Source organism: Hemiscyllium ocellatum, unplaced genomic scaffold, assembly GCF_020745735.1.
Source record: "Hemiscyllium ocellatum isolate sHemOce1 unplaced genomic scaffold, sHemOce1.pat.X.cur. scaffold_144_pat_ctg1, whole genome shotgun sequence".
In the NCBI taxonomy this organism is placed as follows: Eukaryota; Metazoa; Chordata; class Chondrichthyes; order Orectolobiformes; family Hemiscylliidae; genus Hemiscyllium; species Hemiscyllium ocellatum.
In genome coordinates, this window is record NW_026867776.1 from 251,587 (window position 1) to 377,297 (window position 125,711).

The 125,711-nt window shown below is 44.1% G+C and overlaps 2 long non-coding RNA genes across 5 annotated transcripts; one reads left to right on the forward strand and one right to left on the reverse strand.

Annotated features, from left to right (window-relative positions):
* Window positions 1-31,272: 31,272 nt before the first annotated feature.
* On the forward strand, window positions 31,273-94,904 carry LOC132809933 (uncharacterized). Of its 3 annotated transcripts, XR_009642641.1 has the most exons (5): window positions 35,329-35,442; window positions 39,839-39,947; window positions 45,007-45,113; window positions 84,344-84,413; window positions 94,837-94,904. It is a non-coding gene; the product is annotated as an uncharacterized LOC132809933 (long non-coding RNA). The 3 variants fall into 3 exon arrangements; XR_009642640.1 differs by lacking the exons at window positions 35,329-35,442; window positions 94,837-94,904 and adding an exon at window positions 31,273-31,312 and having other exon boundaries at window positions 84,344-85,376; XR_009642639.1 differs by lacking the exon at window positions 94,837-94,904 and having other exon boundaries at window positions 84,344-85,376.
* Window positions 94,905-99,043: 4,139 nt separating this feature from the next.
* On the reverse strand, window positions 99,044-121,278 carry LOC132809932 (uncharacterized). Of its 2 annotated transcripts, XR_009642637.1 has the most exons (5): window positions 121,179-121,278; window positions 114,629-114,735; window positions 112,228-112,318; window positions 102,033-102,150; window positions 99,044-99,742 (listed from the first exon to the last, which is right to left on the reverse strand). It is a non-coding gene; the product is annotated as an uncharacterized LOC132809932 (long non-coding RNA). The 2 variants fall into 2 exon arrangements; XR_009642638.1 differs by lacking the exons at window positions 99,044-99,742; window positions 102,033-102,150 and adding an exon at window positions 109,904-109,975.
* Window positions 121,279-125,711: the final 4,433 nt, after the last annotated feature.

Sequence of the window (125,711 nt, forward strand, 5' to 3'; positions counted from 1 at the left end):
ATACCTACAGGAGACAGAAGTAGACAGAATGGGAAATTAGACTAATGCAATGAAGGTTACACAGTGGAGAATGGCACTGAGTCCCACAGAGATATGGAAATTCCCTTCTCTATCCATGGCCTGTGCAGTTGCTTCCCTCTGGAGTGGGGAATGCTGTTGGCTCAGGATCTGGAGTAACTGCAAGAGTGAGAGATACTGACAGAGGCAGCCAATAGACCCACACAGTGAGGGATATCAGATGCACAGAGACTGAGTGATATCAGCAGAGTGCTGGAAGGTGTCAGGATCACACAATGGTATCATCAGAAGTGGTTCTGACCAGTGAGCACTGCTCCCAGTACTCAGGGAGGACTGAGCTATTTTATTGGGATAGGCTCCTCTGGTACCAGGATTATGCAGTGTGCTATAAACGGACACAGATGAGGAGGGGGACAGGTCTGAGGTGAATGGAAATTCCCAAGTCCAAAGAGAAAAGTTGAAATATTGGAACACCATGGAGATGTGGATGAAGACCAACAGAAAGAAACATGAAGGGACTGAGTTTAATTAATATACAACATTGTCAAATAGATTTGTGACAGGAAATTTTTGGTTAAAATAAAGTAAATGCCATTTCCGCCCCTCACAATTCCTCATACACCACAAGTGACATCACTTCCGCACCTCACACCATTGCTGATGTCACACACTCAGTGACCTCCACGCCCCCCCCACTGCCCGTGTTTGCCACCACTTCTGTCCACACCAACACCACTCATCTGCATTCTGCTGACACCACCCCCAAGTCCCACTGTCAACATTCCCGCCCCTAGAACCCTGAGGGGAACACCACTTCTGCTCATGACTCCATCCCCATTCCCCCTAACACCACACCCACACCAGTTACAGGCACCGTCGCCGCCCCTAGCTCCACACCTACTGCACCTCCCAGCTCCCAGTCCTGCAGAGTTTTCACCATTCCCCCTGACCGCCCCCTCACTGAGGACGAATGATCAGTCCTCAGCAAAGTCCTCACCGTTATCCCTCACCGTCCACACATCAATTAATTTATACACGCCGTGACGTCGAACACTTCTCCCACCGCCTCCACCTCAAAGCTTATTTTGACAATGAACACTCCCGCCTATTTTCTGAGAACCCCTTTTCCGGCGTCCAATACACTCCATCCACCTGGACACCCTGAGCTGGCCTATTACCTGCCTTCGATCTCTTCATTTCCAACTTCCACCGACACATTAACTGCCTCAACCTATCTACCCCCTCCCCCACTCCAACCTCTCACCCTCACAACGTGCAGCCCTCCACTTCATCTGCTCCAATCCCAACCTCACCATCAAACCAGCAGATAAAGGGGGTGCAGTGGTAGTCTGGCACACTGACCTCTACACCGCTGAAACCATGATGTCAACTCAAAGACACCTCCCCCTACCACCCCCTCTACCATGACCCACCTCCCATCATCAAACCGTCATCTCCCAGAGCATACAGAACGTCATCACCTCAGGAGGAGATCTCCCACCCACAGCTTCCAACCTCATTGTCCTGGATCCCCCACTGCCCGATTCTACCTCCTTCCCAAGAACCACAAGCCTGACCACCCTGGCCGACCCATTGTCTCAGCATGCTCCTGCCCCACCGAACTCATGTCTGCCTACCTCGACATTGTCCTATACCCCAGTCCAGGAACTACCCACATTCGTTCGTGAAACCACCCACACCCTCCACTCCTCCAACACTTCCGTTTCCCTGGCCCCCAACGCCTCATCTTCACAATGGATATCCAATCCCTCTACACCTCCATCCATCATGACCAGGACCTCTAAAGCCCTCCGTTTCTTCCTCTCCCGATATCCACAACAGTACCCGTCCACCGACACTCTCATTCGGTTGGCTGAACCTGTCCTCACCCTTAACAATTTTTCCTTCAAATCCTCCCACTTCCTCCAGACCAAAGGGGTAGCCATGTGCACATGTATGGGCCCCAGCTATGCCTGTCTCTTTGTTGGCTACGTAGAACAGTCCATCTTCCGTCGTTACAATGGCACCATTCCCAACGTCTTCCTCCGCAACATTGATGACTGCATTGGCACCACCTCGTGCTCCCTTGAGGAGTTTGAGCAATTCATCAACTTCACCAACACATTCCATCCTGACCTTAAATTTACCGGGACCATCTCCAATACCTCCCTCCCCTTCCTGGACCTCTCCATCCCCTTATGACAACTGACTTGACACCGACATTTTTTACAAACCTACCGACTCACACAGCTGCCTAGATTACATAACTTCCTAACCTACCGCCTGCAAAATTCCCAACCCCTATTCCCAATTCCTCCGCCTCCGCCATACCTGCTCCCAGGTGGGCCAGTTCCACCACAGAACACACCAAATAGTCTCCTTCTTTAGAGATTGGAATTTCCCTTCCCACGTGTTAAAAGATGCCCTCCAACGCATCTCGTCCACATCCCGCACCTCCGCTTTCAAACCCCATCCCTCCAATCGTAACAAGGACAGAACGCCCCTGGTGCTCAACTTCCACCCTATAAACCTTCGCATAAACCAAATCATCCGCCGCCATTTCCACCATCTCCAAACGGACCCCACCACCAGGGATATACTTCCCTCCCCACCCCTCTCCACTTTGCGCAAAGACCATTCCCTCCGTGACTACCTGGTCAGTTCCACGCCACCCACCCCCCAAAAAAAAACTCACCCTCCCTTCCTGGCACCTTCTCCTGCCACCGCAGGAATTGCAAAACCTGCGCCCACACCTCTCCCCTCACCAGCATCCAAGGCCCTAAAGGAGCCTTCCACACCCAAAGTTGTACCTGCACATCCACCATTATCATTTATTGTGTCCGTTGCTCCCGATGCGGTCTCCTCTACATTGGGGAGACTGGACACATCCTAGCAGAGCGCTTTAGGGAACATCTCTGGTACACCCGCACCAATCAACCCCACCGCCCTGTGACCCAACAATTCAACTCCCCCTCCCACTCTGCCGAGGACATGCAGGTTATGGGCTTCCTCCATCGCCGCTTCCTCACCACCCGACGCCTGGAGGAAGAACGCCTCACCATCCGCCTTGGAACCCTTCAATCCCAGGACATCAATGTGGACTTCACCAGTTTCCTCATTTCCCCTTCCCCATCTCACCCCACCTCCAGCCTTCCAGCTCAGCACCGCCCTCATGACCTGTCCTAATGGCTTATCTCCCTTCCCACCTATCCACTCCATCCTCATCTCTGACCTCTCACCCCCATCCCCACCCCCATTCACCCATTGTACTCATTGCTACCTTCCCCCATTCTCCACTCTGACCTATCACCTTCTTCCCCACCCTATTCACCTATTGTACTCTATGCTACTTTCTCCCCATCCCCACCCCCTCTCATTTATCTCTCCACTCTCCAGGCTCCCGGCCTCTGTTCCTGATGAAGGGCTTTTGCCCGAAACATCGATTTTCCTGTTCCTCGGATGCTGCCTGACCTGCCGTGCTTTTCCAGCACCACTCTAATCTAGACTCTGGTTTCCAGCATCTGCAGTCCTTGTTTTTACCTTATTGGAGGAGAAGATTACCGAGATAAGGCATGTTGTAGACACTGAATAAAGTTACAGGGATAGGGATGGTCGTCTGGAATGCATTACATTTCAAATATGTGGAGGGACGATCAGGAAGGGAGGAGGTTAGAGCGATAGGATCTGATACAGGAATTAAACATTATTGAAGACACTGACTACAAGACATGTCATAGATACCGTGTTGCAGAGTAGTGAGCTTTAATATAACAGAACTTACATTGTGTGTGTGTGTGTGTGTGTGTGTGTGTGTGTGTGTGTGTGCGTGTGCTGTGCTCCCCTCCAGCACTGTGTCTATGTCATGTTGTGTTAACAGATGTTTGGAGCCCTCTCACTGTTCTTTGCTCTGTGCACTGTGGGTGACCTTACCTCACTACAGGATTTATTGAAGGCTCCAGATCTCCTTTCCCTTTGTCTCCCTCTGGCAGACCAACTGCGTTCAATGTGGTGATGGACGATCCACCCAGCAGCTGGGAAGGCTATTGAGTCAGGACCTTCCTGAGTAACTACAGGAGACACAGAAATAGACAGAATGGGAAATTAAACAGATGCAGTGATGGTTACACATGGAGAATGGCACTGAGTCCCACAGAGATCTGTAAAATGGAGCGATATTAAGTAATAGCCCCAGATTGCTGGAAGATGTCAGGATCACACAGTCATGTTGGAAGAATGGGTTTAGCTTCATGATGCCCTGTTATCAGTGCTCAGGGATGAGCACCCAGTGAGCAGGTGAAGTAATGGCCTCGTGGTATTATTGTGAGAGAATATATCCAAAACCTCAGCTAATATTCAGGGGAGGCAGGATTGAATCCCGCCATCTGAAAAGGAGACATTTGAAATCAATAATTTAAAAAATAATTATTAACAATCCACAATTAAGTATGAAACCATTGCTCATGGACAACAAATCCAAACACTTGTCCTTTCGAGAAGGAATCTGCCCATCCTTTCCTGGTCTGCACGACATACCCACAGCAAAGTGTTTGCCTCTCAATGACCCTCTGAAATGGCCGAGCAAGTTACTCAGTTCATGGGCTTCTAGGGCTGGGCAAGAAAGGCTGGTCAGCAAGAGACTCACACATCCCAGACCTGATTTGATAAATAATCCATTAGGATGGTCCCCCTGGAACTGTGCTGGGACCTGTGTCCTGGCCAATCATGTCGGTAGGTTATTGGACAGGGCATTAAACTGACAGAGAGGATGCAGGTGAAAGGAGCTTTCCAAATCCAAAGGGAAAAGGTGAAGCAATGGAACAACATGGGAATGTGGTTGAAGAGAAGCAGAAAGGAACAGGATGGGACAGAGTTTAACTAAAATTGTACATCAGCAAATAGATTTGTGACACAAAATTGTGGAAGAGAGTATATTATGTTTTTTTTTAATGGACAATGTTGCTGCAATAAGGTCGATGGATTTGTGACAGAGATAAAAGAGATTTAGACACCAGGGAGACATGGATACAGGGTGAACAAAAATATTCAGTGGTTCGTAATCTTGCGCAAACTCAGGCAAAATGGGTAACGCTAACAATAATGGATAACAAAGACATTACAGAGAAAGCATTTGGCCGCAGATCATGAAGTAGAGTCAGTCTGAATGTAAACTCTGTCTACTACTTGCCAAGGACACAAGCTGCAGTTTTAGCCACCAGACAGCATTCCATTGCTCATCACTGCATTAAACAGGAACTCATTGGAATTTTTTAACAAAGGCATTGTGATAATTTTGGAAAACTTCAATATTTGTATAATCTGGGACAATCACACGGACGACATTGATATTGGAAGTGGAGTTCGGTTAATTTTTTTTCAGTGTTTCTTTGAAAAACACATTGTGCAACTGTTAAGGGACATAACTATCGCAGAGCGACCGTGTAATGAAACTTAGTGAATGAGTAATGTCACCTGCAGAGATCCTTCGGGAAATTGTGATAAAATACAGTTTAAAGAAATATAAAGTTTTAAAGTGAATCACAGAAAGAACAAGCTACAACTAGAAACAAAAATAGCCAATGATGTGAGTTTGAGAGGAGAACTGACCAAGGTAAACAGGCTAAACAGATTGAAATATGTGTCTGTAAATGAACAGTGGAAAACATTTGCAGGAACAGGGTTAATCACTCAACAAAAGGACATTCCACTGAAACAGTAAAAGCCTCAGCAAGAAACTCCCACTGATCCCTCACTCAGGACAAAAGGGATCATACTAGATTATGAGGCTGAGAAGATCACCATAAAGTCCTGAAGTGAGAGTGTGTTTTAGGAGTAAATGTTCATGGATTGCAATGGGTCTGCTCACAGGAGCAGGGCTGTGGGAAGGGGAACCTTGGTCAGGGTTCATTGACACAATAGGAACAGGGAGAGGTGAAGGTGCTGGAGGTGGTGAGAGTGTTACAGAGAGTGGTCTGGGTGTTACAAAGCCAGTCTGAATTGCTGCAGCTGGAGGGGTTTGCAGAGGTAGGGAGGGACATAGGTATATTTATATATTCATTCATGGGATGTGGGTGTCACTGCCTGGAACAACGTTCTTTGACCCCACTGCTAATTACCCAGAGGGTAGCTCAGAGTCAGCCATATTGCTGTGGGTGTTGAGTCACATATTAGCCAGACCAGGTTAGAATGTCAGATGTCCTTCACTAGAGGAGGTTAGTGAACTAGATGAGTTCTTCCCACTGATCAACAATGTTTTAATGTTGGCTCCACCAATGTCTTTTATAGCCAGAACATGACATCCCAACTCTTACGCTTAATGCTCTCCCGAATGAAGGAAACCATCCCAAACACCTGCTTCACCAGCCTGTCTACCTGTGACACCACTTTCAAAGAACTGTCTACCTGCATCCCTGGGTCTCTGACTGACAACACTGCCAGGGCCCGAACATTAACTGTACAAGTCCCGCCCTGGTTTGTTTCACCAAAATGGAACACTTCACATTTATCTAACTAAACTCCACCTGCTATTCTTCAGCCCACTCTCCCAGCAGTACTGTTCATCCTGTTGCATCATGGATAATCTTCTTCACTGTCCACTTTACCATCAATGTCAGTGTCACCCAAAACAATTACTTACCAGGAAACCAATATTCCCATCCAAACCATTTATCTAAATGACAAACAACAGTGGGCCCACTACCTCGCTGGTCACATGCCTCCAGTCAGAAAGACAACATGTCTCCCGTCACCCTCTGTCTCCTACGATCAAGCCAATTTTGTATCCAGTTCACTCGCTCCTCCTGAATGCCATATCCTTTTACACTGATCTGAGTTTATCACCCAATTTACCAGACAGAACACAGAACGCAGAACAGTACAGCCCAAGACCCTTCGGCCATGATTTCATGCCAACCTTTTATCCAACTATAAGATCAAACTAACCTACATACCCTTCATTTTACTATTATCCATGTGTCTGTCCAAGAGTCTACTAAATGTCCCGAATGTGTCTAATTTTAATACCACCATTGGCAGTCCAGCCAACCGCCTACCATTCTCGATCCTCTTATCCATCCTCCATTCACCTTAAAATTACACCCCCTTGTAATAGCCATTTATTCCAACAGAGAAACAGTCTCTGACTATTCACTCTCTCTCTGTGCCTCTTATCAACTTGTTCACCTCCATGAAGTCACCCCGCACCCTTCTTCACTCCAATGAAAAAAGGCGTAGCTCCCTCAACCTTTCTTTGTAAGAAATGCCCTCCATTCCAGGCAGCATTCCTAGTAAATCTCCTGTGTATGCTCTCGAAAACTTGCACATCCTTCCTGTAAACAGGGGCCCAGAACTGAACACAATATTCCAAGTGTGGTCTCACCAGGACGCTATAAAGATGCAGTAAAACCTCGCGGCTCTTACAATCAATCCCCTTCTTCGGGAAGCCAACACAACATATGCCTTTTTAACAACCCTACCAATGTGCGTGGCGATTTTGAGGGATCAATGGACATGGACCCCATGGTCTCTCTGTTCCTCCACACTGCCAAGCATTCTGCCTTTCACCCTGTATTCTGTATTCAAATTCGACCTTCCAGAATGAATCACTTCACAATTTTTCAGATTGGACTCCATTTGCCTCTCCCAGCCCAGCTCTACGTCCTGTCAATGTCCCATTACAACCTACAACAGCCCTCCACATTACCCACCACTCCACCAACCTTCATGTGATTAGCAAACGTACTAACCCACAATCCAAGTCATTGACAAAAATCAAGGACAGCAGAGTTCCAGAGCCGATTGTTACAGAACCCCACTGGTCACTGAGCTTCAGGCTCAATACTGTCCATCTGCTGCCACCCTCTGTCTTCTCTGGGTCATCCAATCCTGTATCCAGACAGATAGATTTCCCTGTATCCCAATTTTCCTTCTTTTCTGCATGAGCCATCATCGTATTCTGTCATATCCTCAAAGAATTCAATAAGGTTTGTGAGGCATGACCTGTCCCTCACAAACCCATGCTGACTGTCTCTAATTAGACCATAGAACATAGAACAGTCCAGCACAGAACAGGCCCTTCAGCCCAAGATGTTGTGCCGACCACTGATCATTATGTATGCACCCTCAAATTTCTGTGACCATATGCATGTCCAGGAGTCTCTTAAATGTCCCCAATGACCCTGCCTCTACAACTGCTGCTGGCAACGCATTCCATGCTCTCACAACTCTGTGGAAAGAACCCGTCTCTGACATCCTCTCTATACTTTCCTCCAACAGCTTAAAACTATGACCCTTCGTGTTAGCCATTTCTGCCCTGGGAAATAGTCTCTGGCTATCAATTCTATCTATGCCTCTCATTATCTTGTATCCCTCAATTAGGCCCCCTCTCCTCCTCCTTTTCTCCAATGAAAAAGGTCCGAGCTCAGTCAACCTCTTCTCATAAGATAAGCCTTCCATTCCAGGCAGCATCCTGGTAAACCTCCTCTGAACCCTCTCCAAAGCATTCACATCTTTCCTGTAATAGGGCGACCAGAACTAGACGCTGTATTCCAAGTGCGTTCAAACCAAAGTTTCATAGAGCTACAACAAGATCTCACGATTCTTAAACTCAATCCCTCTGTTAATGGAAGCCAAAACACCATATGCTTTCTTAACAACCCTGTCCACTTGGGTGGCCATTTTAAGGGATCTATGTACCTGCACCCCAAGATACCTCTGTTCCTCCACACTGCCAAGAATCATCTCATTAATCCTGTATTCAACTTTCAAATTTGACCTACCAAAATGCATCACCTCATATTTATCCAGGTTGAACTCCATCTGCCACCTTTCAGCCCATCTCTGCATCCTGTCAATGTCCCGCTGCAGCCTACAACAGCCCTCTATACTGTCAATGACACGTCCAATCTTTGTGTTATCTAAAAACTTGCTGACCCATCCTTCAATGCCATCATCCAAGTCATTAATAAAAATTACAAACAGTTGGAATGCTACGAGCGATTGCGAAGTTTACAGGGATAAGGTTGTTGGTAGGACAGGGCTGGATTACACAGACAGGGACTGTTTTTGGCAGCTGAGTAGGTTGCAGAGACAAAGAGGTTTGTTACATCTGGCGGAACAAACAGAGATATGGAGGGTCATCGTGACTGAAGATGTTTATAGATCTAGGAAGGCTTAGGCTCTGGTGGTTATTTAGACATGGAGGCTGTGGAATCTGGATTCGTTTTTGAGAGATTGGGGGTGGCAAGTTTGGTTGGAGACAGTTTCACAGATAAGGGAGCATTACAAAAACAGGAGGAAGTTCCTGCGGTCGCGAGGGTTCGAGTGGAGAGTGATGTTTACACAGATAGGGATGGTGGTCGGGTCTCCATAGACTGATGGCATTTTCGGGACTGGAAGAGGTTTTGTAGACAGGGAGGGCTGTAAGACTGCAGGAGCTCATAGATTGTTGAAGATTAGGAGCAGTTCACAGAAGGAGGGTTCTCCGACAGGAGTAGGTCACAGATAGTGAGCGTTGTGTGGCCTGAGAAAGTTAAAGAGAGGGAGAGTTTTCATGTCCGGAAGAGATTACACTGACCGGGACAGTTGAAGAGACTGAAGCAAAAATGCCTGTGGAAGGTTACACAGATAGGGAGGAATGTTGGGACTGAAGGTGAATACACAAACATGAAGGGTTGTATTGTTAGGCGGAGCGGAGAGGAATAGGGACCAGTGTAGGAATTTACACAGATAGGGAAGGTTGTGTTTTTGGAGAAGGTTACACTGATACAGACAGTGTTAGGGAGTGTTTAATGGACTACAGAAGAAGTCAGAGAGAATGTATTATGTAGAGTGGAGGATATTACAGACACAGAAATGGCTGTCAGTTTGAAAAGAGCTTCTACAGATCCTCAGTGTTGTAAGGCTGAAGGGAGGTTGCAATAATAAGAGTGACCTACATTAAATGACATTTTTGATATAAGAAAATGTCTCAGAACGGGACTGTCAAAAGGAAGTATAGATAGTCCAGATGAGTTTACAGAGATATACATGTTTTTGGGGATTTCAGGATGGAACAGTGATTGGGAGTGATGTAACAAATGACAACAGGGATTGTTCTAAAAGCAGGAAGAGGTGACAGTCATATCGATCGTGGTAAGGACTGGAGAAGCTTACATCGCCAAGGAGTGTTTTAGAGACTGTTGGAGACTCCACATATAAAGAGAGTATTGGGGATGAGGCAAGGTTCAAGAGACAGGGATGGTTGACAGGACTGTGAAATAAACTGAATAGAATCTTCACAGAGTGGAAACAGGCCATTCGGCCCAACAAGTCCACACCAACCTTCTAAACAGCATTCTAACCAGACCCATCCCTCTCCCTGTCCAATAAACTCAGCATTTCTCATGGTGAACTCATCTGAACCACACTTGCCTGGATACTACAGTCAATTTATGGTGGCCAATCCACGTATTCTGCAAATGTTGGGCTGTGGCAGGAGACTAGAGCACCCGGAAGAAACCCACACAGTCAGGGGGAGAACATGCAAAGTTCACACAGACAGTCGGCCAAGGTTGGAATTGAAGCCACGTTCCAGGTACAGTGAGGCTCATTATACAGAGCACTACAGAGATTGAACCAGGTTACAAGTTCACAAGGGTTTATTGGAACAGGAGGAGAATATAGTCAGGAACAGGAGACGTTTACATAGATGGTGTCCATGAGAGGGACTGGAGGAGGTTAACGCAATAGGGAGGATTGTGGATTCTCTCGAAAATTAGAGGTAGGGATGTTTGGGGAGACTCAATGAAGTTAGTCATACTCAGAGGTGTGAGTGGGAACCCATTTTGCCAAAATGACCACAATTCTCTTAGCTTAAGAATAGAGATGGAAAAGGACAGGTCTGGTCCACAAGTTCAAGTTATGAAATGGGACCAGACCAATCTTGACAGTATTAGACAGGAACTTTCAAAAGGTAATGGGGGAATCTATTTGCAGGAAAAGGGAAGTCTGGCTACTGAGAATATTTTAAAAGTGAGCTAAATTGAGCGATCACCACCAGCATGTTCCTGTTTGTGTGCAGCTCAATGCTGACAGCATTCGGAAACACTGGCTGTCTATTGAGGGTCTGGTCAAGGAAAAGGGGGCACATGTCAGGTATAGCCAGCTGGATCAAGGGAATCCCCGAGGATATACAGGGCTGTAGGAATACACTTTGGGTGGAAATCAGGAATGCAGAAAGGGAACATGAAATAGCCTCAGCAGAGAAGGATAAAGAGAATCCAAAAGTGATTGTATAAATATATTGAGTAAAAGAGTAACTCGAGACAAAATAGTGTTCCTTAAAGATCAATGAGACCATTGATGTGTGGAACCGCAGGATATGGCTAAGACTTTACACACATTTTGTGACTCCAGAACTTACTGTGGACAAAGACTGGGGAACTCAGGGAACAAGAGTAATACGTTAGACCATATTTGGAGTTTGCTGCAATTCCAGTATCCCGCTATAGGAAGGAGGTTGGGAAGCTTGAAAGTGTTCAGAAAAGATTGACAAGATGTTGCCGGGGTTGTTGCTGAATAAGCTAGGGTTATTTTCACTGGATCATCAGAGACTGAGGGGTGACCTGACAGAGGTTTATATAAACATGAGGGGCATGGATTGGTAAACATTCAAGGTCTTTTCCCAGGGGTTGGAGAGTCCAAAACTAAAGGGCATAGCTTTAAGGTTAAAGGGGAAATGTTTAAAAGGGACTGAAGGGACAGCTTTTTTATGCACACGGTGATGTGTGTATGGAATGAGCTGAGAGAAAGTACCAGATACCGATACTATGACAACATTTAAGGGATGGATGTGTATGTGAATGATAAGGGTTTAGAGGTACATAGCAAAATGCTGATAAATGGGATGGACTTATTTAGATCTTCTGGTCAGCATGGATGAGTTGGATCGAAGGGTCTGTTTCCCTTGTACATCTCTATGCCTTGAAAAGAGGGCATGTTATAGAAGAGGTGGTGCTGGACGTTTTAAAACACAAAGGTATGGAAAGCCCCAGGACCTGATTACATGTATCACAGGGCATTATGGGATGTTAGGGAAGCAACTGTGGAGCTGCTAACAAAGGTATTTGTACCATTGACAGCCATGTGTGATGGGCTGGAAGGCTGGAGGGTGACATAGTGGACAGTGAGGGAGGTTTGCTGAGATTGCAAAGGGATCTTGATGATATGGGTGAATGGGCTGAAAACCTGTAGATGGAATTCAATCTGAATAAATGCGAGGTCGTGCACTTGGTAAAACAAACAAGGGTAGAGCTTATACAATTAATGTTCGGGCCTCAGTTAGTGTTTTAGAGCAGAGGGACCTCCAGGTTCAGGTACATAATTCTTGAAGTTTGCATCACAGGATGGATAAGACAGTGCTTTGCATGCCTGACTATTGCTCAGTCCATTGAGTGTAGGATTTGGGACGTTATGTTGAGATTGCACAGACATTGGCGAGGCCTGTTCTGCAATACTCTGTCCAGTTCTGGTCGCCCAGTTATAGGGAGGATATTATTAATCTGCAGGGGATTCAGAAGAGATTTACCAGGATATTGCTGGGTATGGAAGGCTTGAGTTCTGCAAAATGGCTGGATAGGCTGAGTCTTTTTTCACTGGAGCCTGGAGGTTGAGACGTGAGGTTATAAAAGTTTATTTTAAAAAATAAGGTATATAGATGGATTTAATTGTAGTTGTCTTTTCCACAGGATGGGGGACTCTCAAGAGGAGGGACCACATTTTTAAGATTAGAAGAGAGCGATGTTCAAAAAAAAAGACATTGGGGCAAATTGTTACACAGAGGGTGGTTTGATTGTGGAATGAACCTGCTGAGGAAGGGGTGGATGTGGGTACAATTACAACGTTTAAAAGACAGAGATACTAAACGTGTATTTTGCATCAGCTTTTACTGTGGAAAAAGACATGGAAGATATAGATTGTCGGGAAATAGATAGTGACACTTTGCAAAATGTCCATATTATAGACGAGCAAGTGTTGGATGTCTTGAAATGCATAAAAATGATTAAATTCCCAGGGCCTGATCAGGTGTACCCTCAAACTCTGTGGGAAGCTAGAGAAGTGATTGCTGGGCCTCTTGCTGAGATATTTGTATCATCGATAGCCACAGTTGAGGTGGCAGAAGACTGGAGGTTGGCAAACGTGGTGCCACTGTTTAAGAAGGGCGGTAAAAACAAGCCAGGGAATTATAGATCGGTGAGCCTGACCTCGGCGGTGGGCAAGTTGTTGGACGGAATCCTGAGGGACAGGATGTACATGTATTTGGAAAGGCAAGGACTGATCAGGGATAGTAAACATGGCTTTGTGCGTGGGAGATCATGTCTTACAAACTTGATTGAGTTTTTTGAAGAAGTAACAAAGAGGATTGATGAGGGCTGAGCTGTAGATGTGATCTATAAGGACTTCAGTAAGGCGTGCGACAAGTTTCCCCATAGGACACTGATGATCAAGGTTTGATCTCACGGAATACAGGGCGAACTAGCGATTTGGATACAGAACTGGCTCCAAGGTAGAAGAGTGTGGTGGTGGAGGGTTGCTTATTAGACTGAAGGCCTGTGACCAGTGGAGTGCCACAAGGGTTGGGCTTTAGAATGGTGAATAGCCAAAGGTAAGGGAGTCCAAACAGGAGGTGAGAGAGCAAAGATTTAAAGAGGGAGCTGAGGGGCAAATTATACACAGAGGATGGTGCACAGATAGAACAGACTGCCAGTGGCTCATGGGAGAAACAAGAACAATGACAACATGGAAAACACATTTGGGTAGGAACATGGAGAGGAGAAGGTTTGAAGAGCTAAGGGCCAAACGCAGGCAAATGAGACTCATTCAGTATAGGGAACATGGGCAGCATTGAGGAGCTGGACCACAGGTTCTGTTTCCGTGTGGTATCACTCTGTATATAGCTGAAGAGGATTACAGTACCGAAATAAAGCATGTTGTAAACACTGAAGCAATTTACTGCGATAGGGATGGTAGTCTGGAATGCAGTATCATTCAAATATGTGGAGGGACTATCGGTAAGGGAGGGGGTTACAGGGACAGGAACTGTTATAGGAGTTAAAACTTACTGAAGACACTGGTGCACAACCATGTCATAGTTACAGTGTTGCAGAGTGGTGAGACTAAGTACAGTGTTGGAGTCTGAACACAGAACAAAAAGATCCCAGGCAGCATTCCCACCCGCTCATGGGAGGCCTGCTTTCCCCTCTGTTGTCCTGATGCTCACTAAGACAGCACAGGCCTGGATTAGAACATAGAACATAGAACATAGAAGGATACAGCGCAGTACAGGCCCTTCGGCCCTCGATGTTGCGCCGACCGAATCCTACCTAACCTATACTAGCCCAATAACTTCCAAATGCCTATCCAATGCCCGCTTAAATGACCATAACGAAGGAGAGTTCACCACTGATACGGGCAGGGCATTCCATGAACTCACAACCCGCTGTGTGAAGAATCTACCCCTAACATCTGTCCTATACCTACCACCCCTTAATTTAAAGCTATGTCCCCTAGTAACACCTGACTCCATTAGCGGTAAAAGGTTCTTAGTATCTACCCTATCTAAACCCCTAATCATCTTATACACTTCTATCAGATCTCCCCTAAACCTTCTCTTCTCCAATGAGAACAGCCCCAAGTGCCTCAGCCTTTCCTCATAAGATTTTCCTACCATTCCAGGCAACATCCTGGTAAACCTCCACTGCACTCGTTCTAAAGCTTCCACATCCTTCCTATAGTATGGCGACCAAAACTGCACACAATACTCCAGATGAGGCCTCACCAGAGTCTTATACAACTGCAACATGACCTCAGAACTCCGGAACTCAATTCCTCTGCCAATAAAGCCCAGTACACCATATGCCTTCCTCACAGCACTATTTACCTGGGTGGCAACTTTCAGAGATCTGTGTACATGGACACCAAGATCCCTCTGCTCATCCACACTACCAAGTAGCCTACCATTAGCCCAGTAATCCATCATCTTGTTATTCCTACCAAAGTGAACGACTTCGCACTTAGCTACATTGAATTCCATTTGCCACATTTCCGCCCAGCTCTGCAACTTATCTATATCCCGCTGTAACCTACCACTTCCTTCCTCACTATCCACAACTCCACCGACTTTTGTGTCATCCGCAAACTTGCTTACCCAGCTTTCAAGTCCTTCCTCTAGATCATTTATAAAGATAACAAAAAGCAATGGTCCCAAAACAGATCCTTGTGGTACACCGCTAGTAACTGCGCTCCAAGATGAACATAATCCATCAACTACTACCCTCTGTCTCCTTCCAGCCAGCCAATTCCTAATCCAAACCTCTAATGTATCCTCAATGCCATACCTCCGAAGTTTTAGCATTAGCCTACCATGGGGAACCTTATCGAACGCCTTACTAAAATCCATATACACAACATCTACTGCTTTACCCTCGTCCACTTCCTTAGTCACCTTCTCAAAGAACTCAATAAGGTTTGGGAGGCACGACCTGCCCTTCACAAAACCATGCTGGCTATCCCTGATCACGTTATTCCTACCCAGATGTTCATAAATCTTATCCCTTACCATTCTCTCTAAGACTTTGCCCACCACTGAAGTCAGACTCACTGGCCTATAGTTACTAGGGCTATCCCTACTCCCTTTCTTGAACAATGGGACCACATTCGCTATCCTCCAGTCCTCTGGTACTATTCCCGTTGACAATGATGACATAAAAATCCAGGCCAATGGCTCTGCTATCTCCTCCCTAGCTTCCCATAGGATCCTGGGGTAAATGCCATCAGGCCCAGGAGACTTATCTATATTCATCCTTTCCAATATTCCCAAAACCTCTTCCCTGCATATTTCCAGGGCATCCATTCTAATTATTTGTGATTCCATATTCACATCAGCAGCAGTGTCCTGTTCCTGAGTGAATACTGATGAAAAGTACTGATTTAATGTCTCTCCAATCTCCTCCGCCTCCACACACAACTTCCCACTACTATCCTTGACTGGACCGATACCTACCCTAGTCATCCTTTTACTCTTGACATACCTATAGAAAGCCTTTGGGTTTTCCCTAATCCTACCAGCTAAAGACTTCTCATGTCCCCTTCTCGCTTCTCTTAGCTCCCTCTTTAGCTCCTTCCTGGCTACCTTATAACTCTCAATCGCCCCTACTGAACCTTCACGCCTCATCTTTCCATATGCCGCCTTCTTCCCTTTCACAAGGGACTCCAATTCCTTACTAAACTACGGCTGCCTCACAAGGCCCTTTACACCATGCCTGACTGGTACATAACTATCGAGGACACGCAGTAGCTGCTCCTTGAACAATCCCCACATCTCATTTGTGTTCTTCTCTTGAAGTCTGTTTTTCCAATCCACACATCCTCAGTCATGCCTCACTGCATCATAATTTCCCTGCCCCCAGCTATAGCTCTTGCCCTGCGGCGCACGATTATCCCTCTCCATCACTAAAGTAAAAGTCACTGAGTTGTGGTCACTGTCCCCGAAGTGCTCACCTACCTCCAAGTCTAACACCTGGCCTGGTTCATTACCTAGAACCAAATCCAATATAGCCTCCCCTCTTGTTGGCCTGTCGACATATTGTGTCAGGAAACCCTCCTGCACACATTGTACAAACACCGACCCATCTAATGAACTCGAGCTATAGCTCTCCCAGTCAATATCTGGGAAGTTAAAGTCCCCCATAACAACCACCCTGCTACCTTCACTCTTTTCCTGAATCATCATCGCAATATTATCCTCTACTTCTCTAGGACGATTAGGAGGCCTGTAGAAAACACCTAACAGGGTGACCTCACCTTTCCTATTTCTAACCTCAGGCCAAACTACCTCAGATGGCAAGTCCTCTTCCATCGTCCATTCCACTGCTGTGATACGGTCTTTGACAAGTAATGCCACGCCTCCCCCTTTTTTACCCCCATGTCTGATCCTACTAAAACATTTGAACCCTGGAACGTGCAACAGCCATTCTTGTCCCTGTTCTACCCACGTCTCTGTAATGGCCACAACATCGAAGTCCCAGGTACCAACCCACGCTGCAAGTTCACCTACCTTATTCCTTATACTTCTGGCATTGAAGTATACACACTTCAATCCACCCTTCTGGTTACAGGCACCCTCCTTAGAGATCGCTGCATTATTCCTAACCTCCCTACACTCAAGGTCCTGCACCCTAAAGCTACAGTCCTGGTTCCCATGCCCCCGCGGAGTTAGTTTAAACCCTCCCAAAGAGCACTAGCAAACCTCCCCCCAAGGATACTGGTGCCCCTCAGGTTCAGGTGTAGCCCATCCTTTTTATAGAGGTCCCACCTTCCCCAGAAAGGACCCCAGTTGTCCAGAAACCGGAATCCCTCCCTCCTGCACCATCCCTGTAGCCACGCATTTAACTGCTCTCTCTCCCTATTCCTCGACTCTCTATCACGTGGCACGGGTAACAAACCAGAGACTACAACTCTGTTTGTTCTAACTCTGAGCTTCCAACCTAGCTCCCTGAAAGCCTGTCTGACATCCTCACCCTTCTTCCTACCTATATCGTTGGTGCCAACGTGGACCACGATCTGGGGCTGCTCCCCCTCCCCCTTAAGGACCCGGAAAACACGATCAGCGACATCACGTACCCTTGCACCTGGGAGGCAACATACCAAACGTGAGTCCCTGTCGCCCCCACAAAACCGTCTGTCTGTACCCCTCACTATCGAGTCCCCAAGAACTATTGCTCTACCTTTCTCCACCCTACCCTTCTGAGCAACGGGGCCAGGCTCCGTGCCAGAGGCCTGAACCTCGTTGCTTGCCCCTGGTAAGTCATCCCCCCCACAAGTATCCAAAACGGTATACTTGTTCTTGAGGGGAATGACCGCAGGGGGTCCCTGCACTGGCTGCTTCCTCCCACTCCCCCTCACTGTCACCCATCTATCTTGAACTTTCGGAGTAACTACTTGCCTAAAGCTCCGATCTATGACCTCCTCTGCCTCCCGAATGATCCGCAGTTCATCCAACTCCAGCTCCAGTTCCCTAACACGGGTTTGGAGGAGCTGGAGATGGGTGCACTTCTTGCAAGTGTACTCAGCAGGGACGCTAATGGCTTCCCTCACCTCATACATGTTGCAAGAGGAACATTGCCCTCTCTGCACTGCCATCCCTCTAAAAGTAAGCTTTCCTTAAAAAAAGCTTTCCTTGATAACTATGAACTCCCAATGCTATGTCAGTGCAATGTAAGTTAAAGTAGACTTGGTGATTGAGCCAGGGGTATGACTGTGCTGTGCTCCCCCTCCAGCACTGTATCTATGTCATGTCTTGTTAGCGATGTTGGGAGCCCTCACACTGCTCTCTGCTCTGTGCACTCCGAGTGATCTTACCTCAGTGCAGGATTTATTGAAGGCTCCACATCTCCCTGCCCTTTGTCTCTCTGGCTGACCAACCCATCTTCAATGAGGTGTTGGTCATGACAACCAGCAATTGGGAAGTGTATTGAGTCAGGAACTTCCTGAGTACCTACAGGATACAGGGAAATCGACAGAATGGAAAATTAGACTAATGCAGTGAGGGTTATACATGGAGAATGGAAATGAGCCCCACAGAGATCTGGAAAATCCCACTCCATTCCTGGCCTGTGCTGTTGCGAGTCTCTGGAGTGGAGAATTCTGTTGGCAGAGGATCTGGAGTAACGGCAAGAGCGGGAGGCACTGACAGAGGCAGTAATTAGACCCACACAGGGAGGGATACCACATGGAGGGAGACTGAGTGATATCACCTGAGTGCTGGAAGACTTCAGGATCACACAGTCATGTTGGAAGAATGGGTTTAGCTTCATGTTGCCCTGGTATCAGTGCTCAGGGATGAGCAAACTGTGAGCAGGCGAAGTGATGGCCGAGTGGTATTATTGCTAGAGCATGCATCCAAAACCTCAGCTAATGTTCAGGGGAAGTGGGTTTGAATCCCACCATCAGAAATGGTGGAATTTGAAATCACTAATTTTAAAAATAGTAATTAACAATCCATAAATAAATATGAAACCATTGCTGATGTACAAAAAAACCCAAACACTCGTCCTTTAGATGAGGACATCTGCCCAGCCTCACGTGGTCTGCACGACATCCCCACAGCAAAGTGTTTGCCTGTCAATCACCCTCTGAAATGGCCGAGCAAGTCATTCAGCTCGAAGGAAGTTCGGGCTGGGCAAGAAAGGCTGGTCAGCCAGAGACACCCACATCCCATACCTGATTTAATAAATAATTCATTAGGATGGTCCCACTGGAACTGTGCTGGGACCAGTGTCCTGGCCAATCATGACAGTAGGTTTATGGATGGGGCTTTAAACTGACAGAGAGGATGCAGGGACAGGGTTCAGGTGAAAGCAGCTTTCCAAATCCAAAGAGAAAAGGTGAAGTATGGGAGCAGCATGGGGATGTGGCTGAAGACAAGCAGAAAGGAACAGGATGGGACAGAGTTTAACTAAAATTGTACATCAGGGAATCGGTTTGTGACAGGAAATTGCGGGAAAGAGTAAATTATGTTTTTTTTTGGAATGGATAATGTCTCTTCAGTAAGGTAGACTGACTTTTGACAGAAAGATAAAAGAAATTTAGAAACCAGAGAGATGTGGTTACAGGGTGAACAAAAGGTTGACAGGAATATTCAGTGGATCACAACCTTGCAGAAACTCAGGCAAAATGGGTAACGCAAACAATAATGGGTAAGAAAGGCATTACAGAGAAAGCATTTGGTCTCAGATCATGAAGTAGAGTCAGTCTGAAAGTAAATTCTGGCTACTACTTGCCAAGGACACAAGCAGCAGAACAGTTTTAGCCACCAAACAGCATTCCCTTGCTCATCACTGCATTACACAGGAACTCATTGGAATTTTTAAACAAACACATTGTGATAATTCTGGGAAACTTCAATATTCACGTATTCTGGGACAGTCACACTGACAACAGTGATACTAGAAGAGGGGTTCAGATATTTTTTCCGGTATTTTTGATTAACAAATTGTGCAACTGGTTGGGGACAAAACTATCTCAGAGCGACCGTTGTGTGATAAAACTTAGTGAATGAAGAATGTCACCTGGAGAGATCACTCAACAAAAGAACATTCCATTGAAACAGACAAAAACTCAGCAAGAAATTCCCACCGGTCCCTCACTCAGGACAAAATATATCATATTAGATTATGAGGCTTAGACAATCACCACAAAGTAATAAAAATCCTGAAGTGAGATAGTGTTTTAGGAGTAAGTGTTAAAGGGATTGCAAAGGGTCTGCTAGCAGGGGGAGGGCAGTGGGAAGGGGAATGAGTGTCAGGGTTTAATGACACAATAGGCACAGGGAGAGGTGAAGTTGCTGGAGGTGGTGAGGGAGTTACAGAGAGTGGTCAGGGTCTGAACGGTGTTACAAAGCCAGAACGGATTGCTGCAGCTGGAGGGGTTTGCAGAGGTAGGGAGGGGCATATGTATTTTTATTTATACATTCATGGGAGGTGGGTGTCACTGCTAATTACCCAGAGGACAGCTCAGAGTTAGCCATATTGCAATGGGTCTGGAGCCACATTTTAGTCAGGCCAGGATAGAATGTCAGATGTTCTACACAAAAGGAGGTCAGTGAACCAGATGAGTTCTTCCTCCTGATCAACAATGCTTTTATAGTGGCCTGACCAATGTCTTGTACAGATACAACACGACGTCCCAACTCCTACTCTTAATGCTCTGCCCAATAAAGGAAACCATCCCAAACGCCTGCTTCACCAGCCTGTCTACCTGTGACACCACATTCAAAGAACCGTGTACCTGGGTCACTGACTGATAACACTACCCAGAGCCCGAACATTAACTGTACAAGTTCCACGCTGGTTTGTTTCACCAAATGGAACATTTCACATTTATCTAATTAAACTCCATCTGCTATTCTTCAGCCCACTATCCCAGCAGTAATGTCCATCCTGTTGTAGCACAGATAACCTTCTTCACTGTCCACTTTACAACCAATGTCACCCAAAAAAACTGACTTAACTTATTTAACAATGTTCCCATCCAAACCATTTAACCAAATGACAAACAGCAGGGGACCCACTACACCGCTAGTCACATGCCTCCAGTCAGAAAAACAACATGTCCCCCATCACCCTCGGTATCCTACCATCAAGTCCAATTATCTGTCCAGTTGACTTGCTCCTCAGGAATGCGATAACCTTTTAAACTGATCTGAGCTTATTACCCAGTTTACCATACGACACGTAGGACACAGAACAGTACAGAACAAGACACTTCGGCCATGATGATATGCCAATCTTTTATCCGACCGGAAGATATTTTTAAAAATGACAGATAGAGTTTAATTCAGATAAATGCGAGGTGCTGCATTTGGGAAATCAAATCATGGCAGGACTTATACACTTAATGGTAAGGTGCCAGGGAGTGTTGCTGAACCAAGAGACCTTGGGGTGGAGGTCTATAGCACCTTGAAAGTGGAGTCGCAGGTAGATAGGATAGTGAAGGTGGTGTTTGGCATGCTTTCATATATTGGTCAGAGTATTGAGTACAGGAGTTGGGAGGTCATGTTGTGACTGTACAGGACATTGGTTAGGCCACTGTTGGAATACTGCGTGCAATTATGGTCTCCTTAGTATCGGAAAGATATTGGGAAACTTGAAAGGGTTCAGAAAAGATTTACAAGGATGTTGCCAGAGTTGGAGGATTTGAGCTGTAGGGAGAGGCTGAACAGGCTGGAGGTGTTTACCTTGGAGGGTCGGAGGCTGAGTGGTGACCTTATAGAGGTTTACAAAATTATGAGGGGCATGGTGAGGGTAAATAGGCACAGTCTTTTCCCTGGGATCGGGGAGCCCAGAACTAGAGGGCAAAGGTTTAGGGTGAGAGGGGAAATATATAAAAGAGACCTCAGGGGCAACTTGTTCACGCAGAGGGTGGTATGGAATGAGCTGCCAGAGGAAGTGGTGGAGGCTGGTACAATTGCAACATTTAAGAAATATTTGGATGGGTACATGAATAGGAGGTTTGGAGGGATATGGGCCGGGTGCTGGCAGGTGAGACGAGACTGGGTTGGGATATCTGATCGGCATGGACAGGTTGGACCGAAGTGTCTGTTTCCATGCTGTACATCTCTCTGACTCTAAACCTCCATATCATTAATTTTATTATCATATATGTGCCTACCCAGAGGTATATTAAATGTCCCTAATGCATCTAATTCTACTGCCCACCTCTGGCAGTACATTCTACTCATCCACCACTCTGTATGTAACGATCCTACCTCTGAAATCTCCCCTTAACCATCCGCTAATCACCCGAAAATTATACCTCCTTGTCATAGCAATTTATATGAGGGTGAAAAAAAATCTCTATATTCACTCTATCTATGACTGTCATCACCTTGTTCACCTCTGCCAAGTCACCCCTCACCCCTCTTCACTCCAATGAGAAAAGCCTTAGCTCCCTCAACCTTTCTTTATAAGACATGCTCTCCAGGACAGGCAGCATCCTGGTATATCTCCTCTTTACCCTCTCTCAAGTTTCCACATTCTTCCTGTAATGAAGGGACCAGATCTGAACACAATATTCCAAGTGGGGTCTAACCAGGGCTGTATAGAGTTGCAGCATAACCTCACCGCTTTAAAACTCAATCCTCAAACTAATGAAATCCCACACAATATATTCCTTCTTAACAAGCCTATCAGCATGAGTGGCAGCTTTGAGGGATCTATGGACTTGGAACTCAAAATCCCTCTGTTCCTCCACACTGCCAAAGATCCTGCCTTCAACCCTGTATTCTGCATTCAAATTCAATTTTCAAAATGAATGATTTCACACTTTTCCAGATTGAACTTTATCTGCCGTTTCTCAGCCCAGCTCTGCATCCTGTCAATGTCCCGTTGCAGCCTACAACAGCCCTCCACACTGTCAGCCACTCCACCAAACTTCGTGTCATTGGGAAACTTACTAACCCACTCTTCCACTCACACATCCAAGTCATTCATAAACTCACAAAAAACAGAGGTTCTGTCACCTCTCCCTGCAGAAAACCACTGGTCACTGAGCTCCAGGATGAATTGTTTCTATCTACCATCACCCTCTGTCTTCTGTGGGCCAGTATTCCTGTATCCAGACAGACAGGTTTCCCTGTATCCTATGTCTCCGTACTTTCTGAATGAGCCATAAAGGTGTTTTGACACATTCTCAAAAGATTCAATAAGATTTAGAAGGCATGACCTGCCCCTTACAAAGCCATGCTGACTATCTCTAATCAAACTATGGTTTTCCAAGAAATAATAAATCCTGTCTCCCAGAGTCCTCTCCAATAGTCTGCACACCACAGACATAAAACGGACAGGTGTGCAATTCCGAGGATTATCCCTATTCCCTTTCCTGAACAAGGGAATAAGATTTTCCAGTATCCAATCATCTGGTCCGACTCCAGTGGACAGTGAGGGTGCAAAGGTCATCACCAGGTGCGCAGCAATCCATTCCCTCGCTTCGTGCAGTAACTTTGGACGCATCCAGTCTGGTTCAGCGTCTTATCGATCCTTATCTTTTACAGAATTCTCAGCACATCCTCCTCCTTAACATCCACCTGTTCACATACATCAGCCTGTTTCACGCTGTCCTCACAAACAACAAGACCCTTCTCAGCAGTGAATACTGAGACATAGTATTCATTAAGGACCTCCCCTATCTCCTTTGACTCCAGACACAAGTTCCTTCCACTATCCCAGAGTGGCCTTATTCTCACTCTGACCATCCTCTTGTTCCTCACATCAGTGGAGAATGCCTCACAATTTTCCTTAATCCTTCCCAACAAAACTTTTTCATGCACCCTTCTAGTTGCCCTAAGTCCATTCCTCGGGTCCTTCCTGGTACCTTCAGAGAATCCCTACAGTGTGGAAACGGGCCATTTGACCCAATAACTCCATATCAACCCTCCAAACAGTATCCAACCCAGCCCCATTCCCCCACCCTATTACTGTCCATTTGCCCTGACTAATGCGCCAAACCTACCCATCCGTGGACACTATAGGTAAATTAGCATGGCTGAGTCACCTAATCTGCACATCTTTGGGCTGTGGGTGGGAAACCGGAGCACCTGGAGGAAACCCACAGAGAGACTGTGCAAACTCCCCACAGACAGGCACCTGAGGCTGTAATCGAAATGGAGTCCGTGGTGCTGTGAAGTCGCAGTGCTAACCACTGAGACACCGTGCCATCCAATGTAACTCTCTGGAGCCCTGTCTGATCCTTGCTTCCTCAACCTTCAGTAAGCTTCTTTCTTCCTCTTGACTAGATGCTAAAGTCCATGTGGACAACATTGACTGCTCTGCCTTTATCTATCTCTTGGCCACCTCCTCGAAGAGTCAATCCGGTTTGGGAAACGTGGTTTTCCACTCACAAAGCCATGCTGACCATCTCGAATCAGCCTTTGCCTTTGTAAATATACACAGCTCCTTTCTCTCAGAATCTCCTCCAACAACTTCCCCATCACTGGGCTCACTGGGCTGTAATTTCCTGGCTTTTCCCTGCAGTCCTTCAGTGATGGAACAGCATTAGCTGCCCTCCAGTCTTCCGACACCTCCCTGTGTCTGTTGATAATATAAATATCTCTGTTAAGGACACTGCAATCTCTTCCCTAGCTTCCCACAATATTCTAGTATCGACCCAATGAGCTACTGAGGATTGATCTACCTTTATTTGTTTTAAGATTCCAGCACTTTCTCTTCTCTGGTGAGGATTCTTTCCAAGACATCGCTATTTATTTCCCCAAGTTCCCGAGCTTCCATGTCTTTCTCCACAGTAAATACTGACAAGGCTATTTTGTTTAATATCTCACCCATCTCCTCTGGTTCAACACATGGGTGACCTTATTGATCTTTAAGGGACCCTATTCTCTACTAAGTTACTCTTTAGCCCTGACTGAAACTTGCACAAAGGCTTTTCATAATTCAAATACTTGATATCCCCTCTCCCACGACACCCCGCCTACACCCTTACAATTCTGCCATTTATATTCACACCAACAAATTAAATCCAACAGGCTCAGAAACAAATTCTCTTTTATCAAATGTGTTTCTAAGTGGCCAGTTATTGTATATTGACATATCCTTTCTCACAATGTCAGTATGGTCCCGACTTACTGACAGGGTAAGTCTATTTGGTTTCAGACGGGCAGCAGAAAGGGTTGTGGGAGTTCTTGTGTATCAATCTGAAAAAGGTAGCTCACAGGGTCAGCAGGTAGTAGAGAAGGCAAATCAAATGCTGGCATTTATTACAGAGCGAATGGAGTCTAAAAAAGGGAGGTTTTGCTAAAACGATGCAAGGTTCAATATTATGAACAGTGTGAGTGCCTGAAGGAAAGATATTGTCACATTGGAGGCAGGTCAGAGAAGGCTCACTCGGCTGATCCTGGGAATGGAGGGATTTTCCAATGAGAAGAGGTGGAGTAGGTTGAGGTTGAACCCATTGAAGTTTAGATAATGAGAGAGAAATGGAATGAACCATCCATTCTGAGGGGCTCTGATCGGGCAGATACTGGGAAGTTAGAAAACTGAACAGCACAGCACAGCAACAGGCCCTTCGGCCTACCATGTCTATGCTGTCCATGATGCTATTCTAACTCATACAATCTGCCTGCACATGGTCCATATCCCTCTATTCTCTTCCCGTTCATGTTTCTGTTGAAATCCCACTTCAAAACTTTACTCACATTTCTCTTTCTATGACCTCGCTTGGCAACTTCTACTCTCTGCAAAAAAAAAACTTGCCTCACACATCTCGTTTAAATTTTCTCTTTCTCACCTTAAACCTCTACACTCTAGTATTTGAAACTTTCACATTGGAAAAGAGATGCTGACTATCTACATTATCTATCCCTGTCCTAATGTTATATCCCTGTACCTGGACACCTGTCAGCCTCTGAAACCCTCACAAAGCAATTCAACTTTGTTAAATTTCCTCTTAACACCTAACACACACTTAAAAACCCTAACACAGGCAACGTGCTGATAAACCCCTTTTGCACCCTCTCCAAAGCCTCCCCATCCTCCCTATTGTGTGGAGATGAGAACTGCACACAGTTCTCCAAATGTGGTCAAACAAACGTTTTATACAATTACAGCATCAGATGCAAACCATTACACCCAATGTTGTGACTGATGAAGGTCAGTGCTCTATTTGCTTTGTTTCCCATCTGAAACACTTCTGTTGCCATTTTCAGGGAGTTACTGACTTGCACCAAGATCCTTCTGTATATCAATATCCCTCAGGATGAGAACTTTATTCCTGAATTTGACATCATCTCACACTTGTCCAGACTAAACCCAATTTGCCATTTCTGTCTATCTCTCCGACTGTTCTGTAACCTCCTGCAGATGTTACTGAATCAGGGAAACAAGGGTTTTGTGGAAAAGGCAGGAAAGTAGAGTTGGACAGTATCAGATCAGCCATGATCTGACTGAAGGGCACAGTATACTCAATGGACCAAATGGCCTCATTCCCCTCCTACATCTCATGGTCTGAGCACAAACTCAATATGCCCTGCATAATATTATGGGTTTCTGCTCACAAAACTCCTTTATAATGGGATTATTGGATATTTATTCGTGCACAGCACTTGATCTACTACTATGATATGATGTTATAGAAAACCATCTCACATACAATCCAGGATTCTATCCGTTACAGCACTGATACTCACTGCTGTATCAGTCGGCATGGAGATCACACCACTGTCACACACAGGTACTGTACTGTTCTTGCTACAAGTACATTCAGTGTCCTGACTGTAACCGTATTGACATTCCCATCACTGGTTGGTGCCTACAATAGAATTCCTGCTAACATTGCTGCTGCTTGCTTATTCTCAGCTCCACTTTTCATATTCAGATCCACATGACTGTCTCATTAATACATTAACCTCATCCTTCCTTCACATCTTGTTGGCATTTTGCTGAATCTGCCTATTGGGACTAGATTGGGTTGGGATATCTGCACAGCATGGATGGGTTGGACCGAAGGGCTGGTTTCCATGTTATAGTACATCTCTCTGACTCCATGACTCTATCGCAACAAACCTTCAGTATTCACTCCCAGCGATGGTCATTCTGCAGCTAAATCTCCGGAATGACAGTTCCATCACATCTGTTCACTGTCTTCCCATCTGCCTTATGGCGAATGCAGGGAGTCATTCCTCAGTAGTGGGGGGTTGAACAGATTGGTAGAGGTTACAGAGACAGGGAGGCTTACAGGGACTCAAGGATGTTAGAGTTAAACAGAGTTACATCTGTTCAAGAATGTCAGTGGGACAAAGGGGTTTGGGGATTGGAGGAATTTACAGAGATACAGGGAGCTGGATTAGATTCTGGAGATAGGTATAGAGATGGAGAAAGGAAGAAGTAGGCAGACTGAGAGGCACAGACAGGGGGCTGTTTCATCTCGGAGAGTAATGTGTATACTAACAGAGATATGGAAGGTTGTCGTGACTGAAGACATTTACAGATATAAGAAGGCATCTAGGCTCTGGAGGCTACAGAGATTGGAAGGCAATGGAGAATGCCAGGTTACTGGGTTGGAGACAGTTACACAAATGGGGAGGGTTGTACAAACTGAAGGAGGTTCCTGTGGTCGCGAGGGGTATGGTGTCGGGAATGAGGAAGGAAATTAACAAGATAAAGATCAAAGAATTAGAGAAGGACAAGGAGATTACATTTTTTTCGCAGCTAAGGAAGTGTTGTAGGAGCTGGAGAAGATTACATAGGTAGGGACCGTTGGAGAGGTTAAAGATAAATACGTTGACATGGAGGATGGTGTTGTTGGAAAGAGCTTACAGGGATAGACAGGGCTATCTGGGTTTTCAGCGATGAAAGAATTTAATATCTACTGCAGAAGTTTAGGAATTAAGGTGTTGTGGGAGATCCAAGATGGCGGCGACTCAGCAAGTCTGAGTTTACAGTGCTCTTCCCAAAACCTGGGTAAAGTGAGTTACTCACCCCCACCACACTTACCAAACCACCCAAAAAAATTTCTAACCTTAATTAGCTGCTCACTATTATATTTAAGCAGTTTAATATTAAGTGGATAATGAGTAAACCAAAGGGATCCCGCAGCTCTCAGAAAACAAAGACCCCTCCCCCACCCTCCTCTCCTCCTCCGGCTGCAGCTGATGTAAAAACAGGCCTTGAAGAGATGATTGCCAGGCTGGAAACAACACTCGTCAATTTCATCGCAGAATCCAGACAGAGATGGAATGCATTCGAAGAAAAGCTACAAAAGCACAGCCAGGCTCTCGAGGAATTACAGGGCCGAGTGGAGGGGGCGGAGCTAAAGGCCACGACCTCCGAGGCTGCAGCACAAACAGCTGCAGAACAGGTGCGAGCTCTGGGGCAGAGAGTCCGGGCCTTTGAAATCTACATGGATGACCTGGATAATAGAAATCGGAGAAAGAATATCCGTCTTCTGGGCCTCCCTGAACAAGAAGGGAAAGGACAGTTAGCAGTATTTCTGGAGCGATGGCTGCCCCAGCTTTTAAACCTGGGGGCTGAAACTGACCGGGTAAGGGTGGAGTGGGCCTACCGGGTCGCTGTACGCGGATCTGGCCCAAACCAGCGCCCACGCCCGGTCCTGTTCCAGCTGCAGAGTTATAGGGAGAGGCAGATACTCCTGGACGCCTCCAGAAAGCTTGGAAAGGATCCTAAAGCTATGATTCATGAAGGATCCAAGATTATGTTATTTCAGGACTTCTCCCCGGCTTTGGCACGAAGGAGGAAGGCGTTTGATGAGGTAAAGAAATGTCTACGGAACTTAAATATTCAATACACCTTACGCTACCCAGCGACGTTATGCTTTAACCACGAAGGATCCGAGTATAATTTTAGATCATCGGAAGAGGCCAAGAAACTTTTAGACTCGTTTAAATAAATCGTAAGAGACAATTTATGTTGGCTTGCCTCTTCCACAATCCGTGGAGAGAAGTGGATACTTTACTCTTGCTTCTGGGAGCAGGGTTGTCTTCCCTTGCTATTTTATGTTATTATACTTAACTGTAATTTGTTGGAGTTGTAATTTTATAGTTATGGGTGTTTGTATGTGGCATTGATGCTATCAGATATACTCAGGTATGGGTGGGGAGGGGTGGGGGTGGGGCGCTCACTGTTAACTCTAGCTCGGTATTATATCTAAATCCTATTAAGGAGCGCCCGGGTCAAGGGTGGGACACTGTTTGGGAGAGGATATGGTCGACCTTTAGAAAGGAAGTAAGGCCCCCTGAGAATAAGGGGGAGGATCTCCATTCAAACATGTTTTTTTTTGTTCTTATTGTTTGGAAATAGTTTCCTTTTTATTATACTGTTATGAGTGTATTAGAGAACTTTTTTCTTGTTTGAAGGATGTAAGTGACTCAACTATACACTCTGGATAATTGTGGATTAGATTAGTAGTTAACTGAGTTTCATTGTTTTTCTTTCTTCTTTAGTATCATTCCTTTGAATTTTGATGATTATATATTTAAGATCTATTTTTATATTAATGTTTGTGCTTGAAAGTTCTGTTTATTTTTGTAAATTTGTCAAAATATTAAATTTCTAATAAAAATATCTTTTTAAAAAAAGAAGTAATCTAAGATGGGACTGCGATATCACAGGGATTACAGAACAGCAGCTGAGGGAGGGACAGGACAGGCAGCTCAATGCCCCAGGGGACAGATGCTGCAGGAAGGACAGAAGGAGAGCTGAGAGAGGAGGAGAGCTGCTGGTTCTGATTGGGGTGAAACATCACAGCAGGGACTGAGAGAGGAGATTCCTGCGGGACCGCCCAGTGACGCTGTGTTCATGGAATTCATCAGTAACAATGGGGCTTCCCTTTCCTCTGATTGTTCTACAGACCCCGAGAGCCCTGCCCTCCTGCACCATGACCTTCTCAACATGGCGGCCCTGAGGCCCGCGCTCCCTCTTCCCTCAAACAAATGGCGGCCGTGACCCTGAGCCGCTTCCCCGATCAGAGACCGCCACCTCCTTCCCCGGGCCTGGAGGGGCTTTTTCGGGTTTTTTTTACCTCTATCCGGGACTTGTGAATTCTCTCCGCTCCTTTCTCCCAGCGAGGCTCCCACACACCGGCTCTGAGCGCCGCTCTCTGAAGCCGATCGCAGCCGCTGCCGGAGAAAGCAGCTCCATGTCTATCTCTCTCCCTGTCCTGATCAATGTGACACTGCGCATGCTCCACGTAGGAACCAAACTGCGCATGCGTCTGTTGTTAACGGAGAGTAGATAGTGAATATTCATAAATGGGGTAAAGAATGAGGTCTGCAGATGCTGGAGATCAGAGCTGAAAATGTGTTGCTGGTTAAAGCACAGCAGGTCAGGCAGCATCCAAGGAACAGGAAATTCGACGTTTCGGGCATAAGCCCTTCATCAGGAATGCATAAATGCATAGGATCATGCGGATCATTAGCTGTCCAGAGTTGAGGGGGTTGGCTTAACAGAGACGGAGTAGATTGTGATTATATTCATTGGAATTCAGAAGAATGGAAACGTATAAAATAATGAATGAAATGGATAAAATAGAAGTAGAGAGGATGTTTCCACTTGCAGGTGAATCTAGGACAAGAGGGCATCACCTCAAGATTAGAGGCAGCAAATTTAGGACTGAATTGAGAAGGAACTTCTGAACCTCAATAGAATTCATTGCCCAGGGAAGTAGTTGATGCTAGTTCAGTAAACGTTTTTAAAGCTAAGGTTGCTTTTTCTTTTAAAAAAAAGAAATACGGTGAGAACTTGGGTAAATGGTTCTGTGTCCACGAAATGATCAGCCATGATCTTATTGAATGGCAGAGCAAGCTCAAAGGGCAGGATGGCCTTCTCCTGTACCTAGTTCTTATGTTATACATTCCTCCCTCACTCGTGACTTGGAGGTGCTGGTGTTGGATTGGGATGGACAAAATTAAAATTCACAGAACACCAGGTTATAGTCCAACAGGTTTATTTGGAAGCACTAGCGCTGCTGCTGCTCCATCAGGTGGTTGTGTGTTTTTAACTTTGTCCCTCACTCTTGTAACTTATGAACAGCAACAAAAGCCAGGAAGCAGTGCGCATGCTCCAGCCAACAATAGTCCCAGGATGATTGATGTCAACAGCAGACCAATGAAAAGACAGGGGCGGGGCTGGAGGACCTGGTCCTCCGACCAATCAGAGTGAATGAGAGGCGGGACTTGACTATACCACGTGATCATCCTCGCGGACAGCGCGGTTGTGCGGGCGGAGAGCTGTCGGTAAGAAAAGAAATAAACAGCAGCAAGCGGGAGGGAAATGATGTTGGTCTGGGCTGAGAGGGTTTACCAACATTTGGTGCACATCAGAAAAGACAGATTTGAAACTTAGTCTCGTTTTTGCAGTAAACCGGAAAATGCCTCATTTCGCGATTGACTCGAGTCAGTGCCGCCATCTTTATTTGGGGCAACGATTCACTGGACACGTGCAGCCGCCATCTTTGTAGGGGGCAAAGTTCAGAGGGGAGTATGTGCAGCTCTCCCTGACAGAGTCATGGGGCAGGATTTACACAGAGCACATTCAGAGATTGATAGATTCTTGTTGTCTCGAAGAATTAAGGGCTACGGGGAGAATGCAGGTAAGTGGAGTTGAAATGTCCATCAGCCATGATTGAATGGCGGAGTGGACTCGATGGGCCAAATGGCCTTATTTCCATTCTATGTTCTTATACAAACCCAGGGAAATGGATTTTTGTTTTTCGGTGGAATTGTTCCGTCATTCATTTAAATGATTTGGATGTGAATAGAGGCGGTAGAGTTAGTAAGATTGCTGGTGACACCAAAATTGTTGGTATTGTGGTCAGTGATAAAGGTTGTCTCAGAATACAATGGGATATTGATCAGATGGACCAATGGGCTGGGGAGTGGCAGATAGGGTTTAATTTAGATAAATGTGAGGTGCTGCATTTTAGAAAAGCAAATCAGAGCAGGACTCACACTGAATTGTAAGGTCTTGGAGAGTCTTGCTGAACAAAGAGACTTTTGAAAGTAGAGTCACAGGATAGTGAAGGCGGCATTTGGTATGCTTCCCTTTATTAGTCAGAGCGCTGACTAAGGGAGCTGGACAGGACATTGGTTAGGCCACTATTGGAATATTGTGTGCAATTCTGGTCTCCCTCTTATCAGAAGGAGGCACTGAAACTTGAAAGGTTTGAGAATTGATTTTCAAGGATGTTGCCAGGGTTGGAGGATTTGAGTTGCAGGGAGAGGCATAATAGGCTGGGGACATTTTTCCTTGGAGTGTCATAGGCTGAGGTGTAATTTTGAAGAGATTTATATAATCGTGAGGGGCATGGATAGCGTAAATAGACAAGGTGTTTACCCTGGGGTGGTGAAGCCCAGAACTAGAGGATATAGGTTTATGGTATGAGGGGAAAATTCAACAGGAGCCTAAAGGGCAACAAAAGTTGTAACATTTCAAAGGCACTTGAATAGGAAGGGTTCAGAGGGATGCCGGCCAAGTGCTGGCAAATGGGAATAGATGAGGTTAGAATATCTGGTTGGCATAGGCTGGTTGGACTGAAGAGTCTGTTTTGGTGCTCGACATCTCTGACTGTGGGATCATAAAAGTGAACACTGCTCTGATTCGCCTCTGAGCTCCTTGATGTCCACTTGTTCATTATCTAGCTTCCTCAGTCTGAGTGTATTTTTGCTTTGTTTAGTAATTTACTATTACATTCACAGACCTTTCTGTAAATGAATTGTCCACTGCTGCCCGGCTCCTGGCCATATTAGAGGAGGTAGTACTGGATGTCTTAAATCGTAGCAAGGTGGATAAATCTCTGGGACCTGTTAAGGTGTATCCCAGACATTTGTGGAAAGCTAGGAAAGTGATGGCAGTGCCCCTCCCTGAGATATTTATATTGTCATTGGTGACAGGTGAGGTGCTGGAAGACCTGAGCCATTATTTAAAAAGGTGGTAAGGAAAGGCCAGGGAACAAGAGAACAGTGAGCCTGAAGTCTGTGGCAGGCAAGTTGTTGGAATGGATTCTGAGGGACAGGATTTACATATATTTGAAAAGACGAGGAATGATTAGGGATAGTTAACGCGGCTTTGTGTGTGGGAAATTTTTTCTGTCTAACTTGATTGAGTTTTTTTTTGAAGATGTGGCAAAGATGATTGATGAAGGCAGACTGTGGACTTTGCCTATATGGACACTGAATGATGTTCCCCAAAGCAGACTAGTTAGCAAGGTTAGATAACATGGAATGTTGGGAGAACTAGCCATTTGGATAAAAAAACTGGCTTGAAGGTAGGAGGCAGAGGGTGGTGAAAGAGGGTTGCTTTGTGGACTGGAGGCCTGTGAGCAGCAGTGTGCTGCTGAAATGGATATTGGGTTTACAGAAGACACCAAAATTGGAGGTGTGTGTGGACAATGAAGAAAATTAGTTCAGAATGCAACAGTATCTTGACCAGATGGGCCATTGGGGCGAGGAATGGCAGACTGGGTTCAATTTAGACAAATGTAAGCTGTTAGATTTTGGAAAGGCAAATCAGAGCAGGACTTATACACTTAATGGTAAAGTCCTTGGGAATGTTGCTGAACAGAGAGACCATGGAGTGCAGGTTCATTGCTCCTTGAAAGTAGAGTCGCAGGCAGGCAGGGTAGTGAAGGTAGTGTTTCGTATATTTATATTTATTGGTCAATGCATTGAGGACAGAAGCTGGGACGTCAAATTGTGGCTGGACAGGGCATTGATGAAGCCATTTCAGGAATTATGTTTTAAGTTCGAAATCCCCTGTTCTGGGAAGGATGTTGTGAATCTTGAAAGAGTTCAGACAAGATTTACAATGACTTTGCTAGGGTTGGAGGATTTGGGCTACAGGGAGGGGCTGAATAGGCCAGGGTTAATTTCCCTGAAGAATCAAAGACTGAAAGGTGACTTCATGGAGATTTATAAAATCATGAGGGACATGTATAGGTGAACAGCCAGGGTCTTTTTCCCCCAGGTTAGGTGGGTTCAAAACAAAATCGCATGTGCTTAAGTTGAGAAGGCAAAGATTTAAAACGGATCCAAGGGGCAAAGTTTTCAAGCTGTGTGTGGTGTGTGTGTGGACTGAGCTGCCAGATGATGTAGTGGAGGCTGATACAATTACAACATTTGAAAGGCATCCGATTGGGTACATGAATAGGAAGGGTTTCCAGTGCTACGGACCAATAGCTGGCAAATGGGGCTCCATTTGCTGAGGATTGCTAGTTGGCATGGACAAATTGGACCAAAGATCTGTTTCTGTGCTGTACATCTCTATGACACTTTGTTCCTCTTTTGTGGAGAGCTAGCAGAAGCACAGATAATTGTCCTTGGATCTGAGAAGGTTAAGCAGTGATCTTGACCAAGTGCAGATTTGTTTCTGGGATATTTTAATTTGCAGAGAGAGGGAAATTGTTAACAATGTCACAATTTTAGTGACTATTTTCAGGTAATTGGTAAATAATATGTGAACATTATTTTATTCAGTAAGTTCTGAGCATCTGGAACAGTCTGAATGGCAGCTGGACACACACTCAGCAGTTATTCATAAACAGATTTGGAATTTTACTTTTTAAGGGAAGATTTGGGGGGTTTGGGGCAAATGGGAAGGGAATTGGGACAGATTTGCAGCATCTCCCGAGGGAGAGAGTACAGCCCAAATGGGCTGAATAGCCCCCAGCCCCTGTGCTCTGTGATACTGCCCATTGACTGTGAATGTTGAAGCTCATTCGAGGGCAGAGAGAGGGAGGATCCCACCACTCCCCTCACAATGGGCCCTGAATGCTTGATGTCAGCACAGCCCAATAGGGGGCAGAGGGCAGTACTGGAGGACCAGGTCGTACCAGTTTGTCCTCCAACCAATCTGAGTGAATGAGGGCATCCTCAAGGCTGGAACTAAAGAAAGGCACATATTGCAGAGATTTGAGAAACTGGAGGACATGAGATAGGGAGCGTTCTGTGGCTGGTGAGGAATTATATAAATAAGGAAGAGTTGTGAAGCTGGATGAGGTGACAGTGATCAGGAGATTTGTGAATGGCGGAATTTAGAGTTAGTGAGGATTAGTCATAATGTTATACAGCAAGGAAACAGGCCCTGTGATCCAACCAGTCCATGCCAAACATAATTCCAAACTGAACTAATTGTATCTGCCTCCGCTTAGTCCACATCCATCCAAATATTTCCTATTTATGTACGTATCTGAATATCTTTTAAATATTGTAATTGTATTCACAGCTACCACTTTCTCTGGAAGTTCATTCCACACAGGCTCGTGTGTAATAGTGACAGGCAGCTGGAAGCTCGGGGTCTGTTTTTGCAGCAGAACGTAGATCATCAGTCGCCATTTCCGCCACCTCCACTGAGATGCTGCCAGACACAGGTTCCTGTCCTCTCCATTAACAGCTATGCACCCTCCCAGCCAGGTCATATTCCACTCCTTTGTCTTTCCAAATGTTCCAGTCTCTCTCTGGGTCCTGTCCCTGCCCATTATTTACTCTTTAACCCCTATCCCCTGCAGTACAAAGATCTGCAGGTTAGTTGAATTGGCCAAGCTAAATTTCCCATAATGCTCAGGGATGTGTAGGTGAGGTGCATTAGTCAGGAGGAATATACAGTAATAGGATAGGGGAATGGGTCTGGGTGGGATACCATTCAGAGGGACGCTGGGACTTTTTGGGCCGAATGGCCTGTTTCCACACTCAGGATTCTAATTTTCCCAGCTCCCATCGGTTCTGAGGAAGGGCCACTGGACAGATTCCTGTTCCCAGATGCTGCCAGACCTGCTGAGCTTTCCCAGCACCTCCTGCTTGTTGTTCCTGATTGACACCATCCATCCACCTTCCGGGTTTGATTCAGGCAGGGGGAGGATCCCACCACTGACCTCACAATGGGGTCCAGCTGATTGGTGGCAGCTTCGGACCAATAGGAAAAGGAGGTGGGACTGGTGGACGAAGTGGAACCAGCTGGTCATCCAAACAATGGGAGTGAATGAGGGGCGTGGCCAGTGGGATGACACGTCACCAGTAACTCCGCCTGTGCAGTGTCACGTGACTCGGCTGTTGGTGAATGTGGGAGAGGCAAACAGGGAAGGGGAGAGTGGCCTCGGAGACAGGGAGATAATGAGTCACTTTAGACTGGGAAGTTTTAATTACACTCTGTACGGGTCGTTAGTCTGAATTAAAAACTCTTAATCCCGCGTTTGCAGCAGATGGGAAAATGGCTGCAGCTCTCAGGCGGTGATAGGTCCTGGGACATGGGCTCCATCTTTCTTGGGGGCAAGATACAGTGAGGGGCATTGACATGTCCTCTTTCTGGGATGGGGGAGGGGGAGGGGGATGGGGGGCATGTGATTTTAGGAGAGGCATTTACACATCAAGCACAAACCAAGAGAAAGGTATGTCTTTATATTCTGTTTTGTTTTGTCAATTTATTTCATAGGATAGTAAATCAGAATAATTGAGGTTGGGATCTCAAAAGTAAGTTTTTACAGTCAATGGAGTCATCAGGATCTGGATATCATTGGCATTTAACTGTGGAAGGAGAAAGGTTTGTCTGTTCTGTTTGTGGGAAAATATCTCCAATGCTTTTGTTAAGCAGAAAGATGTACAAATTCGTGGTTGGAACACCCTTTGGGTGTGTGCTCTGTTCTGGGCCCTGCAGCTGAGGAAGGAGATATTGGCCTGAGAGGGAGCACAGATTTATCCAAATTGCACCTCGTCTCTTTGTAAGAACTCTCAGATTTAGACCCAATCACCCACTTCATGATGTTAACCTGTAAACTTCATATTTTCAATTACCTGCAAACTTCCCATTAAAACTCGTTTTAGACTCAAATTCCAGTACCTTTTCAGGTGGGATGTTTCAGCTTCTGACAACTGTCTGCTCATTCAGAAACTGCTGAGGTCCATGTTGACTCTGGGGTTACAAAGGGCTGAACTGAAAGATGAGATGCTGTCCCTGAGCTCCCATTGAGATACACTGGAACAGTACAGGAGGCTGAGGGCAGTGTAGGTGTGAGCAGACAATGAAAATGACAGGGCTGCACTGTGAGGGCTGCTTGGCTCAATGAGTGTTCTGGAGTTGGGTGTAAACAGAGTGAGGGGAGACGGGGAGAAGATGAAACTAAAACTCAGTTTTAGTTCAGGCCGTTCAGAAATTCACATGGTCCCATTGGGAACAGCCAGTTTGTAAGTGATACCTGCGGAGTATTTGTTAACAGTTTTTAATGTATTTTTCCTGAGGGCAGTTGAGAGTTACCCACATTGCTGTGGGTCTGGAGTCACATGTAGGCCAGACCAGGTGAGGATGACCGTTTCCTTCCCGACAGGACATGAGTGAACCAGTTGGGTTTTCTAACAATTGACAATAGTTTCATGGACATCATTCGCCTTTTCATTCTCGATTGTATTGGATTCCGATGCTGCCATCAGCTATGTTGGGATTCTAACCCTAATCCTCGGATCACTGTACATTTCAATCATCTGGCAGGAATACCATTAAGCCATTGCCTTCCTTTTTTAGCAATATTTAAAAGCAAGTTCCATCATTCTACGTGTACAATGTGAGATAAAATACTGCAACGTCCATGTGTCGGCCTCTCCAAAAGGTCAATCAACAGAAATTTGTTTGGGGTGAAATATTTCACTTTTTTGTGGAGGGGGGAGGTGGTTTATTAAACAAAAACAAATCCAAATAAAAATCTTATGCCACGGACATGTAATTTCTGAAGCCAGAGGGGGATTACAGAGACAGGGAGGGTGGTGAAGCCGGAGGGGGATTACAGAGACAGGGAGAGTTGTGGGGCTGGAGGGGGATTACAGAGACAGGGAAGGTGGTGAAGCCGGAGGGGGATTATAGAGACAGGGAGGGTTGTGGGGACGGAGGGGGATTACAGAGACAGGGAGGGTGGTGGGGCCAGAGGGGGATTGTTGTCCAAACATCACTGTGGTGTACATGGACTGCAGCATTTCAGGGAGGCGGTTAACCACCACTTTCTCCCAGACAAGTAAAGGTGGCCAATAAATACTGGTCTGGGCAGCAAAGGCAACCCCCAGTGAATAAAACCAAGCAGTGACCTCTCTGAGCTGACTTGCTGTGAAGTTAAAAACCTCTCTGGAAATGGAGTGGGCAGAGAAGAGAAACAGTGACATTTCACAGCTGCCCTCAGAGAGACCTCCCCCTTGGAAGTACTCAGAGCCGGGGATCAGCTCAGTGAGTTTCAGTCTCTTCAAACATCAATCTTAGTCTGTTTTATTTTATTAAATCTACAATCATGAGTCAGGTGAGGATTTCTTTTTAATGTCTTACGGTCTCTTGATTGAAAGTTTAAGATATAAAACGTAAGCAATAAGTTATTCTCAGGCAGTATTTTTCGAGCAGTTAGACTGTGCCTTTGTCTTGGTCTGTAGGTTGTTAAGGCGGAGAGGTGGCCTACTGTTCCTGTCGGGTGCGGAAGATTAGGGAGAGTTTCAATGAACCTGATGATTTGTCTGCAAGAAGTGTGATTGCAAATCCTATTGGATCACATGGATTGGTGGAGGAGTGATTAAAGGCAGTGAGGAATTGACAGGAGCCCGGGAGTGTGATAGGCGGCAGTCTCAGGATACTGCAGATACAGTCAGGTAGGTGGGTTACCTCCAGAAAAGCTAGGAGGGGTAGGTAGGTACTGCAGGAGTCTCCTGTGGCTATCCCCATCTCAGACAAGTGTACTGTTTTGGAAAATGTAGGTGGTAATAGACTTTCAGGGGAAAGTAGCACTGACAGCCAAGTTACTGGTACTGAAACTGGCTTCTAACATAATGTGAGGTGTATCCAGTTCCATACGATCGATGGTGATAGGGGACTCTCTCGTCAGGGGCACAGTCTGCCGTTTCTGCAGCTGACAGTGAGAGATCAGAATGGGGTGGTGCTGCCCTGGTGCCAGTGTCAAGGATGTCTCTCTGAGGGAGCAGAACATTCTCAAAGGGGAAAATAACCAGTGGGAGGACATTGTACATTGGTACCAATGACATAGGAAGGGGAAAGCATGGGGTCCTGAGGAGCAGGGAGATTTGCTAGGGCCACTCGGGAGGCATTAAACCAGTGAGGGAGTCGGGGTAATCCTAAAGAGATAGTGAGAAAAGAGGTGAGTCTGAGGCTGGTACTGTTCACCAGATCAGACTGTCAAGGCAGGCAAGAGCAAGTCACAGAATGAGGTGGGACGGACCAGTTTCACTGCATTTATTTCAGTGCAAGAGACCTGACAGGTCAGGCAGGTGGGCTCAGGGTATGGTTTTGAACATGTGACTGGGATATTACAGCAATTACAGAGGCAGCACTCAGGGATGGATAGGACTAGCAGCTTAATGTTCCAGGGTATAGATGCTATAGCAAGGGGGCAACAGAGCAGGGAGAGAGGTGTTTTTGATTAGGGATAACATTATGGCTGGGCTTCGGGAGGATATTCCTGGGAGTACATCCAGGCAAGTTATTTGGGTGGTACTGAGAAATAAGAACGGGATGACCATCTTACTGGGATTGTATTATAGACTCTCTCCCAATAGTCAGCAGGGAATTGAGACACAATTTTACCGGCAGACCTCAGTTATCTGTAAAAATATAGTTGCAATGCTAAGGGGTTTTAACTTTACCAACATGGCCTCGGAGTGCTGTAGTGTTAAGGGCTTGGATGGAAATGTATTTGTTCAGTGTGTACGAGAACATTTCTGATTGAGTTTGTAGGATGTACCTACCAGAGAAGGAACAAAACCTGACCTGTTTTCTTTCCTCATTCACAGGATGAGGCTGTCACTGGCTCGGCCAGCATTTATTGCTGCGTTTACCCAGAGGGCAGTTAAGAATCAACCACGTTGCTATAGGTCTGGAGTCCCATGCAGACCAGACCAGGTAAGGATGGCATTTTCCTTCCCTAAAGGTCATGAGTGAACCACATGGGTTTTTCCAACAATTGACAATGGATTCCTTGTCGTCACTAGATTATTTTTTCCAGATATTTATTGAATTCACTTTCCAAAATCTGCCGTGATGGGATTCAAACCCAGGTCCCCAGAACGTTATCTGGGTCTCTGGATTAACTGTCTCGTGATAATTTCACTCCATCATCACTGCCTCTTAGGAAATGAGGCAGGGAGAGTGACTGAGGTATCAGTGGGGCAGCACATCAGCACCAAAGATCCCACAGTATTGTGGCTCAGTGGTTAGCGCTGCTTCCTCAGCAACAGAGACCTGGGTTTGATACCAGCCTCAGGCAACTGTCTCTGTTGGAGTTGGCACATTCTCCCCAGTGTTTGTGAGGGTTTCCTTCGGATATTCAAATTTACTCCTACAGTCCAAAGATGTGTAGGTTAGTTGGATGAACCATGTTAAATTTCCCATAGTGTCCAGATGCAGTATATGAGGTTTTGGGATGTGCAGGCAAATCTCTGCCTGATGTGAAAAGATCGTTTTGAGGTCCTGGACAGAGCTCAGTGAGGTGTGGCTGAACGTTTTACATTTCCCGTGGCGGTAAGGGAAGGTCAAAGGTGTGGAGCATGTGTTGGTGGGAGGGTGTGGACCTAACAAGGGAGGTGCAGAGGGAATGGTCTCTGTGGAACACAGATAGCGGTGGGGAGGGAAATATGTCTCTGGTGGGGTCTGACTTTAGGTAGCAGAAATAAGAGGTTAATGCGCTGTATCTGGAGATTAGTGGGGTGGAAGGTGAAGACCGCAGGGCTGTATTCTTTATTGTGGCTGGAGGTGTGGGGTAAAGGCGGAGGTGCGGGAAGTGGAGGGTATGTGTTGGAGGGCATTGTTGATCAAGTCGGAGGAAAGTTACGGTCCTTGAAGTAGGCCTTTCTGGGATGTCCTGGAATAGAATCCAAAGAGATTAAACAAATATATCACAGACAAAAGATTAACTGGACCAGAGAATAGGACCGCTTAAAGGTCAACAAGGCTGTCTATGGAATCACAGAGGGAGTGAAAGATATGCAAATGTTTCATGTCATTTTTACTGGAGAAGTATATGGAAGCTCGAGAGTTTGGAGAAATAAACAGTGATAACTTGAAAAGTGTCCATGTTACAGAGGAGGTGGGACTGGATGTCTTAAATCACATCAAGGTGGATAAAGCTCTGGAACCTGATCAGGTGTATCCTGGAACTTTCTGGAAATCTAGGGAAGTGATTGTTGGGCCTCTCCTGAGGTATTTGTATCGTTGATAGTGACAGGTGAGGTGCCATTATTTTAAAAAAGGTGGTAAGGAGGGGCCATGGAACAAGAGAACAGTGAGCCTGAAGTCAGGCAGGCAAGTTGTTCGAATGGACAGGATATCCATCTATTTGGAAAGGTAAGGAATGATCAGGGAGAGTCACTGTGGCTTTGTACATGCACAATTGTGTTTCACTAACTTGAGTGAGTGTTTTGAAGTGACAAAGAAAATTGATTAAGCCAGGCGGTGAATGTTGTTTATATGGACATTCAACAAGGTTCCACAAAGCAGACTGGTTAGCAGGGTTAGATCACATGGAATGCAGGGAGAGCAAGCCATTACAAAACTACCTTGAAGGTAGGAGACAGAGGATGATGATTGAGGGTTGCTTTGCGGACTGGAGGCCTGTGAGCAGCAGTGTGCTGCATGGATGGATATTGGGCCCTTAATTAAACGACTTGGATGTGAATATATGAGATATGGTCAGTAGGTTTACAGAAGACACCAAAATTGGAGGTGTAGTGGACAGTGAAGAAGGTTAGTTCAGAATACAACAGGATCTTGATCAGATGGGCCATTGGAGCAAGGAATTGCAGACTGAGTTCAAATTAGAAAATGTGAGCTGTTATATTTTGGAAAGGCAAATCAGGGCAGGACTTATGCATTTAATGGTAATGTCCTGGGGAACATTGCTGAACAATGGGACCTTGGAGAGCAGGTTCATAGTTCCCTGAAAGTAGAGTCACAGGTAGGCAGGGGAGTGAATGCAGCATTTGGTACGCTCCCCGTTATTGGTCAATGCATTGAATGCAGCTGTTGTGATGTCATATTGTGGCTGGACAGGACACTGATTAAGGCTCTTCTGGAATTCTGTTGTCAGTTCCAATCTCCCTGTTCTTGGAATAATGTTGAGAAACTTGAAAGGGTTCAGAAAACATTTGCAAGGACTTTCCTGGGGTTGGACGATTTGAGCTATTGGGAAAGGCTGAATAGGCTGGGACTATTTTCCCTGGAGATTTGGAGGCTGAGAGGTGATTTTATAAAGTCATGAAGGGCATGGATAAGGTGAGCAGTCAGGGACTTTTTCCCAAGTTTGGTGGGTCCAGAAATAGAGGGTACAGGCTTAAGGTGAGAGGGAAAAGATTTAAAAGGGATCTAAGGGGCATCTTATTCATGTTGAGGGCATTGCATATATGAAATGAACTGCCAGAGGAAGGGGTGGAGGCAAGTACAATTGCAGCATTTAAAAGGCGTCTGATTGGGTACATGAAGAGGTAGGATTTAGAGGGATAAGGGTGAACCACTGGCAAATGTGACTCCATTAACGCTCTCCGTTAATGGTCAATGCATTGAATACAGAAGCTGGGACGTCATATTGTGGCTGAACAGGACGTTGATTAAGCCACTTCTGGAATTCTGTTTTCAGTTTGAATTTCCCTGTTCTGGGAAGGATGTTGTGAAATTTGAAAAGGTTTGGACAAGATTTACAAAAACATTGCCAGGATTGGAGGATTTGGGCTACAGGGAGGGGCTGAAGGCTGGGGCTATTTTCTCTGGAGAGTCAAAGACTGAGAGGTGACTTCATGGAGATTTATAAAATCACGAGGGGTGTGAATAAGGTGAGCAGCCGGGGTCCTATTTCCTCAGGTTAGGTGGGTCCAAAACTAGAGCACATGGGTTTAAGTTGAGAGGGCAAAGATTTAAAAGGGATCTAAATGGCAATGTTTTCAAGCTGAGTGTGGTGTGTGTATGGGAAGGGCTATCAGATGAAATAGTGGAGGCTGATAAAATCACAACATTTAAATGGCTTCCAATTGGGTACATGAATAGGAAGGGTTTTTAATGGATACAGGCCAATAGATGGTAAATGGGAATCCATTAGTTTAGGATTCCTTGTTGGCCCGGACGAATTTGACTGAAGGTCTGTTTCTTTGACCTTAATAAATTAAGATGCATTCCTCTATTTTGTGGAGAGCTAGCCGAAGCACAGATAATTATCCTTGGAGCTGAGAAGGTGAAGCAGTGATTTCGACCTGGTGCAGATTTGGTTCCAAGGTCTTGAATTTGCAGAGAGAGTGAGAGAGAGGAATTGTTAACACTTTCACAATTTTTAGTAACTACTTTCAAGTAATTGGCAAATAATACAAGGTGAAAATGTGAACACTATTTTACTCAGTAAGTTCTGAGCATCTGGAACAGTCTGAACGACGCAGATTCAGCAGGTATTCTGAAACAGACTTGGAATTTTACTTTTTAAGGAAAGATTTGGGGGGCTGTGGGCACATGGGAGGAGACTTGGGACAGATTTGTAGCATCTCCAGAGGGAGAGAGTCCAGCCCCAATGGGCTGAATAGCCCCCAGCCCCTGTACACTGTGATACTGCCCCATTCACTGTGAATGATGAAGCTCATCTCAGGGCAGGGAGAGGGAGGAGCCAACCACTCGCCCCTCAATCGGCGCCGGCTTGATTGATGTCAGCTCCAGACCAATAGGAGGAGAGTCTGTGTGGTCCTGCAGCCAATGGGAGTGAATGAGGGGTGTAGCCAGCAAGACAACACCTGTCTATGAGCTGTGCAGGTGCAGTGTCACTGGGTGGGGGTGGGAGAGACAGCAGGGACTGGGACAGAGGCTGTAGGACCTGAATTACAAACTCCCAGTAAATTAAAACCAAAAGAACTGCAGATGCTGTAAATCAGAAACAACAACCAGGAGATTCTGGAAAAGCTCAGCAGGTCTGGCAGCATCTGTGACGAAAAATCAGAGTTAACGTTTCAGACCCTGTGTCCCTTCCTCAGGACAGATGTTACTGAGGAAAAACAGTCAGTTTATTTGCAGAAGTTAATGTAGGGGGAAGATAAAAGGAGTAAAGGATAGGTAGGGATAGAGTGAGAAGAACAGTTGGATAAAGGATAATGATCTGACTGGGGGGGGTGACTAGCTGTTAATGGAGACTGTTAGTGGTTAACCATAGGTAGTGTGTAATGGCACGCTGTGAGAACAAGGCCTGGTGTGTGGGGTAGGGGGCTACGACATGAGGTTGTTAACCTATGGTTAGCCACTAACTGTCTCCATTGTAAGCTGTTGCCCACCTATATCACTGCACGATTGGAGCTGCCGAGGACACAAACCTTTGGAATATCCTCCCTAACTCCCTCTCTCTGCCTTAAAGATGTATCTAAAATTGTTATCTTTAATCAACGTTTCCGTCATTCGTCAAGCATTTTAGATTTGTCAATGTGAAAGGCTCCATACAATGCAGGTAGTTGTTGTTATTGTCTGACATCAGGAGAAACAGGGATGAGCCCTCTCTCTCTCTCTCTCATACCTGATGAACAGCAGCAAAAACAGGAAGCACTGAGCATGCTCCAGCCCACAATGGGCCTCGGATTATTGATGTCAGCGCAGGACCAATAAGAGTCGGGGGAACGAGGCTGGAGGACCAGGATGTGCCAGTTGGTCCTTCAACCAATCGGAGTGAATGAGGGGCGGGACAATACTCAACCACGTGATAAACTTCACTGACAGCACAGTGTATTGTGGACAAGGCACTGGAAATGTGTGAAGGTGCAGGGCAGGGGAAAGGAAAGACATAGACCAGAAAGAGAAGGACATTTTCATGGTATGGCATGAGAGGTTTTACAGAAATTAGTGCACATTGTGAATCTCAAATTTGAAAATCCCAAATTCTGCCCCATTTTCCCTCCTTATAATGCATTTTGCACTCCCTGAAATAGCAACTGTGTTTCTCCCTCCACAGATCCCAGTGATCAGTGCCAAAGCCCCATTGCCTGTGAAGAGGGTGATGTTTGATTTCCCTGTCCAGCTGCAGTTCATGTCGTGAAGGTGCTCCCACAATGTGGTTGGGTAAGAGCTGTTATAGATTATTCACTCAGCAATATTGAAGAGTTGACAATGTATGTGCAAATCAGCAGCAGTTTGTTTTTTTTAATCATGTTTATAATTTCACAGAAATACTATTGAAAAATTCTGGCATAAGGCCACAGATTGAGATACTAGGTCAAGTGATCAAAAGCATTGCCAAATGAGCAGGTTTTCGAGAACACCTTAAAAGAGGAAAGCAGGTCTGAGAGGGTTAGGGTGGGAATTCCAGACAGTGTTGCCTTGGCAACAGTAGAAACAGCCAGACAGGTGAAGCAATGAATAAACACAAATGAGTTGTCAAGGTCTTGCAGGGTGTGTGGTGCAGGGAGACAGGGATGTTCACAGGGTGAGAATTTTAAATTGTTGGCTGTAAATAGGAGCCTTTTGATGGATCAACCAGTTTTGGTACAAGTGAGCACTTGGGCAGGAGGGTTTAAGATACTCTTGAGATTACATGTAAGTTGAATGTGGGAGGCTGGCCAAGAGTGTTTGGATAATTAAGTCTGGAGATAAATACTCGTCCATCCCTGCATTCAGTAAATGAGCTGAGACTAGGGTGGAGTTGGGTGATGTCACCAATGAAGAAAGTGTGTTTTTGGAGTTGGGCTCTTCCTCCACATCACCCCCACCTCCCTCCCCTCACCAAATCACAGGTATTGTTCCTTGTTCTATCTGTCTGTCTTTTCTGGTTATGACCTTCTCTCCCATTCTGCTACGAAGTAATATTTTGACCTCACCGTTGTTGGAAAAACCTAATCCATCCCCACTCTCCCATTCCTTTCTAAATTCCTTGTATGTGGTGTCCCTCAAGGATCGATTCTTGGTCCCTCCTGTTTCTCACCCACATACTGTCAGGAGGTGACATCGTCCAAAAGCACCGTCTGAGGGTTCACATGTACACTGACAATGCCTAGCTCTCCCTCCCCATCATCCCTCTCCATTACTCAGTTATCAAACTGCTCATCACACTCCCACTACGCGATTGGCTGCAATTTCCTGCAACGGAACATTGAAATGGTTAAACCCATTGCCTTCAGTTGCTATTACAAATTCCTTTCCCTTACTGCTGAGCCCCTCCCTCTCCCTGGGAACTGTCTGAGGCAGATCTACACTCTTCACAATATTGCTCTCATATCTGTAACCCCAAGGTGACCTTCTGATCAGGTATCTACACAATCACAAACACCAGGAATTCCAATCTCTAAAACGTTGCTTACCCCTCCCTTCAGCCCAGCTCCATTGCTACTGAAACCCCTGACCCGTGTTGATGTTGCCTTAAACTTGACGAATCTAAAACAGAACCCTTGATTCCGTGACTATCCGAGTATCTGATTCCAGATCCCTCATGATGGGAAACATCCTCTCAGTATTTACCCTGTCAAACTCCTTAAGAATCCTGCATGTTACAATGAGATCACCTCTCATTCTTCCCAAATCCAGTGAGTAGAGTCCCAACATTTTCAGCCTTTTCTTAAAAGATAATCCCTACAAGCCAGGGATCATCCCAGTTAATCTTTTCTGAAATGCCTCGGATGAAATTATGTATTCCCTTAAATAAAGGGACCAAAACTTCTGTCATTACTCCAGATGTGGTCTCACTCGCACTTTGTAAAGTTACTCTCAGGTATATACTCCAAACACTTACACTGAAAACTCCTTGTAATAAGAAACAACGTTCCATTCCCCATCCTGATTCCCTGTTATAACTGTGCTTCCTACGCAATTACCCCTGGTCCCTTTGTGGTGCAGCTTTCGACAGTTTCCACCATTTACATAGTCCTCTGTTCTTTTATTATCTCCTCCAAAATGAGCAACTTCACAATTTCCCAAATTATGCTCCATTTGCTAACTTGTTGCCCACTTCTCCAATGAATCCCTCTCTGTAAACTGTTTATGATCCTTTTGGAACTTTACCGTTCTGCCTTTTCTCAGAGATTTCCCCGCTCATTCTTCTAAACATTTCCTGGGAGCACTGGGCAGTGGGAAGCAGTTGTTACCTTTTCAGAGAGACTCTTTGGAATGAGTGGGAGGAGCTTGCTGCTCATGGGTCAGAATGGAGACAACTTGCCCATCGAGCTGCACGAGCCTTTCACCCCCCCTGTCTAATTGATGAGGCACAGCGGTAGCACGGAAGGAAAGAAAAGGAAGCACACATCCTGCTCTCCACATCGCACTGACTCTTGAAACATTGTGTCCCATGTGTCAAAGATCTGCCCTGTTCAGTCACATGAAGACCCAGTGTGGAAACTCACAGAAACCCATACAGATTTCCCCCTGAACTAACTGCTGACCCCCACAAGAGGTAATGTGTCCAGTCATCCTGGGCCAGGAGGAGGGGGTGGTGAGAGTTTCTTAAATGAACTGACAGTGACAGTTTTATAAACGTGTATTACAGGTGGACATTCAGATGGTAATCTCAGTAATTGTAACGCCAAACTGTGACAAAATTACTCAATTCATCACCAGCTGGATATTCACATTGTGTGTGAGTATTGTTTTCCAGCTCATTCCCATTTGCTGCATAAATGTCCTCTTTTGAATCACCCCACACTCTCAGTAGATCTCCCCCAAGTCTTCAATATGTGTCCTGTAATCCTTTTCTGATGAACTCATGAGTGTAAGATGGATTATTCTAAATCTGTAAACCCCTCTGTCACAGGGCACCCGCAATTTCCTCTGCTACAAGGAGAACAATCTGTTTCCCCAAACCCCTGATTCCCCAATGTCTGTTTGCTCCCTATAAGGCACACATCAGGATTGTGTTGCAACATTCTCCACTTGCCTGCATCAGTGCAGACACCAACAATATTAAAATGAACATCCTCCAGGACAAAGCACTGTGCCTGAGTGGTGTCCCATCCACCACCTTCAGCGTTCCCTCTCCCCATCCCCAGGGTACAGTGGCATCACTGTGTAAAAGGTAGTCAGCATTATCTGACCAGACCATAGGGCTGCTCTCTCATTAGGGAGAAATGTCTGGTGGTGGGTTTAACCTGAAGGTTACCACAGCCCAGGCAAGGGGAGAGGTTGAGAACAAGAGTCCATCTATTGTAGATGGATATTCTTGATATGTATTAACAACACCCATGTTTCTGCAACTAAAATCCCCCATTCCTTGTACCATCCTGGTAAATCTCCTATGCCCCCTCTCAGGGACCCTGCCATCTTTCCCAATGTGTGGGTGATCTCTGGTTTGCACCGACCCAGCTGCTCTGTGTTCCTGTGGGTGATGTCATCATCGAGCACCAGTTGCACTAAACCTCACTCTCTGTAAGGGTGGGAGACGCAGAAATCCCGGTAGCATTTGAGATGTATTTAGTGTGCACTTGTGATGCCATGATAGATGAGACTTTTCCACAATTATTGGAAAATAGATGAGGACAGTTAGGTGGTAGTTTTCTTTGTCACAGACCCGATGTACTACCAGAGCCTTTTTCTGTTCTGTAGACCGCTAAGATGTTTATTATAGGAATATGACAGGCTCCATTGGACTTCAGGTCAGAAAGAGTGATACTAGAGTAGATGACAGATGATTGGCCGATGTTTTGGGAGGAAAAGGAGATTGAGAGGTTTAAGGAAGAATTCAGAAGCTCAGCACAGAATCGGAAAGGGCCGTCATCAAGTGAGAAACATTGGGAATCCTGAAGGCTGGAAATAAAAAAGGCACATATAGCAGAGCTTTGAGAGATCGGAGGGGATTAGAGATAGGGAGAGTAATGAAGCTGGAGGAGATGAAAGTTGGAGAGGATTCTGAGGATTGAGGATGTTACAGAGATAGAGATATTTCTGATAGACTTTTTTGAGTTTTGAGGCTGGGGAGGAATTATCGAGATAAGGAAGAGTTGTAATACTGGATGAGGTGGCATTGACGGAGAGTTCCGAGCATAGAGGAATTTACAGAGATAACGAGCGATAGAGTCAGAACGTTATACAGCACTGACACACACCCTGTGTTCCAACCAGTCCGTGTCAACCATAAATTCGAACTGAACTAATCGCATCTACCTCCACTTAGTCCAAATCCATCCAAGCATTCCCTCTCGATATACAGGTCCAAATGCTTTTTCCTCTTAGAATCCCATTCCCCTACCGTTTTACTCTACATTTACCCCTTACTAATTCACTAAACCCAATCATCCCTGAACACTATGGGCAATTGAGGACTGCCAGTTCACCTACCCTGTACATCTGTGGCTTGTGGGAAGAAACGGGAGCACCTGGAAGAACTCACGCTGACACGGGGAAGCATATCCAAACCCAATGCAGGAATTGAACCTGTGTCCCTGGCAGCAGTGCTAACCATTGAGCCACTGTGCCACCCTTAAATTGTAATTGTATTCACAGCTACCACGTCCTCTGCTAGTTTATTCCACATGTGAATCACTCTCTGTACAAAAACAAAAAGTAAAATCTGGAACGTCTTTTTAGGGTCTTCCTTTTCTCACCCACTCTTGAATCGCGCCCCCTCCTGGAAAGGGCACCTGCTGTTCACATTACCTATACTCTTCAGGATTTTATAAACCTCCAATCAGGTCACCCCTCAGCCTCCTACACCCCAGTGAAAGAGGTCCCAGCCTACCCAGCCTCTCCTTATAACCGAAAGCATCCATTCCCATCAACATCCTGGTAAATCTCTTCTGAACCCGCTCCGACTTAATAACATCTGTCCTATAACAGCACAACCTGAACTGAGCACAGTATTCCAGAAGAGGCCTCACCAACATCCTGTACAACCTCAATGTAATGTCCCAACTCCTATACTCAAAGGTGTGAGCAATGAAGGCAAGTGTGCTGTACATCTTCTGAACAACCCTGTCTACATGTGACATAAACTGCAAAGATCTGAACCCCGAGGTCTCTGTTCTATATCACTATGCAAGGCCCGACTTTTAATCAGTGTAAGTCCTGCCCTTTTATCAAGATGAAATGTTTGGCATTTATTCCAATCCAGAACATCCTTCTAGTATAAAGGCAATAGAAGTATACTTAAGAGGAAAATCAGTAAGGCAAAAAGGGGACAGGACACAGTTTTGGCGAATAGGGTAAGGACAATCCAAAGGGTTTTTATAAATACATTAAGAGCAAATGGGTTACTAGAGACAGAATAGGGCTCCTCAAGGATCAGCAAGGCAGCCTGTGTGTGGATCTGCAGGCGATGGGGTGGGGAGGGAATACTAAACAAGTATTTTTCATCAGCATTTACTGTGGAGAAGGATATGGAAGATATAGAATGTTGGAAATCGATGGTGACACCTTGAAAAATGTCCATATTACAGCGAAGGTGGTACTGGATGTCTTGGAACGCAGAAAGGTGGATAAATGCCCAGGATTTCATCAGGTGTGTCCTAAAATTCTGTAGGAAGCTAGGGAGGTGATTGCTGGGCCCCTTGCTGAGATTTTTGTATCAGCGATAGTCACAGCTGAGGTGCCAGAAGACTGGGGGTTGGTTAATATGATGACACTGTTTAATGAAGGCGGTTTGGACAAGCCCGGGAACTACAGACCTGTGAGCCTGATGTTGGTGCCAGACAAGTTGTTGGAGGGAACCCTGAGGGACTGGATTTGCATGTATTTGGAAAAGCAAGGACTGATTAGGGATAGTCAGCATGGCTTTGTGTGCGGGAAATCATGTCACTTACTTGACTGAGCTGTTTTATGAAGAAGTAAGAAAGTGGATTTTTGAGGGCAGAGCGGTAGATGGGATCTATATGGACTTCAGTAAGGCGTTCGACAAGGTTCGCCATGGAAGACTGGTTAGCAAGATGAGATCTCACCATACCAGGAGAACTAGCCATTTGGAATATAGAACTGCCTCAAAGGTAGAAGACGGAGGGTGGTGGTAGAAGGTTGTTTTTCGGACTGGAGGACTGTGACCACTGGAGTGCCACAAGTGTCGGTGCTGGGTCCACTACTTCTCATCATTTACATAAATGATTTGGATGTGAACATAAGAGGTATTGTTAGTAAGTTTCCAGGTGACACCAAAATTGGAGGTGTAGTGGGCAGTGAAGAAGGGTAACTCAGGTTTCAATGGGATCTTGATCAGATGGGGAAATGGGCTGAGGAGTGGCAGATGGAGTTTAATTTAGATAAATGTGAGGTGCTGCTTTTTGGAAAAGCAAAGCCTAGCAGGACTGATAGACTTAATGGTCAGGTCCGAGGGAGTGTTACTGAGCAAAGTTTCCTTACAGTGCAGGTTCATAATTCCTTGAAAGTAGAGTCGCAGGTGGATAGGATAGTGAAGGTGATTGGTATGATTTACATTATTGGTCAGAGCAGTGAGTACAGGAGTTGGGCAGTCATGTTGTGGCTGTACAGGACATTGGTTTGGCCACTTTTACAATATTGAGTGCAATTCTGTTCTCCACCTATCAGAAGGATGTTGTGGAACTTGAAAGGTTCAGAAAAGATTGGTGACAGAATATTCTTTAAAGGGTAGAATAACCAGTGGGAGGTCATTGGACATTGGTACCAATGACACAGGAAGAGAAAAAGATAGGTCCTGATGAGAGAATATAGCAAATTAGCCTGGAATATAAAAAAGTAGATACTCGGTCGTAATATCTGAATTACTCCCAATGCTACATGCTAGTGAGAGTAGGAATAGCAGGATGGAGGAGATGAATGATTGGCTAAAGATCTGGTGTAGGGCAGAAGGATTCACATCTTTTGGTCATTGAATTCTCCTCTGGAGTAGAAGTGACTTGAATAAGAAGGATGGATTGTCCCTGAATTGGAAGGTGACTAATATCCAGGCAGGGAGATTTGCTAGTACTACTCGGGAGGCATTAAACCAGTGAGGGAGTGGGGGTAAACCTAAAGAGATAGTGAGAAAGGAGGTAAGTCTGAGGCTGGTACAGTTCAGAAATCAAACAGTCAAGGCAGAACGCGGTAGAACCGAGCAGTTACACTGCATTTACTTCAATGCAAGAGGCCTGACAGGGAAGGCAGATGAGCTCAGGTTATGGTTTGAACATGGGACTGGGATATCATCGGTATTATAGAAATATGACTCAGGGATGGATGTGACTGGCAGCTGTATGTTCCAGGGTATAGATGCTATAGGAAGGATAGAAAGGGGGACAAGAGAGGAGGACGAGTGGTGTTTTTGGTTAGGGATAGCATTAGAGTTGTGCTTGGGGACGATATTCATGGGAGTAAGTTCAGTGAAATTATTTGGACGGAACTGGGAAATAAGAAAGGATTGATCACCTTATTGTTAATATCTGCGTGTGTTTCATCTGATTGCTCTGGTTTCCTCCCACTATGTAAAGATGTGCAGGTTAGGTGGATTATCCAGGCTGAATTACCCACAGTGTTCAGGGATGTGCAGGTTGGGTGGATTATCCAGGCTGAATTACCCACAGTGTTCAGGGATGTGCAGGTTAGGTGGATTATCCAGGCTGAATTACCCACAGTGTTCAGGGATGTGCAGGTTGGGTGGATTATCCATGGGAAAGGCAGCATTACATGGGTAGGGTGGGAGTCTCTGAGGGTCAGTGCAGATGTGATGGGCTGAATGACCTGCTTCCCCACTGTCTGGATTCTCTGATAATTATAATAGTTTTAAAATAGTTCCAAAAAAGAATAGACCAGATCTAAAAGTTGCTGTTCTAAATTGGATAAAGGTGCATTGTGATTGAACAAGATAAAATCTTTCAATACTTCTTTGCTATTCCCAGGTAAAGGGACGGCTGAAAAGTGGGAACGTAACATAAGGAATAGGAGCAGGAGGAGGCCATCTGGCCCCTCCAGCCTGCTCTGCCATTCAATAAGATCAGGGCTGATCTCAGCCCCACTTTACTGCTCTCTCCCATAACCTTTAATTCCTTTCCTGTTCGTAAATCTACATTTTGACCTAAAGACATTCAAGATGAAAGTCTCAACTGTTTCAATCAGCTGGGAATTCCACAGATTCACAACCCTTTAGCTGAAGAAGTTTCTCCTGAACTCAGTCCTAAATCTGATACCCCCTTATTTTGTCGCTATGCACCATAGTTTGTCCAGTCCACAGTGGAAACAACCTCCCTGCTTCTATCTTATCTACTCCTTTCATAATTTTATATTTTTCCTATACAATCTCCCATTATTCTAAATTCCAATGAGGATCATGCCAGTTTTGGCAATCTCTGCTCAGAAGGCAACCCTTTCAACTCCAGACTCAAACTAGTGACCCTGGTCTGCACCCCCTCCAGCGCCATTACATCCTTCCTGAAGTAGGGGACGAAAACCTGTACACAGTACTCCAGGTGTGGCCTCCCCAGCCCCCTGTACAGCTGCAGCATAACCATCCCTCTAGCAATGAAGGACAATATTCCCTTCACTGCCTTAATTACCTGCTGTACCTGCAAACCAGCTTCCTGTGATTCATGCACAAGGACACCCAGCTCCCTCTGCACAGCAGCCTGCTGCATGTTTTCACCATTTCATCATCCAGTTTGTTGTTAGTCCGTCCAAAATGGATGACCTCACATATCCCAACATTGTCCTCCATCTGCCAGACCCATAACCACTCAATTAACCATCTGTATCCCTGTGCAGACTGACAGTGGCCTCTGCACACATTGCTCTACCACTCATCTTAGTGTCATCCACTTTTCATGAATCCATGCTGTGTCTGCTCGATGAGACAATTTCTATCCACATAGCTCACTACTTCTTTCTTGAGAGATCAGACATTTCCCCCACTACAGAAGTTATGCTAACACGTCCATTTTAAAATATTGGCATCACATTTGCAGCTTTCCAATCTGTTAGAACCGTCCCAGAGTCAGCACATTTTAGTGAATTATCACGAGTGTATTTGCTATTTACCCACTGCCATTCCTTACAGTCCCCGGGGATGCATTCCATCACGGCCAGGAGACCCATCTACCTTTCGGCTGGTATCTTTCCCAGCACTGCCTCTTTACTGAGAATGATTGATTGTTTCTCTGTCTTCATCTGCCATTGCCCCCATAGGCCTGCGACAATGAGTATATAGACAGTATGTTCCTGTTAAGGCCGAGGCTGGGAGGTGTAAGAAATGCTGCTGTCAAGAGGAATTGTGGCTCTGGTCAAGAAAATGAAGGAGGGATATGGCAAATCCAGACAGCTGGGTTTGTGTGAATACCTAGAGGTATATAGGGGCAGTAGGAGTATACTCGAGGGAAACTAAGAGGGCAAAAAGGGGACGAGAGAGCTTTGTGAAATGGGTTTGGGGAAAATCCTAAGAGATTCTAGAAATACACTAAGGACAAAAGAGTAACCAGGCAGAGAATAGGGACCCTCAAAGATCAACAAGGATGTCTGTGGATCTGCAGGAGGCAGCAGAGATACTATCTGCGTATTTCATGTCCCCTTTTACTGAAGGAGGATATGTAAGTGAGAGAGTTTGGAGAAATAAATAGGGATAACTTGACAAGTGTCCGTATAAGTTATGAGGCACTGGAACTTGTATAATGCATCAAGATTGATAAATCCCTGATACATGATCAGGTGAATCCCAGAACTCTGTGGGAAGCTAGGGAAGTGATAGTTGGGTCGCTCGCTGAGATATTTGTATCACCGAGGTGCTGGAAGACTGGCGCCATTATTTGAGAAAGGTGATGAGGAAAAGTCAGGGAACAATACACTGGTGAGCCTGGAGTCAGGTAAGTTGTTGGAAGGGCTTCTCAGGGATAGGATTTAGATGTAATTGGAAAGGTAAGAAATGATTAGGGACAGTCAGCATGGCTTTGTGTATGGAAATCACTAACTTGGACTTCAGAAAGACATTCAAGGTGGAAGAACTAGCTATTTGGATATAAAATTGGCTGTAAGGTTGGAGACAGAGGGTAGTGGTGAAGGGTTGCCTTTCGGACTGGAAGCCTGTGATGAGCAATATGGTGTAAGGATCGGTGCAGGGTTCACTGCTTTTCATCATTTATATCAATGATTCCTATGGTTCGTGACTTTACATAGACACCAAATTGGATTGGGAGGAAGTGGATCGGGAAGAAGGTTACCTCAGATTACAATGGGACTTCAATCAAATGGGCTGGGGAGTGGCAGGTGGAGTGAATTCAGATAAATGTGAGGTGCTCCATTTTGAAAAAACAAATCAGGGCAGGACTTATACATTTAATGGGAAGGTCCTGGGGAGTGTTGTTGAACAAAGAGACCTTGTCGTGCAGGTTGATAGTTCTTTGAAAGTGGAATCATGGATAGGCAGGGTAGGGAAGGAGGCGTTTGGTGTACTTGGTCAGTGCATTGAGTATTGGAGTTGGGACATTGTTTTGCAGCTCTACAGGACATTGATTCAGCCACATCTGGAATTCTGCTTTCAGTCCTGATCTCCCTGCTGTAGGAGTGATATTACAGAACATGAAAGGATTCTGAAAAGATGTGCAAAAGTGTTGCCAGGGTTGAGGATTTGAGCTATAGGGAGAGGCTGAATAGGCTGGGGCTGTTTTCCCTGCATCATTGGATGCTGAGAGATGACCTTCGAGGTACATAAAATCGTGAAGGACATGGATAGGGTGTAATCCTCCAGCCAATGGGAGTGAATGAGGGGTGTTGCCAACAGGCCAGCATGTGACCATGAGCTGTGCACGTGCAGTGTCACTGGGCAGGGGTTGGGAAGAGACCCAGTGAGTGAGATGGGAGTGGGAGAGAAATGGAGTTAGTGTGGACTGGGAGGGTTTATAAACTCATGATGTAGGCTGCTAGACCTGAATTAGAAACTCCCAGTAAATGAAAACCAAAAGAACTGTGGATGCTTAAATCAGAAACAACAACCAGAAGGTACTGGAAAAGCTCAGCAGGTCTGGCAGCATCTGTGAAGAGAAATCAGAGTTAACATTTTGGATCCGCTGACCCTTCCTCAGAACTGATGTCACTGAGAAAAAATGTCAGTTTATATGCAGAAGGTAGGGGTTAAGGAGTAAATGATAGGTGGTGATATAGTCCAAAGAGAGATATAGGAGCAATTGGGCAAAGGAATGGATAATGATCTGGCTGGGGGAGAGTGAATAGATGTTAATGGAGACTGTTAGTGACTAACCATAGGTAATGTGTAATGGCAGGCTATGTAATAACAAGGCCTGGTGTGTGGGGTGGGGCACTAGGGCGCAAGGACGTGGGAGACTTAGGACCTAAAATTAATGAATTCAGTTTTAAGGTCAGAGGCCTGAAGGGTCCGCCAAGTACAAAATGAGGTTTGTTCTTCCAGCTTACGTTAAAGTTTGGCGCAGGAGAAGTACAGCCGGTCAGACAGTATCCAAGGAGCAGGAGAATTGACATATTGGGCCTGAGCCCTTCAGCAGGATTCTGAGTGGGGAAGAGGGTTGACAGATAATAGGATGTGTGTGTGGGGCTGGCGAGAAGGTAGTTGGGAAGGCGATAGGAAGATGCTGGTGGAGGGTAATGGTGAGAGGGTGGAGTGGGTAATTAAGAAGGAAGATGGACAGGTGGGACTGTTCAAGAGGGTGGTGCTGAGTCGGAGGGCTGGATCTGGGATATGGTGGGGGGAGGGGAAATGATGAAACATTGATTCTGTACTTAAAGGGTCCCAAGGTAGAAGATGAGGTATTCTTGCTCCAGGAGTCATGTAGCTAGGATTTTGTGGTGGAGGTGGCCCAGGACATGCATGTCCTTGGCAGAGTGAGAGGGTGGGTTGTAGAAATGGTTGACCACAGGACAGTGGGGTTGATTGGTGCACGTCTCCCAGAAAGGTTCCCTGAAACATTCTGCAAGTTGGCGTCCTGTCTCCCCATTTGTAGAGAGCAATGAACACAATAGATGAGGTTATTCAATGTACAGGAAAATCTCTGCTGGATGTGGAAGGGACCTCTGGTGTCTTGGATGGAGGTGAGGGGAATGTGTGGCCACAAGTTTCACACCTCTTGCAATGGCAGGCAAAGGTGTTGGGAGTGGAGGATGGGTTGGTGGGGAGCATGGATCTAATGCGGAAGTCACAGGGAATGGTCTCTGAGGAATGCTGAAAGGGGTGTGGAGGGAAAGATATCTCTGTTGGTGGGGTCTGATTGTCGGTGGTGGAAATGGCAGAGGATGATGTGTTGTATCTGGCTGAAAAGCGAGGACTTGGGGGTTCTATCCTTGCTGCGGTTGGAGGGGTGGGGTTCAAGAGCAGAGGTGCAGGAAGTGGTGGAGATACACTGAAGGGTATTGTTGACCACATGGGAGGGGAAATTGCTGTCCTTGAAATACAGGGCCATTTGGTATGTTCTGGAGTGTTCTGCATCAAGCTTCCCTGGAACACTGCATTAAGAATGAGACAGATGTTGGCCAGGGAACAGGCTCGTGTGTTAAAGTGGCAGGCAACGGGAAGCTCAGAGTCTGTTTTGGTCTGAGGGGGAGCATAGATTTGTCCAGATTGCACTTCGTCTCTTTGTAGGGACTGTCAGATTTAGTCCCAATCACCCACTTCATGATGCTAACCTGTAAACTCCTTATTTTCAATTCCCTGCAGCTCCTTATAAACACAAGTTCCAGTACCGTTTTAGGTGGAATGTTCCAGATTCTAACAACTGTCTGTTCACCCAGAAACTGCTGAGGTCCATGTTGACTCTGGGGCTACAAAGGATTGAATTGGAAGATGAGATGCTTTTCCTGAGCTCCCATTGAGATGTATTGGAACAGTACAGAGGGCTGAGGGCAGTGTAGGGGTGAGCAGACAATGAAAATGACAGGACTGCACTGTGAGGGCTGCTTGGCTCAATGAGTATTTTGGAGTTGGGTGTAAACAGAGCGAGGTGGGACAGGGAGAATGTGAAGCTGAAACTTCGTTTTGTTTCAGCCCATTCAGAAATTCACATGGTCCCAAAGGTAACAGCCAGTTTGTAAGCGATACCTGTGGAAATTTTGTAACAGTTTTTAAGGTATAACGTATCAACATAAGTAAAGAATACGGGATTTTGATTACAATGTTTGAAGGGTAGGAAGATTGCTCGCTCATTTAAATTCTCTAAATGGGAGTAACTAGCTGAATCTAGAGAGCCTGTGTGACCGGAGCCCTCAGACTCATGGTGTGCTCCTCTTGTACAATGTGGGAAAATTAGGGATGTTTCCAGTGTCCCTGACGGGCTATGTGTGCAGGAAATGTGCCCATCAGCAGCTACTGGGAAACTGCTTTTCAGACCTGGAGCTGTGAGTGGACTCACTGTGGAGCATCTGCAATACTGAGAATGTTATGGACAGCATATTTAGTGAGTTAGTCACACTGCAGGTGAGGGTTACACAGGCAGAAAGGGAATGTGGGACCATCAGATCAAGTAAAAGGCTCAGGAAGGAAGTGCAGGAGTTCCCAGTGGTTATTCCCTTCCCAAACAGATACTGTATACCGCTTGGGATTCGTGTGGGTGTGTGCGTATGTGTTGGTCTCAGAGGCAATCAGCAACAGCCAATTTCATGGCACCGTAGATAGCTCTGCTGCCCAGAACGGGAAGAAAGATAGTGACAGGGGATTCAATAGTCAGTGATACAGACAGGCACTTCTATGGCCACAGCCATGAATCCAGGATGGTATGTTATCTCCCTGATGATAGGATCCGCGATATCATGGTGCAGCTACAGGACATTCTGGAGCTGGAGGGTAAACAGCCCGTGGTTGGAGAACACATCAATACCAACGACAGCATGAAACAAAGGGATGAGTGGTTGAAAGCTGGATATTGGGAGAGCAGGGACACATTATAATGCAGCTCCTGAAATGAAATGATGTCAGACTTGCTCCCAGTGCCATGTGCTAGTGAGAACAGGAATAAGAGGGTAGATCAGCCGAATATGTGGCTGGAGAAATGGTGTACCATGGAAGGGTTTAGATTCTTCAGGCATTGGGAGCGTTTCTGGGTTAGGTGGGAACTGTACCAGCCTGACCGGTTACCCCTGGGCAGAGCTGGGTCAAATCTCCTGGGGAGGGGGGGGGGGCGCTATTGCCAGTTCCATTGGTGAGGTATTAACTAGTCTGGCAGGGGGGTGGGAGCTAAAGTGTCAGGTTAGATGGGTCAGATTCAGGACAGAGAGTGGGAGGTAGAATATTAGTGATGTCGTCAGCGGGTCCGAAAACCAAAGGAAAGGAGGATTAAACGAGGATTGAGTCCCTCTTCATCCATCAGTTCTGACATCCCAGGAATCAGAGTCAACAAAATCTGGAGCTGTACAGCTCTCTGTCTCCAGTGCTTCAGCAAAATGTTGGGAATCTGCAACAAACCCAAGAAGTGCTGGAGATCCCCAGCAGGTCGGGCAGCATCTGAAATGGTGACACATGCAGGAAACATTGCAGCCTTGGTCATCTTTTTTGCTGTCCACTAAACCTCCAATTTTGGCGTCATCTGCAAAATTACTAATACCTCCTGTGTTTACATTCAAATCATTGATATAAATGACGGAAAATAATAGATACAGCACCAATCCTTGTGACACTCCACAGGCCTCCTGTCTGAAAAGCATCCCTCCACCACCACTCTGTCTTCTACTTTTGAGCCAGTTCTGTACTCAAATAGCTGGTTTCTGCTTTATTCCATGAGACCTAACCTTGCTAACCAGTCTCCATGAGAAAGCTTGCCGAATGCCTTACTAAAGTCCACGTTGATCATGTCGACCAGTCTGCCCTCCTCAATCATTTTTGTTACTTCAAAAAACATTCTAACCCCTGGAAAACATAACATTCACAGCACCAGAGTAATCAGCCCATCGTGTCTGTGCAGATCATAATGCCATCCCAAACTAATTCCATCTGCTTGTAACATGATCCATATCCCTGATAACCTATGCCTGCTTATGTGTCTGTCCGAATGCCTCTTAAACTGTGATTGTTTCTGCTTTTCCCATCTCCCAAGAGAATACATTCTAGTCACTGACCACCTTCTGCACAAGACACTTGTCTGACACAATTCCCTTTAAACTTGCACAGATATTGTTGGAAATGCTCAGCAGGTCATGCAGCATCTGTGAAAAAAATCAGTTAAAGTTTCAGGTCTGGTCACCCTCAGAAAGGTTATCGCTGATTTCTCTTCACAGATGCTGCTAGACCTGCTGAGCGTTTCCAGAAGCTTCTGTTTCTCTTCCTGGTTTACAGCATCTGCAGTTGTTCCGGTTTTCATCTCCTTTAAACTTGCTCCCTCTCTTAAATGTGTGGCTCTAGAATTTGTCATTTCCACCTTGGAAAAAAGATTTACGTTTTCGTTTGGTCTCCCCTACCCTGGGAAAAAAGAAACCATGACTAGTCACCCTATCATTGATCCTCATAATTTGATAAAGTTCGATTAAAGCCACCTAACGTGTCCAGTGCTGCAGGGAAATAGCCTCAGCTTATTCACACTCTCCCTATGGTTCAAATGTTCCAATCTGGCAACACCCTTGTAAATCTTTTCTGAACTCTTTCAAGTTTCCCAACATCTTTCCTATAGCAGGGAGACTGGAATTGAAAGCAGCGGGCATTCCAAAAGTGGCCAAGCCAATAAACTGTACAACCGAAACATGATCTCCCAGCTCCTGTACTCAATGCACTGCCCAATAACAGCTAGCATACCGCACACCACCTTCAACTACACTTTCAAGGAACTAGTAACCTACACTGCACGGTCTGTTTGTTTGTCAATACTTCCCAAGAACTTGCCGTTAAGAGGTTGAGTCATATACTGGTAACATCTTTCTGAAATCAGGGAGACTACAATTGAATGCAGTATTCTAACACTGGCCTGACCAATGCCCTACTCAGCCACAACGTGACCTCCTAACCCCTATACTCAGTGACAGAATCCCTGCAGTGTGGAAGCAGGCCTTTCGCCCCATGAGACCATACCAACCATCGGAACAGCATTCCACCCTAACTCTGTAACCTACCATTACCCAAAGCTAATCCACCTAACCTGCATGGCTTTGGATTTGTGGGAGGAAATTAAGAGCACCCAGAGGAAGCTCACGCAGACACACAGGGAGAATGTGCAAACACCACACAGACAGTGGAGTCGAACCAGAGTCCATTTATTGACCAGCACATTCCATTCAATGTTAGTGTCCCAAATTCCATGTTCAGCACCTGATCTCCCTGAAACTTTCCAGGAACTATGCAGTTGTTCTGAGCCCTTCAGAGGGAATTAAGGTGAGGAGGACAAAACACAAACAGGGTTGAGTTGTAGATCTATAAAATAACTCTCCATCTTCCTCCCCGTCTCTCCCCCCACCCGCTCTGTCTGTTCCCCCCCCTCTTTGTCGTCGCCCCACCCCCTCATGGGTCGTCCTCCCCTCTGTCGGTCTGATCCCCCATCTGTCGCCCCCTCGGTCTGTCCCTCCTCTCTGTCGTTTGCCCCCTCCAGTGGGTTGCCCCTCTCCTGTCGGTCGCGCCCCCCACCCTGTCGGTCGCACCCCCCCCGTCGGTTGCCCCCTCCTGTCAGTCGCCCACCGCGTCTCTTCCCCCCCCCACCACCATCAGTCGCCCCCTCTGTTCCCCTCCTCTCTACTCCTACTTTCTGTCCCCACCTGTTTCTGTGCCACCCCTCTCTATCCCCCCTCTCTTTCCCTACCCATTGCTGTCCCACCCCTGTCAATCCACCCGCTCCCTGTCTGCCTACCCTCCCTCCCAAACCCCTAGTTCTGTACTCCCCCACTGGAGGGAAAATATCTTGTCTATTTACCCTATCCATGCCCGGCCTGATTTTTAAAATCTCTTTTAGATCACTGTCTAGCCTCTGAAGCTCCAGAGAAAACAGCCTATCCAACCCTGGCAACATGCTATACTTCTTTTCTGACCTCTTTCAGATGGATGTTCTTAAACATGATAGGAAGGAGAACAGAATTCGATGGAATATTGCAAAAGTTGCCGAATCAATGTCCAGTACAGCCGCAATATGACCTCCCAACCCCTATACTGAACGCTCTGACCAATAAAGACAAGCTGGCCAACCGCCGCCTTCACTATTCGATTTACTTGCTACTCTACTGTCAAGGAACTATGAACCTGCACTCCCAAGGGCTCTTTGTTTAGCAGCACTCCCCAGGAACTTACTATTAACTGTAAAGGCCTGCTAAAGTTTGCTTTTCCAAAATGCAGCACCTCACATTTTTCTAAACTGAACTCCTCAGCCCATCACCCATCTGATCTAGATCCCCTTGCACTCTGAGGTAATCTTTTTCCCTGTCTACCACACCTCCCATTTTGGTGTCATCCGCAAACTTACTTACAATACTTATGTTCACATCCAAATCATGGATATAAATGGCGAAAAGTAGTGGATCCAGCACCGATCCTTGTGACACTCCACTGGTCACAGGCCTCCAGCCTGAAAAGCACCCTCTGCCTTCTACCTTCGGGCCAGTTCTGTACTCCATACGATCTAACCTTGCTGACCAGTCTCCCGTGAGGAACCGTGTCGAACGCCTTACTGAAGTCCATGTAGATCATGTCCATGCTCTGACCTCAGCAATCCTCTTTGTTACTTCTTCAAAAAAAACTGAATCAGATTCATGAGACATGATTTCCCATGCACAAAGCTGTTATTAATATCCAGGATTTAACTCTGTACATCGGGGTCTGCGTTACCCAGTTATAGGTGTTAATATTCTGGATGAAGTTCAAGTACACCAGCATTTTGTCAGTGACTGTGTATTGAGTCTTGTTAATGTCACCAACACAATTGAGTTCCTTTTTGAAAGGCGGTCCCCGTATCCCTTGCCCACCAGGAAATGGTGGCAGTGTCCTTACCTCTGGACCAGGAGGATCGGGCTCAGAGTTGAGGAACAGCATCTTTGAAGAGGCTGATTAGAAAACCTGCCCAACCCACCAGGCCATACTGTCTCCCAGCTGTCCCTGCCTCAGCCTCTAAACAGAACCTTCCTGTAGTTTCTCTCCTGTCAGCCTCTCCCATTGCTCAGTTTGTCCAGGATCCCCTCCTGCTGCTGCACTGCTCCTGTCCCTCACTGACCTGTCCATCCCCCAGTGTCCTCCACATTCATTCATTGTTTACAATCTCATTACCCCAGTTCTCCAGCTCCGCCCCTTCCCGTCCATAGAGACGGCTCAATGATTAGCACTCATGCCTCACAGCACCAGGTACCCGGTTTTGATTCCAGCCAAACCTGGAATTTGTGCATTCTCCCCGTGTCTAAGCGGGTTTCCTCTGGGTGCTCCGGTTTCTGCCCACAATCCCAAAGATGGGCAGGACAGGTGAATTGGCCATTTTAAATTGCCTATAATATTAGTTACATTAGTCAGGGGTAAATATAGGGTAGGGGAATGGGTCTGTGCAGGTTACTGTTTGGAGGGTCAGTATGGACTTGTTTGGCCGAAGGACCAGTTTCCATACTGTAGGGATTCTGATATATTGGGCAGCAGCTGCTGTCAATCTCCCGGACTCCTGTATGATCGGGAGCACGTGCTGTAGGAGAGGAGACCAGTGTATGGGCACAGTGCTGGCCAATTGTGGGAATATGCACAGTGCCTGGGAAGGAGGCTGTGGTTGTGAGGGATTAATCTGTCATTGGCATCTTCCTCCCTCTGGGAGCAGGACCCAGGGGAATGGCCTGTTTCCTGGTACCCTGCCTTGTGATCAGACTATCAGTGGTGCAGCATTTTGCAGAAAGTTATCAGAACTCTTTTTTTTGTGAAGATTCAGGGTTTTTGTGGAAAGTGACAAGGATAGACCTGCAATTTGAGTTCTAATTTGGTTCATTTTAGTAAGACGGGTTTTGGCCAGAGTGTGCAGGAAGCAGTGTATGCAGGGTGGTTGTCATCAGAGGATTCACCAACAACTCTTCCCCCCCCCCCCCCCCCCCCCCCCCCCCGTGGACTCAGAATCAGACTCATTGGTTTGGTTCGTACTCCGCAGACAAGAGCTAGGAAACTGAATTCAAAGAGAGGACAGAGTGTGTGAGAACCAGGTGTGGAGGAAAGGAGTGGGGAGGTTGGTTTGGATTTCAGTTCACAGAAGAAAGAAATTGTTAGATTGAGAGTTAAAACTTTGGGAAACATGAAACTACAATTTAATACTATAATTATCTTATAAAGATCCATCCTGTATTAATATGGTGAGCTGTTTTCTCAGTTGTAGGATACTGAAAGGGTGGATTTGTGGATGAGAAATTCAAATTGAACTTCATGTTCAGATCTGATAGTTACTTGATCCGTGCCGATCTGAATATTCATTGGCCTTTTCCTGTGGAAGGAAAGGTGTGTATTCTGTCCGTGGGCGAATATTCCAAATCTCAGTGTGACTGGAAAAACTACTGAGACACAGCCAAGTCCATGTTAGGGTGGTGACTGTGGAGAAAGAGTTCATTTGTTTTTAGAAGTCTGAAAAATCATGGCATGTTTCCCAGGAACAATTAAGCCACAGCTTTGCTTTGTAGAAGGACAAGTCTTTAATTAACCATGCAACCAGAAAGACACAAGGATACCTGCACCATGGGAAATATTATGAAAACGGGATTGTTGTAAAGGAGCTCATTCTCGATCATGGACTGTAATCGATTGGCGTTGTCACGTCGGTTCCAGCGCCGTGGGGAAATACTGGAAATATGATGAATGCAGTGTAGGTTTCAGTTATTAAACTGTAAAAAGTGCAGAACAATTTAAAAGGATGTTGTCAGGGCTCGGGGTCTGAGTTATAGGGAGAGGCTGGCCAAGCGAGGATTGTTTTGTTTAGAGCAGAGGAAACTGAGTGGGTACTGTTCTAGAAGTGTGTAAGACTATGAGAGGCATGGGTAAGGTGAATGCACTCAGTCTTTCTCCCAGGGAATCAAGGACTGGAGAGCATCAGTTGAAGGTTAGAGGGGAAAGAATAAAAGAGAAGTTGAGGGGCAACTGTTTTACACAGAGGGTGGTATGTATATGGAATGAGCTGCCAGTGGAAGTGGTTGAGGCGGGTACATTAACAACAGGTAAAAGACATTTGGACAAATACATGGATAGGAAAGGGTCAGAAGCAGGTGGGCCAAGTGCAGGGAAATGGGGTTAGTGTGGATGGACATTCTGGTCGGCATGGGCCAGTTGCACCAAAGGGCCTGTCTCTGCTGTAGGACTCTGACTCCAGGTATATTTACTATTTCTCCTGCTATCTCTGGTAGCACCCTGGGATGTATTCCATCAGGGCAAAGAGACTTATCTAGCTTTAGCTCCATTAGCTTGCCCAGCTCTAATGCTTTGGTGATAATCGTTGTTTCATGGTCCTCACCTTCCTCAGTCTCCTTATCAATTACTGGCATGTTCTTCGTATCCTCCACTGTGAAGACTGACTGCGGTGTACTCATTCCTAAACCCTGCTGGATAAGAATAACTTGGTACAGAACTCTGAGAGGTCTTCTTTGAGTCTTTATTGATGAGATATGGCAGTTACCTGGATAGTGTACATGCAGAACACCTCCAAGCAGCATCAGGTAACTCCCCACCTGTCTGATGTAAAGCTCCCATTCTTTATACCTTTTGTGGTTTGGGACTTTGAATAGAGAGTCTCTCTCAGTATTATCTCCATGGCAATGGCAGTTAGAAAGTCTAGTTCAGTTTCACACTTTGTGGTTAAAACATACACCCCTGCGGCTCCCTCAAGTATCTGACAGGCACTTCAGTTTCAGTGGGGCTGTATATCAGGATTCTGATATGGAGGAGCCAGTGTTGGGGTGGGGTGGACAAACTTATAAATCACACAACACTAGGTTATAGTCCAACAGTTTATTTGGAAGTACAAGCTTTTGGAGTGTGCTGTGATTTGTAACTTGATCAGGATTATCTCTATGGTGACAGTGAGGTGCTTCAACAATTACAGAGGCCATATGTTCCCCACACAATAGGTTCCCCTCTAGCAGTGTAAACTGCTATTCCGGCCCTGGGGACAGTTACTCATCACTTTTCTCCCCCAATCCCATCTAGCTTTCTGTTGATCTTTAAAGTTTCTCTAATCTCCTAGTTTCTCCGTAGTCTTTGCCAATTTGTATGCCTTCTATTACAATTTGATAGACTCCCTTATTTCCTGAGCCACTCATGGCAGATTACTCCTTTTTCCTACAGTCCTTCCTTTTCCCTGATATATACTTTTGCTGAGCACTTCGAAAAATTCCCCCGTTGTCCGTCAACTTTCTCATGGTAAAGTCTTTGCTTCCAGTCTACATTAGCCAACTCCTGCCTCATCCTATTGTAGTCTCCTTTGTTTAAGCACTCGATCTTGGGATTAGATTTAATCTTCCACCTTTCCAGCTGTGTTCTAAGTTCAACCAGATTTATCAGAAGTCTTTTACCAGATTACGAGGTGAGGCGAAGTTTCCTGGGTGTTTTGTGTTACATTGTCGTATTAAAGTATAGGATAGATATTCACAACAGAGTATTCTGGACGGTGTGAATGTACGACACAGTCTAAAACCATAAATCACTGTCTCCCCTCAGTTTAAAATTGCAAAATCATTATCTCCCACATGCTTCCTCACTATCTAAGTTTGGAACGCTAATCCACCTGACTATCCTGCTTTTTCCGAAAATCTCCTTTGGTGAAGGTGGTGAGTTTTGGATGCAGCTTTCCAGTTATTACCGTAAGAAGATGAGCACTGGGCACAGGAGAGGCAATGCAGCCCTTCGAACCAGCCCCACCATTTAATACTGTGATGATTGAGCTCACCTCGGTCTCAGCTGGGTTTTCCCACCTGCTCTCTCTCACCCTTCATCTCATTGCAAATTCAACATCTGTATCTCTTCATTAAATCTGCTCATTGTCCTGGCATCCACCGCATTTTGAAGAGGGAATGCCACAAATTTGCAACACATTGAGACAAGTACATTCTTCTTCATGAGAATAGAATAGAGTCCCTACAGTGCAGAAACAGGTTATTCATCCAGCAAATCCACACCAACCTATGATGAGCATCCCATTCAGACCCACCCTGTCCCTGTAACCCTGCATTTCCCATGGCTAATGGCCTAACTGGCACATACATGGACACTGTGGGCAATTTAGCATAGGCAATACACCTAACCTATACATCTTTGGACTGTGGGAGGAAGCTCAAGCACCCTAGGAAACCCACGCAGACATGGTGAGAACGTGTAAACTCCACACAGTCGCATCTGGCTGAAATCAAACCTGGGTCCCTGATGCTGTGTGGCAGCAGTGCTCACCACTCAGTAACCTTTCAGTCTCAATTGCCAGTTCCAGTCCATGAAGCAGCCAGTTACATGCCCCAGTGAATTGAATTCTAACAGCAGCATTGCCCTGGTAGGAGAGATTGAGGAGCTTGAAGCTGTCTTCTCTGAAGTATCTAAACATGAAACACTTCAAATGAACAAAATCGTCAAGAGCTCGACAGGATAGATACAAGAAGGATGTGCTCCTAGGTGGGTGTGCCTGGAATAAAATAAGCACTAACTACAGTATCTTTACCCAGCATCCCCTTTAGCTACATAAATGTTGAAGATTTATTTGCTGCTCTAATTCCACTCTCTCCATCACTCCCATTTTTCACTGCTGTAATGTTGATGACGGTGCAAATGTATAAAATTTAATTTAATCCATCCCAAAGCCTCTCTGTACCTGTGCCTCACTTGTGTTCACCGAGACACTCATTCAATCTGACCTCTTTACAAACCCTGCTCTGATATTTCCTTAGAGGGCTCAGAATTAATTATTCACAGAATTGTTACTGTACAAAAGGAGGCTGATTGGCTGATCAGCTCTCCAAAGGAACACCTCACTGAATGCCATTCTTCTCCCTTTACCCCATAAACATTCCAATAACACCAGCGAGTTCACAACTAACCACAGCGATTGGATTGTTTTGTTTGTTCATGGGATCACGGCATCACTTGCTGGGGCAGCATTTGTCATCCATTCTAACTGCCCAGGAGATGGTTCAGATTGTTAACTCAGACAAAAAGACAGAAAGAAAGCTGCACATTTAGATCGCACCTTTGATGACCTGGGGCAATGAAACATGAATCAAATCCAATGATTTCAACCTCAAATCTCCGAAAATACAGACACAAAGCTTCCTACTTGTACCAGGCAGTCTCTCCAGCGTCCTTTATTTCTTGAGAAAAGAGGTTTAAGCTGTGTACCCGTTCCTGGTGATTGTAACCTCTGTGTCCTTGTACGATGTATGACTGAACCTTTATTTTCCTGTTCCCTGTGAGCGACATCAGCAGCAGAAACAGGTCCTGACCTGTGCGGGTTTCGGTTGGAGTATTTGTATTGACAAATTCATTCTCACCCTCCCATACAGTGTGAAATTGCTGTAAAACAGAAGGAAAGGATTGAGTGAGAACCAACAGAAACACCAAGGCAGTGTGTGTACCTGAGCTGAATGAACCTGGCATGAGGAAAACGTGTCGATGATCACAACTAGTTAGAATCACAGAATCCCTGAGGCGCACAAAGAAACTATTCGGTCCATCGAGTCTGCAATGACCCTACCTCCATAACCCCACATTTTCCATGGTTAGCCCAACCCACCTAACCTACACACTACAGGCCGTGTTAGCATGGCCAATCCAGCAAACCTGCACATCTGTGGGAGGGTCACATATTATGTCTAAGTGCTCAGGATTGTGGATGAAGGCTCACAAACACTTGACTCTGACACAAATGCTCTTTTTTTTTCCAAAATAAAATCTGGGGGCAACTGCAACCGGAAAGATTTCTGATTATCTCATGAGGAAGAGAATTCAAAACTCATGCCATTGACCCAGAGGGCGCAGTGAAAGTTACAGAGGTCTGGGAACCATCAGAAATGTAACAGGTTGTGAGCAAGGTGGGGGTGAGACAAGGACAAAAGGACAGTCTGTCACTCGGGGGAAGACCGGAGAGATTAAGCAGCAGAAATGTAATCCCTCAAGGCCACGGGGAATGGAGTTAGGGCTGGGAAAGAAACAAGGAAGCAAGGTGAGCAGCTGCCAAAGAAATACATTGAAAAAACAGATCATAATCACATAGAGGGCAGAGTACACAGTCTGAAATTGTTGCTGTCATTGGTGAGTACAGAACACTGTAAAACCTGGATCGTTCTATTACAGCCAACACATACAGGATGGACAAAGTGGCCTCAATCTGTGCTGTAACTTACTGACAAATTTACTTGAGTTTAATATTCTGGAGAAGTGTCAAATAAATCGCAATGATCCCATTCTGCAGACTTTAGTCCATAGCCCTGCATGTTCCAGCGTTTCAGTTACATCCATGTCCTTTTATTCTAATGTGATGCTGGCTACTGCCTTTACAAGCCCATCAGTGAGTTCCTGCCCCCCACCATCCACTCCCCTTCTTTCTGAGAATTAGTTTCAATCTAAAACCTCCAGTTTCTGACCTCTCTGTTAATGAATAGCTCCTTCCTAGTCACTCGATCTGGATTCCTCAGCATCTTATCACTTCAATTAAATCTCAGCTCATCCTCCTCTGAAAACTTCCCCGACTTACAATAGAACATAGAACATAGAAGGATACAGCGCAGTACAGGCCCTTCGGCCCTCGATGTTGCGCCGACTGAATCCTACCTAACCTATACTAGCCCAATAACTTCCAAATGCCTATCCAATGCCCGCTTAAATGACCATAAAGAAGGAGAGTTCACCACTGATACGGGCAGGGCATTCCATGAACTCACAACCCGCTGTGTGAAGAATCTACCCCTAACATCTGTCCTATACCTACCACCCCTTAATTTAAAGCTATGTCCCCTAGTAACACCTGACTCCATTAGCGGTAAAAGGTTCTTAGTATCTACCCTATCTAAACCCCTAATCATCTTATACACTTCTATCAGATCTCCCCTAAACCTTCTCTTCTCCAATGAGAACAGCCCCAAGTGCCTCAGCCTTTCCTCATAAGATTTTCCTACCATTCCAGGCAACATCCTGGTAAACCTCCTCTGCACTCGTTCTAAAGCTTCCACATCCTTCCTATAGTATGGCGACCAAAACTGCACACAATACTCCAGATGAGGCCGCACCAGAGTCTTATACAACTGCAACATGACCTCAGGACTCCGGAACTCAATTCCTCTGCCAATAAAGCCCAGTACACCATATGCCTTCCTCACAGCACTATTTACCTGGGTGGCAACTTTCAGAGATCTGTGTACATGGACACCAAGATCCCTCTGCTCATCCACACTACCAAGTAGCCTACCATTAGCCCAGTAATCCATCTTCTTGTTATTCCTACCAAAGTGAACGACTTCACACTTAGCTACATTGAATTCCATTTGCCACATTTCCGCCCAGCTCTGCAACTTATCTATATCCCGCTGTAACCTACCACTTCCTTCCTCACTATCCACAACTCCACCGACTTTTGTGTCATCCGCAAACTTGCTTACCCAGCTTTCAAGTCCTTCCTCTAGATCATTTATAAAGATAACAAAAAGCAATGGTCCCAAAACAGATCCTTGTGGTACACCGCTAGTAACTGCGCTCCAAGATGAACATAATCCATCAACTACTACCCTCTGTCTCCTTCCAGCCAGCCAATTCCTAATCCAAACCTCTAATGTATCCTCAATGCCATACCTCCGAAGTTTTAGCATTAGCCTACCATGGGGAACCTTATCGAACGCCTTACTAAAATCCATATACACAACATCTACTGCTTTACCCTCATCCACTTCCTTGGTCACCTTCTCAAAGAACTTATCCAACCTTTCCTCAGAGCAGACATTCTCCAATCATGGAAACATTCTGATCAATCTCCTCTGTACCCTGTCTGGTGAGAACACATCAACGTGGGGACTCGGAGTGAGTGCAGTACCTTAATCATGGATTAACTTGTGTTCCTGACATTTCCAGTGTCACCTCCGTGTACTTGTGGTTGTCGCTGATACAAGAAGTGTTCTGGTTTTCCCACATGGAACTGGATGTGCACTCCATGGGGCTGGGATTCCCTACCATTTGTTAACTAATCCTAAATTAACTTCAGATTAAAACAAGATTATCAGTTACCCAACAATCAACTTCTTTCATTATTCTCAAGTTACTTTTTTAAAATTATTACTATCTAAACACAACAGGCTTTAATTTGCTGAACAAGTATTCAGGTATCTTCTCTGTTAGAATTACTTGAAGATTATTATCTTCAGCTACATTTGGTGAATTGAACACTGATTGTAAATATATGAATATCAAATGGATTTGAGTTTGATGATAATTAATCCAGTCTGACATTCATGTTGATTAATATCAATATAAACAGCAATGAGGTTGATTCATACCTGCCCTCTGGGCAATTAGGGATGAGCAGGAAATGCTGCCGGGCCAGCGATACCCTCATCCTGTGAATGAATAAAGGAAAATAAAAGTCTCTACCCAGTGTGAATGTGTACATGTTCCACAATGCTGTGAACATTCCCAAAGCTAAGTTCTCTATACGCAAAATAACTTGAAGGACTGCTAATACCATTGTTCATTACTTGGTGTGAAAAGAGAAAAAAAAGTCCTTCAAGTTGTGTTTATGAGTAAATTCATTGGTATCTCAGCAGGATGGCTGCCTGAGTGAATCCCTTAACCTCCTCTTCCCCCCCCACCCCCAACACACACACACACACACACACACACACACACACAGAGCAGGTGAACAGCTTCTCCCCAGTCTGACTGGTTTGGCCCATTTCCAGGTGGGAATGGGTAAAGAATTCCCTTCTGGCATTCCCCACATTTCCAGAGTCTGTCCCTAGTGTGGCTGCACTAGTGTTTTGATTTCAGATAAGTGTTGGCAGACTGTTATACACACCATTACGCACCCCACCCACCGCCCCCTCCCTTCCCCCCTCCCAGAACCCAGTATAAGGCAGTAAAACTTTATCTCCTGCTGAGGAAGGACAGCCTGTGTTAGACTGAGTAGGAACACTGAGCAGATTTACCTCAATGACAATTTAATCGGTGACCAGAGCAAGTTAAGCAAGTCCACATAAAATGCATTATAGCACAGAGAGAGGCCCATCAAATCCAAGCTGGCTGTCTGTAGCAGAATCCAATATTCTCATTCCCCATACGTCCCCCAAACTCTGCAATTTTATTTCCCTCGGAACTGATCTAATTGTTTTTATCAATCATTCATCTTCTCTGCTTGCACTACCATAATAGGCAGCATGTTCTGCATATTTCCAGCCAATACAGTCAGCAGAAACACTTGCTCATCTCCCGCTGTATCAAAACTTTACATCTGATCTTAATTCTTGTGCGATCACCTATTGAATACAGATATTTTTTATCTGCTATATCTAGGTGTGTTATAATCTTATATAGCTCTATCAAAAATATATTCAACTTGTTTAATTCAAAGAAAATACAAATTTCTTCAAATCAATTCTGAAGATCACTCATATCATTCAATGTTGATGTCTAATTTGTTCCACAAATCCAGACGAGACAAGTTTTCTGCACAACAGCAGTAGTTTTATTATTGAACAGCTGGCGGGAGTTTCAAAATGTCTCTAAAGTAGCCGAGTGTCCACTTGCAGAGACTGTTCTTCATGAATCTCTGCCTTACCCACAGAGACAGTATATTTAATAGGAATTAGACAAAGACATATCAGTCACATGGGCGATTGCCACTACATAGTTTAAAGTAGGTAATTATGACCTTACAAAGCTTGATGAATGGCGATGTCCTGTGATAAAGTGTGAATGGATTACAGAAACTGATTATTGTATTGTTCATGATTATGTGTTGATGGGAAGAGATTAAGGCAGAAGGGTTCTTCCTTCAGTAAATGGGGGATTCACTTACCTATGCTAATATGGAGGGGAGGTAAGACAATGGGAGCGGGAGGCAGTTTAACAGGGTTGTGCCAAGGGCTCTCAGTCTTGTCTGGAAAGGGCAAATTCCTCTGTCTGGGGTTACGGGGGAATCCACATGTGTGGCTGCAATGCGTTCTATTTTGAAGGTACAGTCCGCCTCCCCCTACTGAGGTGTTCTGTCTGTATTGTAAGAGTACAGGCCTCGTACTGTTACAATGCAGCAGTAAGGCTTTTGGCAGGAGAATGTTTAACCCTTGAGTCGCCAATGCATCCTGAAAGAAAGCAAAGTATGGAACTGGCCCCTCTGTGGTATTTTAAATTCCCCATTCTGACCAGGAATCTGGTGACCAGAATTGGATGCAATGATTGACTGTGACCTAACTAGAGCTTTGTCAATGGTCAGCATCTATTCCATGAGTTTGTTATCATTCCCTCTATTAATGAAGCCCAGTATCCTATACGTTTACTCAAAACACTTTATGTTCTCTCTCCTTAAATGATTTGTACATATTGTCCCCCATCCTGCTGTCCTGCTCCCTGTGTCTGTTCCAATCAAATATATATTCCCTTTCTACACTGCTTCTCTCAAAATGCATCAACTTACTATGTGTTCTAATGAAGAGACATATTCCACTCAAAATATTATCTCTTGCTCGACACATTCTACACGCCCCGGAAAACAGAACAGGACAGCACTGGGATAATCGCCCACTATGTCTGTACGGATCATGATACCATTCCAAACTAATTCCATCTGCCTGTAAATGGTCCATATCCCTGCCAACCCATGTCTGCTTATGTGTCTGCCCAAATGCCTCTTAAACATTGTGATTGTTTCTGCTTTTACCAACTCTCAGGCAAGTACATTCTAGTCACTGTCCACCTTCTGCATAAGAAACTTGCCTGACACAACTGCCTTTAAACCTGCACAGATGTTGTTGGAAATACTCAGCAGGTCATGCAGCATCTGTGAAGAAAAATCAGTTAATGTTTCGGGTCTGGTCACACTTCCTCAGAAACGTTATCGCTGATTTCTCTTCACAGATGCTGCTAGACCTGCTGAACTTTTCACAAAAATGTTTTTGTTTTTGGTTTACAGCATCTGCAGTTGTTTTGGTTTTCATTTCCTTTAAACGTCCCCCTTCTCCCCTTAAACCTATGGCCTCTAGAATTTGTCGTTTCCACCTTGGAAAAAAGAGTCAGATTATTCACTCTGTGCCTCTTGGTTCACCCCGCAGCCACTGACTTTCTAGTGACAACAACCCAAGATGTTCCAACCTCTCCCAATCCAGACAACATCCTGGTAAACCTGTTTTCAACCTCTCCAAAGCCTCCACACCCTCCTTATGTGGTGATCAAAACAGCACACAATACCCCAAAGGTGGCCTAATTACAGTTTTATATTCACTCCCCTGACAGAAGAAGGCAAGCCTGCCATCCACCTCCTTCACCACTTTCAGGGAGCTGTGAACGTGCACCTGAAGATCCCTCTGTATATCAATGCTGCTCAGGGCTCTACCGTTTAGTGTATACATTCCTCTTGCAATGTGCCTCCCAAAAGGCATCACCACACATTTGTCCAAATCAGATATATCTGTATTTTCTCCGTATAACCTTCTAACTGATCTTTCTTGCTGTGTCCTTTGACAACGTTCTTCACTGTTCGCAGCTTCATCAATTGTACCATCTACAAACTTGCTAATTAAGTTGTTTACTTTTTCTTGCTAATCACTGATATATGTTGCAAACAACAGATGTCCCAGTTCTGATCCTTGTGTAACAGATGCACTGGCCACAGACCTCCAGCCAGCAACATGTCCCTGCACAACTGTTGCTGGGAGAAGTATCAAAGAGGAGCCTGAGTTTAGCAGCGCGGTGACCTTTATACAGCGCTCCTCATTTAAGCATGGTGGGAGAGCTCCCTCTCGAGAACTCTGTGGCTTCCCCAGCCAAGTACAGCTGGGTTTCCTTCATGCTTTCCGGTAATATTTTCACTCGACCTGATCTCCTGGGTTTGGAATGTTAGCTCGGATATTTCTGTGCTCCCTTTCCCAGTTTCTGATTCGCTGTCCCTCTGCAACTTCCCCTCTCAGCTCATGCAGTTGCTTTGCCAGTTCATTCAAGAATTGTTTGACCCTATCCTTGCCATTGGACATCTCGGGCACTCCTACTGCCACACCTTGTGGCACCTGCGTAGTCCGTCCGGTCACTAATACAAAGGGGGATTGCCTTGTTCCCTTTGCTGGGGTTGATGTCAATTTAATTAGGATGGTGGGGAGTACTCTAACCCATCTCTGCCTGTCTCTGGGAGGGCCTTAGTCAGACTAGCTTTCAGTGTCTGCTTCATTCCTTCTGCTGTCCCTGAGCTCTGGGGGTGGTATGGGAGATGGGGTTTCTGTTCAGTACCAAACAGGCCACAGAGCTGTTTAACTATGTTCCCTGTAACATGTGTCCCTTGGTCAGAATCTGCAGGGGAATACTTCCACCCACTGCGTAAACCTGTTTATTAAGACGCAGCAGGATCTCCTTCCCTGGGATTGGGATGGGTGTCTGTGTCAAATCCATCTGTAATTGTTCCCATGGGCCCCTGGGTCCCTGCTGCTGCCTCCATTTGATCCTGATTGCTTTCCCTGGCTCACACTGTGAACACACTACACACCTTCGACAAAACCTTGCTTTATCTCTCCCTGTTCCAGGCCTCCCCCTGTAGTGGAGCATCTGATATTGCATTGTATCCTGCTAAATATGGGCTGACCCATGATATGGTTTTAATAATGTTTGCCTTATACAGTGTGGTGGCACTGCTGGATCATCCAGACTCTGTCTTGTCCTATTACTGCCCCACCTTTTTCCCATTCCTCTTTCTCCTGTTGTGGGACTGTTTCTGGGAATATCTTTAAACCTTCCTCTCTCACTTCTGCAGCTCCTGCCACTGCCATCTCCTCAAATTGCTGCACTGTTTCAGTCAGTATTTTACCTGCCTTAGCCACATACTCACTGCCCTGTTGTTGTGGGGTTTCTACTTTCCTGTGAGCTCTAATCTTTATTATTGTTGCTTCATTGGGAAAGTTAGCTGCTTCCACTAACTCTCTGACCGGTTCCTCATGCTCTATGTGGCCCCCAGACAGGGTGCTGTACCCTCACCGAGCCCAGACCAACACATGGTCATGAACAATACCAAAGGCATGCTGACTGTCTGTGAATATGCTGACTCCCTGACCCCTGGCTAATGTCCGTGCTTCTGTCAGGGCTTGTGATGGTTCTGCCAATCCTGGCCTCCACAAAAGGCCTCCAATAATTAAACAATCTAAAGTTTGCCTTACCCTTTCGCGATGTGCAGATGGATAGTTTTAAAATCCTGGTCTTTTGTTCCAATGGGATTATCCCCTCTGCCTTCCTGATTTGATCTCCCTGATATGATGTCCCAGGTACGCCTCTACTTACCTTCCCAGTTACACTCTCTGAGGGTTAATTTTAAGCCCGGCCTGCCTGAACTGTCACAATACTATGTTTAATATTTGGATATGTTCTTTCTCACCAACTGAGGTAATGAGGTGTTGGTAAGATTAAATAGACTAACTCCATCAGCCATGTATTGGTGGGATATACTGGAATATTATGGGATCCCTGAGATAACTGGATCCAGGTGTACTGTTTTCCTTTGATAGTAAACATCAGCTTATTCTGCCATTATGGACCAGAACCCATTCACAATATCAAGGGCTGAGACTATATCCTGTTGCGATTTCAATCCATTAAATACAGTGGTGTGGTTTGCTACTGTAGGATACTCTTTAGTGGCGGATTTACTGAGGGAGGTATAATCAATAGTGAGGTGGGATGAGCGGTCTGGATTCAGTGAATTAGTCTGGGATACTGTCGGTCTGACTGTTCCCTGCTTCTCTCAATCTGTTACTGTCACAATGACTGCCTCCTCAGCCCCAGCTTTAATGGGATCCTGTGTGTGTGGGGAGTGAGAGGGCCCTCGATCTTTACAGGATCTACAGATAATAACCCACATTCCTGTTTGAGTTCCCCACACTGCTGTTTGGGTCCTAGCTATAACTCCCCAGATTCCCTGACTGTTCCAGTCTCCCTGCAAGGTAACTACCCTGGAGATGTCGCCTCTCCTTTGCTTCCTGTCCCGGGCCTGGCCAGGTTGTTCCCATATTACAGTTCAGGTCTCTACATCAATAGTTGCTCCGAACTGTTCTAAAATGGCAACTCCCAGAATGGTCCCTTCCTCAGTTTCACACTCCCATATCTGAGTATATTTTCCCATATCGGTGATCTGCATCAGTTTATTTTATCCAGCTTCCTCGATTCCCTCTCCAAATGCTCTCATTTTAGTAATTGAGAGGGTGGGGGCAAATCCATATCGGTAACTGATATAGCTGCTCCTGTATTAATATTTATTAATACAGCAAACACAGCATCAATAAATATTCATGGGCTCTGCATGTGCCTACGTGAGCACATGCCACACACAATGTGAACATCTATCTCCCTCTCTCTGCCTCCGTTCCTTGGCTATGTGCCCTTTCCTGCTTCCCTTGTAATATTGTGGGTCTGATTACCCTCCCTGTATTGAATCTATTCTTCTGTGTTTCTGCGTTTGCCTCAGCTCTCATGACCAATTCAGCATTTGGTTAGAATTATCTCCCACTGGGAGTCCCATGTTTATAATTACAGTTAAATGGGGTCCCATGTCATCTTTTAAACACATCAAACCTATTTCATCATCACACTTTGGGGTTTGGTAATCCCCCGTGTTCCTTACACACCTCAGGCTTCCTCTCTGTATGATTCTTGATATTACCCTTGGCTCCATGAGTCACCAAGGTTATTTTAGACCATTCAGCCTGTCCCCTCCCCAGTGTGTCCCTGCAATATCTGTAAATGCCTGGAGGCACTGGTCAGCTGTGCACTGGGGGGAACTGGCTCACACACCCACCCTCTCATTGCAGGGACAGATTCTGCTGTACACGTCAGGGTATCTTGGCCTGAGAGATCTTGGCTGACACCATCATCGGTGAGACTGTGTACCTCAATTAAATAATCCATATTGTCTCAATAAGGCCCATTAATACCATTTCTCTATCAGGCTGGGTGTTCATTCACCAACACCTGTCGTTCAGCCGGGGAAACGGTTCAGGTTTGGTTTCTGTCAGTTCCCTTTGTTGCTCCCTACTGTCTAGCCACGTTGAGCTTTGATGCCGAGCGGTGCCATGGACACAGCCTTCTGGGCCTTACAGGGCGGTGGGTCATCCCACCCATTGCTGTCCCTCTGTCCATACGTGGGCGCTTCATCATCTAACCTGTTCTACCCAGTGTCACCATCCTCACTGCCTTCTGAGGAGAGCGGGGCACTAGGTACATCCCCCACTGTGACTGCCAGCTGGCCCTTTGGCTTTAAGGCCTCACGTCTGAGAGGCACCACCTTCACTTGTTCCTGTTCCCCATAATAATGGAACACATTCTGTCCTTCCAGGAATAACACAGAACAAAATGTGAATTTGGTTTTACTTGAAATATTTATAACTTGACATTCACTTTACAGATCTATAGAGGTGAGAATTGTACTGTGATTATTTAAGTGAATTTAACATGATCATACAGTGAAAATAACTCTTAACGTCAACGACAATGAATGAACTGAATAATATGTGATCATTTGTACCAGTTCTTGAAATGAAAATTTGATTTTATTTTAATGCTTGTCACCCATTACACCATGGGCATTGTTATTAGGGAATAAAGTAATGGAAGGATATCAGAGAAAATCAATAGACTTTAATTTTAGCTTCACTGCAATAATAAACCAAAACAATATTTGGAAATATGGTTAAACTACATAACAAAGTTTCCAGTGTCATTATTGACATGAAAACTATTTTAGTTTGCAAGTTGTTTGGCTCTAAGAATAACTGGAAATGAAATGTGATTATGAATTGGCCATTTAAAATGTACTTTGAAGAGAATAATTAGATATATTTTTGGAGGAAATTAGGGATTAATGGTTTAAAAATGTTTGGAGGTTGACTGGGATTATTTGATTGAGAGAGGCTGCATGATTATAAAGACTAATTCACCTTTTTCATTGCATTGTTGGTTTCACTAGAATCTGTTGTGGTCTAAGCTCTTGTTGTGTGCAATGGACTGTCACTAATAGCTTCATTAACCTGCGAGTCTCAGATCAGGTTTCCTTTGTCTGTAAGGCAGTCTGTAAGTGCGCGACACACCTGCTTTTCTGAGGGGAAACAGAGACTCTTTTCAAAGGAAATAAGTGGCAGTTCACACACCATCGGCAGGGAAGTGTTTTTCTGAAGAATTTCATTGTCTATCTATAAACCGATGGTACCTGTGTTTGTCAGTTTGTGGAGAATTTAGCCCCTTTGTGCTGAGCTGTTTTATACAAGCAGTTGTTTCATTATGTCTTTGCCAAGAATGTTGTTTACTTTCCCCTTTTACTGTGATTGTGCAGGTTAGAATATTCTGTGAATCAATAATGTTGAATAACTGAACATTGAATAGTTTAGACTCTAACAGAGCAGTTGCCTTGTTTTCAGCTAATTATTCATTTTTTTATTTCCTGGTTGTGTTGATTGTTACAGAAACAGGCTCTGAGCAATGTTTCCATTCACTTGTGTTGGAGTCACTGACAGCCACGTGGTCAGTCAGTTTCAGGCTGATAGATCAGTTTCTCTGTCCAATTAGATGGTGCTCACTTGCTCAGTTTCCGATGGCTCACCTCAGCGTCAGTCCGTCAGCTGCTGAAACCCTGTATCCAGCATTTGTTCCCTCTCACCATGACTATTCCAATACAGTCCCAGCTTGTCTCCCACATTCTACCTCCATTACCTCATGATCACTTCAGATTCTACTGTCTGTGTCCTTGCAGCAAGTTGTGTCAGACACCTGCCTCAGTTTTAAGCTGATCTACATTATGTTCATGAAGAAAATTTCAAAATTTGGTTCACTGCTTTTAAACCTACCCGTGCCTTCACCCTGTCCTCCCTGTGTAGTTCCACACCTCCCTGGGGTATCTGCACTTATCCAATTCCAGCTGTGTGAGGGTTTCTTACTTTGTTCTCCTCCCTGTTTGTGGCTTTAGTTTCAGTTGCCTTGAACCTAAACTTGGTCATTCTCTTCCCCCGTTCCCTTCAACACTGCTTAATTCTCGCAGTTTGATCAAGGTTTTGGTTTCCATCCTTTGTAGCTCGGTAACAGTCCTGTGGTATCATTGCTGAACTGTTAATGCAGAGACCCAGAGAATATTCTGGATTCGAATCCCACCACGGCAGATGTGGAACTTGAATTTAATAATCATCTAGAATTATGAGTCTATTGATGAAATTATTCTCCATTGTCAGGAAAAACCCATCTGGGTCACTGATGTCCTTTAGGGAAGGAAACTGCCATCCTTACCTGGTCTGGCCTACATGTGACTCCTGACCCACAGCAATGTGGTTGGCCCTTACCTGCCCGCTGGGTAATAAATGTTGCCCACAGCCAGTGGCACCTACACCCAGTGAATGAATTTTAAACAAAGATCTCATTCCTTGGATCATGTGAGAGAGAAGCAGAAGGTGACCATTCGGCCCCTCGAGCCCAACCATTCAATAAGGCCAGGCCTGATCTGTTAGCGATTTGTCTTCCATCTCCCCCCAACGTCCCTTCACAAGAATCTATCAACTTGTGTCTTAAAAATACTCAGTGAGCCCACCTTCTGTGGCAGAGAGTTCCAAATTTGCACAGCCCTCTGATGGGAAACAAATATCATCATAGCTGTCCTGAAAGGGTGAACCCAATTTTAAAGCAGTTCCCTCTAGTTCAGGAATGACTCACAAGTGGAAACATCCTTTCCACATCCACCTTATCAAACCATTCAGGATGTTAGATACTTCAGTCATGTCACCCCTCACTCTTCCAAACTCTAACTGTAACAAACCTATCCTGTCCAACCGATCCACATTTTATTTCTGTCACTCCGGGTGTGAGTGGGGTTGAAATGTTGTGTTATGTTTATTATGCAGTGAATGTGTTGCTTCACTGTGTGGGGTCTAAGAGTCAACATGAGCCATACTAGCTTCCCTGTCTCACTGTATTACATATATCTTACATCACTGTCGTGTTTCCATCCCTCCCTACCTCATCGAACTAAAAAGAATGACAAAGATCGAGAAAAGTTGTCAGAAAATTTGTTGTTGCATAAAAGGTATTTGATCTGTTTGTAGAGATTGCATTGTAATTGTAGTAACCAGTTAATTAAAAGTTACTGACAAAATATTTTAAGAGGATCTACTGTTGGTGGTGGAAATGCTGCTGGTTCATATAAGAGAGGGCTGGGGTGAATACTGTACTTGGTTTTGATGAGAAAGTTGAGCAAGGTCAGATTCTTTTATCCTTTTCAATAAGGGGCAGAGATTGCAGCTAGGACAGTGTGGAGCTGGTTTGATCTTGTAGACATTTTAAAAATATTTATTTGATGTGATGTGGCTGTCACTGGCTGGGCCCAGCATTTATTGCCCATCCCTAGTTGCCCTTGAGAAATTGGTGGTGAGCTGTCTTCTTGAGCCGCTGCAGTCTACCTGCTGTGGGTATACAGCACAATACCTTTGGGGTGGGGATTTCCAGGATTTTGACCCAGCGACAGTGAAGGAACAGCTATATATTTCCAATTCAGGGTGATTAGTACCTTATCGGGGAACTTGAAGATAGTTGTCTTTCCATCTAGCTGCTGCCCTTGTCCTTCTCGATGGAAGTGGCCATGGGTTTGAAAGGTGCTGGTTAGTGAATTCCTGCAGTGCATCTTGTAGATAGTATACACTGCTGCTACGGAGCATCAGTGGTGGGGGGGGTGGATACTTGTGGATGCTGTGCCAATCAAGCCGGCTGCTTTGTTCCGGATGGTATCAAGTTTCTTGAGTGTTGTTAGGGCAGCACTATCCAGGCAAGTGGGGAGTATTCCATCACACTCCTGAGTAGTGTCTGGTGGATGTTGGACAGGCTTTCAGGAGACAGCAGTTGAATTACTCTGTAGCCACCGTGTTTATGTGCTGAGACCAATTCAGTTTCTGATCAATGATTATTCCCAGGATGTTGATCGTGGGTGTTCAATGATGGCAACGCCAGCGAATGTCAAGGGATGGTGGTTAGATTATTTCTTATACGTGATGGTCATTGCCTGCATTTGTGTGGAATGTATGTTACTTGCCCCTTGTCAGCCCAAACCTGGATATTGTCCAGATCTTGTTGTACTTGGACTTGGACTGCTTCAGTACCTGCGGAGGGAATTAATTATTAACGTTCAATAACCATGGAATTATGCAAATTCCTTTTTCTATCAAATGTCATGGACTGTATCTTGTGGTCACTCTGATATTCACTTTGGTTATCTCCTTACTCTCTTCCTGATTCAGACACAAATGTTGGATCATCGATCAGGATAAAATTACATCAATTTCTCCTTCACGGTGCACTGATAGATTTTGAAAATCTAAGTGTTGCTAACATCTAATTATTGTTCCGTTCAGTTGGGGGTATATTTATGCTCAGTAAATGCAATAATGGCTCAGTACATGAAGTAATGTGAAGATATGGCAGTGTACAAACTCACAATGATTGTGAATATCAATTTTTATTTTAACCATATAAACACAGTTGAATTGTTTTTATTATATTTGACTTCAATGCTCACATTCATTGTATTTCTGATCACAATAAGAGTGAACTATTTCTTGTGACAAAATTATTTCAAATTCATGTCACTTTTTTATGGACGCAAAATCGAATCAACACCCGTTTGTTCTCTCCTTTACCCATCGCAGTCAAGTTTGAATTGTACAATGCTAGCTTGGTACAGCACGGAAACAGGCCATTCAGGCAGCCCGGCCAGGTTCCCTAAACTAAACTAGCCCCATTTTCCTGTGTTTGTTCCATATCCTTCTGGACGTTTTCTATCCATGTAACTGTCCAAAAGTCTTTTAGATGTTATAATTGTACCAGCCAACGCCTTTCCTCTCACAGCTCATTCCATGTGAGCCAAACACACTTTGTGAAAAAAGTTGCCCCTCAGATCCCTTTTAAATCTTTCCTCCTTACCTTAAATGTAATTTACACTGTAGAATCTTTATGACTGCAAAGTTATTAAAAGTTGAGAGGTACTTAGAAGCAGCATAATAACATTCATAGTTTAGTCAGTGAACGGAAGCAAATAAATTCAAGATATTGTGAACATTACAATGAACAACAGATACAAGTTGAGAAAATGTTGGATTGAAAAATAATTCAGTAGACACTTAGATATTTTCTAATCAACTCTGATGTGCTTTGACACATCTCTGTTGAAGTTTAGAATTGAATCCATACCTCCTGGTCTTTCAGTACAGACATTACCAGAGCCCTACATAATGGTCCTATGCAAGAAGGGCAGGACTATAATCACATACTTACTGTGGTTACTCACAGGGAAAACTGCTCAAATATTTATTGTGATAATCAGACTGGGTTGTATTCGACAATTCCAGTGTGTAATGGACAGATAAAAGGAATTAGTAATTCATAAAAATGTTGGAACGAAGCGACAATGATCTTAAACAAATATAAATCTCATGATAATCAAGTAATTAAATATGTTTGAAGCAGTCATTTATGTACTCAAAATTAAACTGCTTTGTAATGCTCATGACTTGGAAGTAAAGCATTAGTCATTCAATGTGACTATTAATCGAAAGATAATTTCCCTCATTTTCACAAAATTGTGATTTCTAAGAATTCAAGATTTATTGTAAAAGAATAGAGCAAACATTTGTTAATTCTGGTTTGTATACACAAGAAACACGTGAAATTAATACAATGTTTAACATGAAAAATATTTAGCTCTTATTGTAATAATTAGAAATATAGAAATGTTAGCATTGAAATGAAATACAATTAATACAAGGACGCAAAAAACTGTGGATACTGGAAATCAGACACAAAAATAGCTGATAAATTTAAGAATGATGAGAAACCCTTACTGCAATGTAATTGTACAATATGTTGGAAAGAACTGAAATATTGATGTGAAAACTAGTTAGTCATCTCTTAATTGATAAGACTGATTAATGATCATTTAATTAAAATGAGAATTCAAATGAAAGACAATGAGATAGTTACTATGAGTGTTGGGTGAGAAAACTTTGCTTGATTGCAGGTGTGTTGACCTGAAACGAGTGTAAATATTTCATCATGATACTGGCACTAAGAAATAATAGATTCAACTCTCATGATGGTGTGATAATTGAAATTACAATTAAAGAATAATTAATGTTGGAACTAAACACTTAGAACGATTCAATATTTTCACAGCAGTTTGTACTAGATATTCAATAAGATCAGTAAACTGAGAATTAAAATATTGGGTTAATTTCAAAACAAAAATCACACCCTCAGAGATTATTCATCAGAATAGTTTTGTCATTGAAAGAAACCTCATTTATTCAAGAATTCTGCATTTTCCTCATTTTCTGTCTTTTTCCCACAGGGATCTGCACTGGAACCCTTCTGTTTGCGGGACAAATATATATAAGTGACATGGATTAAAATCTAATTTCGTGAGTTAATAAGTTTGCAGATGATACAAAGTTCAGTGCAGTTGTGGATAATGTAGAGGGTTGTCAAAGAATGCAGCAGGAAAAAGATAAATTGCAGATATGGGCAGAGAAATTAAAGGCAAAGTTTAATCCATACAACTGTGAGGTGTTTCACTTTGGGAGCTCAAATATTAAGGAAAAGTAGGTGATGGCAGGACCTTGAACAGCTTTGTTGTTCAAAGGGATCTTGGTATTCAAGACCATGGCTCCCTGAAAGTGACCATGCAAGTAGATAGGGTGGTCAGGAAGGCAAATGACATGCTTGCCTTTATTGGTCAGGGAGCTGGTTACACGAGTCAGGATGGCATGTTGCAACTTTATAAGACTTTGGTTAAGGCATACTTAAAGTATTGTATTCACTCCTATTCGCCACATTATAGGATGGGTATGGAGGCTTTGGAGAAGGTACAGAGGGCATTTACCAGGATGCTGCCTGGATTTGGAGACGTGAGAAAAACTCAGGTTGCTTTTTTGTGGAGTAGCGGAGGATGGAGGAAGAATTGATGCAAGTCTATTCAATCAGGAGATACGGAAATAGGGTTGACAGTCAAAATGGTTTTCCCAGAGTTGAAACGTCAAAAGTATGTGACATGCGTTTAAGGTTAGGGGAGACAGTTCAAGGGGCATGTGAGGGGCAATTTGTTTTTTACAAAGGGAGTGGTAGGTGTCTGGAATGAACTTCCAGGGTTGGTGGTAGAGGCAGATACATTAGGGCTTTTTAAATGTTCATTTAGATAATTTGGAAGGATATGGACCAAGGGTAGACCGAAGGGGTGAGTTTATTTTGCATTATGTTCCGCACAACGTTATGGGCCAAAGGGCCCATTCCTGTGTTGCACAGATCTTTGAGAGAAAACTCATGTCTAACACATATGACATTTAATCTAATCAATATTTAGTCACTGGTGTCAAAAATAGGAATAAAATAAGTAGAGAATGAACTTGACTCTAATCTAAAGATATATTTTATCATTTGGTATTGCTTTGGTATTTTTTTCTGAATTATCAGCTTTGATGGAGATGTGTTGAAAATGTTTGCAGTTACTGATCTGCTGAACCAAAATGACCCCTTTTAAACTGATGATTGGACTAGACACCTTTTAGAAAACTTGAAAATATTCGGTAAGGTGAGATGCACATCATACTTTAATCCTATATTTCTTATTGACAATACTCCAATAAAACTTTTTTTTACGTCTATACCAAAAAGATTGATTTTCCATCCCATGCCCATTGGAAATATCTGAATGCCACTCATTTCAACAATCAAAGTAACCATAGCCTCATCGATTCAGAGATATCTAATGACATTTCACCAATAATTACTGTTTATTTTAGAACATTGTATGTTCAAACAGCAATGTGAGATTTCTCTTTAATATTCAGTTCACTGACAGCATATTAATAATTTAGTTATTGCTAATATCTAATAACTGATCAATCCAGTAAGGGATATAAAAGTGGAATTATGGCTCAGTACATCAACTGATGGAAAGATATTGCAGTGTTCACTCTCCCAATTATTGTGAATATTGATGTATATTTTGATTTGATTTGATTACATTTTTCTTCAACGTGAAGGCTTATTGTATTTCTGATCTCAGCAGGGGTTAAATATTTTAAAGCTAAAAATATTCAAATTTGTGACTTTTTTTTGTAAACACGAGAAAAAAACATACATGTGTTTGTTCTTCCCTTTATCAATCAGAGTACATTTTGAATTGTTGGAAGTTGTACATTTGTGTAAGGAAGGGGAGCTGCCTGCAGCTGCATAGTCAAAGTGACTAATTTTTGTTTTGGTGATTCCACCTGGTGCTAAGCATTCTAATTATCTTTTCATTATCAGAAAAATTGCTTTAAACATATTCAGCAGTTGTATTTTTCATGAATTTACAATAAGCGCCTGATATATCTATTTATTTTTCCTTCAATTGTCACGATAGTAATTTTTACGTAAGAGCCTATATACTTAGTACCATCATTATTGTGAATTACCATTTCATTCTCAGTCCATTGCATAGAAACAGTCAAATTAATTCCCAGCCCAATTATCAGAGTGAACACTGGTTAGTTTTCATTTGAGTAATCACAATTAATTATAATCCCACCCTTCCTTGGTGGGAACATAATGAAAGGAACCTGTGGAACTCCAGTAGAGTGTCTCCCACGAGACCAGGAAGTGTGCGTTGAGTTCCCATCTTCAACAGAGATGCACCAAAACAGCTTAGAATGGTGATTAGAAAATATCTAAGCAGAGTTTGAATTGCTTTTCAATCCAATTTTGGATTTGCTCTGTCTGTTGTTCATTCCAATAATCACAGATTCTGCAATTTATTATCTTCAGGTCATTAATAAATGTATGTATCACATTACATTGTCTCTAAATTTTAGATTTGAGGACACTGTAGGGTTTTTCAAATTTAAAATATCACAATACTACTTCCACTTATCTCACTTTGTGTATGACGGCTTCAATGCATTTTGCTAAGCAATTCTACTAAACATAAAGATTTTGTTGACTTTAAATAGTATCTTTAGCACTCGCTTATCAATCTATTCCTAAATCAAAGAATCATAGAGTCATAGAATCCCTACAGTGTTGAAACAGGCTACTTGTCTCAACAAGTCCACACCGACCCTCCGAAGAGTAACCCACCCAGACACATTCCCTTGTTCTATTACTCAACATTTCCCCTGACTAATGCACCTAACCTACACATCCATAAACACTATTGGCCATTTGGCATGGCCAACTCACCTAACCTGTAGACTTGTATACTATGGCATTGTTATTGAAATCAATGCTCACACAAAACACTATTCATAAAGCCAGACAATGGTCTCATGATCATTTAATTACTGTTCAGTGGAATAATCTGAGTAACTGTCTTATTGTTCCTGAGATCAATCACCACAGTAAGCATCTGATTATCATTCCCTCCAGTAAATACAATGAGTGTCTTCTGAAATTTCTGTTCTGTAATTACCCAAGATACGTATTGCTCACAGCAGTGTTTATTCTTCATTACGAGTGGCCAAGGATTCTAACAGCCATTGATCTTGATCTTATTGCTACAGAATGCAGTAACCACAGTAAACATTTCATTATAATTCTTGCCAATAAATACAAGAGCTATCCTCTTACTTTTCAGCCCAGCAATTACACATGATTGTCAATGCTACTATATTAATACATATTTGTTCAGGCCAATCCAAAGACAAAATGACCAATAATATCCCTTGCAAAATTATTTGTAAATATCTGATTTTTGCTCAGGTGAAACATAACAATTATCTCAGCCTTTGAAATTCAGAGAGCTCCAATTATGTTTCCCTGCAATATTATTCTTCATTTCTATATATTACTCAGTCTAATATCAAGATGAGATAAATCATTATTCTCAAATTCACGAATATGATTTTTAAAATCCCTTTGTTGCTAATATATCTTATATATAATAATTGTGCAATCCAGTAAGGGGTATAAATGTGGAATTATGTTTCCGTACAATAAATACTGCAAGGACATTGCAATGTGCAATCTCTCAATCATTGTGAATATTGTATTTATTTTAAACTTGGAAACATTTTTGAATTGATTTGATTATAATGTACTTCGATGCTGACATTTACTGTATATCCAATCACAATATCAGTAGATTATAAGGAGGTATCATCGTTCATTCCAATAATCACAGTATCTGCTATATACTTTCATCTGGTCACTAATAGTAAGATGTATCTAATTCCACTCAATCAATATTCCTCAGAAAATATTTGAGAATGTTGCAGTCATAAAGCTGAAATATACAAATCATGATACTCATTAATTTTCTCTTGTTCTGTCGATCTTAGTTAAAACAACACATAGAATTTTATGTTCCAGTGCTATAAATATGAGAAAAGATCAATTTATTCTTCAGTAAAATCAACAAATGTCACATGATATTATTTATCATTTTTTAAATTACTGGTCAATTTATGAATTGTGTGAGATTTGATTTTAGCTTTCCAGTCATTTATTTATATTAAATGTGACATTGAAATGGTGTGAAAATATCAGGTAGTGTTCATTTGAAAGTTGGATTTGCCAACTCTCACTTATCCCATTGATTGCATGATGGTTTAAGAACGTTTCACTCAGCAATCGTAGTAAATATAAAAAACTGTCAGATTTTAAATCAGATCATTCGCATCCAATTATCAATCTGTTCCTAATTCAAGTAAATGTATCAATTTTATTGAAACCAATGTCCACGCTAAACAGTACACATAGAGCTACACAAAGACGTCCATTCCCATCTGATTAATGTTCAGTAGAATAACCTGAGTAAGTACCTTATTGCTCCTGAAACCAATGATAACAGTAAGCATTTATTTACTATTCCATGCAACAAGTGCAATTGATATCTTCTATTTCAGTTCAGGAGTTATAGATGATTTCTGTTGCTTAAAACAATGCTTCTACTTTATCACGGATATTGACTGTAATACAATCATGCAAACAACAAACGTTTTGTCATTCTAAAAATCTTTAAGTTTACTTATTTTATATTTGTGTGCAAGAGATATTTCAAATTACAACAATTTTTGTTGTATAATTCAGCAAACTTAAACTTTGAATTTGGCAAAGTCTCCATTTTTGCAAAATGGAATTCGTTTTCAGTTTATATAACACAGTAAATGACTTTTTTTTCCAAATCACGCGTTCTACAAAATGATTATTGACTTCAGTTAATTGTAAGAAAAGAACTGCTTTGAACACGTTGATTATTTTTGTCTTTTCTATTCCAACATTATTCATCACTGTACAATAATGACACAATTATTATAATTCCTTGATGTGCCAAATGTCTGCATCATTTGTTCACTTTCATGCTCACTTTCATTATCTATTAACTTTCTTCCAAATTTTGACACAAATGTCTGAAATCTGATCATAATATTAATTACCTGAATTAAAATAACATGTCTCGATGAGGAAACCATTTTAATAGAAATTCATATTTCTTGTGTTACCTGTATTTGGTAAAGAAAAAAAAAGTTCTATAATCACTGAATGGCCCATTTGTACTTCAATTCATAAAGCTAGTTACTATATTGTATTCCACAATTTAACAATTTTAATAAATATTCAATCAACAAAACAGCAAAGTGTTTTTGAAATATTGAATCATTTTAATTGCTCATATAACAACATTATCAAGTCATTGTCATGATAATAATTGTGCAATTATTTAAGAAAGTCTTGAACAAGTAACGTGAGATTCACATTTTAATTTAACCAATTGTTTCTGAGTACCAACACTGCAATATGAAACTTTATTTTCAGGTCAAGTTTCCCATGATGGATCCAAGGACTTCCCATCCAACATTAATCATGAATGTCTGATGTTTGCTTATTTGAATGATCTCCATAATCACAGACTTTAAATTCACAGACCTGCAATTACTTTTCACTGCAATAATTCCTGTTTGTTTGCACATTCCTCAGTCACATAGCAAAACGAGATTTCTCACTATTTCTAAATTCATTGATCGATTTTTATAATTCAGTTGTTGCTCATACCTAATAATCATTCAATCCAGTGTTTGCTGTAAATGTGGAATTACAGCTCTTTACATAAATAACTGAATATATTGCAGTGTACAATCTCTCAATCATTGTTAAATATTAATTCTTATTTTACCCACAGAAACATAGTTGAATTCATTTAAAGATATTTCACTTCAATGCAAACATTTATTGTACTTCTAATCACAATAAGATTTAAGTATTTTTCATGCAACAAAATCATTTAAAATGTTTGCGTTTTGTTAAGTCAAATGAAAAAGAATTAACATCTCTGTATTGTTTCATTAAACAATGACAATGCATTTTGAATTTTTCGAAGTTGAGCATTTTTGCAAAGAAGGGATGTTGTCTTCAGCTGAATAATCGCATTGAATAACTAATTCACAGAATCTGCTGTTTATTCTCTTCGAGTTCCCAAGCAACCAAATTAACTAATTTTGCTGGTTCAAAATTCCTGGAAAGTATTTGATAATGTTGCAGTCTTAAAGATGAAGATGTCATTCTGATTTCACTGATTTATTTTATTAGAAAGAGCTTAATTCAAACATTTCAGGCACATAAATTGCTATTCTGCAGTGTTAAAAAGATGAAAAGAAAATTAATTTCTTCATCAGTGAAATAAACAAATGTCACTTCCCATTATTCGTTAGTTATCTCATTCCCAAATTTGTAATTAAACAATGCAATTCACCTGAATATTGTTGTGTCCTTTGATCATATTAATTTTCTAATTATTGTTCATTCATGATTTGTTAGAGATTTTTATTTTTTGTTTTGCATGTCTCTTACTTATTTCACTTCTTGCATGGGGGCTGGGCATTGAGAACAGAGGATTAGTGGTTAGCACTTGCGTCTTACAGTGTTATGCACTTGGGTTTGATTCCATCCTCGACCACATGTTTGTGTGGAGTTTGCATGTTCTGGTTTTCTCCCACAATCCAAAGATGCGCAGATTAGGTAAATTGGCCATGCTAAACTGCACGTTCTGTTCAGGGATGTGTAGGTTAGGTGCATTAGTCAGGGGTAAATATCCAGAAATTTGACTGCAGAATGGTGCTGAGTGGATTATTCTTTGGAACGTCAGTGTAGACCTGTTTCTACACAGTAGGGATTCCGTATAATTAGAATTGTGTTTCGCTAAACAAAACTGACATTTTTTTAAAAAGTTGCCTTTAAAACTTATCTTTAACAGTCAATTGTCAATCTTGTAAAATATGTCAATGTTACTGAAATCAATGTTCAAACAAAACACTGCACATGAAGCCACACAAAGATCTTCATGACCATCTAATTACTGTTCAGTGGAATAATCACAGTAAATATCTTATTGTTTCTGAGATTAATCACCTCTATCACAGTAAGGATCTGGTTATCATTCCCTCCAATAAATGCATTTCGTTGTCCCTCTGGTATTTCAGTTCAGTAGTTCTACACCACACTGGTTGTTCACCGCATGGTTATTCTTTATTATGAATGGCCAAGGGTTCTAACGGCAAGAGATGTTTTTCGATCTGATTTGTTGCATGTTCGCAAACAGGTTTTCACTATAAATATTGCAAACAAATGTGTTAACTTGGTCTTGTTCAAGTGCTGATGCTAACCTTTTCAGTTCATATTCATTAAACTTATTTGGAGAAAGTGGGGAAAGCTGAAGCTGAAGATCAGAGCCAAGAGTGTGGCATTGGAAAAGGGCAGGCACATCCAAAGAGCAGGAGGATCGACCTTTCGGGCATTAGACCGTCATCAGAAAAGATTCCTGATGAAGGGCTTATGCCCAAAACGTAGATTCTGCTTCTCCTCGAATGCTGCCTGACCTGCTGCACTTTTCGGGCACCACGCTCTTGACATTAGAAAAAATTGACTGAATATTCAGAGATTATACTAAAAGTTGCCTCTGTCAATTTAATTTCCTTTGCTTTCTATTCACTAAAGTTTTCATGTTAATTGTTTCTCCTTTTCTTCTTAAATCTGATACAAATCTCAAAATACAGAACGCATTAAAATTCACATGAACTATAAATCTGCATTCTCGACAAGAAAACCAATGGAAGGCGAGATAGAATTCTTGAACAGCCGACACATTTAAATGAAAAAGTAATGCCTTCCAAAAATGTTTGCCCATCTGTATCTCTCTTTCAATTCAATAATCATGCAAATAGTTTATAATTGTTAATTGATCTCTCTGATGAGTACCTAATCAATGTCAATGTAACCAGTTGAAACATTAACAACAGATTGATAACTGGGTGCTATAGATCTTATTTGAAGTCAACAAATGTTTGGAATTTACTCGAATTCCACCAGGAAGCATTCTTGAATCACAATATAAGAAATGAGATATGTGAGAGATGTGCAAACCTTATTTTTAAATGAACAAACTCCAATATTTTCAAAACATTTCAATCTATCTGTCAAAATGAACAGGTGAATGGAAAAGTAAAAACAAGTTTCTGACAATTCATAAACCGAACAATTACAAATTCACTTTGATAAAAGGACAGAGTAATATTTAGATTAATCACAACATTTAGTTACAAAGTAGGTAACCAGCTGACTGACATGTAATTGGTGGTAGCACTTGTTAGTTTACTGAAAATATCAACTTTATTTCAAATTTATAGCACAAGAGAATAATGTTTAATGTGTTTCAATTGTTTGGTCTTGCCCCTTCATAACAAAGAAAGATCAATCTCATTACTTAGGCATCGTAATCTTTAATTCTGTAACAATTTCAAATATTCTCCAGGAACTTATAAGCAACAGAATTAGATACAGGTATCCCCACTATCTGAAAGTAGAGTGTTATTATTAACCCTCACATAAACTGAAAAGGGGCAAATCGAAGAAGCATTAATTTAAATGGGAAACATCCCCCCTTTTTTCATAAAAGTGAAAATCCTCTTCAGATTTCTTTCAGTTAGAGTAAACAGGGACAGATGTAAGTCTTTTGTAAAAGCAATGTGGCTAAAGTGAAGTTTCCAACAATATTTCTTGGTAACCTGACACAAATAAGTATCAGAATTTGTGATTATTGATATAATAGATAAAAGCAGATCTAATGTTGAATTGAAAAGCAGTTCAGTCTGTGTTTAGGTGCTCTCTAATCACCATTCAGAGCAGCTCTTGATATATTTCTGGTGAAGGTGTGATTTGAAACCTTCCCTCGGGTCTAGTAATAGAGACACTGCCACAGCTTCACAAGTTCCTTTCATAATGTTCCCACTCAGCACGGCAGGACTGCAATATTATGTTTAATATGGTTACACAAATGAAAACTAATCAGCTGTTTATTGCAGTATTCGAATGGGAATTAATTAGGTAGTTTCTGTGTGTAATGGACTGGAAATTAAACACTATTTTACAATAACAACACAATGGTGGTCTTAAATAAACAGCAATCTCATGACAATTCTTTGAAGGACAAATTGATAAAACTGCATGATCATTGTACTTTGATTTAAAAATGCAATTTCCCTTCCTTTCAACAATGTACAACTTCCACAAATTCAAAATGAACAGTCATCGATAAAGAAAGGAACAAGCAGATGTTAATTCTATTATCTGTACATAAACGTGCGATGAATTTTAAGTAAGTTATATATATGTAAAAATGAAACTGTTGTTGTGCTTGGAAACACAATAAATGTTAGCATGAAGTGAAATATAATCAAATCAATTCAACTGTGTTTTCTCAGTTAAAATACAACTCAATATTCAAAGTAATCGAGTGATTGTACACTGCAATATCTTGACATTAATTCAGTGCTGAGATATAATTCCACATTAATACCCCTTATAGTGAAGCAAACTTGTGCCAGGAGTCAGAGGGGATAGGGAGGTCCTTAATGAGTACTTTGCTTCAGTATTCATGAGTGAGTGGGACCTTGTTCCTGTGAGGACAGCGTGAAACAGGCTGATATGGTCGAACAGTTTGATGTTAAGGCAGAGAATGTGCTGAAAACATTGAAACATCACAGGGATAGATGTCCGCTGGGCCAGAAAGGATATAACTTAGGTTGTTATGGGAAGGGAGGCAAGTGATTACTGTGTTTTGGCAATGATCTTTGCATCTTCACTGTCCACTGGAGTCATATCAGATGATTGGAGGGTGGCAAACATTATTCCCTTATTCAAGATAGGCAATTGAGATAATCCTGATAATCATCGATGAGTCAGTCTTACATCGGTTGTGGGCAAATTATTGGAGAGGAGTCTGAAAGACAGAATTTATGATTATTTGGAAAAGTATTGATTGATTAGAGATGGTCAGCATGGCTTTGTGAGCCGCAGGTTATGCCTCACAAACCTTACTGAATTATTTTGAGGATGTGACAAACACATTGGTGAGCACAGAGCAGTGGATGTGGAGTATATGGATTTTAGCAAGGTGTTTGATTAGGTTCCTCATGGTAGGCTCATTTAGAAAATAATGAAGCATGGGATACAGGGAAACCTGCCTGATTAGAGAATAAATTAGATGGCCCAAAGAAGACAGGGTGAGATTACATGGATAGTTTTCAGCTTGGAGCACGGTGACCAGTAGTATTCTGAAGGGATTAGTTCTGGGACCTCTGCTTCTTGTGATTTTTATAAATGACTTGGATGAGGAAGTAGAAGGGTGGGTTAGGAAGTTTGACAATGACACGAGGGTTGGTGGAGTTGTCGATTAGTGTGGAGGGCTTTTGTAGTTGCTAGAGGACATTGGCAGAGCTGGGCTGAGAAGTGGCAGATGGAGTACGACCTGGGAAAGTGTGAAGTTATTCATTTTGCAATTTCAAATTTGAGTGCATATTTTCGGATTAAATGCAGGATTCGTGACAATGTGGAGGAACAGAGGGATCGTGGGGTGCACGTCCATACATCCCTCATGGCTGACATCCAAGGTAATAGGTTTATTGAGACGGTGTATGCTGTGTTGGCTTTCATTCGCAGGAAAATTGAGTTTAAGAGCCAGGAGGTTATGCTGCAGCTCTATGGATCCCTGGTGAGAATACACTTGGAATATTGTGTTCGGTTCTGATCACCTCATTATACATAGGATGAGGAAGCTTTAGAAAAGGTGCAGATGAGATTTACCAAGATGCTGCCTGGACTAGAAGGCATGTCTTATGAAAAGAACATTGAGGGAGCTGGGGCTTTGGTCATTGAGGTGAAAGAAGGTGAGAGTTTACTTGATAGATTTTTATAAGATGATGAGAGACATAGATAGAATGGGTAATGAAAGAGTTTTCCCCACAAAGTGGCATAATTTTAAGGTGAATGGGGGAAGTTGTGGGGAGATGTCAGAGATAGATTCTTCATAGATAGTGGTGGGTGAGTGGAATGCACTGCCAGTGGTGGCAGTAGATTCAGATCCATCAGGGACTCTTGGATAGGCACATGGATGTTGGTAAATGAAGGGCATGTTGGTTTGTTTGATCTTAGAGTAGGAGAAAAGGTTGGAACAACATCGTGGCCAAAGGGACTGTACTGTTCTGTCCTGTTCTATATTCTATGGAATGAAATGAATAATTATTATATATTAGCAACATATAGATTTTCAAAATTCTATTAGCATACTTAAGAATAATGATAAATTTCATCTTGGTATTTTACTGTGCTATCTGCAAAAATAAACTGGAATTGTTGCAGGGAGAAGTAATTAGGTTTTTCTCAATTTATAAGGCTGTGATTACACAGATCATTCAAATGAGCAAAAGTCATATTTTGAACAGTGATGTCAGAGATAGTTTCTTTATAGATAGTGGTGGGTGCATGGAATGCACTGCCAGTGGTGGTAGGAGATTCAGATCCATCAGCGACTCGAAGCGACTCTTGGATAGGCATATGGATGATAGTAAATGAAGGGCGTGTTTGTTAGTTTGATCTTAGAGTAGGTTCATTCAACTCAGATACATATGCTTCCTTTATGGTTCTGTGGGTGCTCACTCACTCCTTCCCTTCAGTTTTACATCAATTTCACACTGAATGTGAGGGTGGGAATGAATTTGCAAATATATATACTCCAACCGAAACCCCTCACAGGTCAGGAACTGTTTTTGCTACTTTCATCACTCACAAGGAAGAGGAAAATAAAATGTTCAGTCACAAATCTTACAGTAACATAGTGGCTATAATCACCAGGAAAGGCTGAACAGCTCAAAACGCTTTTCTCAAGGAAAGAGGAGGCTCAAAGACAGCCTGATACAAGTAGGAAGCTTTGTGTCTGTGTTTTCAGAGATTTGAGATTGAAATCATTGGGTTGGAAGCATGTTTCATTGCCCCAGATCATCAAAGGTGCTATCTAAATGTGCATCTTGCTTACTATCTGTCTGAGTTAACAATGAGAAGGACAGGTCAATGTCTGAGTGTCTTACCAAATCCTTGATTGAATCTGTCTCCCCCCCCCACAAACTCAGATGCCTCACCACTCACTGGGTCAGGGAGAAACTCTGCCCTTACAATGAGAACTGTCTTTGTTATCACCGCTCTTCATGCTTCCGCCTAATCCCCACTTCCCTTCATTAAATCCCAGCTGCCTCTAGTCCACCCACATGGACATGTTGAAGAGCATGACAGGAGAATGGATTGAAACCGAGAGTTCAATAGCCAGAATGGAAGAGGAAGAAGGAAATAAACGGTGATTGTGGATCCCAGGGGACACAGCCACTGAACATGAACAGGTTTAGTTCAAACACAGGAGGTTTGTTCAGTCAGTAACCGTGTGTTCGACATGGAGGTGAAGTGAGCAGTGAGGGGAAATGTTACCACAAGCTGCCGGTGGACAACTTTCATTGGAACAGGAGGAGGCCATTCAGCCCCTCGACTTTGCTGTGCCACTCATGATGATAATAGCTGATGTGTGCCCTAACGTACAATTTTTGAAACCCTTTAATTTCATCAATAAACTCCTCTGCAACAGACAAGATGAGCATTGGAAAACTAAACATCTGCAAATGCTGGGAAATCAGAAATAAAAACAGAAATTGCTGGAAACATTCAGGAGGTCTGGCAGCATCTGTGGAGAGTGAACCTTTCAGGACCAGTGACCGGTCAGGTGACCAGCTGCAGCTGACCATTTTGCCGGATCTGGAACCCTCTCTGGAACAGGTTCTGGTGCGAGGGGAATGAGATTGTCAATAATAACTGAGAGAAACAGGAGGACGGGCTCAATCAGAATAAGGAATTCACTTACCCCTCCCAGTGGGACACTCACCGACACAGTCACACTGCGGAGAGGCCGCTCACCTGACCCATGTATGGGAAGGGATTTACTCGATCTTACAATCTGCTGAGGCACCAGAGATGGCACAGTGGGTTTAGACCCTTCACCTGCTCCATGTGTGAGAAAGGATTCATTCAAATCTCTCACCAGCGGAGACATCAGTGCATTCCCCCCATGGAGAGGCCATTCACCTGCTCAATCAGAGGATTCACTCAGTCCTCTGACCTGCTTAAACACCAGCGAGCTCACTCTGGGGAAAGGTCATTCACTTGTTCCCAGTGTGGGGGGAGATTCATTCAAATGCAGTACCTGCGGAGTCCCCAGTGAGCCCACACAGGGGAGAGGCCATTCAGATGCTGTGTGAGAGAAATGATTCAGTGATCCATCCTGCCCCCCTGAGACCCCAGCGGGTTCACACTGGGTAGGAGCTGTTCACCTCTCTCTGTGACAAGGGATTTGCTGCGTCTTCAACACGATTGAGAGACCAGTGAGTGCTCACAGGGAAGTGGTCATCCACCTGCTCCGTGTGGACTGCAGGACTCTGACTTTGATGTTACTGTCCATCAGAGTCAGGAGTGGACCTTGTACATGATGACACTGTTGGAGTATTGATGTTGTTGTTGTTAACCACATTAACTGGGCTGGAGTTGACTGAACTTACATTGCCATTTTCTAAACCTCAGGATGTCTCTCTGAGCAGGATGTCTCTACAAACAGCAATGGGACAATGAGCAGGGCTCATCTGTTTTGATTTAAATTGTGATAATAGCACTCCTGCTTCACAGCACTAGGTACAAGGTTGGAGTCCCCACATTCTCCCCATGATAGTGTGGGTCCCCTCCAGGTGCTCTGGTTTCCTCCCACAGCCCAAAGATGTGCAGGTTAGGTGGATCAGTCGTACTACCTTGTCCACAGTATCCAGGATTGTGCAGACTAGGTGGACCAGCCATGGGAAATGCTGTGTTACAGTGATAGAGTGCTCTGGGCGTGATGTTCTTCGGATGGTCGGTGGGGTTTGATGGGCCAATGCTCTCCTTCCACACTGTCGGGATTCTATTCTATGATTGAGGATAAAGGCTACACAGCCGGGTGTCCTTGGAGAAGGAGCATGTGGTGTGTATCAATGCTCTTGATGCCTTTAGATAGAGGTGGGTATCGCAGGGGATACAGTGCTTTATCTCCACCGCTGCCCACCTCCCCACAACTCTACTTTGATTTAGTCCCTTCTCACTCTGTCACTTGTAATGGTTTGCTTGGCCCGTAATGGGCTTTGTTTGGAAATATTCAATTGGTTACACAAATGGTTTACTGCGGGTGATTATATGTCTAGATTAGAGAGGTGCTGGAAAGTCACAGCAGGTCAGAAGGAAAATCAACATTGTGGCAAAAGCCCTTTTCCAGCACCACTCTAATCTAGGCTCTGGTTTCCAGCATCTGCAGTCCTCACTATTGCACTGCTGGTTATTATATGTTAACCAAAAGCAAAATGGCGTAATGATGATTTTGATGGTGGGAAGGTTGCTGTGATCACATTTCTGGGTCGGAGAAATGGGGAAAAAGAACGCTTCACAGCTCACAGAACGAGAACTGAAAAGCAGTTAAATCAAACCAAAGGTTCAGACAGGGAGGGAATATTTCCTTGGAGTTTGAGTAGATGGAAAGTGATGGTGTCCGGGAATAGACAGGATTTTCTATTACAGAGGTTGAAAGTTTTAAAACTGTTATATTCAGACAGTTTAATTTATTTTCTTTAATTTTATTTGCTGTGCAAGAAACTTTTACAATATTTGAAAACAAAAATTTACAAACCTTGTGTTACAGATAAATGTTAAATAAAATCCATCAAACCATCCCTCACTGAAACCTGATGTGGAAGTGCAATCTCCTGGAGAATCCCTGCCCACTCCTTCCTACCCGGGCTCCATGGCTATATACATACCTGGGATATAGCAGCAGGAGGAGACCATTCAGCCTTTCAATCCTGCTCCACCATTCAATGGGAAACAGCTGACCATCCAGCTCAGTCTCCTGTTCCTGCTGGGTTCCAACCCCCTTTCATGACTTTACCTCAAAGAACTATATCTCAGTCCTCCTTTGGCTTCACTGCCTTTTGTTCCAGTGACGTTGCTGTGTTACTGTGTGGGTGTAGGCAGGGGTAATGTGATGGTGCTGCCTCCTGGAGGATGCACTCAGCGTCCCTCATCATCCTGCAGTAACATCAACTGGGTTTCAGCAACTAGAGATAGAAACCATTTCCAGGATATGGGCATCACTGGCTCAGCCAGCATTTATTCCCCATCTCTAGTTACCCTGGAGAAGATGGTAGTGAGCTGCTGTCTTGTACCATTCACAGTCCATTTGGTGCAGATAGACCAAAAATGCTGTGTGGGAGAGTGTTGCAGGATTTTGACCAAGTGATTCTCTATCTTTGGTTCTTCAAATGCTGATTAACTTAATCACAATCTGCACGAGTTTGAGATTTCAGGCTGCAAACCTTCACCATCTAGCACCCTGTATAAAGGAATATGTACAGGTTAGAAATTCAGAACAGACAATTCTAGTTTCTCTGGAATATCTTTTTCCAATTTCTTCCCCAAAAGCTGTAACCCTCCAGCCCACTTACTCTCTCCCCCCATTCTGACTCTGCCAACCCCTAATGAACACCCTCCCCATTCTCATGGAGTTACTGATAAACAGATCCATGCCACCACTTCCCGTCCCTGGTTAGACTCTGCACCCTTTCTGGGTTCACTTCCTTTCCCTTCAGCTGCTGCAAGTCAATAATGTAACAGCAGAATGAAACAAAAGGAAACAGAAAGGGAGGTAGCAGATCCTGGACAGAAGAGGAACCTTCAGTCTGGGAGAATGGGTCAGATCCTTCTTTGTTTCCCATTGGTCGATTCCCAGTGTTATGACGAGTTGGGGATAGCCTTTGGCCCCACGTGAGTGTGGTGACACTTTGACCTCCCGCCCCCCAACCGATATGTTCGTCCTCCAGCCAATCACAGTGTGAACTACTTTCCGCTAGTTAACCCAAAGCACATGCTCCAAAATCGGCCCACATTCTGTACATTTACAATGCCAGGTTTCCACACACACGTGTGGTCCCCGTCTCAGGGATTGTGGGAGTTGTAGTCCCCATGAAGCTACTGGAGCCCTGTCTCTGGAAAGTGAATGAGAAGTGTGGGGTGGAGGGTGTTGGGTATAGGATCCCCATTCAGACACACACAACATATGGGCTGTCACTGGGTTTTACTGAAACACCTGTTTCCACAGCCTGATTTCTGATGTAAAGAACACAGATTCAGCCAATTGCGGGGTGGGGAGTTTAATAAAGGGGAGCAGATTTTAAGCAGAGGTGGCTCAGTGGCGAGCACCACTGCCTCACAGCGTCAGGGACCCGGGTTTGATTCCAGCCTTAGGTGACTGTGTGGAGTTTACACGTTCTCCCCATGTCTGCGTGGGTTTCCTCTGGGTGCTCCAGTTTCCTCCAACAGTCCAAATATGTGCAGGTTAGGTGAATTGGCCAAACTAACTCAATCATCATCGAAAGGCTACACTGCCTCTCCTGTGCCCAGTGCTCATCTTACGTTAATAACTGGAAAACTGAATCCAAAAATCACCACATTCACCCAAGGAGATTTTTGGAAAATGCAGGATAATCAGGTGGATTAGTGTTCCAAACTTAGATAGTGAGGAAGCATGGAGGAGATAATGATTTTACAATTTTAAACTCAGGGGAGACAGTGATTTATGATTTTAGATTGTGTTGTACATTCACACCGTCCAGAATACTCTGTTGTGAATATCCATCCTGTACTTTATTACAAAGTTAAGATCTCTGACAATGAAAACCAAAACACCCAGGAAACGTCCCCTCACCTTGTAATCTGATAAAGGACTAGTGATAAGTCTGGATGAGTTTAGAATACAGATGGAAAGCGGGAAGATTAAATCCAGTCCCAAGATCCTGTGCTTAAACAAAGGAGACTACAATAGGATGAGACAGGAGTTGGCTAATGTAAACTGGAAGCAAAGAGTTTACGATGGGGTAGTTGACGGCCAGTGGGGAAATATCAAAGCAATGTTTCAAAGTGCTGAGCAAAAGTATATATCAGTGAAAAGGAAGGACTGTAGATAAAGGAGTAATCTGCCCTGGGTGGCTCAGGAAATAAGGGAGTCTATCACATTGTAATAGAAGGCACACAAATTGGCAATGATCACCGAGAAACTAGGAGATTAGAAAAACTTTAACGATCAACAGAAAGCGAGATGGGATTGGGGATAAAAAGTGATGAGTAGCTAACCCGAGGGCCAGAATAGCAGTTGATACTGCTAGAGGGGAATATGTGGCCTCAGTATTTATTGAAGTACTTAACCGAAGAAGTCTCTCATCATAGAGATAGACCTGATAAAGTTAAAAATTACGCCGTGCTCGGAAAGCTAGTGCTTCCAAATAAAACCTGTTGGACTATAATCTGGTGTTGTGAGATTTATAACTTTGTCCACCCCACTCCAACACCGTCTCCTCCACATCAGAATCCTGACAGACAATCCCACTGAAACTGAAGCGCCTGTCAGGTACTGAAGTGAGCCACGGCGGGTGTGGGGGAGGGGTGCGATGTGAAAACAATGTGCTGAATTGAACTAGACCTTTTTAACTGCCGTTGCCATGGAGATAATCCTGATAAACAGCCTCCATTCAAAGCTACAAACTTTGCTAACATGGACTTGGCTGTGTCGCAGTAATTTTTCCTGACACACTGACATTTGAAATCTTGTCCCCGGACAGAATACACACCTTTCCTTCCAGATGAAAAGGCCAATGATATTCAGGTCGGCACGGATCCAGTAACCATCAGGTCTGAACATGAAGCTCAATTTGAATTTCTCATTCACAAATCCACCCTTTCAGTGCCCTACAACAGAGAAAACAACTCACCACTGTTAATACAGGATGGAACTTTATAAGATAATGATAGTATTAAATTGTAGTTTCCTTGTTCCCCCCAAAACTTTAAATCTCAGTCTCACAATTTCTCTCTCTTGTTAACTGAAGACCAAACCAATCTCCTCACTCCTTCCCTCCATACCCAGTTTTCACAATCTCTCTTCTCTCCTTGAATTCAGTTACCTAGCTCTTGTCTGCAGACTAAGAACCAAATCAATGATTCTGACTCAGAGCCTCCCGGGTGTTGGTGAATCCTCCCCCCAGGTCCCCGGGTTTCCTTCCTGGTGGGAATCACATTGGGGAAAAATCAATCTGGAACCTCTCATTTATATTCCCCACCTCCACCCTCTGATGAGAACCATCCTGCACACACTGCATCCTGCACACTGGCAAAATCATATCTGGTTGAACTGAAATGAAGCAAGTTAGAACTCTAATTGCAGGCCCATCCTTGTCCCTTTCCATAACATTCCTGAATTTTCACAAAATGTGTTCTGTTAACTTTCTGCAAAATCCTCCCCCAGTGAATTAGATTACCTCAGAGTACAAGGCATCTGGATCACATGGGCAAATGGGCTGAGGAGTTCAATTTAGAAAAACATGCGAGGTTCTGCATTTTGGAAAAGCAAACCTTAGCAGGACGCATACAGTTAATAGTAAGTTCCTGGGGAGTGCTGCTAAACAAAGAGACCTTGTTATGCAGCTTCATAGTTCCTTGAAAGTAAAGTCGCAGGTAGATAAGATAGTGAAGGTGGCAGTTGGTCTGCTTGCCTTTATAGGTCAGAGTGTTTAGTATAGGGGTTGGGAGGTCATAATGTGGCTGTACAGGACATTGATTAGGCAACTTTTGGAATATTCCATGCAATTCTGGTCTTCCGATCAGAAGAATGTTCTCAAACTTGAAATAGGTCAGAAAGGTATTACAAGGATGTTGCCAGGAGTTTTACCTGGAGTGTCGGAAACTGAGGGGTGACCTTAGAATACTTAGAATACTACATTCAATTCTTGTCTTCCTGATTTCAGAAAGATGTTACCACAATAAACTCAACCTCAATAACAAGGTCCTGGGAAATTTTGACGAATAAACAGACCGTGCAGTGTGGGTTGATAGATCCTTGAAAGTGGGGTTGAAGGTAGACAGGTCGGTGAAGGTGGTGTTTGTAATGCTAGCTGTTATTGGGCAGTACATTGAGGATAGGAGTTGGGAGATCATGTTTCGGTTGTACAGTTTATTGGCTCGGCCACTTTTGGAATTTCCATACTGCTTTCAATTCCAGTCTCCCTGTTATAGGATGGATGTTGGGAAACTTGAAAGAATTCAGAAAAGTTTTACAAGGGTCTTGCCAGTATTGGAACATTAGAACCATAGGGAGAGGCTGAATAGGCTGAGGCTATTTTTCCTGGATCACTGGACGCTTGAGGTGGCATTGTAGAATTTTATAAAATTATGAGGAGCAACGATAGGGTGACTAGTCATGGTTTCTTTGTTTCCCCGGGGTATGGGAATCTAAGAGTAGACAGCATAGGTTTAACATGAGAGGGGAAAGACTTCAAGGGGATTTGGAGGCTTTGGGGAGGGTGAAAACAGGTTTACCAGGATGTTGTCTGGATTGGGAGAGGTTGGAAAAACTTGGAGTTTTGTCTTTGGCAAGTCAGTAGCTGCGGGGTAACCAGAGAGGCACAGACAGAGTGAATAACGTGAATCTTTTTTCCAAGGTGGAAGTGACAAATCCTAGAGCCACACATTTAAGAGGAGAGGGGGCAGTTTAAAGGAAATGAAAACCAAAACAACTGCAGATGCTGTAAACCAGGAAGAGAAACAGAAGTTTCTGAAACAGCCCGGCAGGTCCAGCAGCATCTGGGAAGAGAAATTAGAGTTACCGTTTCTGAGGAAGGGGGACCAGTCCCGAAACATTAACTCATTTTTCTTCACAGATGCTGCATGACCTGCTGGGCATTTCCAACAATATTTGTGCAGGTTTAAAGGGAGTTATGTCAGGCAAGTTTCTTAAGCAGAAGGTGGTCAGTGACTAGAATGTACTCTCCTGGGTGATGGTAAAAGCAGAAACAATCACAATGTTTTTGAGGCGTTTGGGCAGACATAAGCAGGCATGGGGTGGCAGGGATATGGATCACGTACAGGCAGATGGAATTAGTTTGGAATGGCATCATGATCCACACAGACACGGTGGGCCGATTATTCTGGGGCTGTAACTGTTACGTTTTCCAAAGGGAAGAATGTCTTTTGAAGAAGTAACAAAGGATTGATGAGGGCAGAGTGATGGACATGATCTACGTGGACTTCAGTAAGGTGTTCCGCAAGGCTCCTCATGGGAGACTGGTTAGCAAGGTTAGAACTCATGGAATACAGAGGAAACCATCCATTTGGATACAGAACTGACTCAAAAGGTAGAAGACAGAGGGGTGGAGGGCTGCTTTGCAGACTTGAGGCCTGTGACCAGTGGAGTGTCACAACGATCGTTGTTTGATCCACTACTTTTCGTCATTTATATAAATGACTGGAATGCTAACATAGGAGGTATGGTTAGTAAGTTTGCAGATCACACCAACATTGGAGGTGTAATAGACAGTGAAAAAGATTACCTCAGAGTACAATGGGAACTTGATCAGATGGGCGGATGGGCTGAGGAGTGGCAGATGGAGTTTAATTTAGAAAAATGTGAGGTGCTACAGTAGGGACTTATCCACTTAATGATAAGGTCCTTGGGAGCATTGCTGAACAAAGACACCTCGGAGGGCAGATTCATCGCTTCTTGAAATTGGAGTCGCAGGTAGATAGAATAGTGAAGGCAGCATTTGGTATGATTTCCTTTATTGGTCAAAGCATTGAGTACAGGAGTTAGGAGATCATATTGCGGCTGCACGGGACATTGCTTAGGCAACTGTTGGAATAATCCATACAATTCTGGTTGCCTTCCTATCAAAACAATATTGGGAAACTTGAAAGGGGTCAGAAAAGAATTTCAAGGATGTTCCCAGGACTGGAGGATTTGAGCTACCAGGAGAAGTTGAATAGGCTGTGTTCCCTGGAGCGTCAGAGGCTTGCAAAATCGAGATTTGCAAAATCATGAGAGGCATGGATAGGGGAAATACACAAGTTCAGATGGTTGGCATAGTCTCATGGGCCGAATGGCCTGCTTCCACACTGTAGGGATTTGGTCACTGAGTATAGGAATTAGCTACAGTTGTGACTGTACTGGGCATTGGTGAGGCCAGCTTTAGAATACTACATTCAATTCTAATCTCCCTGATTTTGGAAAAAAAATGTTACAACAATAGGACTCAACCTCATAATAACAAGTTCCTGGGAAGTGTACCAGAACAAAAGCACTGTGCAGAGTGGGTTGATAATGCCTTGAAAGTGGGGTTGAAGGTAGACAGGTCGGTGAAGGTAGTGTTTGGTATGCTAGCTGTTATTGGGCAGTGCATTGAGTATAGGAGTTGGGAGATCATGGTTCGGTTGTACAGTATATTAGCTCGGCCACTTTTGGAATCCCCAGACTGCTTTCCATTCTGGTCTCCCTGCTACAGGAAAGATGTTGGGAAACCTGAACAAGTTCAGCAAAGATTTACAAGGGTGTTCCCAGTATTGGAACATTTGAACCATAGGGAGGGGCTGAGACTATTTTCCCTGGAGCAGGAGATGCTGTGGGATGGCTTTATACAACTTTATATAGTTGTGAGGAGCAACAACATGGTGACTAGTCAGTTTCTTTATTCCCAGGATAGGGGAGTCCAAAAGCAGAGGGCATAGGTTTAAAGTGAGAGGGGAAAGACTTCAAGGGGACCGTAGGGACAACTTGCTTGCTACATGCATAAATGAGCTGGTTGGCATGGACGATAAGGGCAGAGGGTTTGTTTCCATTCTGTACATCTCTGTGACTCTGTTTTACAAAACATGAGGAGAGTTTCAGAAAATATCTACAAGGCTATTGTTAGGACCGTGGAGTTAAAGGGAAAGGCTGAATAAGCTGGGGCTTTTCCCCAGAGCGTCAGAGACTGATGGGTTACCTTACGGAGAAGCACAGACAGGGTGAATAGCCAAGGTCTTTGTTTCCACCCAGTGTCGGGGAGTTCAAAACTGCAGGGCGTTGGGTTTTAGGTGAGAGGGGAAAGGTTTCAAATGGACCTGAGGGCCAAACGGTTCACTCAGAGGTTGGTGAGCGTATGGAATGAGATGCTATAGGAATGATGAACGCAGGTCAAATTAAATTTAAAAGGTGTCTGGAGGGGTACATGAATAGAAAGTGTTCATGTGTGATATAGGCCAACGCTCCCAAATGGAGCTGGATCAGGTTAGGATATCTGGTCGACATGGACGAGTTGGACTGAAGGGCCTGTTTCCGTGCTGGATAACTCTCTGACTCGAAGTACCTCAGCAAAATGGTGGAAATTCACAATAAAAACAAAAAGTGCTGGAGATCCTCAGCGGGTCAGGCAGCATCTGAAATGGTGACAGATGCAGGAAACATTGCAGCCTGGAGGTAGTGTTGAGATGGTCACACCAAGCATTACAATATCGATTACATGCTGAGTGCCAGAACGTGGGACCAGAATAAATAGGTGCTGGATGACCAGCATGAATACAATGGGGATGGAAAGCAGACGTTCTGGGTCAGGACTATTCATCAGGACTGACAAAGAGTCCCGACCCAAAACATCAACTTTCCTGCTCCTCTGATACTGCCTGACCTGCTGCACTTCCCCAGGTCCACATTGTGTACACTCTGACTTCCAGCAATGCCCACATCTTATCCATCCTGGTCATTGTGTTCAGGCCAGGCAGCATCAGTAGTGCTTGGTGTGTCCATCTCAACACTTCTTCAAGTGCACTATCTACCTGCACCTCTACTTTCGAGGAATTATGAACCTGCACTGCAAGGTCTCTTTGTTCAGCAACACTCCCCAGGACCTGACCATTATGTGTATCAGTCCTGCTAAGCTTTGCTTTTCCAAAATGCAGCACCTCACATTTATCTAAATTAAACTCCATCTGCCACTCCTCAGCCCATTTGCCCATCTGATCAAGATCCCATTGTAATCCGAGGTAACATACTCCATTGTCTGCTATGCATTCAATTTTAGTTTCAAATGCTAACTTACTAACTATATCTCATATGTTCACATCCAAATCATTGATATAAATGACAAAAAGCAGAGGGCCCAGCACCGATCCTTGTGGCACTACACTGATCACAGGCCTCCAGTCCAAAAAACAATCTACCTCCACCACCCTCTATCTTCTAACTTTGAGCCAGTTCTGTATCCAAATGGCTAGTTCTCCCGGTATTCTGTGAGATCTCATCTTGCTAACCAGTCTCCCATGGGGAACCTTACCAAACGCCTTACTGAAGTCCATAGAGATCACATCTACCACTCTGCCCTCATCAATCCTCTGAGTTAATTCTTCAAAAACAGCTCAATCAAGTACGAGACACATGATTTCCCACACACAAAGCCATGCCGACTCTCCCAAATCATAGAACATAGACAAGTACAGCACAGAACAGGCCCTTACGTCCACGATGTTATACCGAGATTTAATCCTAATGTAAAACATAGTAACTTAACCTACACACCCCTCAACTCACTGCTATCTATGTGCACGTCCTGCAGTCGCATAAATGTCCCCAATGATTTCGCTTCCACCACCACCACTGGTAACGCATTCCAAGCATTCACAACTCTGTGTAAAAAACTTACTTCGGACGCGTCCTTTATACCTTCCTCCTAATATCTTCATAGTATGACTTCTCAAACAAGTTAATCCTGCCCTGGGGAAAAGTCTCTGTACACCTCTCAGGTCTCCTCTCTTCCTCTTTTTCTCCAGAGAGAAAAGTCCGAGCTTATTCAAACTTTCTTCATACAGGAAGCCTTCCAGTCCAGGAAGCATGCCGGTAAACCTTGTTTGCACCCTCTCCAAAGCCTCTGTACATTTCCTGTAGTATTGAGACCAGGACTGGACACAAACTTCCAAGTGTGGTCTCACCTGGGACTTGTAGAGCTGTAGCAAAACCTCACGGCTCTTAAACTCTATCTCCCTGTTAATGAAAGCCAAAAAAACATTTGCTTTGTTAACAACCCTATCCACTTGGTTGGCAACTTTGAGGGATTTATGTACTTGCACACCCAGATCCCTCTGTTCCTCCACACTGCCAAGAATCCTGTCTTTAATCCTATACTCAGCATTCAAGTTCGCATTTATCCAGCCATTTCTCAGCCCAGCTCTGCATCCTGTCTATGTTACGCTGCAGCCTGCAGTAGCCCTCTATATTATCGGCGACACTTCCAATCTTTGTGTCATCGGCAAATTTACTAAGCTAACCATCAACCTCCTCATCCAAGTCATTTATAAATCCTACAGAGACCCAAGAACGGAGCTCTGCGGGACCCCACTCAACACTGTCCTCCAGACAGAATACTTTCCATCTACAACCACTCTCTGCCTTCTGTCAGCCAGCCAATTCTGAATCCGGATACCCAAATCTCCCTGTGTCCCATACTTCCTGACTTTATGGATAAGCCTACCATTGGGAAACCGAACAAAAGCCTTGCTGAAATCCATTTATAACAGATCCACTGTTCTGCAGTCGTTGACCTGTCTTGACACGTCCTCAAAGAACTCAATAATCACACTATGCTTTGACAAATTGTCATAAATTCTATCCCTCAGAATTATTTCCACAACTTTGCTGACAACAGATGTAAGACGGACTGGTCTGTAATTGCCACCGATTTCCCTATTTCCCTTCTTGAAAAGAGGAACAACATTCGCCTCCTTCTAATTCTCCGGGACGACTCCTGTAGAGTGAGGAGGCAAATATCCTCGCCAGCAGCTTAGCAACCTCCTTTCTCGCTTCCTGGAGCAGCCGAGGATAAATCTGGTCTGGCCATGGGGACTTATCAAGCTTAATGTTTTCCACAATTTCCAGCACATCAATTTCATCAATCTTGATCTGTCCTTGCTTTTCTAAATACATGTAAATCCTGTCCCTCAGGGTACCCTCTAACAACTTGTCTAGCACCGACGTCAGGGTCACGCGTCTGTAGTTCCCGGGATTGTCCAAACCGCCTTCCTTAAACAGTAGCACCACATTAACCAACCCCCAGTCTCCTGGCTCCTCAGCTGTGACTATCAATAATACAAAAATCTCAGCAAGGGGCTCAGCAATCTCTTCCCTGGCTTCCTACAGAATTTTAGGGTACACCTGATCAGATCCTGGGGATTTATCCACCTTTATGCGTTTCAAGGTATCCAGTACCACCTTCTGTGTAATATGGACATTTTTCAAGATGTCACCATCTATTTCCCGACATTCCATAACTCCCATGTCCTTCTCCACAGTAAACAATGATGCCAAATACTGGTTTTGTCTCTCTCCCTCCAACCCCATCCTTAACCCCATTCGCCAAAGCTGTATCCTGTCCCCTTTTTGCCCTCCTGATTTCCCTCTTCAGTACACTCCTACTGCCTTTATACTCGAAGGATGTTTTGGATCGGTATAAATGCAAAATATTACATCTTGATTAAAAAAAAGGCAGGATTTACACTCATTAAAAGTCAGGCCATGAGAAGTGATATAGAACAAAGAGACCTCGGTGTTCAGATTTTTGAAGTATGTGTCACATGTAGACAGGGTGGTTAAAAAGGTGTTTAGCACATTTATCTTCATTGCTCAGACCTCAGAGTATAGGAGTTGGGACGGGATGTTGAGGTTGTACAGGATGTTGGGGAGGCCTCTTCTGGAATACTGTGCCCAGTTCTGGTTGTGCTGTCATGGGAAGGATATTATTAAACTGGAGCGGGTTCAGAAGAGTTTTACCAGTAGGTTAATGGGAATGGATGATTTGAATTTTAAGCAGAGTCTGGATAGGCTGGGACTTCTTTCACTGGAGCGTAGGAGGCTGAGGGGTGACCTTATTAGAGATTTAGAAAATGCTGAAGACTATCAGTAATGTGAACAACAGGTGCCCTTTCCAGGAGGGGGTGCGATTCAAGACTGGGTACATACATTTTAAAGTGAGAGGAGGAAAGCTTTAAAACGACGTTTGGGATTTTATTTTTTTGTTTTTGCATAGAGAGTGGTTCACGTGTGGAATATACTTGCAGAGGATGTGGAAGCTGTGAATACAATTACAATTTCAGGGTAGCACAGTGGCTCAATGGCTAGCAGGGCTGCCTCACAGCACCAGGGACACAGGTTCAATTCCTGCATTGGGTGGCTGTCCATGTGGAGTTTGGATATTCCTCCCCATGTCAGCGTGTGTTCCTCCAGGTGCTCCCATTTCTTCCCACAAGCCACAGATATACAAGGTAGGTGAACTGGCCGTGCTCAATTGCCCATCGTGTTCAGGGATGATTGGGTTTAGTGAATTAGTCAGGGGTATATGTAGAGTAAAAAGGGTAGGGGAATGGGATTCTAAAGAGGAAAAAACATTTGGACCCGTATATCGATCGGGAATGCTAGGATGGATTTGGACCAAGTGAAGGCAAATGCGATTAGTTCAGATCAAAATTATGGTCAACACGGACTGGTTGGACCACAGGGTCTGTGTCAGTGCTGTATAACTTTATGACTCTTACGCTCCTACCTCTGTAAATTCCTGTGTGCTCGGAACTCTCCCTGTCAATGCCACCTCATCCAGCCTTACAACTCTTCCATATCTCAATAATTCCTCTCCAGCCTCAAACCCCAAAAATTTCTATCATAAATATCTATCTTTGTAACATCCTCCATCCTCAGAATACTTTCCAACTTTCATACCCTTCAGATTTATTATGCTCCCTATCTCTAATCCCCTCCCCTCTCTGAAAACTTTGCGATATGTGCCTTTCTTTATTTCCAGCCTCCAGGACACCCAATTTTTATTTCTCACTTGATGATGGCCCTTTCTGATTCCTGAGCTGAGCTTCTGAATTTCATCTTAAAACTCTCCGTCTCACTTACCTCCCAAAAACATCGACCAACCATGTGTCATCTATTCTAGTATCACCTTTTCTGACCTGATGTCCAATGGAGCCTGTCATATTCCTGTCATAAACATCTCAGCTGTATACAGAACAGAAAAATACTCTGGTGATCCATCTGTGAGAAAGGAAACTACCACCGAACTATCCTGATCTATTTTCCAGTACTTGTGGAAAAGTCTCCTCTATCATGGCATCACAAGTGCACACTAAATACATCTTAAATGTTTTTGGGATTTGTGTCTCCCACCCTTACAGACAGTGAGGTTTAGTGCAACTGTTGTTCTATAATGACATTACCCACAGGAACACAGAGCAGCTGGGTCTGTGCAAACCAGAGATCGCCCACACATTGGGAAGGATGGCAGGATCCCTGCGAGGGGGCACAGGAGATTTACCAGGATGGTTCAAGGCATGGGGGATTTTAGTTGCAGGAACATGGGTGTTAATGGTACAGATCAAGAATATCCATCTACAATAGATGGACTCTCCTTTCTAACCTCTCCCCTTGCCTGGGCTGGGTAACCTTCAGGTTAAACCCACCACCAGACATTTCTCCCTAATGAGAGAGCAGTCCTATGGTCTGGGAGGACAATGCTGCCTTTCCCTTTTACACAGTGATGTCACTGTACCCCGGGGGTGGGGAGAGGGAATGCTGAAGTTGGGGGATGGGACACCACTCAGGCACAGTGCTTTGTCCTGGAGGATGTTCACTTTCTTTAATATTGTTGGGGGCTGCACTGATGCAGGCAAGTGGAGAATGTTCCAACACAATCCTGATGTGTACCTTAGAGAGAGCAAACAGACATTGGGGAATCAGGGGTTTGGGGAAACTGAGGTTGTTCTCCTTGTAGCAGAGGAAATTGTGGCTGCCCTGTGACAGAGGGGTTTACAGAAATTATACATTAGAATAATCAACCTTACACTCATCAGCTCTTCATAAACTGTTGACAAAACATATATGAAAGACTTGGGGGAGATCTATTGACAGGATGGTTTGATTGAAAGGAGAACTTTTATGCATCAAATAGGAATGAGCTGGAACACAATACTCACAACTAAATGCAAATATCCAGGTCCTGATGAATTGAGTAATTCTGTCAGAGTTTGGTGTTACAAATACTGAGGTTACCATCTGAATGTCCACCTGTAATACAAGTTTATAAAATCCGTCACTGTCAGATCAGGTTAGAAACCCGCACCATCCCCTCCTCCTGGCCCAGGATGACTGGACACATTACCCCTTGTGGAGGTCAGCAGTCAGTTCAGGGGGAAATGTATGTGGGTTTCTATCAGTTTCCATCTTGGGACTTCATGTGACTGAACAGGGCAGATCTTTGACACATGGGAGAGAATGTTCCAAGTGTTAGTGAGATGTGGAGAGCAGGATTTGCTGCTTCTTCTTTCCTTCTGTGCTGCCGCTGTGCCTCATCAATAACACATGGGGGGGGGGGGGGTGAAAGGCTCATGCAGCTTCAGGGGCAAGTTGTCACCATTCTGACCAGATAGGCAGTAAGCTCCTCCCAGTCATTCCATAGAGTATCCCTTAAAAGACAGCAACTATGTATGCTTCCCACTGCCCAGTGTTCCCAGGAAAAGTTTAGAAGAATGATGGGGAAAATCTCCTAGGAAAGGCATAACAGTAAAGTTCCAAAAGGATTATAAACAGTTTACACAGAGGGATTCATTGGAGAAGTGGGCAACAAGTTGGCAAATGGAGTATCACTTGGGAAAATGTGAAGTTGTTCATTTTGGAGGAGATAATAAAAAGAACAGAGGACTATTTAATTGGGGGAAACTGTAGAAAGCTGCACCACAAAGGGAGCAAGAGGTAAATGTGCAGGAAACAAAGCAAGCTAGCACAAAGTTACACCAGGTCATCAGGAAGGGGAATGGAATATTGCTCCTGATTTCAAGGGATTTGCAGTATAAGAGTTTAAAGTATATACCTGAGAGCAACTTTATGCAGTGTGAGTGAGACCACATCTGGAGTAATGAGAGAAGTTTTGGTTCCTTTATTTAAGGTAATACATCACTTCATCGGAGGCATTCAGAGAAGGTTGACTGGGATGATCCTTGGTTTGAAGGGATTCTCTTTGAAGAAAAGGCTGAAGAAGTCGGGACTCTACTCACTCGATTTGGGAAGAATGAGAAGTGAACTCTTTCAAACATATAGGCTTCCTACGGGCGAGGGGGAGACAAGCAAAATTTTACAGATTGGAATTCCTGGTGCTTGTGATTGTGTAGATGTCTGAGCAGAAGGTCACCTTGGGGTCAGAATAGCAGAGCAATATTGTGAAGAGTGTAGTTTTGCCTCAGTTCCCAGTGAGAGAGGGGGCTCTGCAGTAAGGGAAAGGAATTTGTAATAGCAACTGAAGGCAATGGGTTGAACCATTGCAATGTTTCATTGGAGGAAATTGCAGCTAATCGAGTAGTGGGAGTGTGGCAAACAGTTTGATAACAGAATAACAGTGGAGCAATGGAGAGGGATGATGGGGAGGTAGAGCTGGACATGGTCAGTGTACATGTGAAACCTAACAGTGGTTTTGGACGATGTCACCTCCTGGCAGTATGTAGGTGAGAAACTGAAGGGACCAAGGATAGATCTTTGAGTTACACCAAATACAAGGAATTCCGAAAGGAAAGGGAGAGTGGAGATGGAGAAGGATTTTCCAACAACCTTGAAGTCAAATATTAGTTAGTAGCAGAATGGGTGAGCAGGACATAACCAGAAAAGACAGACAGAACAAGGAACAATATCTGTGAATCGGTGAGGGGGAGTGATGATGATGATGAGGAGGAGTCTGACTCTTCATTCTATTTCTCCATTCGTGAGATAACCCAACCCCACCCTAGTCTCAGCTCATTTACTGAAATACTTGTCCATCCCTGTGTTATCTCCAGACTTCATTATCCAAACACACTCCTGGCCAGCCTCCCACATTCAACTTACATATAATCTCAAGAATATCTTAAACTCTACTGCCCAAGTGTTTGCTTGCTCTATAACTTGTTGATCCAACAAAAGGCTCCCGTTTACAAGCAACTTCAAATTCTCACTCAATGTAATTCCTGGCTGTGAACATCCCTGTCTCCCTGCACCACACAACCTGTGAGATCTCGACAACTCATTTTCTTTCAGACTCCCAACGATGTGTTTATTCATTGCTTCACCGGATTGGCTGTTTCTACTGTTGCCAAGGCAACACGGTCTGGAATTCCTATCCTAACCCTTTCATATCTGTTTTTCTCCTTTAAGGTATTCCTGAAAACCTGCTTATTTGGCAATTCTTTTGATCACCTGACCTAATATACCCATCTGTTGCCTAATGTCAGAAATTATCAATAGTATTTCTGTGAAATTATAAAAATGATAAAAATACGAACTGTTGTTGATTTGCACATACATTTGCAACTTTTCTCTGTCGCTGAGTGAATAATCTGTAACATCTCTTACCCAACCACATTGTGGGAGCACCTTCACCACACAAACTGCAGCTGTACAAGGAAGTCAAACATCACCCTCTCCCCAGGCAATGGGGCTTTGGCATTAATCACTGGGATCTGTGGAAGGAGAAACACAGTTGATATTTCAGGGAGTGCTAAATGCATTACAGGGAATGAAAATGTTGCAGAATTTGATGGTCAGAAATGGAAGGAAAATGCAGTCTTTTGTTGTAAAAAGGAATTATTCACTGGCAAAGTGATTGTGGAAAATTCAGTCCGTTTAGAGAGCAGCACGTTGTCAGGGGTTGGGCAGCAGAGGAAAGTTAACTTACAAAAGGTGTGTGAAAGGAACAGTAAAACATACTCTTTCCCAACACTTTAACTCCCCTTCCCGCTCCACCAAGGACATGCAGGTCCTGGGCCACCTCCACCGCCAAATCCCAGGCATCTGATGCCTGGAGGAAGAATGCCTCATCTTCTGTGTTCGGATCCTCCAACCACATGGGATCAATGTGGATTTCACCAGTTTCCTCATTTCCACTCCCCCCATCTTATCCCAGATCCAGCCTTCCAACTCTGCACCACGTTCTTGTCCATCTTCCTTCCCACCGATTGGCTGCTGCTTGACCTGCTGTGCTTTTCCAGCATCACACTCTGACATTGAAAACACCCTGACTCTAACACTCTAAACCCTGCCCTATCACTCCCTGCCAGGCAAAGCTGTGCATGTGTCCCCCTGCAGCTTGCCCCTCACAAAGTTGGCTGCCACACACATGTCCCATGAACCACTGCCCCCAATAAAGATGGCGGCGCTCACTCGCACCATTCACCATTTGAAGCATTTTCCCGTTTGCCACAAACACGGTCCTGGGAATTTCAGATTGGTGTTTTCCGATGTGCACTAAGTTCTGTAAAACGTCTCAGCACGTTCCATTAAAATTTCCTTCTCTTCCTGGTCAATGTGTCTTTCCTTAACCCTGCCCTGCACCTTCACACATTCCCAATGCCTTGGTCACAACACACACTGTGCTGCCAGTGAAGCTGATCACGTGGTTGCTTATAGCCACGCCCCTCATTCACTCCGATTGGTTGGAGGACCGACAGGCACTGCCTGGTCTTCCAGTCCCATCCCCATCTTCTTATAAGAGGTATAAGAGTGAGGGTTCATTCCTGTTTCTCCTGATGTCAGACATTAACAACAACTACCTGCATTTTATGGAGCCTTTCACACTGACAATTCTCCTAAAGTGTTTCACGAATGCTGATTAAAGAGAACAACTTTAAGATACATATTTAAGGAGGACAGAGGGGGTTAGGAAATATATTCAAGAGGTTTTTTTTAAGATTAGATTACTTACAGTGTGGAAACAGGCCCTTTGGCCCAACAAGCCCACACCAACCCTCTAAGAGCAACCCACCCAGACCCAATCCCCTACATCTAACACTACGGGCAATTTAGCATGGCCAATTCACCTAATCTGCACACTTTTGGACTGTGGGAGGAAACCGGAGCACCCGGATGAAACCCACACAGACACGGGGAGAATGTGCAAACTCCACACAGACAGTTGCCTGAAGTGGGAATTGAACGCGGGTCTCTGGCGCTGTGATGCAACAGTGCTAACCACTGTGCCGCCCATCTGCAGCTCCAATCGTGGAGTGATGTATGTGGGGAACAGCTTACAACGGAGACAGTTAGTGGTTAACCACAGCTTAACAACCCCATGTCCTAGCCCCCTACCCCACACACTAGGCCTTGTTCTCACAGCCTGTCATTACACACTACCTATGGTTAGCCACTAATAGTCTCCATTAACAGCTAATCACCCTCCCCCAGCCAGATCGTTATCTACTCCTTTATCCAACCGTTCTTCTCGCTCTATCCCTACCTATCCTTTACTCCTTACATCCTCCCCTAAACCCTACCTTCTGCATATAAACTAACATTTGTTCTCACAGTAACATCAGCAGTGAGGATGGGACACCGGATCTGAAACGTTAACTCTGATTTCTCGTCACAGATGCTGCCAGACCTGCTGAGCTTCTCCAGAACCTCCTGGTTGTTGTTTCTGATTTACAGCATCTGCAGTTCTTTTGGTTTTAATTTACCGGGAGTTTGTAATTCAGGTCCAACAGCCTCTGTCCCAGTCCCTGCTGTCTCTCCCACCCCCACCCAGTGACACTGCACCTGCACAGCTCATGGACAGGTGTCGTCTTGCTGGCCACACCCCTCATTCACTCCCATTGGCTGCAGGACCACACAGACTCTCCTCCCATTGGTCTGGAGCTGCCGTCAATCAAGCCATCCCCCATTGTGAGGTGAGTGGTGGGCTCCTCGCTCTCTCTGCCTTGGGATGAGCTTCATCATTCACAGTGAATGGGGCAGTATCACAGAGCACAGGGGCTGGGGGCTATTCAGCCCATTGAGGCTGTGTGCTCTCCCTCTGGGGATTCTGCAAATCCATCCCAACTCCCCTCGCATTTACCCACAGCCTCCCAATCTTTCCGTAAAAAGTAAAATTGCAAATCTGTTTGAGAACACCTGTTGAATCTGTGTCCACCCGCTGTTCAGACTGTTCCAGATGCTCAGAATGTACTCAGTAAAATATAGGTCACATATTCACATTATTTTCCATTTAACTTAAAGTAGTTACTAACATTGTGACATTGTTAATAATTTCCCTCTCTCTGCAAACTAAAATATACTAGAAACAAATCTCCCCCTTGTCGAAATCACTGCTTAACCTTCTCAGATCCAAGAATTATCTGTGCTGAGATGTACAGCTGAGAAACAATGGACCAATTCGCCCATGCCAACTAGGAGTCCTAAACTAACGGAGTCCCACTTGCCAGCTATTGGTCTGAATTCCTCAAAACCATTCCTAATCACGTACCCAATCGGATGCCTTTTAAATGTTGTAATTGTATCAGTCTCCACTACTTCATCTGGCAGCTCATTCCATTCACACACCACACTCAGCTTGAAAACGTTGCCCCTTTGATCCCTTTTAAATCTTTGCCCTCTCAACTTAAACCCACATGGTCTTGTTTTGGACTCACCTAACCTGGGGAAAAAAAGACCCCAGCTGTTCACCATATCCACGCCCCTCGTGATTTTATAAATCTCCCAAACGTCACCTCTCAGTCTTTGATTCTCAAGGGAATTTAACCCCAGCCTATTTAGCCTCTCTGTGTAGCCCAAATCCTCCAACTGTAGCAAATCTTTGTAAATCTTGTCTGAACCATTTCAAGTTTCACAACATCCTTCTCAGAACAGGAAAATTCGAACTGAAAACGGAATTCCTGAAATGGCTTTATCATAGAACAAAGAACATAGAAAAATACAGCGCAGTACAGGCCCTTTGGCCCTCGATGTTGCGCCGACCCAAGCCCACCTAACCTACACGAGCCCACTATCCTCCATTTGCCTATCCAATGCCCGTTTAAATGCCCATAAAAAGGGAGAGTCCACCACTGCTACTGGCAGGGCATTCCATGAACTCACGACTCGCTGAGTAAAGAATCTACCCCTAACATCTGTCCTATACCTACCTCCCCTTAATTTAAAGCTATGCCCCCTCGTAATAGCTGACTCCATACGTGGAAAAAGGTTCTCATTGTCAAATGTCCTATCCAGCCACAATATAACGTCCCAGCTTCTGTATTCAATGCATTGACCAATAAATATAAGCATACCAAACACCACCTTCACTACCTGCCGACCTGCGACTCTACATTCAAGGAACAATGTACCTCTTTTTTCAGCAACACTCCCCAGGAACTTACCATTAAATACATTAAGTCCTGTCCTGATTTGCCTTACCAAAATGCAGCAGCTCACATTTGTCTAAATTGAACTCCATCTGCCATTCCTCACTCGAATGGCCCATCTGATCAAGATCCTGTTGTATTCTAAACTAACCTTCTTCACTGTCCACTACACCTACAATTTTGTATTTTCTGTAAACCTACCTCATATATTCACATCCAAGTCATTTATTTAAGGACCCAATATCCATTCCTGCAGCACACTGCTTTTCAGAGACTTCCAGTCCACAAAGCAACCCTTCATCACCACCCACTGTCTCCTACCTTCAAGCCTGTTTTGTATCCAAATAGATAGTTCTCCCTGCATTCCATGTTATCTAACCTTGCTAACCAGTCTGCTCTGTGGAACCTTGTTCAATGCCCATATAGACAATGTCCACAGTCTGTCTTCATCAATCTTCCTAGCACTTCTTCAAAAAAAACTCAATCAGGTTAGAGCGACAATTTCCCACGCACAAAGCCATGCTGACTCTCTAATCATTCCTTGTCTTTCCAAATACATGTAAATCCTGTCCCTCAGAATCCCTTCCAACAACTTGCCTGCCACTGACTTCAGGCTCACTGTTCTCGTGTTCCTTGGCCTTTTGTTACCACCTTTTTTAAAAAAAAAGAATGGCACCCGTCTTCCAGCACCTCACCTGTCACGGACGATAATACCAATATGTCAGGGAGGGGCCCAGCAATCACTTCCCGAGCTTCCCACAAATTTCTGGAATACACCTGATCAGGTCCCAAGGCTTTATCCACCTTGATGCAATTTCAGACATCCTGAAACTCCTCCTCTGTAACAGACACTTTTCAAGTTCTCACTATTCATTTCTCCAAACTCTCTAGCTTCCACATCCTTCTCCAGTGAAAAAAAGACATGGAATATTAGAGGTGCGAGGTAGGAGCGAAGGACTTCTGGGAAGGTGAGTCTAACTCAGTAGCTGAGAGAGTAGCTCAGACTGAGCCGTCTCAGTCCTCAAGGACATAACTGTTCAAATGGGGTTTGCAGCAGCTGGTGAGGGAACCAGCAAGAGGGAAAAAGATACTACATCTTATCGTTATGAATCTACCAGCTGCAAATGCATCTCTCCATGACAGTATCGGTAAGAGCGACCATCCCACAGTCCTTTTGGAGACAAAGCCTCGCCATAAAGTTGAGAAAAAAAAGTTGAGTGGTACTATCACCGTGCTAAATGGGACAGATGTAGGAACTCAAACTGGATCTCTCTGAGGCACTGTGGGATAACAACAGCAGCAGAACTGTACTCCAGCACAATCTGTAATCTCATGGGTTTGTAAATCCCGCACTCACCCATCACAACGGACAGGAAAGGAGGGCATGCCATGAGCAGCACCAGGCATACCTAAAAATGAAGTGCCAACCTGGTGAAGCTACCAAGCAGGACTATCTGCATAATCAAACAGCATCAGCAGCAAGCAACAGAGCTAAGTGATCCTACATCCAATGGAGTGGATCAGGGCTCTGCAGTTCTGCCACACCCAGTTGTGAATGGTAATGGACAATTAAACAACTAGTTGCCGGAAGCACCACAGATATCCCCACCCTTACTGATGGAGGGGTCTCACACATCCATGCAAAAGATGACAGCATTTGCAGCAATTTTCAGCCAGATGCAAAGTGGGATGATCCATCTCAGCCTTCTCCAGTGGTTCCTCACATCACAGATGTGAGCTTTAAGCCAATTCAATTTACTTTGAATAATATCAACAGAATGGTTAAGTAGTGTAAAGGCTTTGGGTCCTGCTAACATTCTGGCAATAATACTGATAGCTTGTGCTCCAGAACTTGCCACCCACCAAGCCACATACCGCTCCAGCACTGGAATCTACCATCAATGTGGAACATTGCCCAAATAAAAACACAGGGCAAATCCAATCCGGCAATTTCCCTCCATCAGTCCAACTCGATCAGCAGTAAAGTGATGGAAGTAGTCATTAGCAGGACAACCAAGCATCAGCTGCTCAGGAACAGCCAGCTGAGTGACACTCATTTTAGGCTCCACCAGGGCCACTCAGCTCCCGATTGTGTTACTGCCCTGATTCACAACCTGACAACCAGCTGAATCCCAGAGGTGAGGTGAGAGTGACAGCCCAGTCCCACTCCAACACCACTATTTCTAGCTGATTCTACCCTTGTCTCAGCTCATATACTTTCATCCATCGTGTGTTATCTCCAGACTTCATTATCCAAACACACTCCTAGCCAGCCTCCCAAATTCAACCTCTCTGTAATCTCAAGAAAAATTGAAAACTGTGCTCACTTCTCCCAAAACATGTTGATCCATCTAAAGGCTCCTATTCATAAGCAACAACAATTTAGAAAACTCACTCTTCATATAATTCCTGGCTGTGATCATCCCTAGCTCCCTTCACCACACATCCTTTGAGACGTCAACAATCCATTTTCTTCGAGACTCCCAATGATTTGTTAATTCATTATTTCAATTGTTTGGCTGATTCTACAGTTGCTAAAGCACCATGTTCTGGAATTTGCAGACAAAACCTCACAGGTCTGCTTTCCACCTTTAAGACATCCCTCAAAACCTACTTTTGGCAATGCTTTTGGTCACCTGACCAAATATCTCCATCTCTGGCCTCATATCTAAAGTTCTCAATAATATTTTTGTGAAAGCATGATAATAAAACTACAAACTGTTCTTGATTTGGACATTATCTTCAAATCATCACTGTTGCTGTAATGAATAATCTGTAATGTCTCTTACCCAACCACATTGTGGGAGCACCTTCACCACACAAACTGCAGCTGTACAAGAAAGTCAAACATCACCCTCTCCCCAGGCAACAGGGCTTTGGCATTAATCACTGGGATCTGTGGAAGGAGAATACACAGTTGATGTTTCAGGGAGTGCAAAATGAATTACAGGGAATGAAAATGGTTCAGAATTTGATAGTCAGAAATGAAGGAAAATACACTTGCTTATTGGAAAAAAGAATTCTTGACTGTCAAAAATATTCAAGATAAAAGTAATCTGATAATAGAGCAGCACATGGTCAGGGGCTGGGCCACAGTGAAAAACTCATTTACAAAGGGTCTATAAAAGTAATAATACAGTATAAACAGACCAAACATACCCCATGGTTGGAGACTGAGGAAGCTAGACATTGACAAAGTGGTCCTGAGGGAGCCCAGAGGTGAATCAGAGCAGGATTGGCTGCTGTCATCACAATGACTCTGTACCAGAGAGAGGCTGCACATGCGCCTGGCTGCACCGTGCCCCCTACAAAGATGGCGGCTCCGCACGTGTCCAGTGAATCCTTGTCCCGAATAAAGATGGCGGCGCTCACTCAGGCCTGCAGCCGCTGAGGCAATTCCCCATTTACTGCAAACACGGGACTGGACGTTCAAATTTGTGTTTTCCGACATGCACAATTTGTTTGTAAAACCTCTCCGCTCATAGCAACACAGTTTTTGTCCCGTTTCCCTGTTTATTTCTTTCCTTACCGTATCCTTTCTCTCCATAACTTCCCGAGCTTTCATTACAGAGACTCTGAGTCAGGCGCGAGGGTGATCACATGGCTTTAGCTCCGCCCTTCATTCACTGTGATTGGTTGGAGGATCAACCTCCGGCTCCGCCCACCGTCCTTTCATTGGTCCGGTTCTGACATCAATCACCCGGGGTCACTGTTGGCTGGAGCATGCGCAGTGTGTCCTGCTTGTGCTGAGATGTTGGGTCATGTGATGGGAGGTAACAACAATGACTGCAGATGCTGGAACCCAGATTCTGGGTCAGTGGTGCTGGAAGAGCACAGCAGTTCATGCAGCATCCAAAGGGCAGAGAAAAAGCCCTTCATCAGGAATAAAGGCAGTGAGCCTGAAGCGTGGAGAGATAAGCGAGAGGAGGGTGGGGAGAAAGTAGCATAGAGTCCAATGGGTGAGTGGGGGAGAGGATGAAGGTGACAGGTCAGGGAGGAGAGGGTGGAGTGGATAGGTGGGAAAGAAGACAGGCAGGTAGGGCAAGTCCGGACAAGTCATGGGGACAGTGCTGAGCTGGAAGTTTGAACTAGGGTGAGGTGGGGGAAGGGGAAATGAGGAAACTGTTGAAGTCCACATTGATGCCCTGGGGTTGAAGTGTTCTGAGGCGGAAGATGAGGCGTTCTTCCTCCAGGCGTCTGGTGGTGAGGGAGCGGCGGTGAAGGAGGCCCAGGACCTCCATGTCCTCGGCAGAGTGGGAGGGGGAGTTGAAATGTTGGGCCACGGGGCAGTGTGGTTGATTGGTGGGGTGTCCAGGAGATGTTCCCTGAAGCGCTCTGCTAGGAGGCGCCCCCAGTCTCCCCAGTGTAGAGGAGACCACATCGGGAGCAACGGATACAATAAATGAAATTAGTGGATGTGCAGGTAAAACTTTGATGGATGTGGAAGGCTCCTTTAGGGCCTTGGTTAGAGGTGAGGGAGGAGGTGTGGGCACAGGTTTTACAGTTCCTGTGGTGGCAGGGGAAAGTGCCAGGATGGGAGGGTGGGTTGTAGGGGGCGTGGACCTGACCAGGTAGTCAAGGAGGGAACGGTCTTTGCAGAAGGCGGGAAGGGGTGTGGAGGGAAATATATCCCTGGTGGTGGGGTCTTTTTGGAGGTGGATGATTTGGGTTTATGCGAAGGTTTATAGGGTGGAAGGTGAGCCCCCAGGGGCGTTCTGTCCTTGTTACAGCTGGAGGGGGTGGGAGGGCGGAGGTGTGGAATGTGGATGAGATGTGTTGGAGGGCATTTTTAACACGGGGAAGGGAAATTGCGGTCTCTAAAGAAGGAGGCCATCTGGTGTGTTCTCTGATGGAACTGGTCCTCCTGGGAGCAGATACGTCGGAGGCGGAGGAATTGGAAAACGGAATGGCATTTTTGCAAGAGGTAGGGTGGGTTGAGAGTTTACTGAGGGTAAGAATTCCCTTTGTGTGAGCTCTGCAGTAGATTTCCTTTATTCATGGAGGGAATTGCCTTCCTACTCATGATTGTATAGCTGTGATTGATGAATCAATGCCATCTGAATTAGTACAAAAACACCCCATTTTCACAACATCTAAAATCTTTAGCACATTGTATTACGCTCTTCTTTGGAGACAAAAAAAAAACATGAAATGGAGCCTCAAGGAATCGGAGCAGGAGTAGGCAATTCATCACTTTCAGCTTGTTCCACCATTCTGTCAGATCATGGCTGGGCCAACCCAGACCTCAACACCTCTTTTATGCTTGATCCGCATAGCCCTCAACTGCTCAATATTTCAAAAATCTATCTGCCCTCTTTTAAAATAATTTGAGATAGAATCATAGATTCCCTACTGTGTGGAAACAGGCCCTTCAGCCCAACAAGCCAGAACAACCCTCCGAAGAGTAATCCAACCATTCCCCTCCCACATTTAACTTTCACTAAAGTTTGGGTGAGAAAATTCTAGCCATCACTGAGAGAAAAAAATCTTGACTTTTTCTAAAATGAATGTTCCCCTCTGTAATGTCCCCTGGTTTGAGACTTCACTGGTGCTGGAAGATCTAGTCAACATCCACCCTGTCAAGCTCCTCAGAATCTTGTTTCCATAAGATCACCCCTGCTTATCTATTCTTGATAGGTCAACCCTTTCATGCTCGAAGCAGCTAAGTGAATCTTTTTTGAATGGTCTCCAATGTTGGTTTATCCTTTATTAAATATGGGAGCTAATATTGTATACAGCACTGCAAGTGAGGACTCAGCAACAGCCAGTGTGATTAACCAATCCTCAATCCATGCTAATACATTACCCCGATACCATGAGCTCCTCAATTGTGCAATTAACTTTTATGTAGCACCTTATCATTTGCATTTTTAAATTCCAAATACAGAACATCATTGGATTGCCCTGCTAGTTATCTCCTCAATGAACTGTCGCAAATTTGTCAAATATAGTTTCTCTTTCACAAAACCCAGACTACCATGTTTAATGATAAGCTTTTTTAAATGTCCTGCTATTTCTTACTTTAATATTCGACTCTGTAGATTCTTTCAGTAGATTTGCTAAGTATGATTCCCCTCTCTTAAATCCATGCGGACTCTGTCCAATCCTGTCACTGTTCATAAGAAACTTGACTGTACTCCAATATAGTTAGTAAATGTATTTGTAGTTATTTTTAAAAATTGATTACTTGTAAATGCTGGACCCATACAACATCAATGAATTAGTGACTCTGAATTTGGGTTATTGTGTTTTTTTACTGTTAATTCCTTTTCGTACTGTGTTATGCAGACAGCACCAAGTGATCACTCTTAATTGTGAGTAACTTGAAAATAATATTTTTAAAAATGACATCCCAAAATGCTGCCTCATTATTGTGCAAGGAGGATTTTATTCAATAGTTTGCAGATAAAATTGAACAGCATTTTGCTGCAATTTGGCCAGACTGCAGGTTACACCAAAGTATCAGTGCCTCACCTTTAGAGTGTTCCCAGATATCGTGCAGCTGCAGTATTTTGGTTTGCACTCAGCTATATGTTGTTCTCACTTGTTTCTTTGTGAAAGATTACAAAATTAACTTGGATGAATGAAGTTATGATTTCTTTCACCAATTTGGAGAAAAAAAGTCAGTATTTCAAGTGCTGATAAAGTAAAATAAACTGATAATCAGCAGAAAGGGTTTAAGATTGATAGATTCTTGTTGCCTCGAGGAATTAAGGGCTACGGGAGAACGCTGGTAAGTGGAGTTGAAATGCCCATCAGCCATGATTGAATGGCGGAGTGGACTCGATGGGCCGAATGGCCTTACTTCCACTCCTACGTCTTATGGTCTTATGGTCTCAAGATGGATATGGAACAAATGCTGGCAAATGGGACTAGATTAATTTAGGATATCTGGTCAGCATGGGCAAGTTGGACTGAAGGGTCTGATTTATGTATTGTACAACTGTGACTTCATTCTCTCAATTATTCAAGAAGTTGAATACTTCGAGGAGGAAAAGGAGAATTTATGCAGAGAATGCACTTGAAATGATGATTGAGGTATATCAAACTCACATTGTTTCATCACCTTTTCCTCTGGGTTTCTTCAATAACAAACTGTTTTGTTCTCTGAATAACTATGTATCATGTGATTTGTTTTGCACAAAAATTTCGTTAGGATCGATGAACTATTAAGAAGTGTTCATCTTTAAAGTTTAGCAGCTTGATTGTGAATCTCATCTTGGCCTGAACACCACTTTCCTGCCAGCCCTCCTTAACTCTTCAACCCATTACTGATTAAAGTCTGTGTGTCTCTTATTTAAATTACTTCATGTCCCAGAATC